The sequence below is a fragment of the Gorilla gorilla genome, chromosome 19 (genome assembly GCF_029281585.2).
Source record: "Gorilla gorilla gorilla isolate KB3781 chromosome 19, NHGRI_mGorGor1-v2.1_pri, whole genome shotgun sequence".
Classification (NCBI taxonomy): Eukaryota; Metazoa; Chordata; class Mammalia; order Primates; family Hominidae; genus Gorilla; species Gorilla gorilla.
In genome coordinates, this window is record NC_073243.2 from 39,705,313 (window position 1) to 39,849,491 (window position 144,179).

General features: G+C 40.9%; 2 long non-coding RNA genes and 1 pseudogene across 2 annotated transcripts; 1 reads left to right on the forward strand and 2 right to left on the reverse strand.

The window, feature by feature from the left end:
- Window positions 1-20,030: 20,030 nt before the first annotated feature.
- Window positions 20,031-62,196, reverse strand: LOC109023822 (uncharacterized). Its single transcript, XR_002003274.3, has 3 exons — window positions 62,099-62,196; window positions 31,822-31,936; window positions 20,031-20,119 (listed from the first exon to the last, which is right to left on the reverse strand). It is a non-coding gene; the product is annotated as an uncharacterized lncRNA (long non-coding RNA).
- Window positions 62,197-76,685: 14,489 nt separating this feature from the next.
- On the forward strand, window positions 76,686-80,312 carry LOC115931300 (uncharacterized). The gene is made up of 3 exons (XR_004067814.3): window positions 76,686-77,047; window positions 77,660-77,743; window positions 79,963-80,312. It is a non-coding gene; the product is annotated as an uncharacterized lncRNA (long non-coding RNA).
- Window positions 80,313-109,939: 29,627 nt separating this feature from the next.
- On the reverse strand, window positions 109,940-113,050 carry LOC134757542 (uncharacterized; annotated as a pseudogene).
- Between the last annotated feature and the right edge of the window lie 31,129 nt (window positions 113,051-144,179).

The following is a 144,179-nucleotide window of genomic DNA, read 5'->3' on the forward strand; positions in this document are numbered from 1 at the left end:
TTTTCTTGCTCATCAGCCTGCATACGAGAGGATAAACACGGCAGGGCAGAGCTGGGAGTCACATTTCCTTTCTATCTGCTGTCTTCCTTGTCAGGCTCCCTACTCTAAAATTGCTATCCCTAATCTACCATGGACTTGGAAATAATGAAACCAAGCTTGTCAGAATCATGCCTCAAGTAAGAGAGTGAGTAGTTTTCAGGTGAGAGCTGCATCGTCCTCTTCTGACTGTAGCTCACGAGCGTGATCATTTAGACTAATGTATTTGACAGCTCGGAGGCTTTTCCTGGTGAACTGCCCTGTGCCAAAGGTCGATATAAGGGACTCCAGGCCAGTGAGGTGAATGATATGCCTAATCTAAATTTATACTGAGTGTGTGAAGTTTTGCAAAATTATTTTAAAAGCTTAATAATCAACTCCTGACTCACCTACTGCCTGGACTATGAATTCTGAATATCAAAAGACAATTTTTGGTATCACAGCACATCCCTTGAGCACTGCCTTCTCCCTTCTGGGAGGGTTCTAATATTCTTACAGTGGAATATTATAGAGCAGTTATAAGATCCACATGTATCAACATAGTTATATTTCAAAACCATAATTTGAGCAAAATAGCAAGTTGTAGATTAATAAAAGCAAGTTGTAGTATAATGTCATTTATTTGAAACTTAAAGTTATGCAAGCAATATCATATTTTGTTTATAGACATATACATTTGTAGTAAAAGATAAAGAAATGCATGGGAACAGTAAACACAAAAATCACCAAATTTAGGACATTTGTTAGCTCTGGTGAATAAGAAGAAAAATTGTATGTCAAATGTTGTTTTTTTTTTTCTTGAACTGGGTGTAATGTATGAATGGTAAGCAAAAAATATTTCATTATTTTATAAGTGAAGAAAATAGGAAAAATAGATCAAAATATTTATAGCAGTCAGTTATGGGGGATAGGATTATAGGTGAGATTCCTCTACTTTAAAAAATTTCCTCCAGTTTGTCTATTATGATATTTGTCTTATGACAGAAAAAGGACATTGATATATAAGAAGAAAGTCTGAAAAATTATTTAATCAGGCACAAAACCTTTTTTTCCTATAATGAGGTGCTAAGCTTAATAGTATACACACAGACACTCATGTACATACACATACTATATATGGAGTATGTAATATATACACACTACATACTGTATATGTATATGTACAAACATACGATATATAATATATACAGAGAGTCACACTGGCTATACACTTCTTACTAAGATGTAAATGACTGATAGATATCTTAGGAGTAACTGCAACAGAGAAGGGAAGAAACAGAGCAAGAAAACATTGAGTGCCTGAAAAGGTTATGAGTATGTTTGGGGTCGGGGAAGGGATGGAGGGTAGGAGGTGAAGTGAAAAGGAAAATCACAAACAACGATCACAGTTAGGGGAAAACTGGAGACCCCAGGGTAAAGTGACTGCTGCTACATGTGACTGGCAAGCCCAGTGAGTCCCACTCATGAGGGCAGGGGCTTGTGATCTGTACAGCCATGGAGGGTTTCTGCCATGTTCCCCTGGATAGCACCCCTTTGCAGTGAAGAAACAGAGGCCTGGGTTGGCTGGGTTGCTGCCCCTTCCCTCTCAGGACAAGGACAAGGTTAAGGACGGGCTGGTTCATGTCTGAACTCTGCTTGCTGCCCAGCCTGCCTGAGGCCTGTGGCATCTGACCAGGATCTGCTGCCCTGGAATCCTTCGGAAGAAACGTCTGTTCTACCCTGATCACTGTCAACAACAGAGATTTTTAATTAATGGAAGCGGATGCATTTCTTTAATGCATACAGAAGTAAAAGGTTGATTTATGTCTTTTGCACACACATAGGGATAGCTTAATTTAATGAAGCTGAAACGGGGTGGGGAGAGGGTCTTAGTGAGACCCATCTGGCCCAGCTCCTGTTTACATGGATCCCTTCCCACTCACGACAGAGATGCTAATGTGAGAGCTACTTTCAAACACTGTAGGATGTGGTGTAATTACACTGTTCATAAAAGAATTCCAAACTGGACTCTGTTTCGAATTTGATGGAATGTAATGAGAATTCTCTGTGGCAGATGACATTCTTCTTTCAATTAATGGCTTACCTGCTCAGAATCATCCCCAAAACCATTAGGCACTAATTAGAGAGATTTATGGCCTCTGAAAGGACCCAAACCAAACATTCTTCAACTAGAAAGTGCAGTAAAGCTATCTCCTTTGAGGACTTCCCAGAGGTCATGTATTTAAATGAAATGTGAGTAGACAAAAAAATTTTCTAGAACACTTTCCATCCAGATCTGAAAGTCAAATCGCCCAAATGCAAATCTTATTAGACCAGTTCACAATGTTTCATTCGTTCCGTCCATCTTTCAGCCATTCATTCATAAAAATCACCCAACAGACATTTATGGAACATTATTAGGAGCAAGATGTAGGGCTTGGCTGTGTTAAACTGCACGGATGAATCGAAAGAGAAATCTCTCATAAGAGACTCTGCATGTTGGAAAGAGAACAGAAGTTAGAAATCGTTAATTTAAGCTTAAGCTTTCCCACTTGTTAGCTATGTGACTGTGGGCAAATCACTTAACCTCTCTGAGACTCAAAGTCCTCAAAACGAGGATAAATAATGCCTGTCTTTCAAACTTCATAGAATTGCACCGAGTAAAATAATGTATACCAAATCTGGCCATAAAGTGTGGCATAAATGTAAGAGGCTATTGATATTAAAATACTTACTGCCCAGGAGGGGAGATTTAAAGCACCCAGAAATACCCGTCATCCAGGGTGCCAACCATTAATAATGAGATTCTAAAAATATTATTAGGTATAGAATTTATTTGAGTACAAAACTTGATGATAGTCACCTGGGAAACACTGACTCCAAAGGGATGGAGTCAGTGCTCCAAAGTGGGGAAGCTAAGGTTTCACTTACATAGGCAGAAACAGTTTCAGCAGAGTTGAAACATTTTACATATAAGGCCAATGCATACATTATAGCTATTTGGTTAGTACACTGTGCTACATTCCAAGGAAGACTGCTGTAAAGAGGAGTAATGTTTGGAGGGAGTCATCTCTGTTCCTAATCATTTATAGGAAAAGAACAGAGAGAAGTTGCAACTGTATGCCATGTGACTCAGGCTACATAGCCACATTCCTCTTAAGGCTCAGAATAAAGTTCCAACAGCTTTTAGGTTTGAATTAATTTCACAAAGACGAAAAAAAAAAACCCAATGCTATTTTGATAGAGACACAAATTTACTTATTGGTTCCAAATATCTATTGAGCCCTAATATCGCCAGATAATGTGCTTAAATAAAGTGTAAAGGGGTTTAGAAGAGGAAGAACTATCTATGAGTTCTTTAAATCCTCCCCACCCCCACTACAATTATTCCCCAGATCTTACAGAACCCTTATGATGATCAGTATGGCTCTCATTTTTTCAACTACTAAATAAAACTCACTGTGCATAGATTGATTTCCTTTTATTATAAGAATGTTATTATTTGTTCTTAAAATAATTTCATCCCAGCCTTTCCCTGCCCCACCTCCCTCTTTCTCTCACTTGAAAATGAGAAGTTGAGATAATGGACAAATTTGGAGGCCCACAGACCTGCCTGGCCTCTTCCTGGTCCAAGCAGGGAGAACCAGGAAAGCTGTATAACATCTCTGTCTTGGTGATCCCTGTGGAGTGGGGGAAACTACACCAATCCTACAGTGTCTTATATAGGGCTGAGAGCAGCTTATGTAAAGCTTCTGGCATATTGAACATGCTGAGCAATTGCAGCCATTATCCTTGTAACAAAAGGACATTTTAATCCATCTGCTTCCTCCCTTTATGTAATGACTCAGGTTTTGATAGAGGATTTGATTTAACTGAGTCATGTGGTTTTTTTTTTCATTTATTGATTTGGGAGAAGAACAATAAGTATGGTTTAAATTTTTTTCAGTAGACTTTAAGCCAGTTATTCAACAGCTATAGACATGAAAAAACGACATAAATAGGCAAAACACTTGCTTCTTCTCTTATGATCCCTAGAACCGCAGAACCGCAGAACCACAGAGTCCCCTTTCTTTTGAATCCATTTTTAGCCCTAGTATTTTTCTCAACCATTTCCCCTGTGGCATGGTTTATGCATCTTCTGCCAAAGGCAGGGGATGTTACCTTTTTGGTTTGGCTACTGTCACTTCAATAATTCAGTTAACAATTACATCTTACTTTTAAGCACATAATGAGAAGGGAATGGCAAATCATCTAGTTGTAAAACATGAAATACTTTGATTTAATACAACCCCTTTCCTTCCCTGGTAGTTCAAATACTTGTTTCAGTTATCATAGTAATAGAAATCGGTACTTTGTTTTGTTTTCTGCCTATAATGTAAAAAATGCTTTCTAAAGACAAACTTAAATCTGCTGAATTGATGCTGCAAGAGCAGTGAGCCTTGGGTGGAGGAGGATGCAGGTATAGGAGGTAGAAAGGGCAACGGCCCTGTGATCAGTGAAAGGATGCCCTGTGAATTCAGTCCTTGAAAATGACCTTTGATTCCCCTCACAAAAGCACTCAAGGATGTCCTGAGGTTGTTACCAGTTGCTCATACCACCTGGGGGCACATAGCCAGAGCCTCAGAGCTGTGGAGGGGAGCCAAGAAGGCAAACCACCCCTACTCCCAAAATAGTGGAAAGAATATTTTAAAAGTCTCGGTAGTATTATCAGTACCTGGGTGCCTTCATGGGGACTTGGAGGCCAGGGAGGTTTGCTTCTTGGAGGGAGGAGGATACTTTGTATAGTTGTCTTTTGAGTTTGTATGTCATTTACTTTCAGCAAAGGAATTTGTATGCTTACCTGTGTTTGTTGGTCTCTTTTCATCAACTATCACTTCCTTTATGGCATCACCCAACATGTGGAAATATATCTGTGTGATATATTCCTGGAAGTCCAACTGCTAGGTCAAGACTAGAACTCTGTTTTTAATAAGAAATGGTAAAAAGTGCAACCAAAAAGAAAACTCCTATTCAGTAACTTGGGATTGGGAAACAAACTCCCATGATAAAACATATCAACCTCAGGTCTAGACTGTATACCATTCCTGGCAGACAGGGATAGTAAGAAAAATGATAGGACCAGCAAATTCAAAAGGCATCTGCTTGTTGAATCATTATCCAGGCAATGGGATACATGCATTAAGCAGCCAACCTCTCTGCTCCAGTTTTTACCTTTGGGAGGAAAGATCTGTCCAATGTCCTGCAGGGCTACCCCAAAAGGAGGCTCTTGGGAAGGATCCCCTTGTAAGGCTATGTCACCTTAACAAAACACTTCTGAGTTTTGTCAGTATCCTTTGTACTTGGGCCCAGAAACTTCCTAAGCAGCCCAAGATCAACTCAAATTTGCTCAATGGGCTTAGGTTTTTGGGCTTTAGCTTCCACAAAAATCCTAGCTAATTATTTATTTCATTTTGAGAGAGTTCAGTTGCTAAACCAGTAAGATCTCTCCATATCTGGTTACTTCCTGAAGGTACATCAGCTTGGCCACCTGTTATGATGACCATATCCTCTTTGCTTACGACAATAAAAGCTGATGTGTGGAACCTGTTCCTCTACGTTCTTCATCCAACAAGGGAGCCTAGTAGAAAGTGGTTTGAAGGTATATGAGATCAGGGTGCTCCAACATCTTGGATAGCACTGTTATAATTTTGAAGTTATCAAACTTTCCAACTCAGGGCACCTATCTTGTTCACAGGAAAGGTGCAAAGCTGATAATTTGATCTATGTGGTTTAGTAAGACACATGATTAATGTCTTATTCTGGACCTTGGAAATCTGATTTTCTGACCTGGCTTTTTCTCTATCTGCTTTTAGTGAAGTATCCTTGGACTAAAATTGGTCTTTCCTCCTCTACCTTAACCAAGATCACAAGAAATAATCAACATACTTTGACAGCTTTACAATTGACTATGAAATCCCATGAATCTTAGCAATTGATTAGCCTCACTCTCAGTGGGCATGTGCTCAGAATTCCAGAAGGCAAGAGCTATATGCAAACAGCATTGTTACTGCAACACATGGGCCCAACATCATCTTCCTTCTCAGCCCAATTTTGTCCATTTTAAACATTGTCCTTTCATGGCTCTTTGATTTTATAGATACATTCTAGAATCAAAATTTTTGTTAAAGTTGCATCAAATTCATAGAATAATTTGGAGATAATTATTTATTTATATTATTGAGTCTTCCTATCTATGTACACGGTATATCTCCCATTTGTTTAGAAATTAAACACATAAATCTAGGTCCCTTTTAATAGTTAAACATATTTGTTAATATCTTTTGATTAAGTCTTATGTTTTTCCAAAAAGGTCTTGCTCCTTTTCAATGCATTATTTTTTCTTTGTTCATTTCATGTAGTTCAGATCACTGAGCATATACATAGCAGTTATTTTTCTTGTTATGCCTTGTTATTTCCATGTGAATTCCCTAAATTCACATCTAGGCTGAATCAACTCCTACTTCAAGTACGAAAATGATTGTAATAAGAAATGCTATAGGTCACATTTGAATATGGAATGTGTGGGAGCTCTAGTGACTAGGATCATCCTATTTAAGACGTTTATTCTTTATTCGTTCACCTGTTCAACCTCCCTTTTTCTCATAATTAAATTTTAAATAACACATATTTTCAGCCTTTTTAAAACTCTGCTTCACCTCACAGCTCATCAGATTAATTAATTAATTAATTAATTCTATGAATATCTGTTAAGTTTTTCCTCATTTACAGAATGAAACTGGAAACTAGAAGTTTATGGTACATTTTGTGGTGGAATTCAGTGATACCTAACATGAGCACTTTCCCCCTCTGCTCCTACCCCAGAGTGCACATCTTCTGAAATGATTCCTGCTGACTTGTTCAGAAGGAATAGCGGGTTCCCATGATAAGGTACAAGCTTACCCACAAGAGTGCTTCTACCACATGGGGAATCACCGGCAAGTTTATTTTATTGAGCACGGTCAAGAGGAGTGGATGGAAGAAGCATTTCACAGATTTTCCATGTATGGGCAACAGCCACTGATTTTTATGGAAAAAGCACTATGAGTTACTATTGTCATCTTTGAGGAGTAACAGGTTACTGAATGAGCCCATGCCACATAAAATGTCAGGCCAAGGACTTAGAGTAAAGGAAACAGTGGCTGAAGGAAGCTATGGTTGCTTAGGTTGCATGCAACTAAGCTTGGCTAGAGTCAGGGGCAGGAGTGAGAATTAGGGAAGGCTCCCTCTTCCATTCAGCAATGCTGATGCTGATGCCAGCTAGACTGGACCCAAGGTGGAAGCAGAGGCAGAGCAGAAGTTAGGGTGAGGACTTGCACCAACCCATATTCTTCCCCCTGCCATCATCCATGCCACCCTTCATGGCCCAGGACCCACAGTGCATGGACTTTTATTTCTCTGAGTATAAGCCCTCCCATGTGTCAACTTCTGCTACCACTCTCACCTCCCACTAAATAAGATGGTCTTGTGTCTCACTGCTTACAGTCTCACATCTATCTTTCCTATGTTGTTTTCTAGATACTCCAATATATTCATCCTTGCTTGTGTCTTATGGCTCTGCTCCCTCATTCATTCATTCATTCAGTCAACAGACAATTACTGATTTCCCCCTATGTGTAGCTCTGTACTAGGCTCTGTACATAACAGAGATAAAAGACAAAGCCTCTACCTTCAAGGAACTCAAACCAGTGGGGAAGACTGACAAATAAGCAACTAAATTACAATAAACTCAGTTCCATGCAACACACATTCACTAAATGCCTACCACTCAGGAGACATTTTAATAGGATTGCCTTAACCCAACTGATAACTTTAATTGGGAATTCAGGCAAGATGGAAACTGTGTGAAAAGTGTATATAAAATGCATTGTAAACTACAAATATTCGCTATTACTATGATGCACACAAGTTGACCAAGTCAAAGTTATTGCTATTGCTTCAGCCTCTCAGCTCTCTAGGCATAGGTAGAGACAGTGAGGAAAATGCAATTTTTACCTAAGCTCCAGACAACTCCTATCAACAGATGAATGAATGTTTCTCTCCAAAGACTGCTATACTCTTTTGGCTCTACTGAAGCCCTGGCTGGTGGTGACAGATGGAAGAAAGGTCATCTCCAGAAGTCAGCAAGGGGTTAAATACTCCTGCTTTTTGTATCCATTTCCCTTGTCCTTGACGGGGGAGAAAGAACACTCCTCCTAGCAGAGACCCCTCCTTCACCTGGTAGGTGTCCAGCTGGAAGCAAAAAGATGGATAAGGAAGGGGTCTTCAGTCCATCAAGGCTAGCTATAAAGTACATGTTAATGCTTTTTCATGATTTTCTCTGGAAGTCAAGGGGACTGTTGCCCTTGGTGATCCCAGAGAAACTTGAAAGAGATCTGATTTGGACCAATCCTCATCCAATCAAAATTCAGGACCACAAGTTCAATTACTGTCCTCTGCCACTCTACAGGAAAACTTCTAAATCATGGCAGAAAACAAGAATTTGATCTGACGAGTACAAGAGATTTCACACAAGTTAATAGAACTTGGAATTATGAAGCCACTTGAAAATAGCTTTGGACTAAAGATTTTCTCCATGACAGTTATTCTTATTTCCTTGCATTTGTGAAAATGCCCAGACAGAGCCCAGTTACTTCTCCATATTGAAGTGAAGAATTTTATGTCTAATTTTTGCGTGTGCAACAGGTGGGGGTGGGGGCAGCTAAGAGGAATTTTATTTGCCGTTTTCTGAGACTTCCTATGCCACTTTGGGTCATCCAGGAAGCAGATGCCCATCAGAATAAAATAAGCAGAAGGGAAATGTTTGTGAAGCGTCCTGGGACAGAGCAGGAATAGACAGGGAGACCTTTTAGGACCCCATGCAGAGCTGAGACCTGTGCAAGGAAAGAGGGAAAAAAAGGAGAACTGGGTGGGAGGAGATTCAGGGTGCAGTGAAACTGATAAACTCTGAGCCAGGCCAAGAGGAAGCCCCAGAGCAAAGATGTGTTGTTAGAGGACTCCAAGTTGGGCAGGTATGGCTGGTTCTAGCAGCTTTATCATGCTTGGCCACTGGATAGAAACAACCAATGGAGAGCAAGGCCTCAATAGGAATGCTGCATTAGATCCACAGGTGCACAGCTGAAAACTGCCCATGAATTGCTGTCCTTGAAGGTTCTCTTGAAAAGAGATTTCAGTGGAGCACCTCCATGGCTACCACATCCACTCCTTGTGCCACACACATCCATTTCTCCACGTGTGTTCAGTGAACAGCTTCCCTTCCATTCCTGCGGGCTTCTCTTCCTGAGGAGAAACTCAGGTTAGTTGGGCAAACTCAGTCCCATCTCTGCAGCTGGTCATTGTCTCCCTTCTCCACTGTCCATGCTAAATTCCCCTCATCCTCAGTGTCACCTCACCAGGCCTTGAGAGCTTGCCCAGTGGTATGACCCCAAACTCTCATTCCTAAGTAATCTGAGCCCTCAGTACAACCGGATAAATAATCCTAAAAGGTGCCCAGTTGGCTCCACTGAGTTTCACATATATTCCTCCCTGTTCCCATTGTGTAAAAGTAACCTCACCTGCCCTGCTGGCCACGGACAATTTTCCCTACCAAAATGATGACTTTACCTCTCACCTTCTGGTCTTTGGACACCAGCAGTCCTAAGTACCCAGGAGGCAACCATAACTTGTAGTTCAACAGGACATGTGCTATATCTCCACAAGAATGTACCCCCTCTAGAGACTAGAACCTCTAATCCTACAAAGCCCAGTATTGCGGGGGTGTAAAGCACAAAGTCCCCGGATGGGTCACTGGACATGATGGCAAGTGGGCCTACTCTTGCTTGCAATCCTTGATTCCTGGATAGCTCAGACCTATTCAGACTGTGTTATGACAGTGAGTGGGACAGTTAGCATAGCTGTGGGGCAAAACTAAATGTCATCGTATGTTCCATGTAAATGCAGACCGTCTCTGCTCCTTCTTTCTGATTGGAATAAAAAGGAATGCCAAATCAACAGCCACATACCATGTATATGAGAATTTATGAAATTACTGTAGCAAAGATACTATGTTCAACACAGAACTATAATCCAGGCTATTCCTTAATTAAGTTTATGGTAGTCTATAGCCATTCTTCATGATCCATCATGTGTCTGCAGGGGCTAGACTGATGAATTAAATGGAGATATGATTAGAACTACTATTCAGCCCTGCATGCTTTAGGTTTTAAATGGTGGCACCAATCTCCATCATTCATACCTCCCCCACTCTGACCTACCAAAAAAAAAATTTAAATGCAATATTGTCTTTATTTACTATTTTCTCCAGGAAGCCAAAAACAGAAGGCTTTGGAGGCTTCTACTTGGCCTTCCCCGCTGTGCTAGCTCCTACCCGCAGGCCAGGGGTTCAATGTGAGAGTTATTCCAAATACAAAATATGGGTCCCTGTGAATCCATAGTAAGCCAGACTTGCCAGATCTCCATTCATTAGGGATCTATAGAAACATTCTGGGTCTCTGGGTTTCAATGTCAACTCAGACTCTGTGTCCAATACTTCTTTGAAATGTCTAGCCATTCCACTTTCCCAGTATACAGTCACACTAGTAAATGGCCACTGGTCCCTTTGAGGAAGGACTGAGGGAATCATTACAGTGTCTACATGCTATGGTATAGCAGGGTCCTTCCTCCTAGGGACCCAACCATCTCTTTAGTCAATGGGTTTCAGATCAGAAAATTGGCTGAAGGCTAGTAACTGAGCAAGTGATCATGACCTTGTATTGAGGCAACCTACCTCAGCCTCCTTCTCCTCTATTCTTACCTTCTTCTAATGGCATTAAGCAGCACTCTTGTCTTCCCACCTATTTGGTCATATTACATTGACCATCTCCACAATCTCCTGTGTTCAAACACCTTTGGCTGCCCCTGACATTGCTGGTCATTGTAGTAATGGCAGCCCCTGGCATCCAGTGGTTAATGCTGCCACCTGGCCTCTATGACTTCAGGGCTCCATTGCTCCCATTCCTATCCATGAGCCCAGCTCTCCCCTGCCACCATGGGCTTCACCAGCATGTTCCTGATGGCCCTAGTGAATGCTGTGTCTTCTGGGCTTTCCTATGCAATACAGTCTTCAAGTGGGTTTCTGACCTCACATAAAATATTGATTCCAACATTCTTTCCTCCTCAAGTCTTTTTATTCCTTCCTCCACCAGCCTCTGCTGGGGCAACTCAGGAAAGTCCACTTTGCTCGATGTTAGCCGTTGCTTTCTTTAGGTTGCTAAGAGCCACCTTAGCCAGGCATTGGCCCCATACTGGGGGGTTCTTGCCTGTGTCCTAAGAAAGTGCACCAAGTCCATGAATTCCTGTTAATGCAGTTTTACGTTCTGCTCCCCCTGGATCAAGCACCCTGAAAATCCGATTCCAAGGGTATTCCCTTTCCTGTGCTGGTACATACTACCTAATTTTTCAGCTCTTTCTGAGTATAATCTCTTCCCTGATTTATCAAGCCCATCACGTCTCAGTCACACTATGCTGGGATTTAACTCTAGTTATCAGCCTGTTAGCCAGGAGAGGGGTGTGGGCAGCTATTGAGGGGCACTTGTTGCCTCAGAGGGAAGGGCTTCTTCAGCATCTTCCCACTAGGGGAAGTACCAGCTCTTAATAGAAATGGGTGGATTGCCTTAGCAAGTTCCGAAGGTGCAGGGGAGTCTACATGACTAAAATTCTTGAGGGCATCCACCATGAGGTCCGTATCCTAGGTTCCAGGGTCCCAGCTTTTCCCAACCAGGCCTCTGACTTTAGCATAATAGTCCTGTCTTAACTGAGCAGTTAAACATCTCTGGAGCTCTGGAAAACTGAATCCTGTATCCTCTCTTCAACTTTGATCATCCTCCTACTGCAGTAGATAAGAGGCCTCTGGCTCTCACACTTAGTTCTGAATTGTTCATTAACTGCCCTCTGTTTCTCATTATCCCTCCACGGGGTGTCAATACGATATAGTAATAACTGTCCTTGTAGCTATTGCTCTCCCTAGATATCTAAAATGCCTGAATCACTGTACTGGCAAAGGCATTCTCCTCTATTGGGACATATTTTTCTGGTCACTACCAATGACATCCTCAGCAATTGAGCCACACCACTTTATTCCAGGGACTATCTGCACCCCATATTTCTCTCAGGATGACATTCTTTTGCCAGCTGTGTGGTGAGTGAGCTGGACCCCCAAACCCCATTCTGTGTACCAGCTATTATCATTTTGAGTCCTTTAAGAGCAACATCAGGTGGAACTAGAAGTGCTGGAAATTCACTGGGGGAAACATTTGTGAAGGGAAGAAAGGGCAGGAGTAGGTGGGAATGGCCTTAGAACATGATACAAGCCAAAGGAAGCAGCTAAGAAAGGAGGATGGGTAGGTAAGCCCCAGACGGCAGGGCAGATCTGAGAAGGGCTCAGCAAGGCAAATGAGCCCAGAGCAAAGCTGGCCATCACAGGAGCCCTATGTCAAACAGGAATGGCATGGGGCTGGTATCTGGGCTGTGCCCAGTCTTGGCTGGGCCACACACACATTGTGTCATGGCCAGGGCCACACACACAATGCCTCAATGTGGACTCCTCTGGAGATCCAAATCTGCAGCTGCTGGAAATTATCTGCCAGTGGCCCTCCTCCCAACAAGCTCTCTTAAAGGGTTATCTTAATTGGGAACCGGATGTTTGATGTATCTGCCCACAGAAGTGAGAAGCCAGACATCTGGATGTCAGACCAGTGGCCAAACTCCAATGGGACAGAAACTTGGAGAGCTGAATTAGTTCCCCATTGGCTCTGAGGAAGAGTTCAAGCCATGGGTGAGGCCTTCCTTGGGCCATTTTTTTGGGAGTAAGTTCTATACCAGCGGTATCTCCTGATCTCCTTTGGCCCTGTCAGAATTCTTACCCCCATAGGTTGAGCTGTATGCAGAACAAGATTTTCCTGTCTGCCCTAAGCAGCTGTGGCTCAGCACCAAACCTGGTGGTTTTGGAAACTCAAGGAAGTATTTTTCTCTGGGCTCAAAGGGAAGTAAATTCAAGCCAATAATAGGGCTGGCTTATTGCGGTCAAATCTGACCATTCTAAACACTTGATCTTGGACTTCACTTTAATTTTTCTACTAATTGCATTAAATATCCTCTCTGATAGGCTTGTCTTCAAACACTAGAGGTCTAATTTGTTCGATTGAGGAAGGAAACAAATGAAGGCTTAGAAGTTGAAAGCAAGTAAATCAACTAAATTCTCCCTAAGAAGAGGCTGATAAGAGGGACTGCCTGGGCAATGAGCTCTTAACATCTCTGTGTGGGACAATGGATTTTTCAAGAAGCCCATTTCAAGGAAGTTATAAATACAACCTTCCAGAGGCTAGAACAAAAGAAAAGCCAGAGTCTGTCATGAGGCAGCAAACAGGGAATGTAAAGCGGCCTAACCAGGCCGTGCATCAACAGGGTGTGCATGGGCTTCAGAGAGCAGGCACCCCTCTACTTAGAGGCAGCTGGAAGACTTTGGGCAAGGCAGTTGATGCCTGTGAGCCCCCATTTCCTTATTGATAAAACAAAATAAGAAAATACCTTTGTTTCTGGTGTATTTAGAGGAATTAAGAAGCAAAACAGCATGGCATAGTTGGTAAGAGTGAATTCTGAAGTTAGAAGCCCCATCTCTCCCTGAGCAATTCAACTTTGATGCAGCCACTGAATCTCTCTAAGTGTCAGTTGCCGCTCTTTAAAATGGAGGTGTTGATCCCAGGGTTACAGAGTTGTTGTGATTATTAAGTCCAAAATGCACAGAGTATTGAGCACAGGGATGTAGAGTGGTGCCACTTCCTGTCTTACACTTCAGTGAGCACCAGCTGTGGGCACGAGCATTTCTTCTCTAAGGGTTTTTTCTTGCCACCAGACCAGCTTTGCTGCCTGAGAGGTGGGCCAAACACTCCAAGGAATGAATGTCCCCCAAGGAACGGCCCTTAGCCAATGTCTGATGGTAACTGGTGTGGAAATATCCCTGTAACCTTCCCTCTGGAATAGGACAACTCAGGTGAGAGTCTCATGTTTCCCTAATGGCAACAAACCTCATAATGCACTTTTAATTGGCTGCCTTTTCCTCTCTGTCTCTCTTCCCTACTCCCCCACCATTTTTTCCTCCATCTCCCAAGTAAAATACTTGCGTTTGAATTCTTATCTCAGGGTCTGCTTCTGGGGGCATCTAAGATAGGCAGCCACACAAACACACACACACACAAACAACAAATCTAGCTGTGATTATTGTACGAAATATGTTTTATAAAATACAAACCACTATATGTATAAATATTAGTACTAATAAAAATATTTGTCAAATTCTCAGTAGAAAAAGAAGGCATCCCACAACATCAACTCTAAGAGGTCCAGAAAGAACTTGAAAGTCCTCTTGTTTATTCATACCAGCAGTCTCCACTCTTGCCCATCTCAGTGCCCTGCAGCCCAGCACATTCATACTGTCTGCACCTTGGAACCTGCCTATAGTATATGAGTGAGTAGCTTTCTGAGGCAGACTGGGGCAGAGAAAGAGATGTCTCCACAACAACCTCTTCCCCTCTCAGATCTAATATCAAGTTTGGACCTAGCTATTCTAGAGAAAACAAGGGGGCCTGGCCACTCCACAAAAGGCTGACAGCTCCCAGGATGCCTGGAGCTGCCCAGGAGGCTGTTTGGATTTAAACTTCTGTCTCAGCAAGATATCTATTTCTTCCTCTACCCTCTTGAAATCTGCCAAATATGCTTTGTAAAGCCCACCCTTAATAGGTCAGTGTGAAAACCAGCCTCTGCAGATTGACAAAATCCCAGGTTCTGAGGATGCCTTGCCGCTGCCTCCCCTGAAGCACCTGCCCAAACCAAGCCAGTCCCACTGAATCCCATTCCTGTCATGTCATGGAATGAATCCTGTTTTACATAGAAATGAAATATGGCCCAGAGGAGTTTTCTTTCAGGGTTCATTTTCAGTTCAGTTAGCATGTCTTGGCCTATGGGGAATCCCAAATGCCAAAACACCACTTCCAAACATGGTGGGCTGGCCTGTCTTCACATCCTGAGAGCACCTTCCACCAGGATGGCAAGATGGCTAATGGGGAGTGGGAAGGAGGTAGGACATCCTGAGCCACTTTTGACCATCAGGGGAACCTGTGATGGTAGAGATTCAATTTAGCATATTGGAATTTAATTTCTACATCTGATTTATAATCTAGAATTAACCTTCCCAAGGGCAGGGATATTTTTGTTTGTGTAAGGCTACATTCCCAGCGCCTGGAACAATGCCTGACATACAGCAAGCCCTCAATATTTTCTTGTTTTCTTTAAAAATATTAAGCTATATCTTACATGTAATGAAATGGACAAAACTTCAGCGGGTGATGAGTTTTGGCAAATGTATATACCCATCTAATCCAAACCCAAATCAAGATATAGAATATTTCCATCACCTCAAAATATTTTCTAGTATCCCTTCCCAAGCAATCTTCTCGCTCCTTCCCAGAGGCAACTGCCGTGTGGACTTTTATCACCTTAGGTTATCCTGGACTTCATATAGATGAAATCTTACAGTATGTACCTTTCACATATGACTTCTTTTGTTCAACTTAATATAGTTCAGATTCATCCATTTTGTTGCAGGTTTCAGTGATTCATTTCTTTATAATGCTAAGCAGATTAAATTTATGAATAAATGTATCCCAACTTGTTTATCTAGTCTCATGTTAATAGACAGTTGTTTCCAGATTTTGCTGATCATGATTAAAGCAGTTATGAATATTCTTGTACAAGTACAAGTGCTTTTGCATACGGATTCGTATGTGTTTGTTTCTCTGGGTATCTAGGAATAGAATTGCTGGGTTGTAGGATAGGTGCCTATTTAACAAGATGAAAAAGAGCCAAACAATTTTCTAAAGGGATCGTACCAGCAATATATATTCTAACTAATATTTGGTGCTGTTAACCTTTTTAATTTCATTCTAGTGGATGTGAAGCAGAATCTCACTGTGGTTTTAATTGATATTTCTCTGATAACCAGTAATATCAAACATATCGTTATGGCATGCAGATAATTTGGATATCTTCTTCTGTGAAGTGTCTGTTCAACTCTGGCCAATTTTTGTGTTGGGTTGTTTGGTTGTTTATTATTTATATTAGAGACTTCTTTAAATATTCTCGTTGCAAATACTTCAACAGAAAATAAATAAGTAAGCCTCAGAATTGGAAGAAAGTCAGAGCACAAGTTTTTGATGTTGATGAAGTCCAGTTTATAAATTCTTTTTTTAAATGGTTAGTGCTTGTTGTGTCCTGTTTAAAAAATCTTCGCTTATCCCAAGCTCACAAAGATATTCTCCTATGTCTTTCTGAAGAGGCTATATAAGATTAGCCTTTACATTTAAATCTACAATCCAACTCAAAATTAATTTTTGTGCATGGTCTGAGGTAGCAGTTGAGGTACATTTTTGCTCTACAGTTACGCAATTGTTCCAGCATCATTTGTAGAAAAGGCTTCTCTTTCGTTACGGAATCACCATGATGTCTTTAGAGAAGATCAACTGACCACATATGTATAGATGTATGTCTGGACTTTATTCTGTTCCATTGAACTATCTGCCTGCCCTTGTGTCAATACCGTCTTAATTACTATAGGTTTGTATTTAAATACTACAGCTTTGTATTTACTCATGAAAGTAGTGTGTGTAAATGCTCCAAGTTTGTAATTTTTAATGATTGTTTTTACTATTCTATTTACTTTTTATTATGACCTAAATTTTAGTGTCAACTTGATAATTTCTACAAAAAAAAAAACTACTGGGATTTTAATACTACATCAAATCTCTAGATTAAACTGGGGAGAAATGATAGTTGAACAATATTAAGTATTCTCATCCATGAATATGATGCATCTCTCCAATTCTTTATGTCTTCTTCATATGTTTCAGTGATGTTTTATAGCAGATAGTTTTCAGTATAGAAGTCTTGCACATCTTCTAATAAATTTATTCCTCAGCATTTTATGCTTTATAATGCTGTTATAAATATAAACTTTTATATTTAATGTTCTAGTTTTTATTCCTAATATATAGAAATACAATCTATTTTTATATATTGGCTTTGTATCCTGTGACCTTGCTAAATTCACTTCTTAGTTTGAATAGTTTTGGTAGATTCCTTTGAAATCAAATTATTTATGTCTGCAACCTCTGACAGTTCTACTTCTTCTTCCCAATTCTTTTGTCTCTTAGTTTTTTAATGGTTGCTTTTTTCCCTGGCTAAGATCTCCAATACAATGTTGAATGTAAGTGGTATATTTGAACAGATAATCTTGACTTGTTACTAATCTTAGAGGGGAAACATTCAATATTTTAGTTTTAATATATCATGTTAGCTGTTGTTATTTTGTAGGTTGCCTTTATCAGATTGAGGAAGTTTCCTTTTATACCTAATTTGTTAAGAGCTTTTATTTTCATCATGAATTAATGTTGGACTGTGGTCAAATGCTTTTTCTGCATCTATTGAGCCAATCGTATGTTTTCTCCTTGATTCTGTTAATACACAAACTTACTTTTATTGATTTTACTAATATTAAACCAACTTTGACTTCCTGGAACAATGCCCCACTTGGTCTTTATATGTTATCCTCAATTGCTTGATTCTAATTGCAATATTGGTAAGAATTTTTGCATCTAGGTTTATGAGGAATATTAGTCTGTAATTTTCTTTTTTTTTTTTTTTTTTTTTTTGAGACGGAGTCTCGCTCTGTCGCCCAGGCTGGAGTGCAGTGTTGCGATCTCGGCTCACTGCAAGCTCCGCCTCCCAGGTTCAAGTGATTCTCCTGCCTCAGCCTCCCGAGTAGCTGTGACTACAGGCGCCCGCCACCACACCCGGCTAATTTTTAGTATTTTTAGTAGAGACGGGGTTTCACCGTGTTAGCCAGGATGGTCTCGATCTCCTGACCTCGTGATCCACCCGCCTCGGCCTCCCAAAGTGCTGGGATTACAGGCGTGAGCCACCGCGCCCGGCCTGTAATTTTCTTTTCTTTAGTGTCATTGTCAGCTTTTAGTATCATACTTATGCTGACCTTATACAATTAGTTGGGAAACATCTCCTTCTCCTCTCCATTCTGACAATATATATAAGATTGATACTATTTCTTGCATAAATGTTGAATAGAGCTCACTAGTGAAGCCATGCAGTCTGGTTTGTGTGTGTGTGTGTGTTTGTGTGTGTGTGTATTTTTTAAATTATGAATTTAAATTCTGTTACAGATATGTATAGCTATTCAGATTTTATATTTTTTCTTGTGTTAGTTTTATCTTTCAATAAATTTGTCTATTTCATTTAAATTACCAAATTTGTTGGCATTAAAATTTGTTCATAAAATTTTCTTATTATTTTTTCAATGCCTATAGGAGCTGTGGTAATGTCCTCTCTCATTCTTAATATTGTTGAATTATTCTCTTTTTTTTCTTGATCTATCTTGCTCTAAGCTCATCAATTTTGTTAATCTTTTTCAATGAAACAACTCTTGGTTTTGTGGATTTTGCCAATTGTTTGTATGCTTATTGTTTTATTGACTTGAACTGTTATATTTATATTTTTATATTCTATGTATTTTGGTATCATTTGCTCTTCTTTTCCTAGCTTTTTTGGTGAAAGTTTGGATCATTGATTTTATATCTCACTTGTTTTCTATTGTAAGTATTTAATGCTACAACTTTTTCCCTGAGGATTTCTATAGTTGCATCCCACTAATTTTGACATGTTGTTCTCTCATTTCCATGCAGTTCAAAATGTTCTAAAATTTTTCTTATGATTTCCTCTTTGACCCTTAGGTTATTTACAAAGTGTGTTACTAAATTTTCAAATAGTTGAGGATTTTCATAGATATATATTTTGTTACCGATTTCTAATTTAATTATTGTGATGAGAGAACATATATACAATCACTTGAAATGCATTGAGATTTGTTTTATGTTGCTAAACACATTGTTCCATGGACGCGTGAAAAGAATGCAAACTCTGTAATTGTAGGGGAAGTGATTTATAAATATGAATTAGATTACATTTGTTGGCTGAGTTATTGAAATCTATTATATGAGAAGTCAGCAAACTTTCTGTAAAGAGCTAGACAGTCAATATTTTCAGCTTTGCAGGCCACACACTCTCAATAGCAACTATTCATTTCTGTTCCTATAATACAAAACCAGCTATAAACAATACCTAAATAAATAAGGTAACCAGAGTTGGCTATAGTTTTTAGATGGGTTTAGTTTTAAGACCCCAGTTCTATATTGTTGCTGATTTTCAATCTACATATTCTTTCAATTAATGAGAGAGGACTGTTAAAATCTATGCTCATAATTCTGGATTTGTTTAGTTTTTAATTTAGTTGTATTGATTTTTAGTGTTATTCCTGTATTGCTTTTGGACTTGATGTTTATTTGGTCTGATATTAACAAAGTCAAATCAAAGTTCTTATAATTAGTGTTTGTATGGTATAGTTTTTCCATTCTTCTTTTTCAACTCTTTGTGGCTTTGTATTTAAAGTATATGTCTCATAAACAACATACAAGTGAATCTTTCTTTTTATTCAATCAAACAATCTCTGACTTTTAATTGAACCGTTTAATTCATTTATATTTTATTGATATGGTTAGGCTTAATTTGACCAATTTGTTGTTTCTTTCTACTTATCACTACTTTCTTGACTCCTTTGTTTTCTAAAAAAATTTTAAAAAAAAATTTTAAAACGTATTTTAGTTTTAAAACACCATTTTATTTTACCTCACCTACAGGCTTTTAAGCTATATATCCTTATTTTATATTGTTATGGTTGCTGTGAGAAACACAATGTGTATCCTTAACCTAGTGTATCTTGACTTAATATCATATCACTTCATATGTAATGGAAGACCATGTAACAGTGCTAGTTTGGGTTCTCTGAAAAGCAGACACCCAAGATGAGATTAGATATGCAAATATTTATTGCGGGAAAAATCTATGAAGGATACAAGGCGAAGGAGCAGGAGGAAGTGAAGACATCCTTCAGGCTGCAATGTAGGTTTGACACCTGTAAAAGGAGGGAGGAAAGAAATAATTATGTAAGTTGAGTCTCAAATTGCTACAGAGTTCTAAGAAAGCCTAGATCAAGCTGAAGAGGTAGGTATTCCTGAACAAATGTTGCCTACTGGATGTGTCTGGCATTGGGCCAAAATGGAGACTGCCTGTAGTACTCTCCATGATATTCAGTCATTGGCTGGCAGCAGCCAGGGAAAGCATGGCATAGGCATGAAAACTATGGTAGATACAAAGGGGCAATAGCTAGAAATTGTCAGTCAGCTGTGCTTCCCACACCTGGCTCTCTTGAAGGAGTCTGAACAGCCTGCCTCCATGGCTGTCACATACTACCCTTTGTGCCACATAGATCTCCTTTCTGCGTATGTTCAAGGAGCAACTCCTTCAGGGTTCCTATGGGTTTCTTTCTTTCAGAAAAATCTTAGAAGAGAGATATTAGCAGGATAATGACAGCCCCTGCTGCTGCAGTTGGTCATGAAGCTGCAACTGATATATATCTTCTCCCTTCTTCACTATCCATTCTAAATTTTCATTATCTTCAGCTGTTTTGCAAATCTTGGTACTTTATCGGTTGGTGTGACCCAAAACTTCATCATCGAGGGGTTTGAGATGTCTCAAGCCAGGTTCACTGCATATATCCATTCACAGTGAAAACTGGACAAGAGAATACCAGGAACTGCCTAAGTACATCGGCTGACTGTCACATGCATTTTTCTCAGCCCCCATTGTGTAAGAACAGCCCAAACTTTTACTGCTGATCAGGGTCAGCTGTCCCTTCCAAGATGGCAATTCCTCTTTTTTTCCTGCTGGACCTTGGACACCAAGTGATCAATGGACCCTAACAACAGGCATAGCTTGTAGTCAATGGGATATTTGCTCTGCGTCCTGGCAAAAGTACACCCCCTGGGCCTCTGACTTTGCAGTGTTCAGAGTTGTGGGAATGAAAAATATGAAGTTCATCAATGGATCATCGAGTGTAATGTCAAGTAGAGCCACTCCTGCTTCCACCCCTTGATTCCCAGACACATGTATTCTTCCTGTTGGGAACAAGCACTACATAGAGGTCTCTGATTTAGTATATATACTGCATCTTAAGGAATGGCACCTTTCGTTACAGAGCGTTGGCTCTAAACTGATGCTTCAGTTCTGCTTTCAGTAGATCTTTCCCGTGTTCTATGAGACTGATTGTCAGTGTATAGTGCAATATGTGATACAACGACACAACTTGTGGATTACATGATCAAGAACCCATTCCCACAAATCCTTTGCTATGAAGGGGGTCGCTTGGATAGCTGCATTGTATGGATTTTCATACCTGCATGTCAGGCATTCTGTAAGCCCTGAATCATGGGACTGGCTGAAGTTATGCAGACAGGTAAGGCAAATCCAAACCAGAATAGGTATCCCTGTGAGGAAAGCTACTAGCCCTTCTAAGATGGAGGGATCCTAAAGTGTTTAATTTGCCACCAGTGGCCAGTTGGTCTGCTCTGCGAACGGCGCGATGTTGAAGGCTAAACATTGGTGGCTGCTGTCTGTTTGTACTTTCAGAAGGAGCAAGAGTTAGATTGGCCTTTGCAAGTGAGAGCTCATGCTGTGTTTTCAGCTGTGCTGTCTGTAGGCCATTCCTGTGTTCTATGAGGCTGCCTGCACTGAATACTGTACGCTGTGTGGTGTAGTATATGATACAACCAGTGGATTCTATGGTCAAGGGTCCATTCCCACAAATTTGTTGTGGTGAAATGGGTTCCCTGAACAGATGCCTCCATCTCTGCCACCACAACAACTATATTTACAAGCCCATGATTCCAGTTCTGGGGTGGCTATGATGAGGGCTGGCTAATGTCAACTAACTGACTCATTTTGTTTACTTTATTATTCAATGATTCTTCTGTTGAATGCTTTCTGGTGGGTGTTAAAGTGTGATGGAAAAATCACACATTGTTCCCACTCCCATGTGTCCATCCACAGGCCTCTACCCCACACAGCCTTGTTTCTGATCTTCCAGTTTTTTCCTTCTGGATCTCTGACCGTCTAACCAGGTCATCAGACATTACCCAGGAATCTATAAATGTATTTTACACTGGGCTACTTCTCCTTACACTCAAAGTGAATGACCACAGGTTGCAGCTCCACGCCTGGGAATATATTCCTTTTCACTGAGTTTCAAGTCAGCCCTGAATATGGATGTAATGCAGCACCATCTGTTTCCAGCTTACTTCCTCTTACCAAGTCAACCTAGCTATACACCAGGTTCAGGCTTTTTCCTCCTGCCTCAGCTGATCATGTGACAGCCCCCTGCAGCCATAGGTGTGAGCTGGGAAATGGGTACTGGTGCGACCTTAGCGAGCAACATGGAAGTGTGGATAACCTGCTCATGCAGTTAGTTTGTGCCCTCTGGTCCTACATAGGCTTAATCCTGTAACATTTCCATGTTACAACAGACCACTCCCGGTCTGGTCCAACTTGGTGATTTGACAGTTTTGATAGACCCCAGATCAGAGTGGATAGTTCCAGGTGCAGGGCCATTGTGTTCCAAATAACCAAGCATTCTATCTCCGCCAGGGCCCAGTATCATGCCAAGAGCCATTTTTCCAGAGACATAATTCTCTGCTACACATGGCATGACCTTGCTCCAGAACTCCAAAGGCCTGTGCTGTGATCCACCCACACAGCCTTGCCAGAAATTTCACACTGCATCTCTTCCCACCACTGATACCGCCAACACCATAGCCTCTAACAGGTGTTATATGGCCTGAGCGGTACGTGTTATGGGTTGAATATTTGTGTCTCCTTACCTAGAATTCATATGTTGAAATCCTAAACCTCAATGTGATAATATTAGGAGATGGGGTCTTTGGAAGGTAATTAGGTCATGAGAGTAGTAGAGTCCTGATAAATGGGATGAGTGCCCTTATAAAAAAGAGAAACTGGAGCTTTCTCTCACTCTCTTCTCTCTGTTATGTAAGGATACAACGAGAAGAACAGTCATCTGCAAACTAAGTAGAGGCTCTTATCAGACACCAGATCTACTGGTGCTAAAGCTTAGATTTGCCAGCCTCTAGAACTTCCAGAATTAAATATGTGCTGCTTAAACCACCCAGTCTATGGGAATTTGTTATAGCAGCATGAACTGCCTAAGATAGCAGGGTTGCTTGCACCACAGCCTGGATCTGCTGCAGAGCTGTTTCCTACACTGGGTGGCATACAGAGGTGGCAGCCTCCTGTGTCACCAGGCACATAGGCCAGGACAATATTCCTGCGTGCAGAATGTGTTGTCTCTAGAACCTAAAAAAGTGGTCTGCCAGGCACTGTGCTTCCTTCTTAGTGGTAAGGGATGAAAGATGCAATCATTTTTCTTTTACTTTGGTGGAGATGTCTTAGCACATCTCAGACCACCACACCCCTAAAAACTTTACTAAAGTAGCGGGTTCTTGAATCATCATAAGAGTTTTTCTCCCAATGTCTGGAGCCCATGAGTCTTAAATGGACTTCAATATAGTACCCCCTGTTGCTCATTTGTCTCAATCAGCATGATGTAATGGGATAATGTGATGTTTTACAAGATGTTCAGACAGTCTAGATCTCTTTGGAATGTATTAGACAGAGGGCAGGAAAATTAACAGCCCTAGGGCAAAACTATAAATGAATATTCATTGTCTATTCCAAATGAACTATTTCTAAACTTCTTTTCTGATCAGAAAAGAAAAGAACACATTCACAAAAGCATTAGCCTTATACCACGTGTCTGAGGCCTTATTTATCAATCTGCTCTAGCAAGGGCACTCAAGTATAGTACAGCAACTACAATTAAGGTGCCTATTTATTTGAGCTTGCAGTAGTCTGCTTTCATTTTCCAAGATTAATCTGGTTTCTGCAGGGCCCAGACTAATTAATGGATATATAATAAAGACTGCCACCTCTGCATATTTTAAAGCTTCAATGGTAGCATTATTCTTTGCCACCTCCTTGTGAAATGTGATAGATATTTTTAAATTTACTATTTTGGCCAGGAGAGGCAATTTCAGAAATTTCCATTTGGACCCGCAATGACAGCTCTTATCTCATAGGCTGAGGATCCAATGCCAGGTATATTGATATCAATTATGCACACAGGAATTGGGGAAGATGACGACTGAGTGGGTCCACAAACTCAGTTGACCCATTGTAAGCAATATTTTAGTCAGGATTTCATATATTACCTGGCTCCTGCTAGCCCCTACTCTACTAGGTGGGCCATGATGAAATGGTGTCTTTAGGTATCAACAGCTACTCCAACCCTGTATCTAATTGTATTTGAAATGCCTGGGTAGTCCTCTTTCCCCAGTGCACATTCACCTAAGTAAGTGGCTGCAGGTCCCTTTGACCAAGGAATAGAGAAATTATTAATTTTGTGCTTACTGGAGATTTCCTTCTGGGGACCTTGTTCTTGACTTTTATTGGGTTAACTGCACTCAAGCTTCTGCTCCTCCATTCCTGCCTTCTTGTTTTTGGTTTTTTTTTTTTTAGATGGAGTCTTGCTTTGTCACCAGGCTGGAGTGCGGTGGCGCGATCTCGGCTCACTGTAACCTCTGCCTCGCAGGTTCAAGCTATTCCCCTGCCTCAGCCTCCTGAGTAGCTGGGACTACAGGCATGTGCCACCATGCCTGGCTAATTTTTTTGTATTTTAGTAGAGACAGGGTTTCACCATGTTGGCCAGGATGGTCTCAATCTCCTGACCTCGTGATCCACGTGGGTGGGCATGGTGGCTCACCCCTATAATCCCAGCACTTTGGGAGGCCTGCTTTGCCTTCTTCTTGTTGTTAATGTTAAGTACCACCCTATGGTAGCTTGCCCTAAGATACCCCATATTCTATTTACCGTGTCCATAACTCCCTACACATCAAGACCTCTTGACTGTCTTTCCAACCTTGCCAGTTAATATAATAACTGTGGCCCCCTGGCTTCTGGGAGTTAAGTGTCACAATTGGCCTCTCTAACTTTGGGGTTCTGTTGATTATGGTGGATGTTAAGGAGCCAATTCAGTGACTACGTTTCCTACCATCATCCTGGCCTACACAGGAGAGACCACTGAATGTCTCAGCAGTGCATGTCTCACTAGTGTCTTCATAATGGCCTTGGTAAATGGGCCTATGCTGTAAATGGGACAAATTTACAGACGATATAGAAATTGAACAAATAAATACAAGATACTATAAATAATTTTTAACTAATACACTAGAAAACATAAATGAAACTTTAAAATCATAGAAAAATACAACATATCCAAAATGCACACAATAAAATATGACACCTGAAATGTCCTCTAACTATAAATAAATATAATATTAAATCATAGACAGAAATATTTGCACAAAGAAAACCACAAGCCTGGATGACTTTAAAACTCAGGCCTGGCCGGGCACGGTAGCTCATGCCTGTAATCCCAGCACTTTGGGAGGCTGAGGCAGGCAGATCACGAGGTCAGGAGATCGAGACCATCCTGGCTAACACAGTGAAACCCCGTCTCTTCTAAAAATACAAAAAATTAGCCGGACGCGGCAATGGGCACCTGTAGTCCCAGCTACTTGGGAGGCTGAGGCAGGAGAAAGGCGAGAACCCGGGAGGCAGAGCTTGCGCGAGATAGAGATAGCACCACTGCAGTCCGGCCTGGGCGAAAGAGCGAGACTCTGTCTCAAAAAAAAAAAAAAAAAAAATTAGGCCTACAAAAATTCAAAGAATATATGATTCTAAACTTACACAAACACTTTTTGACAATTATAAAAGAGAAAGAAAAGACAAGGACCACTAAGAGGAAAAGAGTTGTGCTTCCCAGGCCATCTGAAGAATGTAGGATCCAAGGCTCCAGAGCAGGACCAATTCTTGGAGGACCAAGTAGATACTCTGGTCTTGAGCTCTTCATAAACTTGTGCTTGGACCATCCCTCAAAGGTACTTCTAATTGGCTGCCTTCTCATTCTTTTCTGACACAAACTTCTCTTGGTGCTTCTTATTTGCCATGTCTTGGAATTCTTGCCAAAATTTACTCGGAGGTGCAGGATAACTAGAAGAAGCTGTGGCTTAAGCCGCAAGAACCTGCCAGAGTACTGGGAGGAGTCACAGTCTAAGTCCCCAGGACTCACAAACTATGTTTTGTGAATGTCCAGCAGATGTATACTTATGTATGAAGCATGAAGAAAACCTCCAAGAGCTTGTGTCCAGCAATTCCCAAGTAGAAAAAAATGTTTCCTGTTTATAGACCCACAGAAAATTATGGGAATAGCACATGAAGGCAATATCAGGAAAAGCATATCTAAGACTTCAGTTCTAAGAATGGCAGAACAAAAAGATTGTTCCATAGAACAGTGAATTTGAGCCTTCTCGTGTGGGGTTTCCCTATCCCCTACAGCTCTGCAGGGAAACCCTGCAGCTTTATTTGCAAGAAGTGGCAGGTTTCGTTCAGGATTAGTGGAAAACTGCTAGAAATTTAAGGGGGACATTTTGGAGGCAAAAGAGTCGTGGAAGAGCTGAAATAATAAACTCTGTACACACCCTCGTTCTGACTGCTAAACTACACCATTACTAGTGTGCAGAGGAGGAAAGTGAAAGTCCGAATTTTCTTGAGGTCAGAAGGTGGAAGTCTTACTGACTTGATGTGTCTGAACACACCCTCGGCACTAATTGCTGGCTGACCGCTAAACTATGCAAGCACAGGAGAGAGCCCCAAGGGGCCAGGTGTTTTTTAAAAGCCAATCTGAGCAGCGACATCAGCAATTTCACACCATAAAGGAGACAGATTTTGAAGCTTTAGTCCAGGAAATTAAATTGCCCATTAAAACAAACAAACAAGAAAACAATTACCCCCCCAAGACCCCAAATCCAGAATTGCTGTTGTGTATTACCTACAATACCCAGGTTTTAACCAAAATTACTAGACAGGCAAAGAATAGTAAAGTGTTACTCATACTCAGGAAAAAAGGAAGTCAATAGAAACTGATTCTAAGCAGGCACAGATGTTGAATTTAGCATACAAAGATATGAAAGTAGCTACTATAAATATATTCGACAAATTAAAATAAATTATATCTTTAAAATAAAGGAAAATATACTAATAATGAGTGAACACATAGGGACCCTAACAGATACATGAAAACTATAAAAATGAATCAAATGGAAATTCTAAAACTGAAAGATACACTAACTAAAATTAAAAAAAAATACTAAATGGCCTCAATAGCAGATTTGAGATAGCAGAGGAAAGAATCAGTGACCTTGAACATAGAACACAGAGAAAAAAGATGGAAGAAAAACGAAGAGACTGAGAGATCTATTGGGAAATATGAACCATTTTATCATATGTCTAAATGGAGTTCCAGAAGAACAGAGAGAAAGAAGCAGGAAAGTATATGAAGAAATAATAACACAAAATTTCCCAAGCTTGGTGAAAACATTAACTTCCAGGTCCAAGATGCTCAATGTATCCCAGTAGTATAGACACAAAGAAAACCATATCTAGATGCATCATATTCAAATTACTGAAAGCTAATGAGAAAAATCTTCAAAGCAACAAGAAAAATGACCATTACATATAGGGTAACAATGATGCAATTAATGGCTGGCTTCTTGCCATAAAAAATGGACGTCAAAATATGTTGCACAAACATTTTCAAAGTGCATAAAGAAAGAATACTGTAAACTAAGAATTTTATAGTCAATAAAGTTATTCCTCAAAATGAAAGCAAAATAAGAAAATTTCAAGATAAACAAAATGTGAGGAAATCAATCCTGGCAGACATGCGCTATGAGAAATGTTGAAGGAAGTCCTTCAGGCTGAAGGGAAAACATATATGACAATAATATTACAAAGAAGAGGAATGTAATGAAGCTATATTGGGGCAAACGTATTATCTCTTATTGAAAATAAGTCTACTTAAAGTAGACTATAATAAAATAAAGACGCATATATTAATCCCCAGAATAATCACCAAAAATAATTCAAAGAAATATAGCTAAAAGTTAATAGAGGAGTTAAAATAGTACAATAAAAGATATTTATGTAGTGCGAAGTAAGAAATAAAGCAGTTATGGAAGAAAAATGAGAGATTAGACAAATATAAAATAGCAAAAAGTCATAAACAAATCCAAACATATCAATTATTACACTAAATGTGACTGCACTAAATACTTTAATCAAAAGACATAGATTGATACACTGGATTTTTAAAAAAAGATCCAACTGTAATTGTCCACAATTTTTCAGAGTGATAATAGTATCGTAAAACTCATGGTGATAGCTGCATAAGGCATACATTTTTCCAAAACACATCAAACTGTACACTTAAAAAAAAGTAGAAGTTTTCTTCATTGTCTTCTGGCAAAAAAAGGTGGATGTTAGCTTTATATAGATTATACCTCTATAAAGCTGTAAAAAAAAAACAATAAAAAGAGGACATATTCCAATTCATTCTATGAATCCAGAATATCCATCATAACATATTCAGATAAGAATAAAAAGGCAGATAGCAGGTCATTCTCAATGAAGAAGTAGATGCAAGAATCCTAAACAAAATATTAACAAAATGAATTCAGCGATGTGTAAAGAAAGATAAAACGTCAAGATCAAATTGGGTATATCCTAAGAATGTAAGGCTGGTTGAACCTTTAAAAGTTAGTAAGTACAATCTATCATAGCCATAAATTATAAGAGTAAACACATGATCGACAGAGGAGACGCAGAAAGAGCATTTGATAAAATATATCATTCTTTCGGATTTAACAAACATATAACTCTTATGAAACTTGGAATAAAAAGAAATTTCCTTAACGTGATAAGTGAAAGAAAAGTAATAGTAAACAACATACTTAATGGTAAAAATGCTTGAGATCAGGAAATATCCCAAAATATCTGCTTTTACTACTCCTTTTCAACATCTTAAATATGATGAACAACAGTTTCAGTCAGACAAGAGGAATAAGCTTTAGTGATCTATTAAACAGAATCGTGACTATGATAAATAATAATGCATTGTATATTTCAAAATTGCTAAAAGAGATTTTAAATGTTTTCACCACAAAAAGTGATAAGTATGTAGTGATGGATTTGTTAATTGTCCTGATTTAATCGATCCACATTGTAAGCATATCAAAACATCACATTGTACCTCATAAGTACATATAATTGTTATTTGTCAATTAAAAATAAAAAATTAAAAATATAAATGTACAAAGTATAATCCATAAAGGAGAAGATTGATAAAACAATATATGAAAATTGACAATTTTTGTTTTCTAAAAAACACTATAAAGACAATGAAGACAAGCCACAAATTGTGACAAGATATTTGCAACTAATATAAACAAAGATTTAGTATTTAGAATGTATAAAAAATTACTACAAATTAATAATACAGAGATTGCCAATCAATAAAATGGGAAAAATTATGAAAAATTTCACAAAAAAAACTAAGGCTGATAAACAATGAAAAAATTATCAAACTTTTGTATTCACAGAAGTGAAAATTAAAACTGCAATGAGATACCATTTCACAACTTCCAGTTTGACAAAACTTTAAAGATCAGACAATGTTAAGTATTGTTGTTATGAAACAAAAACTTTCATGCTATTAGTAGGAGTATGAGTTATCACAAACACTTTGGGAAACAATTGGCAGTACCTTACAGAACTGAACATATGCATACCCTATGATTCAGCAATTTCTCTATAATATATGCGTTCGTAGAGTCATCTGTTGATATATGCAGGGGATTGGTTCCAGGATGCCAGAATATCCCAAAATGCACACATATTCAAGTCCTGTAGTTGGCCCTGCAGAACCCACATATAGGAAAATTTGGCTTTTCATAAACATGGGTTTTGCATCCAGCAAATACTGTATTTTTGATCCATATTTGGTTGAAAAAACTTGAATATATGTACACAATAATAAACAAGTCTTTCACACTCAAAAGTTCTCTCAGTGGACCCACACAGTTCAAACCCATGTTGTTCAAGGGTCAACTGTATATACATATGTACATATATTGTATATACATATATTATATATAATATATATAACATATGTTCAAACATTCTTGAATATATACACATTTACTTGTGCAAATGTACACAGTCCAAATGCTCATCAACAGTACAACAGATGTAAAAATTGAGGTTTGTTCATACAAAATAATAAATGGCTATTAAATTCAGTGAGCAATATCTATGCATATTCATGTGGTTGTATCTCAAAAATATACTGAGTGAAGGAGATAAGTCATGTGGATTTCATTTCAAAAAATGAAAAACTGGAAAAATTGAACAAGTTAATGTGTAGGGGCTATATATTAATAGGTAGTAAAGTGATAAAGAAAATCAAGGGAACAACTAACACAAAATTCAGGACACTGGTTATCTCTGGTGGGAAGGGAAGGGCATGATAGAGAGAGGGAGTCTAGGAGCCCCTAAGTTCCAGGAAGTGTTCTCTTTCTCATGTTTGAGTGGTGGGTACATCCCAAATTAATTTTTAAATTAAACTGTACATATTTGTTTTATACATTCTTTTGATGTGGGGTAATGAGACCTTTCATACACCCTTAGTGGAAATGTAAAATCATATGTCTCTTTGGGAAAACAGTTTGATAGTTTGTTAAAATGTTAAGCATCACATTAAACCTACCATATGATGCAGCCGTTTACTCTTAGATATATGCCACAGAGAAATGAAGGCATGAATCCATACAAACACTTGGAAACAAACATTCAAAGCAGCTTTCTTTGGAATAAGCAGTAACAACTGGAAACAATCCAAATGCCCCCGCGCCTCCTCCACCAACAGGCAAATGGATAAACAAATTACATCCATACATTGAGATGCTACTCAGCAATAAAATGCAATGGAGCATTGATAACACATTATACTCAGCATATTTTGAACAAATCTTATATTTTGAATAAATCTCAAGACAATCATGCTGAGTAAAGGAAGCCAGATTAAAAAAAGAACATTTTGTATAATTCCATTTACATAAAATTCTAGAAAATGCAAACTAATCAACAGAGACAGAAAGCAGTTCTGTGATTGCCTATAGGGAATTAGTGCGACGGATTATCCAGGGGCAGGAGAGAACTTTTCGGGGTGAAGGACTTCTTTATTATCCTGATTGTGGTGGTGGTTTCATCACTGTGCACATATATTCAATTGTACCCTTCAAATATGTGCAATTTATGTATGCTAATTATATGTTAATAAAGTGATACACAGAATATATTATATATATATAAAAGTTCAGACAATGGGAAATTTTACAAAGAAAAATGTAATAGGACATATGATAGAGACTCTCAGAATATGCTGCCTTAGAGCCTTAGATAGGATGGTCAGGGAAGGCCTCTCTTTGAGCAGGTGGCTCAGTGTAATATCTGTGGCCAGATTGCCTTCCAAAAAAGCTGTAACAATTCATATTTCTACCAGTTACAAATGAGGGTACATTTTACTCCCATTTCTCTACCAGGGGCAAGGACATGTGTCTATTGTTTTGCTGATCTGGTGAGAGATGTCCTTTCTCAATACCTTCTGTTAACGTTGTTATTTACATCAGTCCAAGCTACGAATCTATTTATTATTAATCCAGAGAGACACTCTTCCAGATCTAAACACTCAATCTCTCAAAGGAGCCAAGCCATGGTATGCATACCCTACAGGGCATCCATTTCTCCACACACCTCTCTGTGCTGGCCCGTCAGTGTTCTCCGTGTCCTCTGTTATCAGGGCCAACAGCCTTTGTCTCTTTCCATTCAGCCGACCTTACAGCAAGGCAGTCAGGGCTTCCAGAAGGTTCTAAGTGGGTGAGTGAAAGACAGTTGGTTCCTTCTCTCCAATCCTTTGACAGGAGATTTACTTCATCTTTACACAGAAAGAAAAAATATTAAAGAGGGTAGGAAACCGGCTAGTTTAATTTAGGAAGCACCTCAAGTAATTAAGCATTGAAATGTTGCTTCCCTGGTGCAATATTCTCCAGCACATTTTCTTTGATTCAGAGCTAATAAAAATCGACAACAACGTGTTTGGGGGAAGGGCAGAGGATGATGAGTGATGAGGGAAAAGGGGATGTAAATGGGTCGGGAGAGAAGGATGCCAGTTATTTTAGCCTACAAAAGGGATGCATTGTAAGCGACCAATTTCCATGATGGATAAAGATGTGCATGTCATTGTATACAGCCCTGATACTAGGAGACAATTGTGGACCCTCCTCCAGCTGGCCCACTGGAAGGATTTGACTATTTTGGCTCACGTGATCCAATTCCAAGGGAGGGCTCTTATTTCACCTCTTCCCTGCTTCCTTATGCTGAGGAAAGCAGGATTACCGTGGCAATGGAAACAAAATGTTAGAAGGAAGTTGGCTCTGAAAAATATATAGAATAATTGGTTATTCTACCACTGCTTTCTACCAAACCACTATCTTCCCTTGAGAGTCCAGAGTTCTGAATTTAAGAAACAAAATAAATCTTTTTGTTGCTCAGACACCTCTAAATTCATTGGTATCTTTGAGATCCAACACTCTCAGTGAACATATATTGTGTCTGCTGTCTGGTAGACATTCAGAGCCAGCGCTAAGTCCTGTGGCCCTTTTATAGTGCTATCAATTTGTCATCTGTCCTTGTTTTAAAGACGAGCACATTTTTGCCATGGCCTCATCTCACGATAATGAAGTCTTTGGAAAATTAGCAATCTCAGGCATTTAAACTTGTATGTGCACTGTGAGGCAAGGTGTGGGACAATGACTCCAGCTGCTAAAAGGGGATGTGCAATGATTATACTTACTCAGTAGACTTTATTTTTCACACTGCCTAGGCTGCCCCTGGTGATAAGCTAGCCATTTAAGAAGGCATTTGAACTCTGTAATTCCCAGTGTGTTTCTTAGGTCTTTGTCTGTATTGTGTCCTCATCGGAAACATATTTCTCTTTGTTCAAGCACTCATCCATTAGCCAAAGATATATTTTTCCTTTGACATTTATAGTCTCCCCTTCACATACTGAGCATTTTAGGCATTTAGGTTACAAGATATAATACAAATAGTCCTTATGATGGAGAACCTGAGAGTTTAATGGAGAAGATTGAGAGATACACACACACAAACACACACACACACATGCAATGGCTAAGAATATAGGCTTTGGCATCACATGACTTGGGTTGTAATCCTATCTCTGGCACTTATGGACTTGACTAAGTCATTTAATCTTTCTAAGCTTCAAACTCTCATTTATAAGCTAGAGATTCATTCATCTAACAAATATTTGTTGAGGGCCCACTTTGTGCCCAGCACAGGCCTGGTACTAGGAATCTAACTTTGGACCAGCCAGACAAAAATCCCTCCCAAGTGCAGCTAGCATTCAGATATTAACAGACAGATTGAAAGTTAAACAACAGAGACATAATATGCCAGGTAGTGGTAAGTGCAATGAAGAAAAATAAAGCAAGGTGAGGGGATAGTAAACGGAGGAAGATGCTGTTTTTGGTAGGTCAGAGAACGCTCTCTGAAGAGGTAGCCCTGGACAGAGATTTGAGTACGTTGACAGAGGGTCACTGTGACAATCTGGGAGAAGAGCATTCTAAGGCAGGCCCTGAGATGAGAGAGCACACCTGTCATAGTCAACCAATACCAAAGTGGCCAGGGAGCTCATGGTCACCAAAAAAAAAAAAAAAAATTGGGCGTTTGGAAAGAGGTGAGAAATGTGAACAACAGAAATGGATCAAAGGTTAGGTTAAGCTAGTAGAGGAGACTTCCAGTGTGCAAATGTGCCAAAAATTGCCCTCACTCTCCCCTTAGCAGCCTGGTCTCCCTCTTACTCCCACAACTACAGGTCCTGATAGTACTGGAATGAAAATTTTTGTGATAAACCTTGGAGGCTTGCGAATCTTTTAGACTGATGTCCAGAAAGAAAAGAAGATATAAGTAACAGAGAGAAGCTGAACTCCGGAGCAAAAGACCAACCTGAACCTGAAACCTTTCCCACAATACTCCTTAAATTTTCCTACTCTGTGAAATAGCTACTTACACTGCCTGAAATTCTACTAAAGATACATATGTATCACTATATGCCCTCTCTCAAAAGAAGAAAAGAAAACTCTCAAAATGTGACTAGAAGTGTTACCTAGTCATTTGCACATGAGTATAAATTAGTGTGTTCATCTTTCTAACATCTAGCTGACATCATTTTCTCTAGAAGAAAGAGTATTTCAGTTAAGGGTAAAAGACAATAAGTAACTCTTTATGTTTTTTCATGTATTTTGTTCTACTTTATATTCCTGCTGCTTCTGAAAAAAATTTGAGGCAGCAAATATTTTTAAATTTTGAAGATTTGTGGAATAAGATGGACTGATTCCACTCTTTCTTCTACCACTTCTGCCTCCTCCACACAAAATAGTGATGCTATCTATAGCTGAAGGTGTAGTTGGAACGTGTTTGGAGGTTTGGAGACATTGAATTAAAGTGATCCCTGAGAACATAGAAAGTAAATTGTTTCCCACTAGTTATACTACAAAATCCGCACATGTTGGATCAGAGCAATACTACATCAACTTAAAACAAGCCAACAAACAAACAAATAAAAAAAAAAAAAAAAACCAGAATGGCTCCCAGGCTACCAATTTTGGCTCTGATCTGATTGAAGACATCATCACAATTAAAGCAACAATGTATCTGGCAAAAAATAATAATAATAAATAAGAAAAGCCAGAAAGCCCAGAAAAGAGAATGTGAAAGAAGCAACTCCCAAGCCTTGATTATGCAGAATGCCAGAAGAGAGACTAGTAGGGTCTAAAGTTGTCCTGTCTAGTCCTGTGACAGTTGATCCCTGATCTAAGTGAGGCTCAACACAGTTTTCTGACTGCACTCCAGCTTCCCTTGCAGATTTGCTTCCAGGGAGGAAATGTACTGGTAGCAACATGCTTGATAGCCAGCATTTTTTTTAACTGCCATTCTGGTTGGCACATCTAGCTGGTATGAGTCTGTTTAACCTGAGTCAGACCCTGAACTCCAATCACTTCTGACTCTAAGGCCACAAGAGGCTGTGTGCACATGACCTGATTATTATGAACTGTGGCCCAGGACTAGAACTGTATTAATAAAGAGAGGGAGAAAAATCTTCCTCCTCCAATTTCTCCTCCTGTCCTCCCCTACTGTCCCCCACTAGTCCCCTCTTCTGCACCCACACATATTCTGTTCCTAGATCCCTCATTTGTGTTACAATTCAGCTTCATTATAGATAAAGTGGCTTCTGGGGATATCGTGAGACCTTCTCTCCACTGTTATTTCTCTGAGAAAAAAAAAACATTGTTAATTCCAATGTCTGATTTTCAAATAAATTTTGGACGATGACCCAGTTACAATGTGGGGACATTTTATTCCTGTAAATTGGTCTTTCTAGCCAGTGTCTGGGAGCTGGCTGGGAAATGTACTTAGTAAATCACTCCCAGTGGTTTGGGAAAGGACAGAGAAGGTTCTAGAAGAGATGAGTCAGGCAAGGGGGTGGGCAGCACAGAGGGGAAAGGAACAAAGAGCCAAGCAATATTCTGAAAACAGAATTTGTACCCAGCCAGAAATAACTGTCTGATCAGGCCTAGCTAAAGGCTTTCTGAAATGACAAAGCAAATATTAACAGAGAATTCTTTAAGAGCCTCTCTCAGTGAACATAACATTTTTTTGGTGATAAGCCAGGTGGGTTTATGAATAATACACTTTGCCAAGCAATCTTGATAAGACCTCATTCTCCCCTCCAGGGCTGGAGAGTTGAGAACTGAAGCTTTTGTATCTCAACAAGAATATAGCACCTGACACAGGGACCCATCTCCCTGTACTCACCAAACAGCTTGAGATGAACATGATGCCTGTCACAAGGATGCTAAAAAGCCCAAAGGACATTCTTTAAAAAACCGAAGGAAAATGATCAGCTTCCTTTCAACCCCCTACATGGAAATGGTGGACTTGGGCAAGAATAGCTCAATACTTAGCCAGCTACTTCTTACCTAACTGGTGTGTGAGTGAATGTGAGTTTCTGTTTGGCAGGTGCAGGGATCTCGGATGAACCAGAAACTGTCAAAAGAGAAAAACTCGTACAATGTTGTTGCTGCAATCCTTCTATCTTAAAATTAAGCATGTGGTTCCTTTACAAAGGGATTATAACAGCAGCTTTGTCAGAGTGCCATGATTATACATATTGAGAACTACATTCATTCATCCATTCATTTAACAAACATTTACTGGCCGTACTGTGTTCCAGGATGCAACAGGCCTAGGAGAGGCAACAGGAGGTACACAGTTGCAACCTTGTAGGAAAGAAGGAGAGTACCCAGGAGACTTTGAAAGTACAGAGGATGGACATAGAAGGGGAGTGAAAACAGAGATTGTCCCAGCCAAGTTCAGTCCCAACTGGTCAATCATTTACAGAGTAGAAAAGAGCGGTACCTCCAAAAAGGGGTGGGGCAGAAAGGCTGGATCTGATACTGTCTGGGAAAAGCAAACGAACACTCAAAAAACTGAACCCAAACAAGCCACAGCAAGTAAATACACACACAGGATGACCATCTTGCAATATGCACATTGTGGAGGAGAGGAGAGCAATGTGGGACTCTGACACGAAGGCAGGCCGGAATGTGACCCAGAGTGACGGGAGCCAGAGCTTTCACAGGGAGAACAGAGATTAGCCTGACAGGGTCAGAATCCCCGGCTATTTTGACAGTGCTTGTCAATATTTATTTGTTCAAAGTGTCCCCTCCACTTGAGAGAGTTGATACAGTTTCCCAAATCTGACAACTAAGAAGCTGGCAGGGTAGTCCCAGAACAGCAGTGACTGTTTTCAGCATGGGGTTAGGGGAAGCACTCCAGCTCTGAGGTCAGAGTTGAGTTTCTAGCAAAGCTCTGCCACTCCTTGGTCCTCAGTGTCCTCATCTGTAAAATGGGGAGAATAATAGAATTGCTTCAAAGCAAGGATTAAATAAGATAGATTCTGTACCAAGCTTATCACGTCGTGAATAGCCAGCATGTGTTAGCCATTATCATTGCCAGCAGTAAAGGAGAGCTATTACTATTTGTTGTCTGGGGAGACAGCAGTGCCCTGGTGTCACAGCCACATGGTTTTTAGGCAAAACAGAAATCAGCCAGGAAAGGTGAATTCTGCATCCCCTCCTCTGTGGCTCCTTATCTGCAGAAGCCCCTTCCCCTGGGACCACACTAATTTAGCAAGAAATGTGACTGTTGAGCCCAGGATCCTACCTGCCCATTCCCCAGATCCATGCACCCACTTGCAGATGGACTTCAGGGCTGCTGTAATAGAGACTAAGGTAAGGAAGGAAGAAACAGAAAGCAACCCTCCAGTATGAGGGAAAGGAAAAATGCTGAGATTTGGTGAAAAGAAAAAAAACCCACCTCTACAGATCGAACACACCATCATAGAACAAGAGCCAGGATACAGAAAGGCTTCCTGAAGTCACTGAGGGGAGGGAAACTGAGGCTTATTAATGTAATGGGACTTCAGTTAAATGAAGGGCCACCAGCTTGTTGGGTGACAGGCACTGAGGACCTGTGTCCTGGCAAGGCCTCATCCACGGTTCCTGCAAAGAGCAAGAGCAACAGGCCAGGAACTGTCCAGAATGTAGAATTAGGAACGGCCAGAGATCTGGTGAAGAGAGATGCAGAGGATCTGGAAAGTGCTCTGGGGATGCCAGCCAAAGATGCAAAGAGGACAGGGAGAGTGGGTGGCAAAAGGCATGGCTCAGTTATCTCCCTGCGGGGGGCAAGGGCAGGAGGGGACACAGGCAGTGAGCACATCAGCTCTGACTCACAGGAACGGTAAAAACGATCCACACTAATTAGTTTGGGGATTTTCTTCTGAATTAATTTATTTGATAAGGATTTCTCTGAGAGTCTGGAAATTAATCTGCTATGGTCTGAATGTTTGTGTTCCCCCAAAATTTATGTGTTGGAATCTCAACCCCCAAGGTGATGGTATTAAGAGGTGGGGCCATTGGGAGGTGATTAGATCAGCAGGCCTTCATGAGTGGGATTAGTGCCCCTATAAAAGAGGCCCCAGAGAGCTGCCCTGCCCCTTCCCCCATGTGAGAATACAGCGAGAAGGCACCATCTATGAACCAGAAAGCAGGCCTTCACCAGATGCTGAATCTGCTGGCCCCTTGATCTTCGACTTCCCAGACTCTAGAACTGTGAGAAATAAATTTCTGTTGTTATAAGCTAACAAGTTGATGGCATTTTGTTATAGCTGCCCAAATGAACTCAGACACACATATTGTAATTGAGATGTAAGAACTAACTCAGACAAAGCATCTCAGTCCACTGTCACGTGTAACGGTTCCCAGTCCCCACCCCATTCTGGGGAATAGAGGACATCACCTTCAGCCCAATGCCAAGACCTGCCCGAGCAGAGCCACTCTCAGGTACTTCATGGCTGGAAAGAAGGAATGTGGTATTTGGATTCACAAGGCCTTATCAGGCATATCCAAGGGTTAGGAACAAGAACTTTTGGGCTCTCCTCTTGCATCTTCTAATAATCTGAAGACTCCATTAGGGTCAAGGTGACCAGCCAAAACATCTGGAAGAAGATGCCCAGAGATGATAGCAAAATTACAAAAAGAAAATAAATACATGCTACAAATGGTCCCTAATTGAAGTTTTTAATCATGTCCCTCAAATTCCTAGTTTCTTCCTTAACCAAAGGGTATGAATCAAGTTAAGCATCTTGACATAGAGATTCTTAGCATAGAAACCTCCTTATGAGTATACAATGGTCAAAGAGAAACCTGGCATAGCCCTCATCCCTGCATCCACCCCAAATTCTAGCTTTAGGCTATTTCTTTCTTTTCTTTTCTGTTTTTGACTCTTGATCTTTTCACAGTTTATTCTTCTTGTACTCTTTTATTGACATATAATAGTTGTACATATTTTGGGGGTACATGTGATATCTGGATCCCTGTGTACAATGTGTCATGGTCAAATCTGCATAACTGGATGCCCATCACCTCAAACATATATCTTTTCTTTGTGTTGAAAACATGATAATTGTTCTTTCCTAGTTATTTTGAAATACACAATAAATTATCTTTAACTATAATTTCCTTACTATACTGCTGTATACTAAGCTATTTTTAAAGCCAGGACTCTCTAGGCTTGGGAACATTTTCAAACAGAAAATAGTGGATGTGGCCGGGTGCGGTGGTTCATGCCTGTAACCTCAGCACTTTGGGAGGCCGAGGCGGGTGGATCATGAGGTCAGGAGTTCGAGACCAGCCTGGCCAATATGGTGAAACCCAGTCTTTACTAAAAATACCAAAATTAGCCAGGCATGGTGGTGGGCACCTTTAGTCCCAGCTACTCGGGAGGCTAAGGCAGGAGAATCACTTGAACCCGGGAGGCGGAAGTTGCAGTGAGCCGAGATCACACTGTTGCACTCCAGCCTGGGCGACAGAGCAAGACTCTGTCTCAAAAAAAAAAGGAAAGAAAGAAAGAAAATACTGGATGTACTGTACTGCATTCTCCTAGAACCTATCCCAGACACTTGACCTTTGCTGGGACCCCATAGTCATTCATCCTGGGGGAGGCATGGAAGTGCTAGGATGGGTATCAAACAGTGAATCTAGATGCTTCATAGATGCCAACTACAATGAATTCAGTATGGGACTTTTCTTTTTCTTTTCTTTTCTTTTCTTTCTTCTTCTTCTTCTCTTTTTTTTTTTTTTTTTTTTCAAGATGGAGTTTTGCTCTTGTTATCTAGGCTGGAGTGCAATGGCATGGTCGCAGCTCACTGCAACCTCCACCTCTTGGATTCAAGCGATTCTCATGCCTCAGCCTCCCGAGTAGCTGGGATTACAGGCATGCGCCACCAAGCCTGGCTAATTTTTGTATTTTTAGTAGAGACAGGGTTTCACTATGTTGGTCAAGCTGGTCTCGAACTCCTGACCTCAGGTGATCCACCCGCCTCAGCCTCCCAAAGGGCTGGGATTACAGGTGTGAGCCACCACGCCCAGCCTGGCATAGGATTTTTCTTCTCCTAACTCTCTGCTTATAAGTAAAGATGAAAAAGAGCCCCAGATTAGTCAGTGAGCCCTCATCTCTTGTCAAATTCTCTTCATAGTTGTTCACAGATACTCTCCCCATTTTCATATTTGTACAGCTTGTTACCATGGGAACATCTTGGTCCCCTCCCATCCGCATGCATCCTGCCCAGAGGATGTGTAGGCGTGATACAATGGTTGCTGAACTTAATGAACACAATCTGGTACATAGGCATACTTGGGCCCTTTGGAATTCCAAGGCACCAGTGGATGACACAAGTAGAGGAAGCAGTAAGGTGCATCTGGAAGGTAAGACCTTCCTAATCTTGCTTTTACATCTACATTAAGGCTTTCAGAAATGGTAGAGCATTGATTGTACATTCAGAACTGACATGTTCCTTGGAAAGATCTTTTCCCTCTCATAATTCATAAAGTAGAAACTATATTCTGAAACCTGAAAGAAGCTATTTCTAAAAGCAGAATCTTTGCGATAGGGAATTTAAGAACTTCTGATGATTTTAAATGAGTAAGATGCTGCAATATTATCTTAGAAGAATGCATTATCAGAAAATATTCTGAGCCAAGAACACTTTGCAGAATTCCCCAATAGATGAGACATGTCAGACACCCATAGACTGAGAGCAATAAAGTGTAAATAATTTAGACCTCCTTGATATTATCCTGCCTGCTCATAACGTAACTTTAATAATTAATTCAGCTCAACCTTCAAAAAAAATTATCCCTATGTAACTTAAATCACATCCTCTGTTTTGCCTGTTAACAATAGGAGATCATTTCCCATTCGGGACTTGTCCTTCCCAAGTGAGGTGCATTTATTTACGCATGAGACATCTTCCTGCTGTCGTTGGTTTTCACGAATGTATTCTGCACATGCTCAGTGAACATCATGATTCTGATCAGATTCTCTTCCAGGTACTCACCATTGTCTGGAACTGTTTTAGTGTTTTACATCTACTGACATAATTTCCACAGTAACCCTATGACTTTTCTATTTTACAAATGAAGAAAATGGTTCAATAATTTAAATAAAATGCTCCCATCACACCTGTCTACCCCCAGCACTGACAGATCATTGCCTGGCACAGTCATCATGGGAACAAGGCTGTATATAATTCATATCACAGTGTATAAAGGGTTCATATTGTGTAGAAAATGTGTCTTATTTTAAAAGAAGCTGGTACCTTTAAATATCTGATTATTGAGTCCTACTAAATCATTCACACATAGAAAGCCTTGGGGGGTGGGGAAAGGGAAGTGACAAGGTATTTGAAAATAGATAAGGTATAGTGACATCAAATAATTCAACATAAAAGGCAGAGGAACACCAGTGGCAGGAGATTTAGAGGTGGAGAGAAGGGAAGTGGAGCATGCTTATGTTTTGTCAAATGCAGTTATCTGTAGAAATGGAAATTATTCCAGGAACGTCAGAGAGAAGAAGCTGCTATAGATGGAAGGGACAGAGCTGAGCAGAAATCCTTCAACCCAAAAAAGAATCAGATTGGGTAAATTCATGACACTGTGACTCCAAGTAACTTATCCACAGCCGGGTGGCATCTGCATGGTATTTATGTCCTGAAACTTTGCCTCTTAAAGATGGCTGAGAAGGCCAAAACAGAGGCATCACAAATTAAGGAACCACATAGTATACCCTTTTATTGTATATTTTATTTTCTGTTTCAGTTGCAGATGCTATTAATTTGTGGGTCTTTTCTTTTCTTTTGAGACAGGGTCTCACTCTGTTGCCCAGGCTGGAGTGCAGTGGTGCAGTCATGGCTCACGCTGCAGCCTCAACCTCCTGGACTCAATTGATCCTCTCACCTCAGCCTCCCAGGGTAGCTGGGACTACAGGCATGTGCCACAATGCCTGGCTAATTTTTTATTTTTTGTAGAGACAGGGTCTCACTATGTTACCCACGCTGGTGTCAAACTCCTGGGCTCAAGTGATCCTCCCACCTCAGCCACCGAAACTGCTGGGATTACAGAGTGAGCCACTGTGCTTGGGCTGTGCTTTTTTTCTAAATTGAAGTATAAAATCAAAAAAATAGTGCAATGTGTAAAGTACAGGAATCTTGTGTGTCTAGCTTAAACTTTTACATACACATGCACACACACACACACACGTTAATGTAACCAACATCTAGATCATGATACAAAACATTTCTACCATCCCAGAAAGCTCCCAGGCAATACCCACCAGCCTCCTCCAAAAGTAAAGACTATTCTTACTTCTAATAGCCTAAGTTAGTTTTGCCTGTCCTTGGTAAATAATATAAATAAAATTGGACTGTATGTGCTTTTGGTTCTGGCTTTTTTTACTCAACATAATATCTGTAAGATTTACCTACACTATCATGTATTTCAGTAGTTTGCTCTTTTAAATGGAAGTTTTATATTCCATTGTATAACCAGATGCATAATTTATTTATTTATTCTCCTGTTGATGGACATTTGCTTTGTTTCCAGCTTAGGACTATTATGAATAAAGTTGCTATGAAAATTAAGATGTAGGTTTTAAATGAATGAATGCACTCATTTCTTTTTCATATATACCTAAGGGTGACATATCTGAGTGACAGGGTAGGTATATGTTTAATGTTAGTTAATGCAGCTGGTAGGCACTGCAACATGGCCCTCAGATTCTCCTGCAGGACATTCCCTCCAGCTGCAGGACTGCTGCCAACTCCCAACCCTCTTTGGGAATTGCTTCAGCTGAAGAACTTGCTTCTCCTTCAGCTCATTTCTATAACCACATGGGGTCCCTTATGACCAGATGACAAGAGAAGGAAAAAGTCTAAACTCAGTTCATAGATGAGTTGATTTGGATTTGAGTATAAGCCAAAAATGGCTGATGGTTCACACTGACAGGTGAACTTGAAGACAGTGGTGAGGGGGAATCCTCTTAATGAACAGATCTTTGGGCAGTGAATCTGGCCATCTACTTTATGTGACAAGAGAAGTAGCCAGAGGATCAAATACACAAAGATTTCATGAGCAGTGACAAATGGCTTAGTCAGCTGATCAAAGGTTTAGAAAGGAGAAAGATAGAAAGATCAGAAAAAAGAAGTCTTGGGTGGAGAAATGAACATATGGGAGGGAGCATGAAGAGTGAAAATCTTAGTATTGCATGTTAACACCTACCAGAGAACACTCACCATGGAAAAACAATAAAAAATCAAGAGAGACAAAAATGACTCAACCAGTTGACATCAGCCACCCCTATCATTGGCCATGCCAGAGCCAGCACAATGGGCACAAGAATGGGGTAATCATAGTGGTGGGGATGGAGACTATATATGGTACCAACAGGATGCCTCCCACTTACAAAGGCTGATCTTGCTAATGCTGCTGTCAAATGTCCAGCCTGCCAACAACAGAGGCCAATGATAAGTCCCTTAATTAGGTCAACCAGTCACTTGGTAGCAGGTCAATTACATTGTACCCCTGCAAGTTAATGAATGAAATTAAGGGAGTGTTTCATTTTGACAGTAATAGATACATATTTGGATATGGATTTGTCTTTCTGCCCACAGAGTCTAAACCAACTCCATTACTCAACGGTTTACAGAGTGAGCCACCACTTTAAAGCAAAGAGTCTGTGTGAATGTCCACATCACTATGGGATCCACTAATTATATCAAATACCACATAACCCAGAAGCAGTCAGCCTGATAGGGATGGATTGACCTATTGGAGACACAGCAGAAGTGCCAATTTGGATGTGGTATCCTGCAAGGATGGAGCGTACACTCTAATCAATGACCTTTATATGGTGCTATGTTCCTAATAGATTGAATATATTGGTCCAGGAGCCAGGGGATGGAAGGGGGAAAGACCTCACCTAACATGACTCCCAGTGACATACTGAGAGATTTTGTGTTTCTTATCCCTGCAACTCTGGGCTCTGTAGGTTTAGAAGTTCTACAGAACTTCTAAATAGAAATTTTGGTCTCTACAGGACCTTTGGTTCTGGCTTTTTTCGTTCAATGTAATGTCTGTAAGATTTATCTACATTATCATGTATATCATTATATACTAGGGAACACAGTAAGAGTACCACTAAACAAGCCTGGAAATTTTAGGCTCATTCTGCCAAGAGACCAGCTGTCAAGAAAAGGAACCACTATACTGACAAGAATAATTGGCACAGATCATCAAGAGGAGGGCAGGAAGGAATCTCATTTACACCAATGTAATCCATTTGGGGATCTCTTAACACTCCTATGCCCAGTTCTGGTGGCAAAAGGACATGTGCAGCAACCCTGGCCTGAGAAGGGAATGGTAACCAGGGACTTGGCTGTCTTGGAAATGAGGTTCTGGGTCGTACCATCAAATAAGCCATTGATACCCCAGAGGAGCTAACTGGGGATGAAAGAAATCTAGATTGGGTAGCAGCAGATGGGGAGGATGAGCCTCATTCCCAGCTGAAATATCAAAGACTACAGTTTGTTCAAGAAGAAGTCCATCAGGATTTTGGAAGAGCTACACTCCAAGCCTCATGATGAAGTGAATCCAATTAGTACAGGGGTGGACCACGGTGGCACTGTGAGGTGTTACCCAGGTCTCCCTTCATAACTGAAGACTATTTCACCAGCTGTTGGGAGACAGCCCTCCATGGTCAGTCCTCTTCAAGAATCTCCTTGGCTGAGAAGAGGTGCCTCAGCGAAGGTCACACCTTCCTCCTTCTTCCCAGGCCAGCCCACATCCAATGACTGATCAGCACGGAAGTATAAAACAGGTCCCCTTGATCCAGATCAGAACAACTCTGAATGGTCATTGCAGGGTTAGAGTTCCTTGTAAGGTCACCTGAAGACTTTCCTGAGACTGCCTGTATATCAACTCTTCTCTCTACCCAATCCTCCTTTCCTCTTTTCTTTTTCCTTTCCTTTCCCAAGTGTTGGTCCCAAAAGTACTTCCCGATAAACTTCCTACATTGCAATCTTCATCACGGAACTTGCTTCCTGGAGAGTTCAACCTCCAGAGTTTTCCAAAGTGGCTGACCTAATTTACACTTCCATATACAATAGACAGAAACTCTAACTGTACTATATCCTCATCGAACTCTATATTGTATGTATTTTACAATTAAAATTAAAATTAAAATTAAAATTAAATTTTGCCATTCTGATGGGCATGCAGTGAAATCTCATTGTGGTTTTAATTTGCATTTTCCTGATGACTGATGATGTTGACACCTATTCAAATGCTCAGTGGACATCTGAATATCCTCTTTTGCCCATTTGTACTGATTTGTTTGTCTTTTTCTTATTGATTTGTAGGAATTCTTTAAACATTTGGATGTAAGCTGTTTGTCAGATAAATGTATTGCAAAAGATTTTCCCAGCCTGTGGCTTGCCTTTTCAGTCTTTTAATCACAGTATGCTGTAGTGTTTTTTTTTAAAAAAACTTTTATTTTGGAATAATTATAGATTCACAGGACACTGCAAAAATAGTAAAGAGAGGTCACCCAGTTTCCCCCAATGGTTACATCTTACATAACTACAGTACAATATCAAACCCAGGAAACTGGCATTGGTACAATGTGTGTATAGTTTTATGCCATTTTATCCCATGTGTATCCCTGCAATTCAGACACAGAACTATCCCATCACTGCAAGGATCTCCTTCATGCTATTCCTTTATAGTCACATCCATCCCCTTCTCCAGCCCCCCATCATCTGTAATCCCTGGTAATCACTACTTTCGTCTCTATCTGTACAATTTAGTCATTTCAAGAATGTTACATAAATGGAATCATAAAGTGCACGATTTTTTGAAACTGGCTTTTTTTCCACTCAGTATAATGCCCTTGAGTTCCATCCAAGCCATTTTTACATGTAGAAAACTTATGTTACTTATACTACTTTGCATTACTTGATTATTTTTGTTCGATAAGGGAATAAACCAGTTTGTTTTGTTACTATAAATAGATTTTTGTCTTTCATGTAAACATACCAAGATAATTCCCGGGGATTTAAATATTCAGCCCTAGGTGCCAGACACACTGTCCGCAGAGGAGGCCCGCACACTACCCACATTTGGTGGGCCAGGGAAAGGGACACCATGAACTTACGTCCCACAAGTCACAATTATGGCTTCCATTATTGCCGGTGGTCCACAGGGGCCTCTGCATTCGTCTTACCAGTGTGGAAGAAGGAAATACAATAGAACCAAAACTGCTCTTTTTATGGTTCAAGGATAATGAGAAAAACAGATGACTCATTTTGCTTTTAAGAATGATGAAACACACAGGTTTCAAAATGGGACATATTAAGAACCTCATTTGTTACGATCACTTTCAGGAGAAATTGGAATATCCTTTCTGAATGCAAAAGTGTCCAGTCCATGCTGCTCACTTTATTGCGGGAGACAACATTCTCTGAAGTCTAATTTCCCTTTCTGACTTCCATTCCTCTGCAGCTTCCTCTCCCAGGGCACCATGTCCTCACGCCTTCTCTAAGGTGTCTGCCATAAACGCTAAATCTCAAGCAGTTCTGTGGCTGCGCATGCTAATCAACAGCCTGCAAAACATCTCTGCCTTTCACTTTGAAAGGGACACACTTGGTGGTGTTTTATTTCAATTGATTCTCTTTGTATTCAACTGCATATTATAATATCACAGAAGATATTGACAGAATATGACAGAAGGTCAACGATGCAAGAAGTGGCTGCTGCCTTTCCTTTCAGTTGGAGCAATGGTGGTGAGGGGGAGGAGGAACAAAGGGGCTTTCTAGGGTGCCTGGTAAGTGTGCAAGGAAGAGAATGTCTAGGATAGCTTGGGTAAGTGTGGGGCTACACTGGGAGATTGCACTTTGAGCAATAATAACAAAAAGTGCCTGGTGGCCAAGCTTCATGGACAGTGGAGCTGGAGGGCCATTTATCAGTAATCATTTAGGTGTTACCTTGAAATTACATCCAGATTCTAATCCTTTTTTTTTTTTACTCCCTCTACCACTTCCATCTTTCTCTCAGCCATCATCATCTCTTGCTGGTGGGGTTACTGAAATGGCTTCCTGTTTCTACCATTGTGTGTCACCCTCCTACCCTCTCCCAAGAAGCCAGATCTTTTAGAAAATTATGTCACTCTTTTGATGAATATCCTTCAGTGGCTTCCTATCTCACTTAGAATAAAACCCCAAATACTTCCTCTGACCAAAAGCACCTATGTATTTCTCGGAGCCTCTTCTCACATTCTCCCTCTTGTTCCAGACATGCCAGCCTCCTTGCTGCTTCTTGGACATATCAAGACACTCCCACCCCATGGCCTTTGCCTTTCCCATCAAGCATTGTCCCTCTTTCAAAATGTTATGGATGTAAACTCATCAGAAAAGAGACGTGTTAGCAATGTGTGTCTCCAAAGGTACGATTTTTGAAAGTCACTATTCCTTTGTGCTTTTAAAAATGTTTCTAATTATTTTCAATGAATACCATGCATTCATTTTTGTAACCGGAAAATAAATATAAAATTAAAAATCAAGATCTTAAAAAGACAGTGTTGCCTATTTCAACATTGTTGATTAAACCCTTAAAAAAGGGCTATCACATAGGTGAAGTCTCCGCATGCAGCCCAGATAGTCGATCCGCATTTGGGGCCCACAAAAAGCCCACAGGTCTTCTCCAGGTCCCATCCTCCCATCCCCTTTGCCTCATCCTCATTTCCCTCAGGAAACAATAACCACACCAGGATGGGGATAACTAATCTCTGGGTGAAGATTCTGACTCACCAAATTGAATTGCAATGAAATGCTTTTTAATATATAATCTAGGATGATGAGTAAATAGTTATTTTCCTCTTGTGAGGAACATTACCTGCCATTCTAAAAATTAATCTTATTTAAGAGATGCTTAAAATATGGAGCAATAGCACGGCGTTTCAGACCAAGCAGTTAATGAGTAATTAAATCCGTGTGAATTATGAATCTCGATTCTTTCAATGCTATTTTCCTTTAGAGCTATTAGTTACTCTCTTCTTTTTTTCCTCAGTTGCTACAGAGATTTACATTCTGGCTTTTCAGAATTCTCTTTGTAAAATGGAGAAAATGCTATTGGCCAACTTGAATGTAATATATACAACCAAAAAATTCTTTGGGTACAGTAGATAAAGCTCAGGATGGCATGGTTGAGAGGTTTCCGTAAGGTTTGGTAGGCTAGCGTGAAAAGCATGCAAAAAAAAATTATTTCTACTGTTTTTGGAAGAGAAAAAAATGACAGTGTATCAGGCACCATAGCATTGCTAACAGCACTAGTTCCCACTTCATTTTTCAACTTCACATGTTCCCTAGAAGATAATTGGACAAAGCACTGTGGCACGAGGTAAGAGGTGGAGTATGGAGATCCATTCATCGTGGATTTTATTATGGATTTTATTCAAACCTTTTGTGTATGTCTTTGAGGCTCTTCAGAAATATTAAACTGAAATCTTGCTTTTAAATGTCAATGGTCTTTAAAAAAATGTCAATGGTCTTTATATCACTCTGCAGTTTCATCCGTTCCTTGGCGAGATCTGTAGAGTGGAACAGACTGTACGGCCTTTGTTTGGCTCCAGGCCCTATCCTGTGTTTGCACCTGTAAACTCCGTGTTGCCCCGCCCAAGCCTCAGGAGCTTATGACATAAAGAAGGTGAAGCTTTTGTTGGAGTCAGCCTAATTGAGCTGTGCCATGCTTTGAAACAGGCTGGGCATTATCATGGGACAAGCTCTGGCATTTAAACAACTCCTTCAGACTGCTGCAAAATGTATTGATTTTGCTTAAGACGAACACCAAATATGGATGGTTTATCTCTTTTTCTTTAGGGAGTTGGACTTTTCAGCCACCTTGGGTAGCCCCAAACCTCTACCTTCCCCCTTCAGAAATGGTCTGTGCCCCCATTCTTCCTACCATAACACCTACCAACTCTACCATGGTGGCCTGTCGACAGCCCAGGGGCCACGTTCATCTTGTTCATTGTTGTAATCCAGAATCTGGTACAGAGTTTGGTGCACAAAGATGCTCAATACATATTTGTTGTATAAACAGAGGGGTGAATTAACAATCAAATGATGTCACGTCTCCTATGCAACTCCCAACAAACAAAGCCAACACTATGCTTTCTCCAACTCTCCCTCCATGTTGCTAGCAGCTCTATACTATGCTCATATATGATCCACTTGGAGGAGGAGGCTGGAACCTGCCAGACTGCCCACATCAGCTCCTCATCACTTCGGGTTTGGTCTCTGCATTTTCAAAAGTACAGATTCTGTCACTTTTGCCCTGGCCTTTGACCTTTGCATAGTAACTCATGATGACATAAAAACTAAAGCAAGGGCTCGGTAATGTGTAAGCAATATGCTAACCAACTAGTGACTCAGCATTTACTAGACATGTACCTCATGCACTGGTACTGGACATGTACCTCAGCACTGCTATATAAGCTGTCATGGTTGTTCCTTTTCGTTACCAGTGGTGGCTGCATGAGGATGGTGGTGTGCCCTTGGCTGGCATGAAGTAGGGTGCCCAAGAAGCTTCATATTCTACTCTTTGATACTTGACTCTATTTACCGCTGGGCTCTAATACTACCATGTACTCCTGAATTTTTATTGCACCTGGATATCACTGCCTATCCTCCAGCATTCGTTTTACAGCCAGGATTTCACTTTGAACATGATTTAAATGTGATGGACGCCCCCACTGCCATCATGGCAGCATAGTGGTATACACGAACTGCTAATGTCAACAACATCCTTTCTTTTTATGAGTGGCCCCTCAGACACTTGGTCATGACTTGGGGTAGTTCACAGATTATTTTGTCAGCCAAACAGTTTTCGGTTGGATACTTTGTGTTTAAAATTAATAATTAGTAATGGTTTTTATTTAGCACTGAGAAATATTTTCACTGGTTATATACAAAACAAGCACATAATAATATCAACGATAATAACCACTATTATATAGCACTGACTTTGTGCCAGACATTGCTCCAAGTGTTTTACAACTTAACTCATTTCCTTCTCATTAGAGTCCTATGTGGTAGATATTATTGTAATAATTGCCATTTACAAAGGAGCAAACTGAGACACAAGGAGGTAAATAACTTACCAAACACATCTAGTAAGAGGCAGTCAGAATGCAAACCCAGACAATCTTAGTCTGAGTCCAAGCTGTAAAACCCTATACTTCAACACTTACCTAAGACAGTAAGCAATTATTACACTGCCCCATTCTTAAATCTTAATGTCTCTAACCTATATATTCTCCCATTACTCATCTATATCTCTCCACCTTTTCAAACTTATTGATTAACATTAGTGATCACTAATATTTATGGAGCCCTCACTGTTTGTCAGGCAACGTGGCAAATATTTTACATACAATATCTCATTTAATTCTCATAACGATTTCTTAAGATATACTAGTTGTATTGTCACTCATTTTGCAGAAGAGGAAACTGAGGGCTGGCAAGGTGAAGTCACTGGTAAAGTAGCTGAGCTAGGATTCCAGCTCAAGTCTGTGCAGCCCAACCATTACTCTACACTGCCCCTCTTACCTGTGCAGAACCTCATGAACCACACCTCAGCTCTGACTGCAGGCCACAGCTCCACAACCACCTGCCCTTGATCAACTCACTACTAGTTATCAACTTTTTTTTTTTTGTAGCCTATTGAGGTCTTTTTCCATTTGGATCTCCAGCTCCCATTCCCATTTATCACATCTAGTCCGGGACCTATTGTGAGGCAGGCCCATTTTTTATTTTTATTTCTTTTGCAATTCCTCCCTGGGCAGTACAGGTAAAGTATACCTATCATGTGCTTTTGACTGACAGAGTCACCAGACCTGGTCACTTGGCACAGTCAAAGAAGCCGGCTCTTCAGGAATGCACCTTCACTAGAGCACCGTGGTTCTTTTCGTTTCTTTGTTAGCTTTTCCTCCTTTGGCTCATGGTCAGGCTTTACTGTCCGTCCTTTGCTACCTGCATCGCTCCACCCCATTCGGTCAGTGGGCTGGAGTTAAGAGCACTGGCCATCACCCCAGACCCAAAGACTTTACCAGAAGCACCTAGTGTTCTTCTCTCCACACTCCAGTCAAGCAAAGCAGCCGGAATTGCTCTTCTCCCAGGAGGAAATTCACGGAGGAAATTAGCTCTAGGCTCCAGGTATGCAGAACAGAAGAAAGCCAAGTCCCCGCTAGTAACTACAAAGCCCACCAATATACTCCTCAACCAAATGGTAGTGGGGAGAGCATCCAAACAAGACTTCTCCAGCAGCAGCAGCAGCAGCAGCAGCAGCAGGATTTCCAGACATCTATTATAAAACCAAGTTTCCCTTCAGGAAACTTCATACAGCAGATGCCCCAGACTAGACACATGGCTGAATTTTAAGTACTTCCATGTGAATGAGGTTGATTTCATTCCACTGATGGCACCACAACCATGCATGAAATGAAGCCGTACACACACACACACACACACACACACACACACACACACACACACACACACACACACACAGAGTCAGCTCTCTGTATCCATGGATTCAACCAACAGCAGATTGAAAATATTTGGGAGGAAAAAGTTACAGCTGTATTGAATATGTACAGACATTTTTCTTTGTCGTTATTCCTGAATAATACAGCATAACAACTCTGTACACAGCATTTACCTTGTATTAGGTATTACAAGTAATCTAGAGATGATTTAAAGTATACAGGAGGATATGCATAGGTTATATGCAAATACTACACCTTTTTTTCTTTCTTTTTTTTTTTATTATACTTTAAGTTCTAGGGTACATGTGCACAACGTGCAGGTTTGTTACATATGTATACATGAGCCATGTGGGTGTGCCCATAGCGAGTTAATGCCCATTAACTCGTCATTTACATTAGGTATATCTCCTAATGCTATCCTTCCCCTCTCCTCTCACCCCATGACAGGCCCCGGTGTGTGAAGTTTCCCTTCCTGTGTCCAAGTGTTCTCATTGTTCAATTCCCACCTGTGAGTGTGAACATGCGGTGTTTGGTTGCAAATACTACACCATTTTGTTTCAGGAACTTAAGCATCCGTGTATTTTGGCATCCATGGGAGGTCCTGGAACTAAACCCCAGTGGATACCAAGGGATGGCTGTATATGTCAAACTGCTTTTATACTGAACTTTTATTTAACAGTCAGTAAGCCAAACTGATAACTTGCCAAGTCTCATACCCTTGTGCTTTTGTTTTGAGACACATCATCTCCCTGTAAATCAGCCTTTCAATTGATGGATGGTTTAGATTCTCCTACACTGTTTATTTAGGGATATGCTTTTGCTATATTTTTATAACACTTTCAATCAGAATATTTTAATTTTTACTGACAAGCCATAAAAATATAATCACACTTCATGTCCTCATGATGTCTATCTGATAAAGATGTTGCTGTAGATTACGTGAGTCGCATTGGCTGATGCTCAGAGCCCTGTGCCTGTCATCAGACTGAGGGCCTGGTCTGTCTGAAGCATTTAGAAAAGGAATCATTACCCCAGAGTTGACCACTTATCTCAGCTTATAAAAATAAATATTTGCCCAATAATATGGCAGGTTTATGAGCTGCATTTAATACTGCAATGAAAAAGTCTATCACTGTGTGGGTGATTTAGAGAGAGAGAGAGAGAGAGAGTGTGTGTGTGTGTGTGTGTGTGTGTGTGTGTGTGTGTGTTAAGGTTGCCATGGGAGACCTTAGTGCTTCTGAACCTTTATAATTATGAACAATAATTAGATGTAATGCTTTATGGTGGTGAAGCACCTCGTGGGCTCCTGATAATTGTAAAGTGTTTGGCAATTAATTCACACTCCCTGAGATTCAGGTTGGTATAATTAACCCCATGAGGAGAAGCAGCCTCAGAGAAGGGGAGCCACATGGTTGGGAACCATCCTGCTTTGCGTTGGCACAGACAAAGGGAGGCCCTCCCAGTCTTCCGGGCCCTGCACCACCTCCACCCCAAGCCTCTGCATACTCCCCTCCTAGGCCCCAGGCACTTAGCTCAACTGGCTGAGAGTGCGTGCCCTGCCGGGAGGGGCACAGGGGGCTGAGCCCAGGCGTCAGGCTTTCAGCTTTGCATTTCTCTGTGCGAAAACCTGCAGCCCTGCAGAGCTGTGCCTCTTGGTGGGGAGAGGAATTCAGAAAGCCACGTGGGGAAATGGAGGTTGGAAATACACTGCTTGGCTGTCATCAGCTAAACTTTCATGAAATTGATACTTTTGTCCTCTTTTCCCAAAGCAGCTGCAATCTGGGGTTAGTCTTCAGTCTGCCAGATTTTCTAATTATTGTTCCATAACGGGAACAACAAACACGCTCTTAGACACCTGTAAGAAAGCTGGGAAGGGGGTGGGTATACTTAATGAAAAGTGTTATTGAAATGATCTATATCTATAGATAGTAATATATAGAGTAATATATGTTATTGTATTATAATTTATATCTATTTATATAATACATAATGTTATATGTACACACATATTTTATATATATATATGTATGTATAAAATTGCAAGTCAACCCCTGAAATGAGTGGGTTGTATGCTTGGGCTCTGTCATGTCAATCAAAAACTAGATCTTCATTTTCTCCAAAGAAAAACAAAATTCTTAAAGAAAATTTTATCCAACACCACTTTTTGTTTCAACTTAAATTCTCATGGACTAATTCAAACATTTCATTTTCTTGGTTGCAGGCTATTACGGTCTGAACGCTGACGTATCCCATGAGCGAATGTGTTGGATCACTGCCATTGACAAACTTCAGGCCATTTCTCATGTCCCTGCCCAGATTACCCGCCCCCAGCTCTGAGAGGGCGTGGTGATGAATCACAGCATGGAGTCCAGACCTGAGGGTGATAGATAGGTACAGATGGTCCTGGGACCATCTTCCTCAGTGCTATGCTGAGCAGAAAGATGGCACGGGTGTTTTCCTATGACACAGCTGTCTGATAAATACCCACCCCCAGCAAAGTTAATACCTGGATACACTGCACCGACAGCCAAGACACAGAGGGAGGGGCAGGCTACGTAAGCCATGCCTTTCGCTTTACTCCAAGAAAGAATCTGGATAGCACAAGGCCTCCAGCATATTTTGACTGACTGTTTTGTACCAGAAAAGCTAATTTGCTATGATTAGTTGCACTACATTTGTTAGATAGTTACTCTATGTTTATTTGGAAGGCAGATCAGAGTATCTTTTGGTGATTTTTCTTTATGAGCTGAAGAAACTCTCTAAATTTTCTTAAAAAAAAAAAAAAAGCAACCATGAATAAAACTTCATGGGTCCTGGGAAATAGAAATGTTTATGCACCATGAAAAGACAAAAGGGGCCTGCACCATTTACAAGCAGCCCCAGCAGAAACGCAGAGGGAGAGGAGGGAGCTGGAGGGCCCAGGGAAGCCAGGTATAGGACTGAGGCCTGGGGGAGACTGAGCCAATGGTGAGAGGGGAGATGCAAGCTGGAGGAGCCTGAGCTAAATGCCCAGATCAGACAGGAAGAAATAGAGAGATCTTTCAGAAAGTTCTCAGAATGGCAGACAGGAATAAAGGGAGAACTGGAGGCTTCATGGAGTAGCACTGTAGAGAGAGGGAAACCCTGGGGCTGAACACAGAGAAGTAGGACTTGAGAAAAGCACGATCCTGATGGGAAGAGACCCTAATCTCTTGCTCTCATCTTTCTTTCTTTCTTTCCTTCCTTCCTTCCTTCCTTTCTCCTTCCTTCTCTACTTTTCTCCCTCCCTCCCTTTCAATCGCACTCATACACACACACATACACACACACAAATGTCTAATACGTATCTTTCTTTCTTTCACGAAATTCTATGCTATGCAATATAGACCCTCTCTGGCCAACTATAAATCATCAGTAAAGTCTACATTTTTCACGAATGCCTGTAGTGTGAATTTTCTTTTTAAGGGATGCAAGAAAATCCTAAATCCTGCTTTGGGAGTGGCATGAGAGAAATCTAGGCATGTACATCCTCTTTTGATTCCTGTAGTCACAAAACAAGGTCAGTGTAATTGATAGGAGTGCAAAAGGAAGATAGAAGTTTGAAACCCTGATCCCACATTCCTTTACACCTGCTTAGCAGCTCTGACCTCTGTCCTTCCCATTCTGCAATGCAATGCCCCCTCCACCCAACTCCCCACCTCCCCACCTCCCCTCTCCCAAGGGAAGTGAACCCAGGTGGTCATTGTCAGGGCAGTTCCCAGGACTCAGGAAAACCACAGCCTCATCACGTGAGCCTAGGCTGCCTCAGACCCAGGTGAAGTCTGTTTCACCTGGTCCCCACTTATCAGCAAGCTCTCCCATGCGTCTGAGAGGACCTGCTAGGCCTGACCTTTCTAATTCTGCACAAACTTGTTAGGGCTGGGCTCAGGTAGGAGCAGAAAGTAGAGCTGTTCCAGGTGCAAGGCCATCTGGGAACCAAGAACAGAGGACAAGATGCCCTGAAACTCCATCTCAGGGTGTGCAGAGGCAGTTGTCAAAGGAGGCAGCACCTTCTTCATATTCTTAACACATCTTTGCAAGACTCGAGACTTTGCAATTTACTCATGGTGCTGATCAAAAGAGGGTTTTTTTAAAAGAGATTAAAAAAGAAAAGCAAAGAAAAGCCAAGTGTTCACGCATGCAGTCTTCCTAATTAACACGGCAGGCTCTGAGCGAGAGAGAAAGCACATCAGAATTTTTGGAAGCAGCTGTTCTCCCAGCAGTAGTCTCTTCCCAGGGAAGCTACAGGTTGATGCTCTCAGAGCCTGTGAATTCAGAGGCTTCTCACCACTTCAAATGAAGGGCAGGCTGAGGGTTGGGGAAAGTACTCGTTCTTAAAGCCAACCAAATAGGCAGCTGGAGCCACAGAACCTGGAATCCACGTGAGTCAAGAGTCACCCAAAGCCTGCAGTGATCGAGGGTTGACTATGTGCCTGACTTTGCTAAATTCATGACCTGCATTTTCTCATTTCATCCTAGCAACAACACCATGTGGTATTATTGGCCCCACCTGACCAATGAGCAAACATCACTGCCCACAACCACCCCGTGCAGAAGCAATGCAGAATGGGATTGAAGACAGGTTGCCTGAATTAAAGCCCATGCATCATGCTCCCCACCTGTGTGCCAGACTGCCTTCTCCTAGCTTACACTTATTTTGCTGTTGGGCTATTTCCAGTGTCTAGCATTGTTGAGATTAAATTAAAGCATAATAATTATGAAAATGAATTTTTGTTTTATGGATTCTCCTTCAGGAAGCCGTCACTAACCCCAGATCCCTCCTCTGTGCTCATGGCTCACATATTCTTGACCCCTATGGTGGCTCACATCACATTGCTTGTAATTATTTATTCTTACTGGCCTTTCCTGCAACACTGTGAACTCCTTTGGGGAGAGCAGTATGTGAGTGGGGGGCAACTTTGTATTTATTCCCAGTACAGTGTCTGATTTGTAATAGATATTTGTTGAGTGACCTAAAACATTTCATAAATAAAATAGACAACAAAATAACAATGGAGTGGCTTCATGCAATGGAGAGCACACTACATGTGGAATCAGAAATCCTGCCCTCCACTCCAGCTGCCTTACTTATTATCCCTGTGCTTTGGAACAAATCATCTAGCCTATCTGGGCTTCCATTGCCTTGTCTACAATTGAGAGAGTTGGACTTCAGCTCCTCAAGGTCATACCCAATGCTGGCATTCTATGAGTCCAGGCTGAGCCAGAATCCATTCAACTCCTTCTTGAAGCCACCTGCTTCAAGGTACACTGCTCCATGCTCAGCAGTAATGCCCCTCCACAGACCCAGAGTTTAAGGATTTATTTCCTGGGCTGGCCAGCCCCACAGCTGTGCCCACAGAAAGGCCTTTTGGCCCATTCTCTGCCCCTGTACCAACATGTCTGCCACATCCTTTCGGCTTCATCCTCACTCCAGCCTCTTTCTAATTCAGCTTGCTCCTTAATGACCCACTCATCTCTTCTATCTCTCCCATTTTTCCCGCCCTTGTGGGTAGGATCCACTGAGGAGCTGAGACACCTCTAATTAGAATGTTAGTCTCCAGCAAAAAAAGAAAATTTCAGGCCAATATCCCTGACGAACATCGATGCAAAAATCCTCAATAAAATACTGGCAAACTGAATCCAGCAGCACATAAAAAAGTTTATCCACCACAATCAAGTCGGCTTCATCCCTGGGATGCAAGGCTGGTTCAACATACACAAATCAATAAACGTCATCCATCACATAAACAGAACCAATGACAAAAACCACATGATTATCTCAATAGATGCAGAAAAGGCCTTTGACAAAATTCAACACCCCTTCATGCTAAAAACTCTCAATAAACTAGGTATCAATGGAATGTATCTCAAAATAGTAAGAGCTATTTATGACAAACCCATAACCAATATCATACTGAATGGGCAAAAACTGGAAGCCCTGGCACAAGACAAGGACACCCTCTCTCACCACTCCTATTCAACATAGTATTGGAAGTTCTGGCCAGGGCAATCAGGCAAGAGAAAGAAATAAAGTGTATTCAAATAGGGAAAGAGGAAGTCAAATGGTCTCCGTTTGCAGATGACAGGATCGTATATTTAGAAAACCCCATCGTCTCAGCCCCAAATCTCCTTAAGCTGATAAGCAACTTCAGCAAAGTCTCAGGATACAAAATCAATGTGCGAAAATCACAAGCATTTCTATACACCAATAACAGACAAACAGAGAGCCAAATCATGAGTGAACTCCCATTCACAATTGCTACAAAAATAATAAAATACCTAGGAATCCAACTTACAAAGAATGTGAAGGACCTCTTCAAGGAGAACTACAAACCACTGCTCAAGGAAATAAGAGAAGACACAAACAAATGGAAACACATTCCATGCTCATGGATAGGAAGAATCAATGTTGTGAAAATGATCACACTGCCCAAAGTAATTTATAGATTCAATGCTATCCCCATCGAGCTACAACTGACTTTCTTCACAGAATTGGAAAAAACTTCTTTAAACTTCATACAGAACCAAAAAAGAGCCTGCATAGCCAAGACAATCCTAAGCAAAAAGAACAACACTGGAGGCATGATGCTACCTGACTTCAAACTATACTACAAGGGTACAGTAACCAAAACAGCATGGTACTGGTACCAAAACAGAGATATAGACAAATGGAACAGAACAGAGGCCTCAGAAATAACACCACACATCTACAACCATCTGATCTTTGACAAACCTGACACAAACCAGCAATGGGGAATAGATTCCCTATTTAATAAGTGGTGTTGGGAAAACTGGCTAGCCATATGCAGAAAATTGAAACTGGACCCCTTCCTTACACCTTATACAAAAATCAACTCAAGATGGATTAAAGACTTAAATGTAAGATCTAAAACGATAAAAATCCTAGAAGAAAACCTAGGCAATACCATTCAGGACATAAGCATGCACAAAGACTTCATGTCTAAAACACCAAATTGCAACAAAAGCCAAAATTGACAAATGGGATCTAATTAAAGAGCTTCTGCACAGCAAAAGAAACTATCATCAGAGTGAACAGGCAACCTACAGAATGGGAGAAAATTTTTGCAATCTATCCATCTGACAAAGGGCTAATATCCAGAATCTACAAAAAACTTAAACAAATTTACAAAAAAAAAAAAAACAACCCCATCAAAAAGTGGGCAAAGGATATGAACAGACACTTCTCGAAAGAAGACATTTATGCAGCCAACAAACATATGAGAAAATGCTCATCATCACTGGTCATTAGAGAAATGCAAATCAAAACCACAATGAGATACCATCTCACACCCAGTTAGAATGGCAATCATTAAGAAGTCCAGAAACAGCAGATGCTGGAGAGGATGTGGAGAAACAGGAATGCTTTTACACTGTTGGTGGGAGTGTAAATTAATTCAACCATTGTGGAAGACTGTGTGATGATTCCTCAAGGATCTAGAACTATACCACTTGACCCAGCAATCCCATTACTGGATATATAACCCAAGGATTATAAATCATTCTACTATAAAGACACATGCACACGTATGTTTATTGTGGCACTGTTCACAATAGCAAAGACTTGGAACCAACCCAAATGTCCATCAGTGATAGACTGGATAAAGAAAATTTGGCATATATATACCATGGAATACTATGCAGCCACAAAAAAAGAATGAGTTCATGTCCTTTGCACGGACATGGATGAAGCTGGAAACCATCATTCTCAGCAAACTAACACAGGAACAGAAAACCAAGCACCACATGTTCTCACTCATAAGTGGGAGTTGAACAATGAGAATATATGGGCGTAGGGAGAAGAACATCACAAACCAGGGCCTGCTGGGGGGTGGGGGGCTAGGGGAAAGATAGCATTAGGAGAAATACCTAATGTAGGTGACGGGTTGATGGGTCAGCAAACCGCCATGACATGTGTATGCCTATGTAACAAAATTTCACATTCAGCACATGTACCCCAGAACTTAAAGTACAATAAAAAAAAATTAAAAAAAGAATGTTAGTCTCTGTCCTAAAATGATTCCCTACACCCATAGCATATGGAGAGACACCCATGAAGGGTTAATTTTTAATTTGCTATTGTGAGATGTTGTTAATATATTTGAACAAATAGATTGGAGGACATGCTGCAATATAAGTATTACTAATTAACACCATTCCACCATGCACACTATTAATTGGGCACTGCCGATGATCCCTGAGTCCACTCCCTCCATCTAGTGGCCTTAATAAGAGAGTTCCAGAGCATTGTGTGAATTAGATTTCAGGGCCCCTCCATCACTGCCTGGTGCAGCCAGGCAGGCAGCTGTAAGGGCAGATACAGAGTGTGCTTCAGACAGAGAAGTGCCCTCACTGCTTCGTGTTGTGTGTGAATCCCTCTACGACAGAAATGTTTTGCAGTGAGGTGATGGCAGAGACACGGCAATTGAGTCAGCAATAATTCTAGAATTCTGGTTTCTAAACCTGGCTTACTTGGGAGAAAATGATTTAAATTTGTCTTTGAAATGAAAAAAAGAAAGCAACTCTGAGGCTTCTTTGCAAAGGACTTTGTACACTATTGCAGGAACAAGAGAAAACTATAGGAACTGGAAATATGCAACCTGGAGAAGAAGAGGCCTAGGCAGAGGATGCCAGGACCTCACATCTGTGAGGGTTGACATGAGGAGAAGGCAGTTGTCTGCGCCCACCCCCTAGTCCCCGAGGGCAGAGCAGAAGGAGAGGCAGGGAGTTTGGAAGAGTTCAGCTCTATGTGAGAAAGCACCTTCTAATGATTAGAGCTCTGGAGTAGTGCGCTTTCTGTTCCTGTAAATGTGTGAGTCTGGATGGCCACATAGCAGTGCTGTCCCAAATGGGCTCCAATAATACATATGGGGCCTGATCAGGTGAACATTAAGGTTCCCCACAGCCCTGACGTCTGACCAGAGTGCTCAACTTCATGACTGTGAAAGGTCAATACTGAGCTGACAAGAGGGTGGGGTATCAGAGTCTATCTTGGGCCTGGAAGTCTTTCCACTTGTTTGTTTAATTATTTTCACATCTTTACTGTTGGTGACAGATATTTTCATTGGTGGATTCCACAGTAATTCCCAACCTCCTTCTCCCTTGCTGTCTGCCATTATAGAGTTCGGAAGAGTTGAATTCTTGCTTTTCCAGCCTCCCTTGCAGTTACATGCGACCATGTGATCAGATGTGGTCCATGAACATAAATGGAAGTCTCCAGAAGAGAGAGGAAGCTTGTGAGGCCCATAGCACTCAGGTCCCAACAGAAACAGAGGGCACACTCAAACTAGGCTAATTCAAGGGAATAGTTTCTTGAATTAGCAGAAGTAAGGAGACTGAAACTGCCATTGCAAAATTGTAACTGAGACAGTGAAAAAGATCTGACCTAACCAACTCCATCTTGCTTCTAACCTCCAAGCTGTTCTTGTTAATTCCTGGGTGTAGGCTGAACTAACTTTGGGAGAAACTTAATTTACAGTTTAAAACAAAGACAATAATAGCCCTCTTCCCTCCCAAAAAAAACCTCCTTCTTGCCTGGGGACTAGACAGCCTTTGTAGGACTAACAAATTAGCCACAAGATTAGAAATTATGGTTTAGGAGTCATGTAGCTGGAGGCTACAAGATTCTGACCCTCCCAAAACTGATCCTAAGATCAGTGCTTAAGACATTTTGCAGACCCGCACTTGATGGATCAGCTGGCACCACCCAGATTGATAAATTGGCTCATCTGATCTTGTGATCCCCAGCCAGGAACTGACCCAGTGCTAGAGGACAGCTTCAGTTTCCTATGATTTCATCTCCTACCTAACCAATCAGCCCTCATGACTCACTGGCTTCCCCCCACCCAAGTTGTCCTTAAAATCTCTGATCCCCGAATGCTTGGGGAGACTGATTTGAGTAATAATAAAATTCTGGTCTTCCACACAGCTGACTCTGCATGAATTACTCTTTCTCTATTGCAATTCCCCTGTTTTGAGATATCAGCTCTGTCTAGGCAGCAGGCAAGGTGAACCCAACAAGCAGTTACAAGACCACAAAGATAGTGTGGTACCCAAGGCTAGTAACAGCAGAGCTGCTCCCATCCCTAGACCCAAAGGGCCCAGGGAAAGGAGCACACCCAGGAGAGAGCTGTGTCAGGAGGGCTACCTGGAGAGGAGCTGTGGCCTTTGCTTGAAAAGTACAGCCAACCCCAGGCAATTCCAGAGGGAGGGAACAAGGGAATACCTCACTCTCCTCCCTCCCTCATCTGCTGGGACTCCCCATTGACCTATCCCAACCAAAACCTGGAAACAACCTTCATGTAGTTCAGCCTCCTGGGCAGAAGATAGGGGGTATTAGTCAGGGTTCTCCAGAGGGACAGAACTAATAGGATATATGTATATATGAAAAGGAGTTTATTAAGGAGAATTGACTCACAGAATCACAAGATGAAGTTCCAAGATAGGCTCTCCGCAAGCTGAAGAGCAAGGAAGCCAGTAGTGGCTCAGTCCGAGTCCCAAAGCCTCAAAAGTAAAGCTGACAGTGCAGCCTTCAGTCTGGGGCCAAAGGCCGGAGAGCCCCTGGCAAAACCACTGGTGTACGTCCAAGAGTCCAAAGGCTGAAGAACCTGAAGTCTGATATTCAAGGGCAGGAAGCATCCAGCATGGGAAAAAGAAGAAAGCCAGAAGACTCAGCAAGCTGTCTTATTCTACCTTCTTCTGCCTGCTTTTTCTAGCTGCATTGACAGGTGATTGGATTTGTGCCCACCCACATTGAGGACAGGTCTGCCTCTCCTAGTCCAGTGATTCAAATGTTAATCTCCACTGGCAACACCTTCACAGACACCTCCAGAAACAATACTTTGCATCCTTCAATCCAATCAAATTGACACTTAATATTAATCATCACATAGGGTAAAGAAGAATGGGGAGAATACCTAGAGGGTAAATGAAAGATATCAAGCAAAGGGTCTAATTCTTCCTCAGATGCAATGCCTGGAAGTGTGGCAGCCATCTTGTGATCATGAGGTGACTCTCCTTAAGGGACCTATTAAGGAAGAATTTGCCGGAAATCTGCCCCTAAGAAATGTACTTTCCCTTTGCCCAGTCTTGCTATAGCATTAAGGCACTGATGTTGTTACCAGTTACTTGCCCCTGGTGCACAGGAAAACATGAAGCCAGGTGTTGTAAAATTTGGGAAATAAAAATAAAATTCTAAGCCCCGCAACTGACTGAATGGACCCTCTCTTGGTTAAGGGGATCCCAGAGAAATCTTAAAACTGAGTTCTCAGTCATAGCAGGATGGGAGATTGGACACGCCTCATTATGCCCCTCCCTCACTAACCACCACTAGGGCTTTCTTCCCTAAGGACTTAACGGGCACCAGTGCTTGTGAAAGACTTGCTCCACCACTGGTATCAACCAACTGCCTGACACAGCAATTTCAGTTTTAACACAACAAAACTTTCTTTTTGCAGTTTTGACACAACAGCTGACCAGCATTCTTTTTTAAGAGGCTACCAACAATGGAGTGGTTCTGGCCAGTCTATGGAGAATGCTCAGTGAGGGTTTTGTGTCCTCTTCTTCACCTTTTGATGTCAGTGGGCTGAAGACTCCACCCTGGGATTATGCTAATGCCACCATTTTTGTACATGGGACCCATGAAGAGGCATGAAGCTCAATTGCTCATGCTCATGTTGCTCCTCTCATAAATATTCATGGATCCTTCTGTAGCTTATTGAATATGTATATTTGGCCACCTCCTTCAGCATAAATCTCTGTCTTATTCTTACCACCCTCAAAGTGCAGGTTTCTGGCTTCTGGCCGGAGGCTACACTTCCCAGCCATGCAGAATGGTCACCCTGCAGGCTGCAATCCTTTATGAGAAATAAAGCTCTCCTTTCTACCTGTGTGAATCTTGTCATTCTTCAGCTGAACAACTTTAAAACTTCATATTTTCCTGTTGCCTCAACATCCCCACAAACGGACTGTGAGCACCTGCTCAGGTAACCAGGTGCACCAGTGCGAGGCCACAAGTTTCCCCTCCTACCCTTCCCTGGCTGTGTTCTAGTAACACTTAAAGGCACCCACAAAAGCCCCTGGTGCCTCTTCCTCCCCAGCAAAGGCCCATGGTTCCTTCTCTTTCTCCACTCCCCACGGTTCCGTTGGTGCTCCCAACCCTGTGACCTCACTCACTGTGCAGTGGCTCTGTCTCTTTAGGACCTGAGAGTATAATAAACTTTTCCCCCTCACCTCTCCTGTGTCCCCTCTCCTTGTGGCCACACCTGACTGACCATCACCTAAAAGAACACAAACCAAGCCAAATCTCCAGACAGTCCAGAGAGGTCTGGAGGATATAACCATTCTCTCAGGCAGGGCCGATGTCCATTCGGATGTCTGTTCTGACTGACCAGTGTCCATGCTCTATGGCTACTGATGAGGTTTCCTATGATTCTGCTGGTAAGGAAGTCTCAGAGGACCTCAGGGATCCTCTCCCTGGTTGGGTGGAGTTGTTGACCATGGGACAGTTCTGTGGGGATTGGAAGGCCAGAGGCCTGGCCCTTCTGGTGAGAGAATCCCTCTGGGTCTCCAGCCATGCATAGCCATCTGCCTATACTTAAGTTGATCATTTCTGTCCTTGGCTCACAGGAATACAATTGTCCTTGATCCCTTTCTGCCCTTCACTGTACAACTACACGATGTGTGAGAAACAGTCCTCCCCTTAATTGGCTTAAAATCTGGGGGAATAAATAAGCATGGATTCAGGGAAGAATTAGAGGATACCCGAACGTTAAACTTTGTGGAAATAGCCATAAGTGCCATAACCACTGAAGGTAGGCATTGGTCAGTAGGGGCGGGCAGACCAGAGTTAAAAGTCCAGCCCAGCTGCAGGGCAGGTCTGCTCTGCCCCTCACAGGGGCCTGCTGCATATCAGCTGTAACCATGCACAGTTACTTAATCTCTCTGTGCCTCACTTTCCTTCTCTGTAAAATATAAATAAGAATACTTGCCTTTCTGGGCTGTTCTTAAGACTACAAATAAATTACATATAGTGATACATTCTGATAGTGTTTATTATACGCCAGGTACTATTATAATACATAGATTAACTCTACAAGGTAGGCACCATTCTCCTCCCCAATATATAATGCAGGAAACTGAGTCATTGAAATGTTAAGTAACTTGCCCAAGGTCAATAGCTAGTTTGTGACAGAAAGAGAATTTGAACCCAGGCAACCTGTCTAGAAGCAGTCATCTTAACTACTGCATCACACTGGCTGATACAATAGGTGCTTAATAATCTGTCACTGTTCCTACTATAGCCACCATTGCCACCATCAGTAGTGTGAACTAGACTATCTGGTGAAGTTTTCATCAAGAAGTGTGTCTGGGTTTACAGGCCAGAGTGTTTTGTTAGTTACATGAAAAGAAAGAGAGGATATTCGAAATGAGAGTACAACAAAAGCAAAAGCAGGAGCAACCCTGGCCCCTGCAAGGGGTGGAGCAGACCTGTCTTGTTGAAAGGAAGCATGGGGTCAGGAGTAATAAAAACGGACCCAGATAGGTAGGGCTGGGGGCAGACCTTGGAAGCACCTGAGAACTCTGCAGAAGAGTCTGAAGTCAGTTACTGCCATGGGATGTCAGGCCAGTGGTTGGGTTGGGCAATGTGTTATCAGGATAGGAGCAGTGCTTTAGGAAATGCACTCAGCCGCAGAGAGCTCAGCTTTGGCAAGGAGGCTGCCAAGGATGCAGCTGATAACGATGAGTTCTCAAGGGAAGAGTCCATGAAATTAGAGAAGAAGGGCAAATGTGAGTGTCATTGTGAGGGCCAAAACTTGGTGAAAGAGATAGAGGGGTGCAGGAAAGGGAATAAGGAAGGAATAGATGAACCCAGCCTCAGGTTTACCAAAAACCCTTCCAAGGAGCAACTGTATCATTCCTCAACTTTCCCTTTGTCAGGTGATTTCACTTTGTCCTGGCACAGGGCAGCAGACATTTGCAGAGCATTTACAATACGCCAGTCCTGCACGTGATGGGCATCGCAGAAGACTGTGCTCCCTGGGCCTGAGGCCCCTTGACACCACAGTGGAGGGTTCTTTCCTTTCCTTCTCTTGAAGAGCGGATGGAAACAATACACTACGACTCTGACTCTCTGAGGCCCTTCCAAGAGATGGGCTGAGGATCTGCAGCGTCAGAGGAAGCTGTATTGTCTGAAAAGCTTTTGTAAACAATCCTTTTGTTTAGAAATCACCATAGCTTGCTCCTTTGATATGAGGTGCATGCCCATGCATAATTTTAAAGGAAAGATGAGAGGAAAGCTTATCCACTGACGTCCGAATAAGGTGAAAGATGACTGAGAGTAGATATCACCACAGCTCTTAATTTCTGCTCTTGGTGAAACAAGAAATGGGTTGGAACATTCCCTATCCTAGAATTCGAATGCAGAGTCAATTCTTAAAAACTTAGAGCTCCTTTGCACACCAGTTGTTGCAAACCCCTCTGAAGATTGTCACTATTACCCAGTGACACACCAGCCCTGGAATTTTGAGACTACTCGAAGGGTTGAAAGATCCTACCTTTAGGCAGAGGGCGGAAGCAAGGTCGGAAATGCTTGGCATTAAAAAAAGGGAATAAAGCTCAAGTGAAACCCTTTGTCAGGGTTCAGCCTCTTGGTATCCTCTAACTTTCATGTCCCTGTGCCATATCTGCCACGGGTGGTACTTCCCTCCTGGGATGGGAGGGACTAGTGAAGCTCCTTATAACCTGGCAGCAGGTTCCAGAGTCACCTGGGCCAAAGGTGGCAAGGGAACCTGCACCGATGGAGACACACTGCTCAATCCAGCAGAACCCCCATGCAGTCAGCTGCACCCCTCTGAACAGCCAAGTTCCCAGGCAAGGAGAGAATAGATGAGTCTGACAAGATTTGTTTTGTCAGAAAACAAGTTTTATTTTTACCCTCAAGCCTGTGATCTTCTAGGTGTCGGCAAATTGGGGGATTATTTTTACCCAGATGTAGAAATAGTTATTCCACTTTGGTTTCCTCCCTGCATTTTCCATGTGGTGTTAGCTTTGCTGTTCAAAGCCACCTGACCTTTGTAGAGACTGAACTGAGATGGAATTGTGCTCATGCCACTGTCAAGCTACATTAACCTGGTCATGTTTTGTTTTGTTTTCTTTTTGTGAACCTCAATCTTCTTATCTGTAAAATGCATAGGGTTGGACTAGATGGTCTCTAGGGCGTGAAAGAATAAAAAAGCAAAGGTTCCCTAAAATTCATCTATGTTAATGCAATCTATTTCGTCTTTTCTCCTCCCAATTTATTAAAAAGGCAACATCTTATTTCTGTATATCAGAGAACATTTTGCACACATTTTGGAATTTTATCATCTTTACCAAACAGAAGGAATGAATAATGGAGGGAAAAAAAAAAAACTAGAAGAGCACAAGAAACCAAAATGTCCAGTTTTCAGAGACTGAAATGTCTAGCAATTAGTTTCAAAGACCCAGCTTTGCAAACATCCTGGCTCGATTATGTCCCTGACACCTGGTTGCTGGAGCTCTTCCCTGCTGCTAGAAGCACCACTGGAAGCACTAACTCTAAAGATCTGCCTCCCCAGTGATTTGACAACTTCAGAGTTAAGAGCAAATAAGTTGAGCAGTAGAGGACATGACAAGGCCTTGTTGGGCCTTCCAAAGGACACAAAATGTTACAGTACAAGATTTCTGCCTTGTTGACCAAGACATATAGAACTGCAGCAGGATAAAAGAACTTGCAGTAAGTACTGACTTTGTGAAACAATCACCAGCCCTCTAGGAGTTCAGAGGAGGATGGCCAGGAAGGCTGGAATAGGTGCAGCACAGGGAATACTGACAAAGCTACACCAACCATCCCCAAACCCCAGACGTCAAGAAAGAAAGAATACGTTACCTCTGAGCAACCAATCTGGTTGCCCCATAGTTTACTCACACCTTGCTTCCATTAAGATTCGCTGAGATGAGACTGTAAGTACAGATTTTGTTTCTAGGCTCTCAATTCTGTTCTGTTGATCTATCTGCTGACCCTGATGTGAGTACCACACTGTTTTGATCATTGTAGCTTTTTAGTAAGTTTTGAAATTGAGAAGAGAAGGTCTTCCAATTCTGTTATTCTTTTTTCAAATTTGTTTTAGTTATTCTGGGTCTTCTGCTTTTCCATATAAGTTCAGCCTCATTGCTGTGAAAAGTGGGGCCAGGAGCCGGAATTATTATTTTTTTTGAAACAGGGTCTTGCTCTGTCATGCAGGCTGGAGTGCAGTGGCACAATCTAGCCTCACTGCAACTTTTGCCTCCCAGGTTCAATCAATTTTCGTGCCTCAGCTTCCCCAGTAGCTGGGATTACAGGTGTCCACCACCATGCCCAGCTAATTTTTGCATTTTTAATAGAGATGGGGTTTCACCGTGTTGGCCAGGCTGGTCTCGAACTCCTGACCTCAATTGATGCGTCTACCTCAGCCTCCCAAAGTGCTGGGATTACAGGCTTGAGCCACTACTCCTGGCCTGGGGCTGGAATTTTTACAGGAATTAAAGATGAATCTGGGAAGACTTGGCACCTTAACAATATTGAGCCTCCTAATTCATAAAGATGGGACATGTCCTTCTTATTTAGATCTTCTCTAATTGCCCTTAGCAATGTTTCATAATTTTTAGTGTACAAGTCTTATACTTCTTTTGTTAAATTTATTCCTAATCATTTTGCTATTTTTAATGCTACTGAGAATGGAATTTTTAAGTTTATTTTTGGATTGTTCATTGGTCATGTATAGAAATACAATTGATTTTTGTATCCTGTAACATTGCTTAATTTGCTTATTAATTCTAATTGTGTGTGTGTATGTTCCTTAGGATTTTTATCTAATCATTCTTACTTTAAGCATAATCATAAGTCTATAAATCCAGTTTGCTAGCTCACAATAGACTAGAAGCTATACATTAAGGAAACGAGCAGCCCAAGAAACAGGTGCACTGGTATTCCCAACAGTTTCCATATAGTCTAGAGTAAATGAAACGGGAAAACATAGAAAAAAACCCCACAAGAACCTCAGAGAGTCAGTCTGAGATCGTTTAAGTAGGGGTAGGAAATGCCACACCTCTTCAAAACCACTGAGGACACCATGGCATTAGCAGTCCGTGATAATTAGCTGCCCAAAAAGAAAAAAAATTAAATTAGTTTCAATGGTTCCTATTTGAGAAAATTAAACATATATGTCTGTCCACCTAAAATAGAAATATTTTTGAAGTTTTAACATTTGATAGAATACATTTTTTTTCCTATCACAGATTGTTTCAGTTCTTTATTTTTCCTTGTGGATATGCTATGTTAACGGTCATATGAGTGTGGTATGCTTGATCACAGATGGATTTTGTTATAAGCATCAATGTGACACTTACAGGACACTACAACGTGGGACTTTGTTTCTTCCATATTTGGAAGATAAATTTATGTGTAGACATTTTTGTAAGATACGGTTAATAACTAAAATTTATTGAAATGCTCTTCTAATGACTTGTATTCAGATGCTTAAAAAGAGCATTGCTGTTACAACTATTTCTATTTTTAGAAAGGGTTTTTATGGACCAATGCCCCAGTTGTCAGCCAGAACTGTTTGTGTGTTCATTGCTTAAAATGTCACCTGTAAAATGGGCATTATTTATGTTTTCTTTTTTTTTTTGCATTCCTGGTAATTATATGTGTTGTATAAAGAAAATCTGTACATTGAGTTATAACACTAGTATATTTAAACTTACAGGCTTATTTGTCATATAAATCACCATTTTAATGTACTGTAATTAACATGGTTATAATATGTACTATCCTTCCCTCCTCCCATCTCACAACTTTTTGTGTGTGTAATAAATCAATTTCGGTTGGCAATAAAACCTTGAAAAGTATTTACCAAAAAAAAAGAATACATTTTTCTTTTCAAGAAGGTTCATTTAAATGCTCTTTGAGGTATTACCATCTTCTCTTTTCCCTGAATCCAGGGTCACCCAGGCTGCCACCAGGGCAATCAGGCATTTTCCCAACGGTTTCTGGTAAACTCTGTCTTGGAACTCTCACAAGTTAAGTTGCCTTAGAAAATCATCTGCTGGCATTGAAGAATTTGCTAAGTCTGGGTGGAGTTCTGACACTGCTTGTCTGTATTCTCAGGATAACAGCCTGAAAGCCTGGCCCAGGGAGAACGTTATGCATAGGAAATTAATACTGCGGAATCATCTCTCCAGTCAGAGGAGAGGAAGTGCAGGCTGGAGCCATTTAAAGTGAGTTAAGTGCTCACATAGCGCACTGCCCCTGGGGCAACACAACTATCCCAAAGGCTGTCTCTGCCTTCTAGTCTCCCATCAGCTCAGATAGAACAGATGGGTAGGGCCTGGGGGATGAGGAGGACTGGAGAGTGCAAGAAGCAAATGCAAGCCAGTCCTTTGCAGAGCTCCTCAGAGATTGCCTGGGGTGGGGACAGCAGGAGGGCCAGCTGTCCCACAGCTCCCAGGGACACTTCAGCTGTGTGCCAGAGGCAGGTGGTAGTCGAAGGAATCCCTCTGTTTCCATTAGTGACATGCAGGGCACGAATAGGGTGCTGCTCTCTGTCACTCTGTATTGCAGTCCTCTGAGTGGGAGGGAAATGAGAGGCAGAGAGAGAGAGAGTGAAGATGAGCAATAGAGATGCCGTGTCACTGCTGATCTGGGCATGCCTCTCAGCTCCTGCTGATCTGGAGGTCCTGGGAAGATGTTCATGACTCCTCCCCTCTCCTCACTGAGTCTGACCTCTATCTCCCAGGCCCGTTCTTACTCTGAATTCCCCTTCTGCCTCCCCAGAAAATTCACTTTCCTTCAATCATATTCCACCCCTGAGATCTTTGTTACGAGTATATGGGGTGTGGGGAGAGACACCCTGGCTACTCACAGACATCCCTACAGCAAATAGCCACAGCAAATACCAGGCGGTGGCTCACAGCAACCCATGTGATTCTGTGATTCTTGCAAGGAGCCACTCCGCCTGCCCGGTGGCTCCCCGGCGGCTGCTGAGTCAGGTTCAAGAAGATCAAACATTAGCTGACTCTGAACCTGCAGGCTCTGGCGCTCAACCCAGGGGCTTTGGAACTGCATGCTGCTTTGCCTCTTAGCCAGGCAGGAAGTAAGTCCAGCAGGAGGGGAACGCCTCTATCTGGGCTGGCCGCCCTTCTCACAGCTCTCAACATGGGCCCTGGCAGCCCCAGCCACACCCTTCCCCTGCAAGCCAAGCCCACATGCACACTCATCCTGGGGCACTGGCTGAGCACCTGCTTTTGGACAGCCTGCCTGATGATAGCAAACAAGATGAGGAGAGAGCAGGTGGGGATGCCGGTGGCAAGAGAGGAAGCAGGGACATCACAACTAGAAACAGGGATGGAGTAGATTCCCACCTAGAAGGCCCTAGAGAAAACTGGAAGCTAAAAACAGTTAGGCTTGCAAATAAGAAACCAACCTGACAGGTAGAGAGGCTTCCTGAGCTATGAAATTATAATCACAGTCCTTGGCTTTCAGGAGCACAAAACGAGTGGCCTGATGAAAGTACAAAATATTTATTCCGTACATTTGAGAGTGGCTGGTCAATCAGGGACCTAAGGCAGTGCGGCCAGGCTGGCTGGGGGCAGGGTAGATGAAGCTCTAGCCTTGGGCATCTGTGGGAGAGCTAAATATGGGGACTTCAAACAGAAGCACAGCTTGTCCCCGGCCAAGCAGCCAATCAAAGTTCCCCAAACAGCAGCTGTTTCGGTAACAATGCAGGAACTCTTCATGCTTCCAGCATTGTGAAGGACTGAGTTGTTCTACATGAGCGAGATCACCCTTTAAATGGCAAAACTTTTTTATTTTAATAACTTTAAATATCTCCCTCAAATGAACACCTGTGGCTCTTACCACCAGAAAATAAAAGGAAAGAAAGTAAAAGACGATCATGAGGCCTGTGATTCCCCAAAACTCATTTATGCAATCTGTGAACTCGCACTGAGTTCTCCATATGTGCTAGGCACCAGCATGGGCATAACAATGCCTCAGGCATGAACTCTGCTCTCCAAGAGCTTGCGGGGTGGTAGAGAATGTAAGCTGTGGCCACAAAAAAACCACAAAACAAGATAGATGGTGGCATCTTGCAGGATGTCTCTTATAGGCAAGATCTGAGCCAAATGCTATGGCCACACATCGATTAGCATACATATATGTATCTCCTAGCTCTGCCCGCTGAGAGGGCCTGGACAGAGTGACAGCCTCATAGCCACAAGCATGCCCGGTGGACCATTCTTGGTTTCTAAATATCATAAGCCCAATGGCCATTTTTGGTTTCTAAATATCTTTCTCTGATGAAAGGACCCAAGGATGTTTGGAGCAATGGCCGGTTCTAGGGTGGAGGAAAAAAGGATGGAGGCATGGCAGAAGAATAAAGGAGCCAGACTGAAGAAGCTCTCACTAGCCAAAGACACAACAATTTGTGCTTCATAACTAAATAGTGATAATATTAGATTATAACCCTAAAGAATAAATATCTGGGAGTCTATTCTGATATAAACGATTACATAAATAAATAAATGGGAGACAAGGGACAAATCTTTCTACAGAAGAATTCCAACAAGTAAACGTAGAAGCAATGAATGAAATAGAAAATCATCATTAAAACACCTCAGTAATAACTGCTGCTGGCAGGAACCCTAGATAAGTGATCAAATAAGTGGGTGAAATTTTAAGAGGGAAACAGCTTCAAAATATTTCTTTCAAAATTTACTAATTACTCTAGTGGCTGTAATATATAACAAGTTCTTTGATACCCTGCTCTCTAGGAGGTGGTGCTTCACTCTCCTGCTCTTGGGTGTGATCTAGACAAAGAGACTCACTTTTAACAAGTTATTTGTGGAAGGAGACGTATAGTAACTTTACCATGGAGAAATCTGGCAAATATTACCTTAACAAAGTGATCAAGGTTAACGTCGCCTTGTTAAGTCACGTTGATATCCACTATCCACTGATATGATAAGATGAGAAAGGCACTTCACCCTGTGGTATTCTTCCCCCAAATCCATAACCTTAGTCTATGAATGAGAACATGTCAGATCAACCCAAACTGAGGGACATTCTACAAAATATCTAACTCCTACTATTCAAAGGTATCAAAGTCATGAAAGTCAAAGAAAGACTGAGGAACTGTCATCGTTTGGGGGAGACTAAGAAGACACAATGACTAGATATAATGTGGTACCCTAGACCAGGACCTGGGACAGAAAAAGGACATTAATGGGAAAACTAAGGAAATCTAAATTAAGTCTATAGTTTAGTTAATGGTTTTGTATCAACGTTAATTTCTTGATTTTGATTAATGTACCATGGTTATATAAGATGTTAGCATAAATGGAAGCTAGGTAATGGTACACATGAACTCTCTGTATTATCTTTGCAACTATTTTGTGAATCTAAAGTTATATCAAAATAAAAAGTTTTTTTTTAAAAGAATGCTCTTACTAGAGGCTCTCAGTTCTAGGCAAGATGGAATATGCTTTCTGCAGTTTTATCTCTCCTGCTGGTTACAATAAAACCTTGAACAAAATAGAAAATACAGCCACTTGAAGATTCTAAAAAATAAAAGTAAATCATAATAGTTGAAATAGGAAGGCAAATCAAAACTTGAAGGACTACCAGGACAGCCATGGTGAGTTTCCTGGTTTCTTTTTCCTTCCTTTGTCTACTAGGTTTGACCCAAAGACAAGCCAAATCAAGAAAATGTGCCATGCCATGAAAAGCCCAACCCTGAGGAAAGCCTGTCTTTCTGGCCAGAGGATTGGGAAAAGCAGCCCCTGTAAGCTGGAGACTGTAAGGAGAATCCAGGGTTTGTTTTGTTTTGTTTTCTCTTTTTTCTCTCAAAGCCCTTCCTGGAAGCCAGTCCCTGCCCCCATAGTAGCACAATTGCCAAATGTGGCGGTGTGGTGGGCATCTGAAGTTCTGAGAGAAGAGTCACCCCTCCAGACATAGGAGCTGAGGAGAGGCGCCCCAGTCGTGCAAAGTGTAGGGGGACTTCCTATTATTTCTCTCTCACTTATTTTCTGCTTCAATGAATATAATTCAGAGGCAAACTCCATCTTTCTAGTGAGAGGACTCCAAAAAGGAGACTCCAGATGCTGGAAAGTGTGAGAAAAATCATTCAGAGGAGAGAGCAGAAATAGGAGATCCCCCATTTTTTGTAAGCTGTCACAAATCCTGAGCTCACAGACAATTGTGCATATGTAGAACATACCCTAAGAAGTATAGCAAAGGCTCTGAGAAGTAAGCCTCAATGGCTTCCCCCAAAAGCACAACTTTTAAAACTGTATGGACATTGGTACCACCCACCAACAGAAGGTGAGACAGAACTCACAGTCTAAACCTGACTGGTGTAATTTCCTGCCAAAACACAACCTCTACATTATCCAGAGGAGAATCTCAGGGCCCAGAGATTCACAACAAAGTGTAACAGGGCCCAGAGTCTCACAACACAATATAAACTGTCTTGGATATCATCGAAAATAGTCAACCTGTCAAGAACCAGAAAAATATAATTCTCGAGTCAATCAACCAATGACAACTTCGAGATGACCCAGATATTGGAATTATCGATAAAGACCTTGAAACAACTATTATGACCATTCTCCATGAGGAGAAAGGGAGCACTCTTGAATTGAATGAAAAGTTCTCAGAAGAGAAACAGAAATCATAACAAGAGAACCAAATGGAATTTTAGAATAAGAAATACAATATCTGAAATAAAAAATTCACCAGATAGACTCAAAGTTGGAGTCCGTCTTCAAAAAAGTCAACATGACCAAAAAAAGAGTCTATTAACTGAAACTAATTAGAAACAATACAACCTGAAGGACAGGGAGAAAGTAGGTTGAAGAAATGACCAGAGACTCAGGACCTGTGGGGTGGGACAATATGAAAAGTTTAACGTGCATGTGACTGGAGTCCCTAAAAAAGAGGAGACACAAATTGGTGCAGAAAAAAATATATATTTGAAGAAATAATTACAGAAATTTCCCAAATTCAGTGAAAGACATAAATTTGCCGATAATAAGAAGCTCAGGGAACCACAAACAAGACAAATGCAAATAAAACCATCAGAAGAAAACTGTGAAAACCAAAGGCTGAAGAAATATCAAAACCAGCCAGAGAAAATGACACATTGCATATAGATTAACAATTTAATTGACCGTGTATTTTTTTTCAAGCTAGAAAGAAAAGAACTGTCAACTCATAATTCTATATCCCATGAAATCAAGACATTCTCAGATGGAAGAAAACTAACAAATTTCATTGCCAATAAACCTACTTTAGGCCAGGTGCAGTGGCTCATGCCTGTAATCCCGACACTTTCAGAGGCCGAGGCGGGTGGATCACTTGAAGCCAGGAGTTCGAGACCAGCCTGGCCAACATGGCGAAACCCTGTCTCTATTAAAAATACAAAAATTAGCTGGTCGTGGAGGTGCACACCTGTATAGTCCCAGCTACTTGGGAGGCTGAGGTGGGAAAATCACCTGAACTGGGAGGCAGAGGCTGCAGTGAGCTGAGATCACACCACTGCACCCAGCCTGGGCAACAGAGCAAGATTCTGTCTAAAAAAAAAAAAAAATACTTAAAAAGAAAGTTACGGGAAGTTCTTCAGATTGAAGGGAAATTACCCCAGAGGGAGAATCAGAACTTCAGGAATGAAGGAAGAGCAACAGAAATTGTAAACATCTGTGTAAATATAATAAACCATTTTGTCCTCTAGAAATATATATGAATATTGGAAGCCAAAATTAAAACATTGTTGGAAGGGAGAGTTTTCAATGTATATAGGTGTAATATATATGGCAATTATAACATAAAGGGAGGAGGAGGGTGTGGAACATACATGGTTTAAGATTTCTACATTCTACTCGAAGTGGTAAAATGCGAAATTTAAATAGAATGTGAGAAGTTAGGTAGGTATATCTAATGGATACATAACACCTAGAGCAACTACAAAAATAAATACAAGATGATACCAATATGAGCCTGGCTGCCTGCCCCTTCCCAGGTCTGGACTAAACACCCCCCATCTGAGACTATTCACCCATTGCTCACCCAAACCTTCCCTCTGGGGCTCAGCTGGAACCCCCTCCTATTGTCACGTTTTCTAATTCCCCCCATAGCTGCGGAGACAGAGGTGACTCAGCTCAGTCACATCCAGGATGCTATAAGGCAAGGAGAAGTTGAGGAAATCCAGACCCTTTCAGTCCATCGTCCAAGGGGAAAATTGCTGCTTGCCCAAGAGCCCACAGCAAGCCACTGTTAGAACAGTGGCCTGGAAGCAGATATTCCAGCACCACACGCCATCATGAAACTGGAGATTGGGGCTCCTTCCCCAGCTTCTCTGCCCCACCTGGGAGCAAGTGCTTGTGTCCAACTATCCTCCAGGACTACTAGTAATGAATGCATACGTAGACGTTCTATGTGCCAGGCACTATTTTAATTGATTCTATTTCTGTCTATCTATTTACTCATCCATCCATCCGTCCATCCTTCCATCCACACCAAGCCTCAGATTGCCCCAATTGAGATAGGTACTATTTTTCTCTATCGTTTATGGATGGAGAAAATCAAGCATTGGGAGGTTAAGAAACTTGCCCCAGATGACAGAGCTAATAAGTGTTGGCCCTGGAATTTGCATGCAGGTCTGGCTCTGGCGTCTGAGTTCCTAACTACAGTTAGCAACACAAAGCACAGCTCTCTAAGACATTCCGTGGTCTGGAGGCTCCCCCTGACCCACACCCCCAGGATCATTTCTGTTCAGGTGGAATTTGGTGAAAAGGCATATAGAGGGCGGCTTTGAAGGAAGGAACTGGAGGGTAGGAGCTGGTAAGAGGCCTCACGCTGCTGACAGGCTGGTGGAGGGAGGCGCTTGGGTACCGTTGCTAGGCAACTGCCTCAGACCTGTGGTCCTCTCAGCACTGGAGCCTTCCTCTTGGGCTCTTCCGTTCTTCCCTAACAATGGCTGAGGACACCAGCACTTCCTCCCTTCTAGCTTGCTCCCTCTGAGTCACTGCCATTCCCAGTCACATGGTGTAAGCAGCTTGGCTTTGCCCCATGACCCCGGTGGGGGCAGATAAGGAGACTCCCGTCATGCTTGAGTCCAGCCTCACTCTCTGGAAAAGTCTGGCCTCCTGCGGCAGCCAAGCATGGCAGGCCTCTGCCAACAGAGGTTAAGCCAAGCATCCTCAGACCATGTCCCAGCTCCAGTTCAGTCTGACCTGCGTGCAGAGATTAGCAGCCAGCTAGTGGAGTGAAAAGGGATCTCCTCAACTTGCTTCCCTTTTGCCTTCCTCAAAGGTATTTGCTTTGTCATTTCTGTCCAAAGATCAACAAACAAAGTGTTGCTGCTGGTGACACATCACAAATTTGCCCCTTGGACTTACCAGGAAGTCCAAAAGGAGGCCAATTAATCTCATTACTCTCCTATACTCCCTGTCTGCTTTAAATGTGATTCATTGAAGGTGAAAGGCTATTTTCACAGCCAACTATAAAAAGCCAAAAAAATGAAATCACTGTGACCCAGCAAAGAGGGTCGGACACTGGAAAGCATCCAACATTCAGAGGACAGGGGCATCTCCCTTCTCTGCCAACAAGCCCACCAGCATTGGCATGAGTCACAGTTCAGTCCCCTCCATGGCAGCCTCCCTTGGCACATTCTTCCTCCCCTAGTGACATAACAGAGGCCCCTCCTTCCCACCACACTGCCCCATTCAGCGCACAGATCATTTAGCCACCTTCTAAAACACTGAATTGTACCACTTTCAGTAAACAGCCTTGCTGGATACCTTTCATGGGCCAGATTCTTGACTTTCATAATTTATGTAAGTGATAGCCAGTGTCATGCTTGAAATCATTCTTTAATAACTTAACATCATTAGGAAACATGCCAATTTTTTTTTTTTTGTACAGGAAGAACTAAGAAGAGGAGGCCAGGAAACAGCTCCTACCTTAAGTGCATCTGATGACAAATGACTCAAATACCACTTTGCAGAGGTAAAGGTGCTAGGCTGAGTCTTTATAACAACTGGACCCAGAAAGGCACTGAGAAACACACAGCTGCTTTCTGTTGAAGACTAAAAGCATCCTTCAGCTACTCTAACATTTTCTCCCAGGCATTTCCAAAAGTGGGGTTCCAATGCTAAGGTCACTGGTGAATACTAAGTATCAAGTCCACTTCCTACTTGTTTCTCTTGAGCACACTCTAGAGTAGAACCCAGAGCTCTCCTTTAGTTCTTCCTGTGGTTCTTTCCCCCAAAGGAAGGGGGAAGATACACAGGTTGAGGAGGCAGAGGACAGGGCACACGAAGCTTTCAGAACTGTAAAAGTCTCCTATGTGACCCTGGAGAAAGCTGTGCATCTAACATGCTGTCCTTTTTCCAGAAACCAGCAAGTATCTGTCTGCCCCTCCCCTAGCCTGGGTTCCCAGATTTGGACACCTGCCCCAAGAGAGATAGGGTCATCTTCAGCATCCAGCCTATGAAGTTCCCAGAGGGAGGGAGCCAGTAGCTCATTACCATTTCATCCTTCTGGTAAAACACCTAGAAGGGCTAGTTTGTCTTGTGAATAAAACATAGAATTCTTTCTTACTTATCTCAGGACCCCAATTCACTTTGCCAAAAGAAAAAAACATTAAGCTGAGTCATGCAAGAAACTGCCTTTCCTTTTGTTCCTAAGCAGAGAGCTACAGTTAAAGGTTAAATATCTCCACAGGTGATAACTCTATGTTCACCTTACCTTATATAAGGTGCCAATTTACTGAGCATGATGAGCATGAGATGAATACATAGTTGACTGTTCCCCTACCTGCTCCTTTGTCTTACAACATGTGGATTAGCATACCCTCCCTCTTTCCCCTCCAGTCTAGTTTTCTGCTTTTAGTATTGAAGCCCCCAAATTCATCTTTGGAGACAGGCACAGACCACAGACTGTTTCTGTGATTTCTGTGTTCTCTTCTTCTGGGCATGTCCTTACTCTTGGCAAAATACACTTCTAAATTGATTGAGACCTGTGTTAGACAATTTTTGGTTTACAAGCCCTGCTTACTCACCCCTCAAGAAGATATCTTGTTGGGCTGGGCTCGGTGGCTCACGCCTGTAATCCCAGCACTTTGGGAGGCCGAGGCAGGTGGATCACGAGGTCAGGAGTTCAAGACTAGCCTGGCCAAGATGATGAAACTCCGTCTCTACTAAAAATACAAAAATTAGCCAGGCATGGTGGTGGGCACCTATAATCCCAGCTACTCAGGAGGCTGAGGCAGAGAACTGCTTGAACCTGAGAGGTGGAGGTTGCAGTGAGCCAAGATTGCACCACTGCACTGTAGCCTGGGCAACAGAGCAAGACTCTGTCTCAAAAAAAAAAAAAAAAAAAAAGAAGAAGAAGAAGATATATTGTTGGGTTTAGTCATCTGTGGCTCTGAGTGGTCACACTGGGTACCTTTCCAATGGGGCTACATAAAAGGGATCTGAACAACTACTGTTCTCAGGAAGAAGAGTGGGAAGTTCTTTAACTTCTAATCCCAGTAGCACTCCCTCTCCCACTCCTTCTATCACATACATGGACAGACACACAGACATACCATGTATGCACAATTATGGATATAACAACTCCATTTGCTTTCCTAAGAAGGGCAAAAATCTTCTTCAATTCATCATCAGACTCTGTTCTCTATCCTCAACTTACATTCTTCAAAGCCATAAATGAGGTATGAAGGAGTGAATAAACTAAAGAGGAAAAAAGGTCTTTTATGTGATGGGATTCAGTATATGCCACCCCAAAATATGACCAGAATATGCCACCCTCAAATATGCTTCTTTGGCATAAGGATTATTTGAAGTGGTTCTTTTGACAAACTGCAGATACAGCAGTAGCTCTGAAAAGTTGTCTTTTTGTAAGAGAAATTTACATTTACAAAAGAAATTCCCATTTTTAAGGGTGCCTCCCTCTCTGCACCAGGAGGAGAAAGACTACTAAATTATCAGAGACTCTTCATCAGTGGAGAAGGCATCCACTTAAATCTGCATAGAAAATCTTACCCTTGGTTTATGGTGCTTTTCCTGGCCATTGCATCTTAATAGGGCCTTTTCCTATACACTCCTTTTTTTGTTTCAGAGAAACAAAATATTTAAGCCTAAAGTCTAATTTGAGATCTACAGGAGGTGTGTGTGTTATTAAACATTTGTTTGCTTTTCTCTTGTTAATCTGTCTTTTATTAGAGGGAGTCCCAGCTAAAAACTCACGTAGAATGGAGGAGAACGTTGTTTTTCCTTCCCACACATGTCTCACACTCACGGCAGAAAGCAAGGAAGAAGGGAAGGGAAAAATAACACTGGAGTAAGTGCTGTTGGAGAACCTTGTTCACAAGTTTCAAGAAGCCTGTCAGGCCCTGGAATTAACCTGTTCCCAAAAGAGATTGGTTGAACTATGTCCCCAGATAAACCCTCAGATTCCCGAATCTCCATATATCACATCCTCAACCGGTAGTGGTGTTTGATCATCTTCTCCAGATATACAGAAGAATCACAGGAGATCTGGCAAGAAGCTGCAACATTTCCTACTATGTCTGGTTTTCTTCTTGGTGTTGATGATGAGGCTTAAGAGCTGATATAAGGAGAAGGAGAATTTCTTTTTGGAGATTAATAAAAATAATATTGAACCATTGCTGCATAACAAGCTGTCTTAACATTTAGTGGGTTTGTTACTGGAAAGGGGTTCCAATCCAGACCCCATGAGAAGGTCTTTGGATCTCATGCAAGAAAGAATTTGGGGCGAGTCCACAGAGTAAAGTGAAAACAAGTTCATTAAGAAAGTAAGGGAATAAAAGAATGGCTACTGAAAGAACAGAGCCACCCCAAGGGCTGCTGGTTGGCTATTTTTATGCTTATTTCTTGATCATATGCTAAACAAGAGGTGGATTATTCAAGAGTTTTCCAGGAAAGGGGCAGGCAATTCCCAGAACTGAGGGTTCCTTCCCTTTTTAGACCACATAAGGTAACTTCCAGACATTGCGATGGCATTTGTAAACTGTCATGGCCCTGGTGGGAGTGTCTTTTCACATGCTAATGCAATATAATTAGTGTATAATGAGCACTGAGGATGACCAGAGGTCGCTTTTGTGGTCATCTTGGTTTTGGCAGGTTTTGGCCAGCTTCTTTTTTTTTCTTTAAAATTAAACTTTATTTATCAAAGCACCGTTAGAACAGTGAAAAGTCACAGCATGGGAGAAGATATTGGCAATATATATTTTTATTTCAATAGTTTGGGGGAAACAGATGGTTTTTGGCTACATAAATAAGTTCTTTAGTGGTGATTTCTGATCGAGATTGTGGTGCACCCATCACCTAAACAGTGTACACTGTACACTCATCCCCCTACCATCCTTCCCCGCAAGTCCTCAAAGTCCATTATATCATTCTTATGCCTTTGTGTCCTCATAGCTTAGCTCCCACTTAAAAGTGAGAACATATGATGTCTGGTTTTCCATTCATGGGTTACTTCACTTAGAATAATGGTCTCCCACTCCATCCAGGTAGCTGCAAATGCCATTATTTTGTTCCTTTTTATGGATAAGTAGTATTCCATAATATATGTATGTGTATGTGTATGATATATATGTCACATTTTCTTTAGCTACTTGTTGGTTGATGGGCATTTAGACTGGTTCCATATTTTTGCAGTTGCGAATTGTGCTGCTATAAACATGTGTGTGCAAGTGTCTTTTTCATATAAAAACTTCCTTTCTTCTGGGTAGATACCCAGTAGTGGGATTGCTGGATCAAATGGTAGTTCTACTTTTAGTTCTTTAAGGAATTTCACATTGTTTTCCATAGTGGTTGTACTCATTTACATTCCTACAAGCAGTGTAAAAGTGTTCCCTTTTCACTACATCCATGCCAACATCTATTATTTTTGATTTTTTAATTATGGTCATTCTTGCATGAGTAAGGTGGTATTTCACTGTGGTTTTGATTTGCATTTTTCTGATAATTAGTGATGATGAGCATTTTTTCATATGTTTGTTGGCTATTTGTACATCTTCTTTTGAGAATTGTCTATTCATGTCCTGAGGCTAATTTTTTATGGTATTATTTGTTTTTTTCTTGCTAATTTGTTTGAGTTCCTTGTAGATTCTGGATATTAGTCCTTTGTTGGATGCATAGTTTGTGAAGATATTCCTTCCACTCTGTAGGTTTTCTGTTTACTCTGCTGATTATTTCTTTTACAGTGCAGAAGATTTTTAGCTTAATTAGGTCCCATCATTTATCTTTGCTTCTGTTGCATTTGCTTTTGGGTTCTTGGTCATGAACTCTTTTGTCCTGCTTCTTTACTGCATCCTGTTTTATTAGCAGGGTCTTTGTGACCTGTATCTTGTGTTGACCTCCTATCTCATCCTGTGACTAGGAATGCCTAACCTCCTGGGAACCAGCAGGTCTCAGCCTCATTTTACCGAGCCCCTGTTCAAGATGGAGTTGCTCTGGTTTGAATACCTCTGACAGTTTAAAATGATATTGATCATTTGTTTTGCTCATTAATGTGCAATTTGAACAGGGTTCAGTGCAGACAGCTCACTTCTCTCCAGCCGGCATCAGCTGGGGTAGCTTGCCTGGAACTGGAGGTTCCACTTATAGATGGCTCATTCATACGGCTGGCAAGTTAGTGTTGTCTGTCAGTTTCTCTTCAAATGGGCCTCTCCACAGTGTGGCTTGGGCTTCGTCACAGCATGGAGGCAGGGTTTCAAGTGTGAGCATCCCAAGATATGCAGGAAAAAGGTGTATCATTTTTCATGACCTAGCCCCAGAAGTCACAAAATATCACTTGCCCCATAGCCACTTGTCTATCTACATCCAAATAAAGAGAACATAGACTGCCCACCTCTATTGGAGGGGAGGAGAGTTACAGTCACATTGTAAAAAGAGTATATTGATTGGGGAGATGCTGTGGTAGCCATTTGGGGGGAAATACAACCTGCCACAAACATTAGCTATAACTAATATATGCTGAGTCCTTACTCTCTTCTAGACTCTAGCCTGAAGTGCTTAATATGGGTTCTGATTCTAACTCCCACCAGAAGCCTATAAGGTAGATCATAGCATTATCCCATTTTACACATAAGGAAACTGAGGCTGAGAGGGAGGTTGATTATTTATCAGCTTGAAAATGGTAGAGCTGGACTTCGAATCCTGATCCACTTGGACCAAGTGGCAGAGCTCACAATTACCATACTACATGCCTCTCAGCAGTGATGGGTGGTCCTGATTTGGGATGTATTAACGTGAAACAATGGAACTGGAACAGAACTGAGGATAGGAGCCAAATTTTGGCTCCAGCTCTACTACTCATAATTAGAGATGTCATTTATTATATGCATCCTCTCACATATTCCTTGACATTATGCTTTGCAGGACTTATTATAGGATGCCCATTGAACAGGTCAGATAATTCAGGCTCCAAGAGGTGAAGTAACTCGTCCAAAATCAAAAATATGTCCAAGTCACACAGATGTTAAGTAACTGAACTGAGATTTAAAACCAGGTCTGTCTTACTCCAAGACTCTTAATCACCTCAATCCATGGCCTGGGTCCCTGGACAAGCCACTTCACTCCCTGAGCCTCAAACACTTCACCTGTAAAAAGGGAAGGAACCATGATTTCTAAGGTCCTCTTTGTTCCAATGACTCTACCGGATGGCGCTGGGCACTGGACACTGAGGCCTCTGGTGTTAAATCCCTTAAAACATGGTTTCTCAACATCAGCACTATCAATATTTTGGGCTAGATTTTGGGATAAGATTTTGTTGTGGGTGCTGTCCTGTGCATTGTAGGAATTACAGCAGCATCCTCAGCCTCTACCCACTGGGTGCCAGTGGTATTCCTTCCCCTCAGTTGTGACCACCAAAGTGTCTCCAGGCATTTCTTAATTTCCCTTGTGGGGAAATCTTGTTCCACCCCTTTGTCTCTTGCCTATTGAAAACCTCTGCCTTAAGTAGTTCAATTAGAAGTCTTTACAGAGGTCCTGGTGGTCAGTGCCACCTTCCTCAGAAGTCCCTGTCTCTTTACTGGTAATATCAACAGCTGGGAGGATCAGGGAGGGATCTGGATGGTATGACAAACCCATATTTTTCCTCTTGTTGAGCTATTCCTTTGCTTTGGACTCTGATCAACAACTCAGAAATTGATGGGACACAGATGTCAACAAATAGCCAAATGCTAGACCAAATATAGGGAAGCAGGCTCTTCTCTCCTCTCCTCTCCCTGCCTCTCTCCCTCCCTCCTACCCTGACTCTCTCTGTTCTCTCTCTTTCACTCCTAACTCTGTTTTCTCTCTGTGTGTGTGTGTGTGTGTGTGTGTGTGTGTGTGTGTTTGCCTCTCTCTCTCTCTCTCTTCTTCCCTCTCTGTCTCTCCACCTCTCTCTCTCACCAGACATTGGCAGGGCAAAGGAGATCACTGTTGCCAGGAGATTGTTTGCATTCCCAGGTCTTTCTGGCAAGGCCTTCCTCTGAGTGGAGTCGAGGTAAGCCAGCCACCCATCTCCCAGTACCAGGCAGCCTGGCACCAAGGGTCTAAGCTAAAAATGGATCCTTCTAAGCTTTGCCTCCAATAGGTACTTGAGCCTGTGGAGGGGCTGACTCCTTTACAGACACTCCTTTTTCCAAATGAATTGTCATCTCTTCTAGGATTCTACAGGGTATTCAGAGCAGTGGTTTTTTAAAAACAAACTTAAAGAAAAATCAAGAGATTTGCTTGCCTCTGGTCATTTGGCACCTCTTTCTCCATAGCCCTTAAAGATAACCAACAACCCTTGTAACTCCAATGCCAATTTGGGGTGCTCTGTAATGTAATTCTTCTGGTCTTGAAAGCTGCACTCACTGTGCAAATAGATCTTTCCCAAGCCCCACCTTCATCTTTGGATTACATTTTCCTTAAGAAATGTTTATTCTATAAATTTGCAGCTTGGAGATCCTTCTCCCTGATGGAGTAGGGAAGTAAAACAGGAAATGAGCAGTGCTGCTTGTCTTGCTGTCTGTCAACATTACATCATCTGCTCCTGGCCTTTATTTCTTCGTTGCTCTTAATCCCTGTGTAGCTTCCTAAGAGCCCTTGGTTTTTGCCCTTACCACTTTTCACGAGCCTCAGCTTGTTCTGGGATTTTACCTTTTTGGCTTGATTCCTTCAGGTTTGTGTCCCTCTTTTGTGTTTGTCTTGACTATACGGCCATATTTTTTCCAGAAGAATAATATTACACCACTAACATTTTATTTAGTAGCCTCTTCTATGCCTCCTAACTGAAGCATTTTCCCTCTTAGAGCCTCTAGCTATTAGATGTTACCTCTGTTTTTCTGGTTTTAGTCCTGAGCCTTTATACACCCAGACAATACACTAGCAGGGCAGTTCTAGAAGTGCAGAGAACAAAAGAGCATGGCTTATAAAAGAAATCCCAATCCCAACAGGGTGTGAGATTAAAACAAAAACATAAAAGGAAAATGAGAGTAATAAGGAAAATTAAGGCACTTACAAACTCAGATTTCCCTGATCACCTGAGATGTTTGTAAAAAATGCAGATTCTTGGCCTCACCCCAAACCTCTTGGCTTTCTAGGATAGAAGCCAAAACATTCATTTTTAAAGCTGTTTTTTATGTATACTAAAGCTCAACAACAACTTCACTAGAGGCCAAAGAAAGGAGAGCAGAGTGAGATTTGGTGGCTGAAATGGATTGAAAAATCAAAGCCTACCCATTTCTCTGTACTACTGAATCACTATGAATTGAAACTCTGCTAATTACAAAGGAATACTTCAGCCTGGGTCAGAAGGCAGTTGAACATTAGAAGAAACAAGACTCCTGTTGAAGTATTTAGAGAGAAAGTTCTAGGGATCAGTTGTAGAACTAGAACTTCTTGCTGACCTTATAATAGTCATTATTGCATTCTCTTCTTAAACCATCTGCATTTAGTAGGAAGATAACTCATGCTCTGTGATAGATATCAGGGCATCTGACAGTGAAAAGACGAGTTTTGAAGCCCAGCAGGTCACATTTGAGTACTATGTCTTCCACTTAATAGTCAACTGATCGTGTTCAACTTGCTTAACTATATATGCGAAATGAAAATAATAACACTAAATTTGATATTTGAGAACATCAAGTGAATAAATAGTACCTATAAAGCACCTACTGCATATTGATTGGTTGTGCAACCTACATTCCTTTCTCTCCTTCCCTAAGGAAGATGTACTCCCAAGTATTAACCATTCTTCCCATTCCTTGGAAATTCTTAAGGAAAACTTCACATCTAGTTTAGCTCAGTACAAAACTGCTGAAAACAGCCAAAGATCCAGGACAAGAAGGACTGATTCTGTCTTAAGGGAAATTCTAATTTATTGACTTCAATTAATTATGCATTACCTGTTCAAATCAATTGTTGCTTTGTCATAACTTCAGAATGAATAATGATCTGAAAATTAGAAACTTCTCTGTTTTGAAATGTATCCTGGAATTCTTTTCAAAAAAACCTGGTTTTGGAATATGAAGGCTATGGGATTTTGGAATTTTCTTCATACAATTTTGTTTCTTTTGAATAATATTTTTTAACCTTTGCAAGTACAGTGTGGATTATAGTGGAGTACCCTGGGAATCTGTATCCTTAACTACAGAACTACCCTTAATTCTAGTTCTGTTTTTCAACTAACATTGCTTACTGATTGGCAATCAAGGGCGCTAGCTATCTACCTACACATCTACCATGAGCTACATAACATCTAATTTGAATTGGTAGGTCACTATCTCCAAGCTCCAGCAACCCCTTCATACTCCTTCCAACACTTGTTTTGGCAGAACTATTCTCAGAACTCTCATGGAAAGCTTTAGTGGACTCAATAAGGAGTTTTGGTTTGTGTTCACATCTTGTATGTACGTAATATATTTACTGTTTTGGTCAGTTAAGGCTGCTATAACAAATTATCGTAGACTGGTACAACAAACATTTATTTTATCAACAAACATTTATTTCTTACAGTTGTGGAGGCTGGCAAGTCCAAGATAAAGGAGCCAGCAGATCCAGTGTCTGGCGAGAGGTTACTTCCTGGTTTGTAGATATCTGACTTTTCATTGTATCTCACATAGAAGAGCAAAAAATAGCTAGCTCTCTGGCCTCTTCTTATAATGGTCTGAATCCCATTCATGAGGATTCCATCCTAATGACCTAATGACCTCCCAAAGGCCTCTTCTCCAAATACCATCACATTAGGATGAGCGTTTTATCATATGAATTTGGGAGGAAAAAGGGGAGACAAAAACATCCAGTCCATTGCAGACTCCTTGGAGGGTAAGCCCTAGGAATAGAATCTGAGGGTGGAGCATGCTGCCAAGCCCTACTGTGTGAGAAACAAGGCCTGGAGTGTAATTTTTTTCAGCCTCTGTTGTTGGAGGGATAGTAATGGTGTGACTCACACAGGAAATATCAAGGTGCTATACAAGGGTGAAAAAGCTTAGCAACTTCCTAGTCATCACTATTGCAGAAAAAGGGCAGCTAGAGGGCTCTGGTAAGCTAGTTATTTTCATTAACAGCCAGCCATTTTTGTATTAATACATAATATTTTACATATTTATGGAGGTACATGTGATATTTTGTTACATGCATAGAAAGTGTAATGATCAAGTCAGGGTATTTGGGGTATCTGTTACCTTGAGTAATTATCATTTCTGTATGTTGGGAATATTTCAAGTTCTCTCTTCTAGCTACTTTGAAATATAGAATACATTGTTGCTAACTACAGTCACCCCACTCTGCTGTCAAACATATAAACATATACCTTCTATCTAACTGTATGTTTGTATCCATTAAACAACCTCTCATCATCCTTCCCTCCCACCCACACCCCATTCCAGCCTCTGGTATTTATCATTCTACTTTCTGTCTCCATGAGATCAAATTTTTTAGCTTTCACATATGAGAGAGAACATAAAAATTTATTTTTCTGTGTCTAGCTTATTTCACTTAACATAATGAACTCCAGTTCCATCCATGTTGCTCAAAATGACATAGTTCCATTCCTTTTCAATGGCTTAATAATATTCCACCTTGTACAGATAACACATTGTCTTTATTCATTTGTCCATTGATTGACACTTAGGTTAATTCCATATATTTGTTATTATGAATAGTGCTGCAATAAACATGTGAGTATGGTTATCTCTTTGATATACTGATTTATTTTCCTACAGATAAATACCCAGTAGTGGGATTACTGGGTCATATGGTAACTCTGTTTTTACTTATTGAGAATCTTCATACTGTTTTCCATAGTGGCTGTACTAATTTACATTCCCATCAACCATGTATAAAACTTTTCTCTTCTCTGCATCATCTTACTAGCACTTGTTTTTTTTTGTCTTTAATAATAGCCATTCTAACTGGGATGAGAAGATATCTCATTGTGGTAGATATCACATTTGATTTGCATTCCCTGATGATATATATATGCCTAACATCACTTAGTTGTTTGAGTTTCTGACATAACCTGGGTATTAGTTCCTTTTCTGATGAAGAGGTTGAAAATATTTTCTCCATTTCAGTAGACTGTCTCTTCATTCTGTTGATTGTTTCCTTGCTGTGCAGACACTTTTTAATTTAATATAATCCCATTTTTTCTATTTTTGTTTTTGCTCCCTGTGCTTTTGAGGTCTTAGCGATAAAATCTTTGCCTAGACCAATGCCATAAAGTGTTTTCCCTATGTTTTCTTCTATTAATTTTATAGTTTCAGTCTTATGTTTAAGTCTTTAATCCATCTTGAGTTGATTTTTATATATGGTGAGAGATAGGAGTCTAGTTTCATTCTTCTGTATATTGATATCCAGCTTCCCATGTCCTCTCCTCAATGTATGTTCTTGGCACCATTGTTGAAAATCAGTTGTCTAGAAACACGTGGATTTATTTCTGGATTTTCTATTCTCTTCCATTGGTCTATATGCCTGTTCTTATATCAATACCATGCTGTTTTGGTTACTATAGTCTTGCAATATATTTTGAAGTCAGGTAGTGTGATGCCTCCAGCTTTGTTCTTTTTGTTCAGGATTGCTTTGACTATTCAGGTTCTTTTTCAGTTCCACAAAAATTTATTTTTTTTTTCTATTTCTATGAAAAAAATGACATTGGCATTTTGATAGGGCTTGGATTGAATCTATAGATATCTTTGGGCAGTATGGTCTTCCTAATGATATTAATTCTTTTGATCCATGAGCATGGGATGTTTGTGCCCTCTTCAATTTTTTATCAGTGTTTTGTAGTTTTCCTTTTAGAGATCTTTCACCTCTGTTCCATGGTGGGCAGGCCTATGCAAACCTGCCCCCAAAGTCCATGGAAGCTGACAGACAAAAGAAGGAGACTGATAAATCCAGTTTCTTAGAAAGAAACATTTAATCATGACTTATGAACAGAAGTTATGTCTGTGTCTTAGGTGGCAGCAAGACAAGGTGGTGGATCCCTGCCCTTATCCAGATTCAGGGGTTATATACCATAGGAAACTGGTACATGTGATTTGGAAGGGATATGTAGGGCAATTGAGGTACAATGACATCAAGGTTGCTTTGACCTAAGGGCAGGATTTATGTTAAGTGTCTGCTCTTACACAAGGAATAATAGATGAACTGGAAATCTTAGAGGCCTTCTTGGAACTGGGGTTAATGAGAAGTCAACATGGCTGATTAGCAACCAAGATGGAGTTGCTTTCACCTCTACAACCTCCTTAGTTAAATTTATTCCTAGGTATTTTTTTTGTAGCCATTGTAAACGGGATTGACTTCTTGATTTCTTTCTCAGCTAGTTTATTATTGGTATATAGAAATGTTACTGATTTTTGTATGTTGATTTTGTATACTGAAACTTTACTGAATTTATTTATCAGATCTAAAAGTGTTTTTGGTGAAAACTTTAGGTTTTTCTAGATGTAAAATCATGTCATCAGCAAAGACGGACAATTTGACTTTCTCTTTTCTAATTTGGATCCCTTTTATTGTTTTCTCTTGCCTGATTGCTCTGGCTAGAACTTCCAGTACTATGTTGAATAGGAGTAGTGAAAGCGGGCATCCTTGTCCTGTTCCACTTCTTGTGGGAAAGATTTTTTAGTTTCTCCCCATTCAATTTGACATTAGCTGTGGGTTTGTCATATATGACCTTTGTTATGTTGAAGTAAATTCCTTCTAAGCCCAGTTTATTGAGAGTTTTTGTCATGAAGGAATGTTGAATTTTATCAAATGCTTTTTCTGTGTCTATCAAGAGGATTATATGGTTTTTGTCTTTCATTCTGTTGATATATCATGTTTATTGATTCATGTATGTTAAACAATTCTTGCATTCCTGAGATAAATCCCACTTGACCATAGTGTATAATTTTTTTGATGTGATGTTGGGTTTGGCTTGCTAGTATTTTCTTGAGAATTGTTGCATCTATATTCATCTGGGATATTAGCCTGTGGTTTTCTTTTTTTGTTGTATCCTTGTCTAGCTTTGGTATCAGGGTAATGCTAGCCTTGAAGAGAATATTTCCCTTCCTTAATTTTTTGAGGCCTTGAAGAGAATATTTCCCTTTCCTTACTTTTTTGAGAATTGGTGTTAGTTTTGCTTTGAAAGTTTAGTAGAATTTGGCCATGAAGCTATCTGGTCTTGGATTTTTCTTTTTTGGGAGACTTTTCATCGCTAATTCAATCATGCTTTTTCTTATTGCCTTGTTCAAGGTTTCTTTTACTTCCTAATTCAATCTTGGTAGGTTGTATGTTTCCAGGAATTCATCCATTTCCTCTAGAGTTTCTAGTTTGTCAGTGTATAGGTGTTTATATTAGTCTCTGATGATCTTTTGTATTTCTGTGATACCAGTAGTAATGTCTACTTTTTCATTTCTTGTTTTATTTACGTGGGTCTTCTCTAATTTTTTTCTTGGTTAGCCTAGCATGTGGTTTGTTGGTTTTCATCTCCAAAAGACTCAGCTTTTAATTTCATTGATTCTTTGTATTGGTTTTTAGTGTCTATTTTGTTTAGTTCTGCTCTGGTCATCATTAATTCTTTCCTTCTACAAATGTTGGGTTTGGTTTGTTCTTGTTTTTCTAGTTCCATGAGATGCATCATCAAATAGTTAGTTTGAAATCTTTTTAGTTTTTTGATGTAGGTATTTATTGCTAAAAAGTTTCCTTTTAGCACTGCTTTGCTGTATCCCATAGGTTTCGTTACATAATGTGTTCATTTTTATTTATTTCAAGAATTTTTTTAATTTCCCCCTTAATTTCTTCCTTGACCCACTTGTCATTCAGAAGCATGTAGTTTAATTTTCATATATTTGTACAGTTTCCAAAGTTTCTCTTGTTGATTTCTAGCTTATATTCTACTGTGATCTGAGAAGATGCTTGATATGATTTTGATTTTTTTTTTAATTTGTTGAGACTTGATTTTGTCCTAACATACGACGTATCCTGGAGAACGTTTTGTGTGCCAATGAGAAGAATGTGTATTCTGCAGTTGTTGGATAAAATGTTTTGTAAATATTTGTTAGGTCCATTTGGTTTAATGTGAAGTTTAAATTCAATGTTCTTTTAATTTTCAGTGTAAATGATCTGTATGATGCTGAGAATAGGGTACTGAAGTCCCTAAGTGTTATTATATTTGGGTCTGTCTCTCCTCTTATGCCTAACAATATTTTCTTTGCATATTTGGATATTTTGGTATTGGATGCACATATGTTTAGAATTGTTATATATTCTTGCTAAATTCATCCCTTTATCATTATATAATGATCTTCTTTGTATTTTTTTACTGTTTTTGTCTTAAAGTCTGTTTTCTCTGATATTAATATAGCTCCTCCTGCTCACTTTTGCTTTGTTTGCCTGCAATACCTTTTTCCATCACTTTGTTGTCATTTTATGTGTCTTTAGAGGTGAGATGAGTTTCTCATAGGCAGTATATCATTGAATCATTTTTTTAATCCATTCAGGCAGTGTATATCTTTTAGGTAGCAAGTTTAATTCATTTACACTAAAGTTTATTATTGATATATAAGGGCTTATTCCTTTCATTTTATTACTTAATATCTTGTTTGGCATATCATTTGTTTCTTTCTTTCTCTATTACTGTTTTCATTGTGATTTGGTGGTATTCTGTAGCAGTAACATTTAAGTTTTTCTCTTCCTTGTTTGTGTGTTTGCTCTAGCAGTGGTTTTTATATTTTCATGTGTTTCCATGATGGTACTTATTGTTCTTTTTCTTCCAGCTATAGAAATCCTTTAAACAGTTCTCATAGGGCCAGTCTAGTAAGGATAAATTTCCTCAGCTTTTGCTTCTCTGGGAAAGACTTTATTTCTTCTTCCTTCATGAATGATACTTTTACTGGACATAGTATCCTTGGCTGGCATTTTTTTTCCTTCAGCACTTTAAATATCATCCTATTCTCTCCAGTCCTGAAGATTTTTGCTGAGAAATCCATTGTTAGTCTGACGGGGATATCTTTATTGTGACTAAATGTTTTTCTCTTGATTCTCTAGAATTTTCTCTTTGTCTTTGATTTTTGACAGTTTGACTATAATGTGCTATGAAAAAGACCTTTTTGAATTGTATCTGTTTAGGGATCTTTGAGCCTCTTATATCTGGATGTCTAAATCTCTTGCTAGACTTGGGAAGTTTTTATCTATTATTTTGTTAAATAGGCTTTCTAACTCTTTTGTTTCCTCTTCACCTTCTGGAACACCAAAAATTCAAATATTGCATTATTTTATGAAAGGGTCCCACAGGTTGCAAAGGCTTTGCTTATTCTTTATTATTTGTTTTAATCTGACAGGATTACTTCAAATGACCTGCCTTAAAGTTCTGATATTCTTTCTTCTGCTTGACCTAGTCTATTATTGAGGCTTTTGAATGTATTTTGTATTTAATTCAATGTAGTTTTCAGTTTGAGAATTTCAGTTTTATTCTTTTTCAAATCTGTCCCTTTGATATGAGGATATCTTATTCATACCCTGAATAGTTTTTCTCATTTTTTAATATTGTTTTTCAGAATTGTCTTGTATCCCACTGAACTCCTTCAGTATCAATATTTTGAATTCTGTTTCTGGAATTCTGTAAATTTTTTTTGGTTGGAATTTGTTAGTGGAAAATGATTATATTCCTTTGAAGGTGTTACAGTTCCTTGCTTTTTAAAGTTTCCTATGTTTTTACATTGATAACTGCATATCTGGTGTAACAGTCACTTCTTCCCATTTTTTAAATTTGATTTCATAGGGGAGGAATTTTTCCTGAAGTTATATCTATTGTGTTTTTTGGGTAGGGCACTTTGGTTTTGATTCTGGGTGCATGCAGTACTGTAGTTTCTGTATGGTTACATCAGTGATGTCTGTGATTTCCTTGGTGACTTAGGGTGCATTTGTTAATGGGGGCTGTGGTAAAGTTTGGCTGAGGACTGGGACATCAGTTGGGCAAGTCTTGAAGCCTCAGTGGTAGCAGCGGTGGGCTGAGCATGCCTGTCCTTGAACCCCAGGGTGGCATACACTGGTCCTGGTGTTAGCAGCTCCAAGCCAGTCAATTCTTGAGCCTCCAGTTGGATTGCTTGGGTGCTGGGAATGACAGCAGTGAGTTGGGTGGGTGAGTAGGTTCTCAAGCTATTGGGAAGCAAATGTGTGGCATGGTTAATGGCAATAGTAGCAGTGGAACAACCCTTTGGGACCCAAGTGGTCCCCATTGGTATTGGCAGTCATTGCAACAGGTTGGGTGGTCCAGTCCCCAGACCTACATGTGAGTGTCAGCTTTGATGGTAGCACCAAGTTGAATGGAGCCAACCTCAGATCCCAGGAAGAGTGCTCAGGTGCCACTTATGGTGGACTGGGCTGGGTGATCCCCAGGCCCCTAGATGGTGTGCTCAGGTACAGGGGAGTTGGGAAGCAGCACCAAGTTGGGCAGACCTGCCCTCAGGCCCGCCTGGTGGTACAAGCAGGTGCTAATGGGCAACCATTTTTATTAACAGGTAAAGGAAGCAGCCAACATTTTGCCAGGCACATTAGGAAAAAGCAGAGTTGTCTGGAGACAATTAGTAAGACTTAGTACATAAAGCAAGTACTTAAAGAAAGAAAGATTCTGGTGCAAAGTGGCCTGGGGACAATAGCAACAGGGAACCCACAAAAGAGGATACAGAGACTTGGAGTAGAGACTCTTTCCTCAATTTTATTTGTTAAGGGTGACTATTCTGTAAGTAGGCAGGAACTAGAGACTGATGTGAAAACCTGCTGTATATTCTTTATACTTTTTGCAATTAACTGTGTGTTTTAAATGGAATCTAATTTCCATTAGTGATTCTAGTCATTCTCAACTAAGCCTTTGTTCATTTTCATGAACCCTTTTAAGTATGTTCAAATGGAGACACGTGGCTAAGTGAACTCTACTTGTTACACTTAAGTCTCTGATGTCAAGAACAGTAAAATCCAAATAGTCTGAACCTTCCCACATTCACCCTCAAAATTCTGTCTTAGTAAGGCTTAATTCCCAAGATCCCTGGGTCTTAGGAAATAAAGAGCAGAAGCACTCCGTAAAATCAATAGACACTCCTAGATGTTGATTTTGGTTAATTGGCCTCCCAGGAAACTCTACTTTAACTTTTACTGAAGTCAAGAATTTTAAATGGAAAGCTAAAAAGAAGTATAAATTAAGGAAGGAGGTGATCAAGAAGGCACTAGGCATTTGGATCTAGTTATTATAACAAATAACAATTAATAACATAATGTTTCAGACACAGTAGAAGTTTATCTTAGTCCAAGGTAGAGGTTCCTTCTCAGTGGAGGTTGTCTTGCTTCCATCCCCCAACTGTCATTCAAGGACTCAGGCTGACAGGGGCTCTGTCATCTTCATCTAGAATTTCTAAGATCACCACAATCATCTCCATCCCAGGGGAAAGAGCAGGGAGGAGGACTTAATGGGGAATATCCATGGGCCAAGACTACAAATGGCACATACCACTTCTGTTCACATTTTTGGCTAGAACATAGTTACATGGCATCACCTTACTACAAGGGAGTCTGGGAAAGGTGGCCTTAGTTGTGTGCCCAGCAATATGAGGAAACAGATGTTAGTCAGTAGCAGCTCTGACTAGAAGTTACATGAATGTATTGACCACCCCCCACCTTCTGCCCACACACACAGATACACACACTAACACTCACACACAACCTGGAATACTATTGGCTTCATTTCCAAGATGATTATAGAAAATTAAGAGAAAGTTTTGTTTGAAATAATAAGTGTGAGGTAGGAGCTGCCATTTACTGAATACTCACTGTGTTCTAGTGCCTGTGTTAAACACACACATAATGTGTGTATTTAATCCTCATATCAACTCTGACTTTGCAGAAAAAGAAACTGAGGCTGAGAGAGGTTAAGGCCTGATAGGCAGTCAGTAAACAAGCTGGGATTTGAACCCAGGTTGTCTGATTCCAATGTCCATACCCTTCACTACCTCATTATACAATCATAATCGCATCACAGAAAGACCAAAATATAAATTGCAATCTGCTCCAAAGTTAAGCCAGAGTTCTTCTATTTTCAATTCCAGGAAAAGGAAGGAATGATCTTCAGATTTTGAAAATTCTCAAGTGAATGAACTTGAAATAGAAAAGCAGGAAAGCCTTTGGCCAAGTTTAGAAATCCTTCGAACTCCTTGGAGTCTGCCATTGAAACCCAGCCTGAGCCTTTCTGGTTTATTTTTAGTTCTTACCAGGCACCATTTCCTGGATCAGTGAAGTAGGTTTAAACATCCTTATGAAGTCTTTGAACCTAGTGAGAATTTTTTGACTGAGTGAGGAAGAAATGCAGCTAAACCTTGGGGCAAAAATATCTAAAATAAGAGCCCAACATTTAAGCAGTAAGAGGCCATACCTGTCAAAGCCAGTTGGGCTTTCCTGTGACCCCACAAGGCTGAAATCCCCTTAGAAACCCTGCTTGTTCCTTGAGTCTGTGTCCGAGTCTAGGAAGTGAAGGCTCTGTGATTTACTTAGCACCCTTTCCCAACCCCGTCTGGAACCCTAATAATGTCAATGTAGATCCTTAAACTCTGCAAATATTCCTATAATCTTTGTGGTTTGATCTTGATCAACCACCCATATAGAATTCAAAACCCTCAATGGTCACTCAGGCTAAAATCAGGAGACAGAAGTAGAGATACACACCAGAAATTCCAAGTGAGGTGGGTTAGTAAATTCTGCTCACCACTGTCCACAGTTAGCAGCTTGTGATGCTTGTGAGCTCTGGGGCCAGGTCTACCCTTGGGTTTACTTTCAACATGTCATCATGGACAGTGGTCCTAATCCAAGACCATTTGCCCACCTGCTGACACACCTTGCTCACCTATGAAGAGCATTTGAAAGACACATCACCATTTGCCTCTTCTCTGAATCCTCTAGATACTGCCTCTTTAGTTACCCATGTTAACATGCATCATGCTATGTCTTGGAGTTGTGAATGGAATTTTTGTTTCCCTTTATAATCATGAGAAAAAAGAGGTAAAGACAAACTTGTCCTGTTACCCATCCTCCTTTTCTTCCATGCAATTGTTTCCTCATGAAGAGAAATAGAGGAAAGTGAAAACACTACTAGAATATGGCAAACTTTTCATGAAGCTGGGTGGTGGGTACAAGGGTGATCATTGTATTATTCCATGTAAACATTTTGTGATTTTTATTATTTCATAATAAATCAAATATTAAAGGAAAATAAGTTAGACTGATTTTTTTTTGTTTTTATTTCCAACTTTCTATTACTCACCAGTGGATCCTGGGCTGTGTGGATACCCAAATAAAAGACAATATTGGAGTTCTCTGTTGGGTACAAAGAGCTGACTGCCCCAGCTACTGGATATGTGCCCAAAGTTATTTTCCTTTACACTGTTTTATACCTTCCTCATATTGTCTTAGGTGAACTTTGTGTTTCCCAAGACAACGTTGCCGTCTGCCACAATGTAGTTCCAGCAATGGTGTAATCTTTTTCCTGTTAATAATTTCATAGGTATTTTAACAGGGAAACACCTTGGTTACTGAGCTGGGCAGGCATTTCTCTTCCCCTGTCTTCAATTTTCTTCACAGCATTCATTAGATTTATTCACAGGTAATCTTCTTTGGTAGAATTATAAATAATATCTTCATTAAAGTGTAAATTCTGACAAATAGAAATGGAATTGACTTTTGTATATAGATTTTATCATTTGTGAACTTGCTAAACTGTCTCATTAATTATAATAGTTTTTCTTGGACCACTTTTGGTTTATTTTCTATGTGGAAAATTATACTATCCACCAATAATGACAATACGGAGCCTTTTATTTCCTCTTTCTGTCTTATTGTACAAACCAGGACCTCTAGTACAATATTGGTGAGAAGCAAAGATATCATAATTGAGTTTTCATCTCTTCACGATTTTTTAAAAGTCACATGTATGGAGATATAATTATCATAAAGTAAAATTTATCCTTTGTAGATGTACAGATCTTTGTGTAACTACACCCACAATGAAGATGTACAATATTTCCATCAGCCCAGAAACTTTTCTAATGTCCCTTTGTAGTCAATCCACTTCCCTCCCTACCCCCAGCTCTTGGCAATCTTTGATCTGCTTTTTGTCTCTGTAATTTTGCCTAGATCAATACTTTATTGCTCTTTGCAACTGAATCGTATTCCATTTTAAGGCTGTAACACAAATTTTTTTAATCCAGTCACTAGTTTACAGACATTTGGGTTGCTTCTTGTTTGGGACAATTATGAATAAAGCTGCTATAAGTATTCATGTACAAGATTTTTGTGGACGTATGTCTAAATTTATTTTGGATAAATACCTAGGAGTAGGATTGCTGAATTGTACAATAAGTGTGTATTTAACTTTATAAGAAACTACCAAACTGTTTTCCCAAGTTGCTGAACCAGCAAAATGGCTCTTCCACCAGCAATGTATGGAAGTTCCAGTTGTTTCACATCCTTGTCAACACTTAGTACTTTCAAATTGTAAAAAATGTCATTATTCTTGTATTTATGGTATATATGGTGGTATTCACTTGAAATTTTAATTTTATTTCCCCAATTACTAATGATGTTGAGCATCTCTTTATGTACTTACTAGTAGTTGCCATCATATTTCTTCTTTGGTAAAGATCTATCCGAATCTTTAGCCTATTTTTAAAAACTGAGTTTCTTGTTTTCTTTTCTTTTCTTTCTTTCTTTTTTTTTTTTTTTTTTGAAACGGAGTTTCACTCTTGTTGCCCAGGCTGGAGTGCAATGGCACGATCTCGGCTCACCACAACCTCTGCCTCTCAGGTTCAAGCAATTCTCCTGCCTCAGCCTCCCGAGTTGGTGGGGTTACTGGCATGCACCACCACACCCAGCTAATTTTGTATTTTTAGTAGAGGAGAGATTTCACCATATTGGCCAGGCTGGTCTCAAACTCCTGACCTCAGGTGGTCCACCGGCCTCGGTCTCCCAAAATGCTGGGATTACAGGTGTGAACCACCGCACCCGGCCTTGTTTTCTTATTATGGTTTTCAGAGTTTTCTATCAATTCTAGATACCGTTTCTCCTCAGATTCTGTCTTAAATATTTTCCCCCAATCTCTGGATTTTTTTTTTTTTTATTTTCTTAATAGTGTCTTTCAAAAAGCTGAAGTTTTCGTTGTGATGACATTTAACTTTGTCTTCTCTGGCTTGTGCTTTTTGTCTCCATTAGGAAATCTTTGCCTCAATCAAGTTCACAAAGAGTTTTTCCTATGTTTTCAACAAGGATTTTTAAAGTATTGTTGGGTTTTACCTTTCAGTGTATAGTCTTTCAGGTTACATTGTGCAGGTTATGGACCGAGATTCTTTTCATTTGTTTGTTTAGTTGTTTGTTTTTCCAATTAGTATTATCCGTTCAAACCTTTGGAACACTTCTGAAGCCAAGCATGTGGGGTTCTTACGGTTCTTACACCTACAACAATTTTCCAACTCTCCAGGATACCAACTGGATGTTCAATGATTCAATTCAATCCTGACACTAACTGCTCAAAGTTAACACCACACCCCATATATTAAGGGGCCAGTTCTACAAAACTGCCCCCCATTATACACACCATTCACAAGTCCCAGGCCTCCTGTACCTCTGACCAGCCAGCAATACATCAGAGATTCCCATGACTCCATTCTTGGGTTGAATAATTTGCTAGAATGACTCATAGAACTCAAGAAAACAGTTTACTTACTATTACCACTTTATTATAAATAATTCAACTCAGGAACAACCAGATGGGAGAAATGCATAGGGCACACCACCCTCCCAGAACCTCTAATGTGTTCAGCAACCTGGGAGGTCTCTGATCCTGTACTTTAAGGTTTTGATGGAGTTTCCATTACATAGGCATGACTGATGAATTATTGGCCTTTGAATTATTGGTGATTTAATTCAATTTCCAAGCCCTCTCTCCTCCCATGAGGTCAGGAGGTAGGGCTCAAATTTCCAAATCTCTAATCACACCTTGGTCTTTCTGGTGACCAGCCCTCATCCTGAAGCTACCTAAGAGCCTCCAGTCCCAGTCATCTCACTAGTATAAAAAAAGACACTCATCACTCCAGAGATTCCTGAAGCTCTTGCGTCAGGAACCAGGGCTAAGACCAAATATTATAATAAAAGATGTTTCTATCACCCCTGTCACTCTGAAAGTTTTAGGATCTTTGAGCCAAGAACCAGAGAAAAAGACCAAATATATATTTCGCAATATCACAACAATGAGTATCTAATTTTTCCAGCATCATTTGTTAAAAAAAATACTTTTTTTCTTCATTGTATTGCCTTTACACTCTTGTTAAAAATCAATTTTATAGATATATAGTTTGTGAGGGTGTATATGCGCAAACACACATAACACACACACAATCTCTATTTGGTATTGTTGATATACATGTGTGTCCTTTCACCATTACCCCACTGTCTCAATTACTGTAGCTTTATAATAATACAGAAATTAGGTGGTGTGAGTCCTCCAAATTTGGTCTTTTAAAAAATTGCTTTGGCTATTCTGTTGTCTTTGCTTTTCTACATAAATTTTAGAATTAGATGAAAAATTTTCATAAAAATGCCAGGCCAGATTTTGATTAAGTATTGAATCTATAGACTAGCTTGGAGAGAACTGATATCTTAACAATGTTGAGTTTTCTAATCCATGAAAAGGGTATAATTCTTCATTTATTTAGCTCTTTTTTTTATCTCTCACCAATGTTTTGTAGTTTTCAGCATACAAATTTAGCCAGTATTTGTAATATTTATCTCTAGTATTTTATGTCTTATATATAAATGGTTTTATTTTTTAGATTTCTATTTTCAAATGTCTGTTGCTAGTAAATATAAATACACTTAATTTTTAAAATATTGACTTTGTTCATATGATCTTGCTGAATTCACTTATAAGACCTAAAAACATCTTTACAGGTTTTGGGCGTATTTTCTGTGTGTGCAATTATGTTGTTTGTTAATTAAGATAATTTTATTTCTTCCTTTCCAATCTGTACCTTCTTATTTCTTTCTCTTGCCTTGTTATGCTAGCTGGGATATCTAGTATGATACTGTATAGGAATAGTAGGAGGAGACATCCTTGCTTTATTTCCAATCTCAGTGAAACTATTTTAATCTTTCACCATTAAGCATGATATTAGCTACAGGTTTCTGGTAAATATTCTTTATCAATTTAAGGAAGTTACCATTTTTACTAGTTTACTGAGAGATTTAACACAATGAGATATTAAGTTTTTTCAAATAATTTCTCTGCATCAATTGAGATAATATGATATTTTGTTTCTAGTCTGTTAATAAGGTGAAATTGATTTATTCTAAAATTTTGAAATCTTACATTCCCAGAATAAACCCCATTTGGATAAGATATATTATCCTTTTTATATATTGCTAGACTCAATTTGCAAATATTTTGTTAAGGATTTTTGTGTCTACATTTATGTGAGTTATTGGTCTTTAATTTTCATTTATACAATGTCTATATATAGTTTTGGTATCAAGGTTATGCTAGCCTTATAAAATGAATTGGGAAGTATTTTCTCCTCTTCTATTTTCTGGAACAGTTTGGTTAAAATTGTTATTATTTCTGCCCTAAATGTTTGGTAGAATTTACCAGAGAAGCTGTCTCTATTAATTGCTACATAAAAAACAACCCCCCAAAATTAGCATCTTAAAACAACGAACGTGTTTTATTTCCCAGCTTCTATGGGTCAGGAATTTTGTACTGGCTTAGCTGGGTGGCTCTAGCTTAAGGTTTCTCATGAGATTGTAGTCCTATGATAAGTCAGGACAGCAGTCGTCTCAAGATTTGACCAGAGCTATAGGATCTGCTTCCAAGCTCACACACATGGCTGTTGGCAGTGTTCAGTTCTTTGTGGGTTTTTAGACTGAGGTCCTTTTTTTTTTTGAGATGGAGTCTCGCTCTGTCGCCCAGGTTGGAGTGCAGTGAGGGCCTCATTTTCTCACCATACCATGTGGGCCTCATTCTTAGAGCTGCTCACAACATGACAGCTTGCTTTGCCTAGGGAAAATAATGAGAGAAAAAAGAGAGACAGACAACCCAAGATAAAGGCTGTTTTTTTTGTTTTTGTTTTTGTTTTTGTTTTTAAGTAACCTAACCCCGGAAGTGTTATCCCATTCCATCACTTCTGCTCTATTCTATTTGAAAGTCAATCAACAAATCTATTTGATACTCAAGGAGAGGAAAATGCATAACATTGCAAATACCAGGAGATGGGAATAATTGGAGAACAACCTAGAGACTGCATACCACACCATCTGCACCAGCAATTTTCCTTTCAATTTCTTTCATGTATATAAACTCTTCAGGTTCATTTATTCCTTCTTCAGTGAGGTTTTATTCATTTACATCTTTTACCAAACTTGTCCATTTTGTCTAGGTTATCGAATTTGTTGGCATAAAGTTGTTCATAATATTTTCTTATCATTCTGATGTGATCCGTAGTGATGCTTCCCTTTTCCTCCAGATGTAAGTCATTTGCATCTTCATTCTTTCTTTTTCTTGGTCATTTTGAATAGAGGTTTGTCAATTTTACTGATCTTTTGAAATAACCAGTTTTGCATTTCATTGATTTTTCTTAATTTCTGCATTCAATTTTATTGACTTCTGCATTCAATTTTATTGATTTCTGATATTATCTTTATTATTTCCTTTTCTCTCATTGATTTAGATTTATTTTACCTTTTCTGATTCCTTAAGGTGGGAGCTTAATTATTGATTTGACACTTTTTCTCTTTTTCAATACAAGCACTTAATACTGTAAATTTCCCTCTTGCCTCATCTTTAGCTGCATCTGACAAGTGTTGATAAGTATGTTTTCATTATTAGATTTAAATCTACCATCTTTCTAGTTGTTTTCTATTCATTCCCTCTGTTTTTCTATAGATTTCATTTCATCTGTTTTTCTGTAGCTTCTTCTTATGCCTTCTTTTGAATCAATGAAATATTCGCTATAATTTCATTTTATTTCCATCCTAGGCATCCTAGTTATACCTCCTTTAAAATTTTTTTATTGATTTCCCTAGGGTTTATAGTATAACTTTTGTTTTTTTTTGAGACAGAGTCTCTCTGTGTCGCGCAGGCTGGAGTGCAGTGGCATGACCTCGGCTCACTGCAAGCTCTGCTTCCTGGGTTCATGCCATTCTCCTGTCTCAGCTTCCCAATTAGCTGGGACGATAGGTGCCCGCCACCAGGCCCAGCTAATTGTTTTGTTTTGTTTTTTTAGTAGAAACGGGATTTCACCGTGGTTAGCCAGGATGGTCTCAATCTCCTGACCTCGTGATTCACCCGCCTTGGCCTCCCAAAGTGCTGGGATTACAGGCGTGAGCCACCGCACCCGGCCTAAATATTTTTTTAATCAAACTTCACATTCAAATCGTATTATACTACTTCACTATAGCATAAAAACTGTATAATAGTATACTACCAATTCTTCCCTCCCACATTTTGTGCTGTGATTTTATTTTCATGTAGTATAAACCTCATAATACAAGTCACAAATTTTTCTTTAGGGAGCAAGAAATATTTTATAACAATGAAAAATAAGAAAAAATGTCTTTTATAGTTATCTTCATTTTTACCATTTCTGGAGTTCTTAATTTCTTTGTGTGACTCTAAGTTCCTGAATGGTCTAATATTTCTATGCCTACAGAACTTTTTTGTAATACAATTCTGGCAATGAATTATTTTCTTTTTTCTGAAAAAGTTTTTACTTCATCTTCACCTATTAAAAGTATTTTCTCTGGGTATAAAATCCTGGGCTAACAGCTTTTTAAAAAAATTCCTTAAGATGTCACACCTTTGTCTTCTGGTTCACATCATTTCTACTCTGCTATATTTCTTATCATTGCTCCTCATCTGTAAAGTGTATTTTTTCTCTGGCTGTCCTCAATATTTTATCTTTACCTTTGATTTTCAGCAGTTTGGATATGAGAAGTCGTGTGTGTGTGTGTGTCTGTACGCTTGGAGTCCTCTGAGCTACCATTTGATGTTGCCCCACAGATCTTGGATGTTGTGTTCTTTTTATTCTTCACTCCTTTCTTATTTGTATTTCAGTATGGATAGTTCTTATTGCTCTATCTTCAAGTTCATGGAGTCACCATAACTATGGTGATTCTACAAATAAGCCTGTCTACTAATAAGTTTCTCTCTATTAGCACCAACATTGGGATCATCTCTGAAACTTGTTCTGTTAATTGCTTCACCTATTGACAATCGTTTGATTTTTTCCTTGTCTTTTTGTGTAACTTAGAATTTTTTACTGACTGCCAGACATTGTGTATAGAATAGTAGAGACTGTGTTACATAGTATTTGTGTTGGACAGATTCTAAAATAGCCCACAATTATCCCCAATTCCTGGTATTCACACCTCTGTGTTATCCCCCCGCCTAAGGGAGGGCAGAACCTATGACTTGCTTCTAACCAGCAGAATATAGGAAAGAAGATGGGATGTCACTTTGGCAGTTAGACTCTGTAATAACTTCCATCCTGCTAAAGCAGACTCTCTTTTTTACCTTCTCAGCTTGCTTGTTTTCATGAACAAGTGACCACTCGGAGGCCCACATAGACAGGAACTGATGGCAGCCTCCAGCCAACAAGTCAGTAAAAAAAAAGTGAGGCCCACAGTCCAACAGGCACAGGAAACTGAATCCTGCCAACAACCATGTGAGCTTAGAGGTGGATCCTTACCATTCAGCTTTCAGATGAGACCTCAGCTCTGGTTGACACGTTGATTGCAGCCTCATGAAAGACCTTGAAGCACCACCCCCAGTTAAGTCCTGCCTGGATCCATGACCCATAGAAACTGTGAGATAATAAATGTGTGTTGTTTAAACAACTGAGTTTGTGATAACACTGTTATGCAGTGATAGACATTAACTAACATAGTTTTTACATCTAAATATGGGTGAGACTTCTCCTCTGTTAGGTCATCAGTGTAGGAGACTTGAGGAGTTAAAGAATATTTTTGCCAGGATTCTATCACCAGAGATTCTGATTTGATTAGTTGGAGCTGTGGCCTAGATATTATAAGTTTTCAAAATGACAGATGATCCTAATGTGCAGCAAAGTTTAAGAAACACCATAAAGACAGTTTTTCATGTTTCCCTTCTGTTTCAACTGTCGCTTTTTTATATCCTCAGGTTGTCTTCTATAAATAACTTTGCCTCAATACTGACTCTTTGGCCTGTCTGGGCATGCCCAGCCATTCCTTCCCTTATGCACACACACACTTTAGTACTTGGTTCTAGTCATATAGCATTGACAAGCCCAGATATTTGTAGCGTGTCTATGGACAGTGACACTCAGAAAAGGGATAATAAGTCTCTGTGTCTCCTGTCCCTCCACCCAGTGGTACTCGGCTGGGGAGGTGTAGGATGGCAGCATCTGTCAGGAGAGAAAGAGGAGCTGGAAATCTGGGATGAGGTAGAGCACTTTTGGCCCATGAGTGACACATCCTAGCACAGTTTAAGAAGTTTCAAGAAACCATCAAATATTCTAGAGTATAACAAGTAACAGAAAAAGAGCCACCATCAGAAGGACATGCAGTAAATGCTGGGTCTGAAAAATCCTGGAAGAACAATGACATTGCTCCTTCCCGTGATAATTCACTGCATCATTATTGTTACTTCCTTAGTGCCAAGAATACTAATGCTAATGCCTTAGTATTTAGGGCATATGTTTGTGCATATCTGGGTGCAGTATATAGAAATACCAAATTGTTTAGTTATTTTTACTAGTTAGGCTGGCTGGTAGCTGGCTTGTCCTGACTGATAAGTGTGTTTCTTATTTGTGTTCACAATAAATCATGGAGGATGCTGGACAGAAATCTGCTGAGAGTGATATGATTATGATGTTAATGGTTTGGGACCTTGAAGCCCCCAAACCACAAGGGCATAATAACCTGACTTGGAGGAGAAAATCCTGCCCTGGCTGGAAGCCAAGGGGACAGCTGACAAGGAACACAGCCTGGTCTTGCACGTTTGCCACTGGCTTCCTGCTCTGCTCCATGGCATCCTGCTCTGCTGACCACCCACTCTAGAAGACCAGCCTCACTGCCCAGCTCCAGGCACTGCTGCTGACTGTGAGGGATCATTGTCTCCTCTCCCCAACCCTGACTGTGAGTGATCATTGTCTCCTCTCCCCAACCCTGACTGCTAAGCTGTGCCAGAGGTTAGGCATTGATTTATGGCTTGTTTGCTGTTAAAACTAGCCCACATAAAAAGGAAAGCAATTGAAATAGTACCTTGCTGTGAAAGTTTTTATCCTTTCTTAACATTTCTCTTGGACAAAAGAACTGTGAGATTAAGGCAGCACTATACCTCACTCCCCACAGGGCTAAATTGCTCTGTGCCCTACCCAAAAGGCCATCTGTCAGAGGGCATAAAGCGTAGTGGTTGGGAACATGCACTTTGACATTAATAGAATAAGGTTTCCCAGCTCTGCCAATTATTAGCTTTATGACTCTCAGGCAAGCTACTTAACCCCCCTAGGCCTCTGCATTCTCATCTGCTCAGCACAGTATCTGGCACAAGTTAGTTGCTCAATAAATGGAAGCTGTTATCATTGTTATTTAGACTTTTTCATCCAGAGGTGTAATCTGTCCAGACACCCTATCACAAACTGGGGTATAGTTTACCCAGATTAGAAAATTATTACCTCTATCCCCATGCCTTCCTTCAACATAGAGATCAATCCCTGGGTAGTGACTTCACTCATACTTAGTTACCCATTCACATATTTCTGTATATGGAAGTCAAAATGCCCTTTTGTTCCTAACAAGTGCCTCTTACACATGCAAAGCATAATGCCAGGTGCTGGAGGAAACAAAAAACACATACGACTTATGAGCTTGGAAGTGGATCCTTCCCCATTCAAGCTTTCAGATGAGACCTTAGTCCTGATTGACATATTAATTGTAGCCTCATGAGAGACCTTGATGTGTAGCCCCCATTTAGATCATGCCTGGGTTCCTGACCCACAGAAACAGTAAGATAGTAAATGTGCATTGTTTAAGCCACTGAGTTTGTGGTGATATTGTTACTAGAAGCAACTGCTTCCAATAGCTTACAATCTCTTTAGGGAAACATGACATGCCTACTACATGTTAGCCAACAGTAGGAAGTACCATTTAATAAATGGTACAAAAATGTTTAATTCCCAAAGTGATCTATGGTTAATCTATATGTGGAATTATTACTACTTGACGATAACTAATAAACTCTAAAATACAGTATTGAGGCCTTAATTGCATGTGTTTGAATTCAGATGTTAATTGTTTAAAATTTTTAACTTTATAGCAGGCAGGTGTTGTGCTATCTTTAGTCATCTATTAAACACACAAAAGAAATAGATGTATAGATGTATAAGGTAAGATTGAAAAAAATCTATATCTGTGCAAATTTTACTGTTGCCATAGTGTTAGCTTTTGCTACCCACAATCTAGGGCAGGTTACAGTTTTGATTCATTTTGACTCATTAACCTTTCTTTTGACTACCTGTAGCCTAAGTGAAGTCTGAGTCATGGTCATTGAGAAATGATGAGGAAAGAAGACCTCTGATTCTTAGCAGCTTAGCCTCGATTTGGGCAAAGCAAAATATCACCATAAAGGTTGTTCTGGCTTCCCATAATCCTCTGCTAACTGTATAATGGAAATGACGGTAATTACTTCAAAGTCCCTGGTGACTCTTGTGTCTTTGGTGCTGTTCATTGTCAATTCACCTCAGTCAACCAGCTGTCTCAGAGACTTGCCTTTTGTACCAAACCTTTAATGAAACTGGCATTTGTGTCAATAAACTTTAAGCCCATCTTGCTGAGATAATTATCTGGGTCACTCAAATTCCAGCTACTTCAAATAATTACAGCTTTTAGCCTTGAATATAAGGTGATGATTAAAGGAGAAGGAATCAAGGGTCCCTGTGCCCAAGTCAATTAGATGAAAATGCTGGCAGGTCTCGACTCAGGCCTCTGATTTGAATGCATAAGCCTCTGGGCTACATCAGGGCCTCACAGAGAATAAGTCACTCATAAAATACACATTTGTTTGGCTGAACCATGATCTAATTGTAGACACAACAATTTCACCATATTAGCTGTTAAGGGGAAAAGCCATCTCATGAACATTAGGACTGCTTTGTGGTACAATGGCACTGAGGACCAACAACCAGAGTCCTATTCCATTTTCCACAAGAAGAACCAAGAGTATAGCAAAAATCTCTGTATAGATTTTAAAGCTATCCACATTCAGAGGCTAAAGATGAATGTTATAGTCTCACTAGATTTCTTTTCCATGGCTTAGTAAAACTTCAAGAGACTGCCTTTGTCATTTCATGGTCCCAATATATACAATGCAACAAAATTCCCTGATTTCAAAAAACATATTCTCATTTTGCTCAAAAGCTTGAAATGTTGAGGAAAAAAAAATCCTTGGAGACCAGGAAATTGTGACACCTAAATCCCTTTCCTTCCATGGACTAGAAAGACAAAGCCCTTTATTAATCACCCCCACCCCCACCTCCATCTCCACCTGTCAACGTTTAAAACTGGAGACTAATGGCAGACAGGCTTCTCCTACAGATCGTAATTGCCTTTCCAACAGAGAAGCTATCTCCAAAGCAACCAAGATATGAGCTATGAATTCAAGCTGAGACTCTATGTAAATTGCTTGCAGTGAAATTGAAATTTCCAAAAGAAAGCTGCACTGATTCAGTCTATTAAGTGCATTCCTATCTCAAATCCAAGGATGTGCTCTAGCAGCTAGGAAACTGTCCATACTTCGTACATTGTACGTGGAGATAAGACCCAAGTGCTTTATAACCTGGTCTTAAATTTAAAAAGAAGTGCTGCCATTATTGATAATACAATTCAATAATCATTGTTCATTATCTAAAGCAGTCTGACTGTCCACAGCTGCCCACATTAGTCCCAAAGTGAAAAAAATGGTGTTTTACACACCCTCACTTCACACTGGCTTTCTTTTTTTCCACATTAGCTTTCTCATGCTTTTGTACAAAGTCGTTTTGGTCTTTGGCATGTTTTGACTACTTAGTATCAAATATTCCTATATGTTTTCCCATTTTGTTTTGTTTTCTTAATATTTCTTCCATAAATCCCTCTATCCCCAAAACAGGATCTATGGTCAGATAATATTCTATTGCACTAAGCAACACTATTGTCCAATTATAATAATAAACAATTTGCGTAGGAAACCCTGCATAGGGCATGAGATATGTGAATCCTTGGGGGCACAAACTTTGGTGAGCCCTTGTCATAAACCATTGAACTACAAACACTTCAGGCTGCCTCCATCAGCCATTAACAGCCCTGCCCTCTCCTAAGTCCACCTTACTTCCCCTACCTCCACATCCCCTTCACACACAATAACTTTAGGTTCCCTCAATCTTTGCTTATGAAAATCATAGAATGGGGGAATAAACATGAGGGACTCTCTCTGTAGCATTCCCTGGCCTTCATTCTCCCCTTTTCCCCTTACAACAGAACCCTGATTTTTAGGAGGTCCCATGGCTGCTTGGAATAGACTGTATGTCCCAGCCTTCATTATAGTTATGATGACCTATGACTAGTTCAGGCCAATGGCATATAGACAGAAGTTTATTTTAGCCATGTTTGGGAAAATCCATGACAACTTAGCTGGCCTGGGTTCTTAACCTCCTTTCTTATTTGTCCCTTCCTCCATCCTGCTGTCTGGTAGGTATGAATGCTAGAGTTCCAGCCACCCTCTTGGTGCAAGAAATTGAGAGCCATATCCTAGGAATGGTGGAGAACTCTAGGAAACAGCCACAACACTGGCCCTTGATTGTCCTCTTCCAGATTTTAATGTGAGAGGGACATTGTATTAGTCAGGTTTGTCTAGACGGACAGAACTAATAGGATATATATATCAGCTGATTAGATTGTGCCCACCAGATTAAAGGTGAGTCTGCCTTCCCCAGCCCACTGACTCAAATGTTAATCTCTTTCAGCAACACCTTCACAGACACACCTAGGATCAATACTTTTTATCCTTCAATCCAATCAAGTTGACACTCAGTATTAACTATCACAAGTCCACCCCTTGTCAATTTGAACCCATACACATCTCCTGAGATCATACATAATCTTCAAATAAAGATGATGATAAGGTCATAATTACACCTTACATAATACAACTATTCTTTGTACAACCGGAAACGCACCAATCCCCAACCCAAATATCATTACATAAAGTTAACAATACTTAAATGCTGATATGAAGTCAATAAATTTTGTGTCACATGATAAAGGAGAAGGAAATAAAATGAAGATCTTTTCTTAGTACAAGCGTATACATGCACAAACATGTTTTTAACAAAAGAAGGAGGAAATACTCGTGACAGTTACAGTCCTTGTTTCTGCAGCTGGTCACGTGGTTGTAGCTCATATTGATGACTATCTTCTTCTACTCCCCATTCTGTATACCCTTTGCCTTCAGCAAGCACCTCAGCAGATCATGGTTTTTTTCTTGGTGGAGTGACCCAAACCTTCATTCCTGAGGGGTCTGGATCATTTGTAGTCCTGCCTGGATTGGGCTGTCATAGTTTCCCATTGACCTTAATCACAGGGCATGGTAACACTAAGAGACACCCTAATGGACCTCCTGTATTCCATGCATACTATTCCTTACCTCCATTGTGGAGTAGTAGACTGATTTCATCTTGATAGTCCAGGTCAGCCACCCGAGCCAACATTGTAACTCCCTTCTTAGCCTGCTGACTTAAAGGTAGGAGGAGCCCAAAGTGTCCAGGTGGCAATCTTAACTTCCAGTTTAATGGAATTGTTGTTGTGTCTCCTGGTGACAGCGTACCTCCCTCTGGAACTAAGACCTCTAGACCAGCAGAACATAATGCAGCAGGAACAGAAAGCAAAAATTTTGCTAGTGGATCAGTAGGGGTGATGATGAGTGATGCCACTTCCACTTCCACCCCTTGATTCTTGGACCTGTGAATCCTGGCTATGGGAGAAACAGTACCATATGTTGGATGCTGATTCAGAGCATACACGGCCTTCTGGACAACTCTGCCCCAGCCCTGCAAAGTACTGTCACCTAGTTAGCGTTGTAATTGACTCCAAGAGGCCATTCCACCGTTCTACCAATCCAGCTGCTTCAGTGATGGGGGACATGGTAAGACCAGTGAATTTCATAAGCACGAGCCCACTGCCACACTTTTTTAGCCATAAAGTGAGTGTCTTGATCTGAGATAATGCTGTGTGGAATACCTTGACAGTGGATAAGGCATTCCGTGAGTCCACAGATGTTAGTCTTGGCAGAAGCATTGCGTGCAAGATAGGCAAACCCATATCCAGAGTAAGTGTCTATTCCAGTGAGGACAAACCTCTGCCCTTTCCATGATGGAAGAGGTCCAATATAATCAACCTGCCACCAGGTAGCTAGCTGATCACCCCAAGGAATGGTGTCATATCAAGGGCTCAGTGTTGGTCTCTGTGCTGGCAAATTGGGCACTCAGCAGTGGCTGTAGCCAGGTCAGCCTTGGTGAGTGGAATTCCATGTTGCTGAGCCCATGCATAACCTCCATCCCTGCCACCATGGCCACTTTGTTCATGGGCCCGTTGGGCAAGGACAGAGGTGGCTGGGGAAGGAGGCTGAGTGGTGTCCATAGAATGAGTCATCCTATCCACTTGATTATTAAAATCCTCCTCTGCTGAGGTCACCCTTTGTTGACCACTCACATGGGATACAAATATCAGCATGGTTTTTGATCACTCAGAGGTCAATCAACATACCTTTTCCCCAATTTTCCAATCATGCTTCTTCCAAGTCCCTGACCATCCAGCCAAACCACTGGCTACAGCCCATGAATCAGTATATAATCACACATCTTGCCATTTCTCTTTCCATGCAAAGTGCACAACCACGTGCACTGCTCAAAGTTCTGCCCACTGGGAAGATTTCCCTTCGCTGCTGTCCTTCAGGGATGTCCTAGAAAGAAACTGCAGTGCTGCAGCTGTCCACTTTTGGGTGGTGCCTGCATATTGTGCAGAACCATCTGTGAACCAGGCCCTAGTCTTCTCCTCCTCTGTCAACTGATCATAGGGAACTCCCCATGAGGCCATCGGTGCAGGCTGGGGAAAAGAAGGCAGGGTGGCAGGAGTGGAGACCATGGGTGTTTGAGCCACTTCCTCATGTAACTTACTTGTGCCTTCAGGACCTGCTCAAGCCTGATCACGTACATATAACTTTCATTTGATGATGGAATGCTTCTGTGCATGACCCACTTTACGGCTAGATGGGTCAGAAAGCATCCAGTTTATGATAGGCAATTCAGATCATATGGTGACATGATGACCCATAGTCAAACATTCAGTTTCCACCCAAGCCCAGTAACAGGCCAACAGCTGTCTCTCAAAAAAACAGTAGTTATCTGCAGAAGATGGCAGGGCCTTGCTCCAAAATCCTAGAGGCCTCCACTGTGATTCACCTATGAGGGCCTGCCAAAGGCTTTAAACAGCATTCTTATCTACCATTGACACCTCAAGCACCATTGGATCTGCTGGGCCATGTGGCCCAAGTGTCAGAGCAGCTTGCACAGCAGCCTGAACCTGTTGAGGAGCCTTCTCCTGTTCTGGATCACACTCAAAGCTGGCAGGCTTTCGGGTCACTTGACAAGTGGGCCAGAGTAACACACCCAAATGAGGAATATGTTGCCTCCAAAATCCAAATAGGCCCACTAGGCGTTGTGCCTCTTTCTTGGTTGTAGGAGGGGCCAAATGCAGCAATTTATCCTTCATCTTAGAAGGAATATCTTGACAGGTCCCACACCACCGGGCCCCTAGAAATTTTACTGAAGTAGAAGTTCCCTGAATTTTAATCGGATTTATTTCCCATCCTCTGGCATGCAAAGGTCTCACCAATAAGCCCAGTGTGTTTGCTACTTCTTGCTCACTGGATCCAATCAGCATAATGTCATCAATATAATGGACCAAAGTGATACCAAAGTGAAAGCCAAAAGAGGTCAAGTTCTCTCCAAATAAGATTATGACACAAAGCTGGAGAGTCCATATACCCCTGAAGTAGGACAGTAAAGGTAGATTGCTGGCCTTGCCAGCTGAAGGCAAATTGCTTCTCGTGGGCCTTATGGACAGGAATGGAGAAAAATGCATTTGCCAAGTCAATGGCTGCATACCAGGTACCAGGAGATGTGTTAATTTGCTCAAGCAATGAAACCACATCTGGTACAGCAGCTGCAGTTGGAGTCACCACTCAGTTAAGCTTATGATAATCCACTGTCATTCTCCAAGATCCCTCTGTCTTCTGCACAGACCAAATGAGAGAGTTGAACAGGAATGTGGTGGGAATCACCACCCCTGCATCTTTCAAGTCCTTGATGGTGGCACTAATCTCCACGATCCCTCCAGGGATGTGATATTGTTTTTGATTTACTATTTTTCTATGTAAAGGCAGCTCTAATGGCTTCCATTTGGCCTTTCCCACCATAATAATCCTCATCCTACCGGTCAGGGAGCCAGTGTGGGGATTCTGCCAGCTGCTAAGTATGTCTATGGCAATCATGCATTCTGACACTGGGGAAATGACCATAGGATGAGTCTGGGGACCCACTGGACACTCTGTAAGTCAGAGCTGAGCTAAAATTCCATTAATTACCTAACCTCTGTAAGCTCCTACTTTAACTGGAGGACCACAATGACATTTTTGGTCCCCTCCAATTAGCATCAGCTCAGAGCCAGTGTCCAGTAGTCCCCAAAATGTCTGATCATTTCCCTTTCTCCAGTGCACAGTTACCCTGGTGAAAGGCCAGCAGTCCCCTTGGGGAAGGACAGGAGAAAGATTCACTGCATAAACTGTCAGTAATATAGTGGGGTCCTTCCTCAAGGAGGCCCAGCCTTCCCTTTATTCAAGGGGTTCTGGGTCTGTAAACTGGCTCAAGTCTGGAAATTGATTGAGGGGGCTGTGACTCTGTTTTTATAATTCAAATTAGTCTTTGTCCATTCAATCTAGAAGTTTTCTGCTTGTATAAATTAAGTAGGAATGTGGTAGGCTTTGTATCAATTTCTAGGAACACGGTGATTAATTAGCCAATGCCAGAGGTCTGCACAAGTCAGACTATTCTGACACTTTTCCTCTGCTGTCCATTATGTTAGCTGCTACGCCCACTTTGCCTTTGAAGATTGAGGGCCGCCACTTAGCCCCTGCCACCTCGGGTCTAATTATTCCCATTGTATTTAAATTTTGTAGCTGAGTGACTGTAGTTCCCACCATTATATCTGACATATAGAGAAAAGCAATTACAAGCCTCTTCAAAGATGCAGGTGCTGCCCTCACAAATCTATTTCTCAAGGTGTTGGTCAAGGGTGTATCTTCTGGACCCTCCCAGCTGGGATGAGTAGGTCTAAAGTGACTAATCCACTCCACCATTCCAATCTCCCTAAGCCTTTGGATCCCTTCCTCTACTTTAAACCAAGGGAGCTCAGGCATTTCTAGCTCTCTCACAGTGGGCCATCTTTTAATACATATTTTAGCTAACCAAGCAAATAAAGTATTAGAACCTTTTTAACTCCCCGAGCTGCAACATTAAAAGCAAAGTCCCTACTTAGTGGGCCCAAATCAATACATTCAGCTTGATCCAACTCAATGTTCCTTACACTTTTATCCCATACCCTTAATATCCATTCCCATGCCTGTTCTCCAGATTTCTGTTTATGCAAATTGGAGAATTCAAACAGTTCTTTTCCAGTGTAACGCACCTCCTCATGGGTCACACTCTCAACCTCACCTCTAGGGGACCACTGGGACTTTGGTTATAGGTCTAGAAGCAAACAGGGGTGTTGGGGGTGAGTCCTGAGGAGAATCAACCGTATTTTGCCTGGCAACTGCCTCAGTGGAGGCCATCACTGTTGCCTCAGGCAGCGCAGGGTTTATCTCCTCAGACAAAGGTGGAAAGGCTGATGGCAGCATGGGTTGGGGAGGGGATGTTGCCACTACTGGGGATGGGGAAGCTGCTCCTCCTGGCAAAAAAGGTTCATCAGAGCTTACAAACTCTGTCCCCAGCTTCATCAGGGTCCTCCCACATGTCCCCATTCGAAGTTGCAGGGTCCCATTCTTTTCCAATCAATGCCCTCACTTTAACTGGTAGACACCTGGATAGGCTGTGCATGCATCTTCATTGCACGTAAGCCACTTGCATGATAAGAGCTTGTGTTTCTTTTTCCATAATTTCAGCTCTTTCTCTACAGAAGAAAAGACTGCCACTCAGGGCAATCTTAGCAGATTTGAGTATCTGTTTCTGAGGCTGGAAGACAGAATCCTTGAGTTCATCATTTTCTTTCATCACTTTGTCCACTGAATTTCGGAGCAACCAACCAGCTTCATTATGTTCCTTGGTTCTCCACATATGGTCAAAGGTATTATGTAGAGAGTCATTAAACTCCCTGCCTCTCACAAGTGGTGAATCAGGAGTGTCAAATGCATTTATTTTGCCTAACTCTAAACAGTTCACGCCAAGGACTATCAGTGTTCCCCATGCTGTTAGAAGTAGAGTCCTTAGCATTTTGGGGTCAATCATATTAAGCAGTCAACTCCAGTAACCCTAAAACAAACAAAAGAACTCCATCCTTAATATTCTGTTCCTCTAGAACCACTCCTGGTACCAAAACCTGTATTAGGGTTCTAGAAGGACAGAACTAACGGGATATATATATATATATATATATATATATATATATATATATATATATATATGGGAGTTTGTTAATTATTAACTTACACGATCACAAGGTCCCACAATAGGCTGTCTGCAAGCTGAGGAGCAAGAAGAGCCAGTCTGAGTCCCAAAACTGAAGGACCTGGAGTCTGATGTTTGAGGGCAGGAAGCATCCAACATGGGAGAAAGATGTAAGCTGGGAGGCTAAGCCAGTCCCTCCTTTCATGTTTTTCTGCCTGCTTTATATTTGCTGGTGCTAATTAGATTGTGCCCACTAGATTAAGGGTGGGTCTGCCTTCCCCAGCCCACTGACTCAAATGTTTATCTCCTTTGGCAACACCCTCACAGACACACCCAGGATTAATACTTTGCATCCTTCAATCCAATCAAGTTGACACTCAGTATTAACCATCACAGACATGTAGTGCCATTTTGTTTAAGCCACAATTACTTGGGAGGGTTTATACTTACAATGGAATTTAATCTTAATTATAGGCACTCTCTGATTTTCATTAGCACCAAAGGCCAATTTTTATTGTATCTACATTCAAATCATGAATTTTTAATGCAACTGGAAAGATCATGTGCTTAACAAATGTTTGACAAACTAATTAAAAGACTAATTCTATAATTAAAGGCTCAGTTTTACTCATTTATTTAATGCCAAAAATATCAGAATTTTCACAAGTGAAAACTGAAAAGCACGACTTATTTTTTTATAAGCAGCTTGTTATCAGACTCTAGAATCTAGGCTCACCAACCATGTGACTTCATTTTCTGGAACTCACTTTGCTCATCTGCAACATGGGCACCTTATCTTAGAGGGCTAGAAGATGGAAAAGAACAAGGCAAAAGGAAAGCCAAGTGGGAGAGCCTCTGGCCCTGGACCCCCTGCTGCCTCCCAAGAGCTCCACCTTTAGAATTTCACTTAAGATTGTGTTTTATAAGACAGTTTCACTAAGGAAATGAGGATCTTGAAATCCACTGGACCAGATAATCTGTAAGAGCCCTTCCAGTTCTGCCATGTTATGATTAGAAACACTCCCACATGGCCAGAATAAGGCAGGTAGTAGCACTGCTGTGAGCTGAGCCAATTTGGGAGTGGCATTGTCCTAGATGTGTTGTTAAAGGCAAAGGCCAAGTTGTAAAGGCAGAATCGAGATGGGAAGACAGCAGATCCAGGAAGAAGGTGATAATGTAGGGCTGTTTCTTCCATTTGGTTTCATTATGCATGAAACACAAGGACAAGTACATGTTAAAGAATAGACATTTGTTTGATAGATGCATATTAAAGGTTATATATTGATAAACAGTTATAATATTACAATTAAACAGAAGAGATGTCACCCGGATATATCTCATCTCATTCATCCATGAAACATTTAACTAAAGAAAGGAGTGGCAAGGCTGAGTGCCATCCCTACATGCAATGCTGATAGGGATGGGCCTGGCTGGAGATGTTCATGCCCCTAGAGCATGACCTGGAAAAAGCCCTGCCAGCTCCACCCTGGACATGAAACAAACACAGGTCCAGGAGCCAGGAGACCCTGTTTGAGTCTCAGCTTTTCCCCTTCATCAAGTCATTCTCCCTCTCTGAGTCTATTTCCTCTTCTGTAAATGAGTGGGTTGGTCTAGATGATCTTTAAAGTACCTTCAGTTCTAAAACTCCAGGGTTTCATGTGCAAGATGGTGGCAGGGTGGGGGGTAGAGGTTGCAATGCTTCTTCCCCACTCGTGCTGTGTGTCTGGATAGAGGAAACCTCCTCAGTAGGGGAGATTCTAGATTCTCTTCACCTTGTACTTCCACTGCATGTGTGGAGATGGAAACTTCTCTGCTTGGTAAATGTGGGGAGAAGGGGTGGTCATGTTCAACTCCATCTTCTTGCTTGACACTGGGGCAAGCAGTCCGTCTCCATTTCTGCTCCAAGAGCAGCCCCCTCCCTAGAGCAGGACTGCCTCCAACAACACTGGTTTTCCTCATCTGGGGCTCAGAACTAGCAAGGCCTCTTGGCTAGCGTGCTAAGGGTACATCCTTTCACCTGGCCTAGGTGTGACTTCATTTACTGAATGCATGATACAGCTGACCTGGCAGAGCTGACTTGAGGGGGGCATGAGCCTTCACCCCATGTGCCAGCATCAAAGGGGCTTCCTCTGTCCTGGCTACTCTTTCATAAAAACAACTTTATGGTTGTTTTCATCAAACACTACCACTATTATCCTCATTTTATAGGTGAAGAAACTGAGGCTCAGAGTTTAATCAACCAGCCCGAGGTCTCACTGCTAGCTGATAGAGTCTTTGTAGGAATTGTATGCACTGTCTCTGAATGTGTTTTTTGACGTTGCATCTCCCAGGCCTGGCTGTGTGACATGAAGGGTCACCATGGATGCAGCCTGTCTCGGGAGCAGCCCCCACTGGCAGCCTGATGGGTGAAGGGAGAAACCAGTCTTCAAAGTCACACCTCCAAGAATCCTGGATCTACTCCTCACCCAGCCCCTACTCAGTAGCAGCTGGCTGCACAGAGGCGACAGGTGGAGCCATCAGCTCCAGAGGAAACCACTTCTCTGGAAGTGGGGCAGTGAATGCGGAGGGTGGGGTGGGCAGCCTTGCCGTATGGCTGAGTTTCTCTCAGGAGGTGCAGCTCACCTGGGGGTCCCTCCTGACTGTGGTCTCCAGTCCTCCATGTCAGAAAAGAGAAACATCTACCTGGCAAAGCTGTCAGCTGCAGTTAGAATGAACCATCTTCAAACTCCAGCAGCCCCTAGCTTAAATGTTACCTCCTCAGGGAGGTGTCTTCATCATCTGGATCAGCAGGTCTGAATTGTCGTGGCCCATTCCAATCCCAGAGGGCTTTAAAAAACAACAATGTCTGGGCTCCTTCCCTTCCCTGGTAAATCAGAATCTCTGGGATTGGCCAGGGTTAGAAACCACTGTTCCAGACAAAGCTCATTCCCTTACCCACCATCCATTCCCACTCCTGGGTTCACATCCCACTTGTCATTTTTACCTGGATGGCTGCGTTAGCTGCTGACCTGTAACCTCCATGAGAGCGGGGGTTGCAGCCTGCCCTCCTCTCCAGCGCTTGACATGGTTCTTCACACTCAGCGGCAATTCAAAGAACATTTGGCAAATACGATCAAACAGTGATGACTTGGCATTCAGGACTTTTTCTCAAAAAAATTCAAAATACTTTTACATGGAAAATTGTTTGCATGTATATTTCATAATCGAAAAATACATTCATAAGCAGCTTATGCAACTCTTACACAAACCTTGTGAGATAAATACTATCACCTAGCTTTGAGACCTTACTCAAGCTAATTAAACTCAACCTCAGTTTCCTCATCTTTAAAATAGGAATAATAGTACTTCCCTCTTAAGGTTATTAAGAAGAATAAATGAAATAACCCTAACACTTAGCACATTGCCTGGCCCACAGTGAGGGTTCAAGAATATTAGCTATTATTGTTGATAATTCCCCTCATGTTACAGAAGGTAAACTGAGACTCAAATAGGCAAAGTGCCTTACCCAAGATCCCACAGGGTTAGGACTCAAACCAATGTCTTCTGACTCCCAGTTGTGTATTCTTTCACATTACAGTTGAGAATGTTTTTGTAAACTAGGATTTACAATATCAGCCTAGTTTTCCAGATGGGAAAATTCACTACCGAGAGAGGTGAATCAGCACAGTGCATTGGATTAGGCATGAATGGATGTTCCTCTGCTCTGGCATGGGCTAAGAGTGGGCCTTCATCCAGCCCCATTTTCTCCCTATGCCTCATTTTCTGCCTCTGTAGACCTGAGAGGCTGATCAGGTGATCATGAGTTCTTCTCCAACCCTGACTATGTGAGATGTGTCCAGCGATCCTCTGCATGGTGTGTGGATGCTCTGCTCCTGCCCCTGTGCAGAGCAGCCTCCTTCCTCCCACAGCATCCACGCTGAGCCCAAAGAGAGGAGATCATAAATCATCCCTCCCTGCCCAGAATGCCTTGCTTTTGAAGGAGCCAAGGAAAGATGAGGCTGCCCCTGGGACCACAGGCCCAGCATGCGACGCCCTCCCCCAGCCCAGGCTGCTACATTCATTATGCACATCCTGAGTGAGGAAGCTCTGGGGAGCCCCATTCCAGGAGATGACAGTCTCAGGTTCTTCTTCGGGAGCATTCTACAAGGTAGTAAATAGACAGTAATGAGCCTCTGGCTTCTTAATGTGCCAAAGTGTCTCTCTCACTGGTTTTGCCAGTCACGGAGCATCGTTCTTCCAGGAAAAGCAGCTCTGGCCTTCCTCAAGTCCAAAAAGAAAAGAAACTAGGCAGAGAGTATATTAAAAACCAGGTAGAAAAAAAGAAAAACATGACCCTGAAACCACACCAATTTGGTGATTTTGTTTCTTTTTGCTGTCCTAGGACTTTTTTAAATATTGAGCAGGTATGACTTTTCCAGGGAGAAAACATACACAACAATTTTTTTGTTTTCATTCAGGCAGGAATTAACAAAGAGGTAAATTGCCTCCACTTTTTGCTGTTATCTGTTCTGCTGCCTTGAGCATCTAAATTGTGAACAGGGAAGACTAGCCAGAAAAGGCCAGCACCTGTGGACAGGCAGGAACCTTTTAGCTGACCCAGGCCACTGAGAGTCACAGGCCTGAGAGCTAGAAGCTGCTCACCTAGATGAGATGACTGGAACAGCCTGTCCCTCTCACTTGAGGTCACATGTAAGTCAGCACATGCCTAACATTCCTTCCCCTCAGCCTCCCTGTACTGCACAGGACTGTCGATGGCCTGCCTCTGGCCAGGCACAAGCTGCTTCCCTTATCCATTCACGCCCATCATGAGCCAAGTATTCAGAACGGGATATCCACCCTACGTCTCATTGCCAACCAGAGGCTTTAGCATTTTGCCTGGTAATTCATTATCTCATCCTCACACATCCAGTGACAGATCCTCACAGGTCCCAGAGCAGTGAGGAAGAATGGCTACCCTTTACAGAGCACCTCCTCTATGCCAGGATCTTCACATATCTTCTGTCATCCATTCATTCTGCAAATATCCACTAAATCCCTGCTATGGGCCAGGCATTATGCTATGCTTGGTACTGGGGATACGATACTGAGTAATTTAGACAAATCCCTTACCCTTACGGAGTTAATAGACCTTATCTCAGATCTTCTCAAGAAATCTATATGGGGGATATTATTATTCCCATTTTACAGATGTGAAAACTGAGGCTTAGAGAGATTAAATAATTTGCCCAAGATCACATAGCCAAAAAGAAAGTCAAGATTTGAACCTAGATCTATTTTTACCCAAAATCTGTGTCATTTTTACTATACCACATTTTTTTTAGCAAATATAGGAAAGTGGGTCTCTTGATCCTGCATTTTTGGGGCTTTACTCACTGAATTTTACACATTGGAAGGCATGTCTTAAGTTTCTTTCTACCTAGCACAACATGCTGCATAACAGGCACCTAATTAGGTGGATGAATTAATTTAATACATTAACTCACTGTGAGCCCCAGACCAGTCACCTGCCCTTCTCATCTTCCTCTCTAGCCACCTCTCCCTCTTCACAGCCATGGGTGTAGGCTCGCCTGCACCCTCCACACCAGCTTCCTCACATGCCATTCACTCCTCACCCCACCAGAGATGCTTTCTACAAGACAGCCAGAAACTTCTTTGTCATTAAATCCAATGGGTGCCTTTCCACACTCATCCTCCTCATCCTTTCACAACATGTGACTCCTGGGAATTCTGCTGCCCAGGCTGCCAGGACTCCTACATCTCTGGCTGTTCCTCCTCGGTTCCTTTTTAATTACTCTTCCATTGCTTCTCAATAAACACAGTTTCCCTGGGGTTTTGGTGCAGGCTTTCTCCTCTCCTCAACTCTTGGGTTTTTTTTTTCCTTTTGAGATGGAGTTTCACTCTTGTTGCCCAAGCTGGAGTGCAATGGTGTGATCTCGGCTCACTGCAACCTCCGCCTCCCAGGTTCAAGAGATTCTCCTGCCTCAGCTTCCCAAGTAGCTGGGATTACAGGCACGCGCTACCACTCCCGGCTAATTTTTTGTATTTTTAGTAGAGACGGGATTTCACCACATTGGTCAGGCTGGTCTTGAACTCCTGACCTCAGGTGATCCACCCACCTTGGCCTCCCAAAGTGCTGGGATCACAGGCATGAGCCACCGCGCCCGGCTCTCCTCAACTCTCTACTTTCTCCCTGGGCAACCACAGTCCCACCGAGCTCTCTCAAATCTCTATCTCACCCAACATTTAGATGGTGAGCCTGAACTCAAGGCACCCTCCCACAAGGCTGTCCTCTTTCCTACGTTACATGCAAGAATTAGTGACATCCTTGTCACTCAGACACTGAAGCCTCCTCCTTCTCCCTCACTTCCACATTCCATCTAGCAACAAGCCCTGTCCATTCCACTCCTCAGGTATATCTTGAACTGTCTCCTTCTCTCTTTCACGACCACTACCTAATGCTGGGGCTTCACCATTATGTCCTACCGTCACTGCGACAGCCACCGACTGATCCCATTTCCCTCAGTGAGTCTGACCTCCTTCAGTCCAGCCTCCACCCTGAAGCTGGAAGAAGCTTTCAAAAACTACAAATCTGTTCATCACTCTCCTGCTCTAAATTATCTTAGAGGATTTCCCCTTGGTTCAAACTCATTACCATGGCTCCTAGGACTTTTGACGATCCTACCCCTGCCCACCTTTCTGGCATCATTTTTTTTCACCCTCCACCTCCATCCTGCATGCTATGCTCTGACTGTACTAAAACAGGTTGCAGTTCCCATACCATGCCAAACTCTCCACCCCAATATATCTCTGTACTTGCTGTTTCTTCTACTTGTAAAGCCTTCTCTGACCGCCTTTATCCTTCAGGATTCAGTTCAGTCTCATCTCCTGCAGGAAGACTTCCCTGGACCTTCAATCCTAGAAGAGGGGCTGTCCTCTGGGCTCTCATCCTTCTCGTGCATTCCTTTCTCATAGCATCTAACACTCTGCTCTATAAGACCACATTATTGGACTTCAAGGTCCTCATGGGCATAAACTCTCTTTTTCATCTCTGTGCTTGCAAACCCTCATACTGCTGTGAAACTTGGTATATAGAAGATGCTCAGTGGAAGAATGAATGGGAAAGCATGATGGATGGGTGGATATGAATGAGTATGTAGATAATTGAAACCAAGATGAAACTGGAGTTAAATAAGTCTTCTGTCCAAACTCCTTCCTCAACTCCCCATCTTCCCAGAGTGAAAGTGGAACCATGCAAAGTGGTTCCAAAGCCCCTGTGCTAAGCAAAGTTCTACAAGCTATCTGTGGAAAGCACATGGCACAGATGGAGAAACAAAACAAATAGAGTTTAATAACCAGCCAATATTTTTAAAAGGGGTATGTCTGGGTTGGCACAAAAAGAAATTCAGAAAATGCTGACTTTTATTTAAAGTCATATCTACATGTACATTCTACAAGGATGCAGAGAGCAGAGTTTTCAACCAACCAATGACCTAAATGTTCCACTGGGCACAACTCACACCACTCCACACCAAGCCATGGGATCTTTGACAAAGGGGAATCTTCTAAAAATATCCAAGCACCTGCTTTGACAAGGCAAAACAAACCATCGTTAATTAGTATGATGGAAAAAGAAAAGCATTTCAAAATCATAATTGAGATCTGTACTGAAGGTCTGGAAATTGAGGAAACCAACTGACTGCAACCATCATAATAGAAATAACAGTACTGAGTCCCACTGGGTGTCAGGTGCTGTACCTCTCTGCCCCAGAACTCAGCACTTCACATGACAGCCACCCTCACACCTCCTCTTTCATCTGATCTCACGACAACCCTGGGAGAAGAGCAGGGTGGGCAGGGATTTGCATCCTGGGTAAACAGACAAGGAAAATGAGTGAAAGGAAAGGACAGGACTCTGAGCTCAGGGAAAACTGACGCCAGGTTCTTTTCTCAGCACTGGTTTGGGGAAATTTGTATGGAAAGTTGCCAGAGGCAAACATTAGGGAATACCTGAAGGAGGCAGATTCTGCCATTTTATCTGATAAAGATGTCCCTCCAGTGCTAAACGTGAGAGCTGCCTTCCTTTTCTCATCTTCTCCTTTTTTCCCCTCCTCTCATTTCCACTCTCTGCCTCACTTATGACACTCCAGCTACTTGGGAAAACTTGGTTTCTAGTACCTGCGAAGGTCAACCTTAGTTACAAGGTCTTTTCATCTGCTGTTCCCTATTGCTGGAAAGTTTTCTATAAGGAACTCTGTCTAACCCTTCAGGTCTCTGTTCAAGTATTAGTTCCCTAGAGACACCATCCTTGTACATACTTGCTAATAAGTCACCTGACAACCCCTACTCCAACTCTCTTTCATTCATATTTTGTCTCTACAGGATAGGTCCTGGGTCCAGAGGGGATGAGTTAGGCTTCCTGATAATTTAATGTGACCTCTATGCTTTCACAGATTTTCATCTTCAACTGGATTTTCCCTTGGAAAGGATTTTGTGTTCACCTTTTTATGTCTAGAAAATGATGCTGATATCTCTGCCATGAGTCCTGACAGTGCTGATTTTCTTCTCTATCCTTACATAAGTCAATCCTGTGTGATTTATCCAAGGATTGTCAGAGCCTGGTCTTTCCAGTAATGCAGTCCTACTATTGATATTGTGAATGTAGCAGTTGTGCAACTCACCATTGTGCTGATACTATTAGTTGTCCCTCAACATCTGTTCTCTTCTTCCTTCATTTAAAGAAAAACACTGTTTTTCTTTAAATTAAAAAAAAAACATTTTAAGAAAAAAACGTAAAACATTTTTTAAGCTGACTACAAGTCATTCAGTATGAAGACTACATTTCCCAGACTACCTTGCTTCTAGGATGGTCATATGACTAAGTACTGGTCAATGGGATGTGAATTAAACAATGTGTGCAACTTCTAGGTCATATCCTTAAAAGGAAGAGGAGAGGCCTTCACTTTCTCTTTCCCTTCCTGCTTGCCTGAGATCGTGATCCATCTCGAACCTTGTAGATGACCACAGATACAGTACTGGCAGGTCAGCAAGGCAGAAGGAACCTGGGTCTCTAACACTATAGGAGTGCTAATCCCACCCTAGACTGCTCACTCACAGATTGTTATTATACATGAGAAAGAAATGAAGTTCTCTCTTGCTTAAGCCATTGCTATTTGGGTCTCTGTGTTATAGCAGCCAACCTATAATCTAACTAGTAGAATCTGAAGTTATCATATTTACTTATTCATTGTATATTCTTCTCTATTGTCTTTACAAAACAAATTCTAAGAGGGTAGAAACCTTGATCCTTGGTCACCACTGTATCCCTAGAATTTGGAGCAGTGCCTATAGATAATGAGGACACATTAGGCAATGAATAACAGACAATAAGTGGATATTTGCTACATTAATGAATACATAAAAGTATACATTAGTCACTTGCTTTCACTGGCTGACTTTCTGGGCAGTCTTTTGCTTTTCTCCTCCCTTTCTGGCCCTCTCTCTGACCCTGTTATAACAGAACTCCCAGTACTGGGAATGCCACATCTCTCCCGCATACTCCTTTGATCTTAATGTGGAAAATGAAGTTTTCTGGCTCAGGGGTCTGAACTTTTCCTTAGTGCTTTGTACACCTGAATAAGTTTGGAAAGGCCTTTTGACATAAAATTACACTTCAGAGAAAGTCACTGGGATATTGGATAGCATCTGATCCTTCTGCCCCAGTATCACCAGGGTGCTCAGATTCTTCCCTTTCGTGATGAAATATCAAAACATAAAAAACAGGCGGTTATCAATTATACAACCTGTTATATTTTTTTCTCCCCTCCTAGTGACCCTGAGATGATATGAGGGCTATCTTGGGGTAACTTGAGGTTGTGAGTCTGAAAATATCAGCCTTAGTTTAGAGCATTTCTGTCCAGTAGAACTATAACCTGGGACACAAATGCAAGCCATACGTATAATTTCACGTTTTATAGTAACCATATCACATTTAAAAGTAAAAAGAACTGTCATGTACTCATAATAATAATTTACAATTTTAAAAAATTTAAGTAAAAACAAACAGATGAAATCAATTTTAACAATATGAACACGTTCAAAATATCATTTCGATGTGTAATCAGTGTAAAATTTAAGAAAATATTTGACATTATTTTTCTCATACTATCTTTGAAATCCTATGTGGATTTTATACTATTTATAGCGCATGTCAATTTAGTACATTTCCAGTGCTTACTAGCCACATGTAAATTCAAGTGCTTATGAGCTACATGTAAGTTCAAGTGCTTAAGTGTGCTATAAGTTCACATGCTTACCAGCCACATGTGCCTAGTTACTATCATTTTGGACAGTGTAGATTAGAGGAAAAGTATTAAATTAGGCTGTGCTCAAGTTCTGTTCAGTTTCTTCATCCAAAAAATGGAGCTAATTATACCTGCTTCATAATCTTTTGGGGAGGAATTATAGAACTAATATAAATGAAAATGTTAAGTGTAGGACAATGTGTTTTTTATAAAAAGCAGATATGATATGCTAGCAGAAACTGTGCTAACAGGTCCTAGCACACTTTCTGCTCCTCTTCTCCATTAATGTCAGAGTTATTCTGCAAAAGAAGGCAAAAAAAAATGGACTCGACTTCTTGGTTCATGGATGAATCCTAATTGACTAATCTAAGGAGTTTTCATTGTAGAGTGAAAGCATTTAGCTACCTCATATTACAAAACAATAGATGGTGAATCTGGCACATTTCCTCTGCCCTCCCAGTGGTATAGACTCTAAAATGAGCTAACCTTACACTAATCAGGAGGAGAGGGAAGGTACTGGTGAAGTAGGAGGTGGGACATGACTCCAGAGGCAGGGCTTGAACTCCAGACCAGATTGAAGACTAGCTGAAACAGGAAAGAAGAGGCAAAAGCACCTTTCCATAAGACATGCCCACCAGTGCCATGTCAGTTTACCACTGCCATGGCAATATGCAGAAGTTACCCCCCCTTTCCATGTCAATGACCTGGAAGTTACCACCACTTTTCTAGAAATTTCTGAATAACTCACCCCTTAATTTGCATGTAATTAAAAGTGGGTATAAATATGACTGAAGAACTGCCTCTGAGCTGCTACTCTGGGCACACTGCCTATGGAGTATCTCTGCTCCACAAGAACCAGTGCCTCTGCTGCTGCCATACACGGCCTCTTCAATAAAAGTTGCTATCTGGCACCACTGGCCCACTCTTGAATACTTTCCTGGGTGAAGCCAAGAACCCTCCCAGGCTGAGCCCCAATTTCTGGGCTCATGGGCCCTGCATCACTGGCACTGACTTGAGAAAAGGATCCGAAAAACATAGGATTCTTTTTGTTCTATAAAGAAACATAACAATGCAGTGCATACATAAACACTTTCTAATTTTGTCTGGATATCATATTTCATGGGTGTACGTCAGGTTATTGTTAATATTGTTTTATTAGTTATCTATTGTTGCATAATAAATTACTCTAAAACTTGGCAGTTTGAAACAATAAGCATGTGTTAGTACCTCATAGTTTCTGTAGGTGAAGAATACAGGATTGGCTTAGCTGGGTGCTTCTGCCTCAAGATTTTTCATAACATTGAGGTCAAAATGTCAGCCAGATCTGTGGTCATCTGAAGGTTTTACAGGTGCTGGAGGATCCACCTCCAAGATGATTCACTCACAAGGCTGTTGGCAGGAGGCCTCAGTTTCCCAGCATGTGGACTTCTTCAAAGAGCTGGTTGACTGTCCTCATGACTTCTCCCAAGTTCTCTCCTAGAATGAATGATCTAAGAGAGCAAGGCAGAAGCCACAGTGTCTTTTATGACCTAGGCTCAGAAGTCACACACCACCATTTCTTCAATATCCTCAGCCCTGTTCAGTGTGGGAGGGAACTCTACAGGTATATCAATACCAGGAGGCCAGGATTCTGCAGATCATTTTGGAGGCTGTCTGCCACAATTGTCAACTGATGCTAGTTGAAAATGGGGGCTCATTTATTTTTTCAGCATGATTAATTCTGGAAAAGATTTTCTTGTTTGTTTCTAACACATACACACGCACAAACACACACACACACCACAGTATTATTGGTTATTTGCATCATCACTTACATTGAATATAATCTTCTGTGATATGAAGAGGCCTAGGTCTGTCACCCCTTTTCAAGACTCCTTCGCTGGACCCTAAAATTTGGCTGCAATTGTCCCTTGGGTTCCTGTTCATTCCCAGCCCTTCATGTCCCGCATCAGCTCACGGACCTCAGGCACTGAAGAAGACCTTACCACAGAGCTTGCCCAAGCTACAATACACGAAAGATGATGTGATGTGGTTTGCATCATGTTAAGTTTCAGATTATGGAAAACCACCAAGGTGAAGTTGACCAGGAGATGTTTAGAGACATACAGAACTTCTCTCCTACTGAAAGATAAGAACTGAAATCAACAGCATAAACAAGATAGTCTCTGTTTTTCTAATTGTATTAATGAATGTGCTGTCTTAAGGAGAGGCGAACAAAGCTGAAAAAGCAGAGGAGTCAGAGAGCTCAGAAAGGGGTGGCCAGGTATTTCCAAATGTCATCTGCTTTCCAAAACTGATTCTCACAGTGCTAGACCCAAATACATATATATATATTTTCCTGAACTTGGAAGTTTCTTTTCTTTCCTTTCATTCCCATTTTCTTTAAAAAGTCACCAAATCCCATTATTCTTTTGAAGGCTCTCTAACATCTGTTCTCTCCTACTGCTTGCCACAGTCTAGCCTTGGTTAGACCCTGAGGGTCACAATCCCTCCCTCGCCCCACACAGACTATAACAGCAGACCAGCTGTGCTCCTTGAACTAGCCCCAGAATTACACTACTTGGCCAGTCTGTTCACTCTGCTATCTCTGGCAACTCTGGGACCAGCTTGAGGTTGTTCTCCAGGGCTTCTCCCGTGGGATCCTAACTGGCTTCCTTCCCAGCTGAAGATCACTGGCCTTGCTCCTCAGGCCACAAGGAACCCCTTCCCTCTTACTCTGCCTCTCTGAAAACTGATAAACTGATAATGCACCACTTTCCTGCCTGGACCCTGGCTCAGCCCCACCCGTAAATGACTCGGCTGCGCAGCGTATGCTGAGCACTGCCCAGACCCGGGTGTGAGGCTTAGACACCCAGGCCCACTACCAGCATCATGATTCCCACTAAATGAGTCTCAGTCACTGTCCTCTGCCTGCCCCGCCTCCACCCTTAAAATGCAAACACTCCTGAGGTTATTTATAGTGTGATTCAGCAAGCCTTGGTGTGGGGCCTGGGCATCAGTGTGCTTAACCAGCACCCATGGAGATTTATGGAGCACAATTTGAACAATACTGTCCTCAAGCCTCAGTATGACCTTGTTTCTCTAATGCTTTTCTTCTGTGGTGGCTGAGAACACAGACTGCTGGCAGGTCTGGCTTCTCTGACAGTCCTGCCCCAAGGTCCTGGGGCACTGAGCAAAAAGAGCTCTGCCCATGCATACTCGCCACAGGGTGCCTGGACATGTGCACACACACATACTTGCACCTGCACACATATATGTCCACATTCACACAGGCACACACATTCACACATGCACACACACACACTCACACAGGCACACACAATCACATGCACAGCTGCTGAATGCAGTGTCCCTGCAGGGTCCAGTCTGAGCCTCGATGCCAGCCTGCCCCTTGGGCCCCCAATCCTTCAAAAATACCAAGTAGATCACAGCTCTTCTCCTCCCACAGACAAAAACACGATTTAGAAGCAGTCATCAAATTCCTGCCTGAGGATACGTATCTCTGGGCTGATTAAATAAACACAGCTTAATTCAATTAAAGTGGATCAGAACCTGCATAAACTCTGCTGGCAGCCAGAGGAGTTGCTCACGAATCCTTCATTTTCATAAAAGAGTGATGGTTCGCCTGCTCAGGGGCTTGCCCAGAAAATGGAAGGGGCTTCTGCACAGACACAGCTCCCTCTGGCCAGGGGAAAGCATTGATGGTTTTTTATCTTTTTTTTTTTTTTTTGAGACAGAGTCTCACTCTGTCACCCAGGCTGGAGGGCAGTGGTGTGATCTCCACTCACTGCAAGCTCAGCCCCCCGGGGTTCATGCCATTCTCCTGCCTCAGCCTCCCGAGTAGCTGGGACTACAGGTGCCCGTCACCACGCCCGGCTAATTTTTTTGTTTTTTTAGTAGAGACGGGGTTTCACAGTGTTCGCCAGGTTGGTCTCAATCTCCTGACCTCGTGATCTGCCCGCCTCAGCCTCCCAAAGTGCTGGGATTACAGGCATGAGCCACCGCGCCCAGCCTGATGGGGTATTTTTATTGAGGGGACCAGGTGGATTTGGAAGCTTTTTGTGCTTTCTGGGGGAGTAGGCATCATGTCCAGTTGCTGAGCACAGGATGAGTATGACTCAGGCTGCTTTCCCAAAGGCAGAGGGTGGCGAGAGCCCTGGCACCACTGATCAGGTGTATGGGAGAGAGGGAGGGAGACAGAAACAGAGAAAGAGAGAGACAGAGACAGAGAGGGAGACAGGCAGAGACAGGGAGAGAGGTAGAGGAAGAAACAAAAGCAGAGACAGAGAAAGAGAGACAGTGACAGAAACGGAGAAATAGAGAGACAGAGGGTGACACAAATAGAGACACAGACAAGGACAGGGAGAGACACAAACTGAGACTCAGAAACAGAGAGACCAGGCACGGGTAAAGCTTAAAGTTCAGCCACAGTTAAGGGTATTACAAATACGCTTAGCACATTCTGAGAGATTTTGAATGGTGTTGGTTGCTGCAAGGAGTCAGCAAGGAGAAAAAGGCACCTGTTCTAGCTAATTTTCTCAAGGGAGGAGTGGAAGAGAAAAAGAAAAAAGCAACTGTGTAAACCTCATGGAGCAAATAGAATTCCTTTGCTCTGCAGGACAAAACCCACTTCTGCCTTCACAAGGAGTGCCTCAGAGGCCCACGGGAAAGACCTGCTCAGCACAGTTGTAGACCAGCAAGGTCTGGGGCCCTTCCCCAGAGCCTGGTGTACTTTTGCTGTGTGATTTCCCAGTACTGGAGGAGAGGCAATGGAGAAACAGCACAGACACCACCACTTTAAGGGAACCTCTCAAACAGTGAGCCTAATGTCTGCCCCCGACCTACGCCCCATCTAAAAACTAGATTGAGTGGCACCTTGTGAAATGGCTCAGTCTCCAGTGTGCTGGAGGTGATCACACAACTTGGGGGTCTCTCTCATCTCTTCCTTTCTCTCCAGGGTCTTGCCTCTTCAGCCTTATTCATCTCTGCTAGCAGGCTGGGGAGGGAAGGACAAAGAGGTAAAATGTACGTTTTGCAAGTTCCAGTGGAAAGTCTTTGGGGAAGAAAGTTGAAACTAATGGGCAAGCTGTGGCTTCCATTAGCCCAGAAATGTGAGAGGGGTGCTGTGCAATCTATCACTGTCCTTTGTATGTGCCGGTGACGCTGCTGACAATGTTATTTTCTGGCTTCAAACTTACCCCCATCAGCAGGACTTTTGCACAAATTTCTTCTGGAACTGATAGCTTACATCACCTTATAGACTCTTCAAGCCCCACCACTGGCCGCCCACATAGCTGATCTCTCATCTCCCCCTACTACCAACTCAGGCTCTGAGCAACAGCTTAGCAGACATTGCTGTTCCTATAGCCTCTCACCTGTTTTCTCCTCCAAGCCCTAACCTAAGCCTTATCCCAGCCTGGACCATCTCTCCATTAACTTTCTGACAAATAGTAGAGGGTCTTTTTGCCCTTGTGATTAAGTGTTTCCTACGCATTGAAGCCTTTCAGATGTCTTCTCCAGCTCCATTCATTCCAGACTCCCCTGTGACTCCAGGGTTGTGAGGACCAACTGGAAACATTACTATAAATCACAGGACATTACACTAGTCTAAGGAACATTGTCATGGGTCACACTGACTCTAAACTTTGAGCATATTAAAGAGCCATTTAAAACCCAGAGGCCCTAGGGCTTCTAGTTGAAAGCGACAGGCTCAGCCCTTGGGTTTATCTCCTGTCTCTGCAAATAATCCAAGACAGCCCCATCGGGAGACTTAAGATTTCAAAATCCTTCTGTAAGACACAAAGCAGATGGAGGAGTATTAACTAGGAGCTGAGCCGAAGAGGCTGCTGAGAAGGTAAAGGCAATGGAAGGCAGGCATGAGACATGAGAGTGGAGACGGGGTCAGTAGTTGAAACTGTGTATAGAACAATCCCCCTGATGTTTCCCTCTAACATCCCCGCTTACAAAAACGCTAGTAGCCAGGTAGTTAGATCCCAGCACAGGGCAGGAAAAAGCCTAAAAAAAAAAAATGAAATTCTGTCTCTGCAAGAAACATGAATGGACTTTCTGAGAAGAACTAGGGCCTGTAGCATGGGGTTACTGTTTGCCACAGTAAATCCTTCTCAATCTGACCTTTAAAGATCCTCCAGAAAAATGAGTGGCTGCCTTCCCACTCACAGTAACCAGCCCCTCCCCTGCTCGCAACCCCCAACGCAGGGCTCCTTGGCAACCTATCATCTCATTCTTAAATATCCAGGATCGCCAAACTGTTGAGTCCAAAACATGAAATGAAAACACCAAGAAAAAAATTAATTAAATGGCCTTGAAAGAAAAATAAAGAACAGAAAAGAATTAAAGTGAAAAAAACTCTAATTAGACTTCCAGAGAGTTATGAAAAGATGCTGTATCCACAAAACATAAGTGGAGAAAACAGACCATAAGAAAAAAAGAAAAAAATTTAGAAAGTAAGACTATGACTGCTAACATTTTGGGTGCTTCTTGTTGTTGTTGTTTTGGTTTTCGTTTTGTTTTGTTTTGTTTTGTTCTGTTTTGTTTTGTTTTGTTTTGTTTTTGAGATAGAATCTCACTCTGTCACTGCCAGGCTGCCAGGCTGGAGTGCAGTGGCACAATCTCAGATCACTGCAACCTCTAACTTCCTGGTTCAAGAAATTCTCATGCCTCAGCCTCCCAAAGAGCTGGAATTACAAGTATGCGCCACCACACCTGCCTAATTTTTTGTATTTTTAGTAGAGACGGGGTTTTGCCATGTTGCCCAAGCTGGTCTCGAACTCCTGACCTCAAGCAATCCACCTTTCTCGGCCTCCCAAAGCAATGGAATTACAGGCATGAGCCACCACACCCAGCTGTGACTGCTAACATTTTTTTGTTTTGTTTTGTTTTGTTTTTTGAGACAGAGTCTTGCTCTGTCGCCCAGGCTGGAGTGCAGTGGCATGATCTCAGCTCACTGCAAGCTCCGCCTCCTGGTTCAAGCCATTCTCCTGCCTCAGCCTCCCGAATAGCTGGGACTACAGGGGCCCGCCACCAAGCCTGGCTAATTTTTTTTGTATTTTTAGTAGAGACGGGGTTTCACCGTGTTAGCCAGGGTGGTCTCGATTTCCTGACCTCATGATCCACCCGTCTCAGCCTCCCAAAGTGCTGGGATTACAGGCATGAGCCACTGTGCCTGGCATATGTATAAACATATATAGCATATGTTTACATACCATAGTTTGATAAAGAGAGAGGAAGGGAATAAATATATTATATATATATTTATAGCAGATATAAAACCATATATATATGATTTTAAATGGCTCTTTAATATGTATAGTGCAGCAAGAAAAGAAATTTGGGTAAATCTTGTGGTCTTTATTTCTGCAACTGAACACAGGTCAAGTGAACTTTCCTGTTCCTCAGCTGGTAATTGTAGTAGGCATATTGTAGATAGGAAAATAAACTTAAACTTAAAATAAAAATCTATTTTAGTGAGGACAAATTACTGCCTTCCATATGATAGAAAGAATCCAGCAAAAATAGGCAAATGGGATTGTATCAAACAAAACATATTCTGCACAGCAAGGGAAACAATCAATAGAATGAAAAGTCAAACTACAGAATGGGAGAAAATATCTGCAAACCATTCATCCAAGAAGGAATTAATATTCTGAATATATAAAAAACTCAAACAACTCAACAGCTAACGAAGCAAATAACCCAACTTTTAAAACAGGCAAATGAACTGAATAGACATTTCTCTGAAGACATACAATATCCAACAAATATATATATATATAAATGTTCAACATCACTAATCATCAGGGAAATGTAAATCAATACTACAATGAGATACCATCTCACCCTAGTTAGAATGGCTATTAACAAAAAGACAAAAAGTTCCAAATGCTGGTGAGGACATGGAGAAAGGGAACTCTTACATGCTGTTTGTGGGAATGTAAACTAGTACAGCCATTAAGGAGAACAGTATGGAGGTTCTTCCAAAAAACACAAATGGAACTACCAAATGCTCCAGCAATCCCACTACTGGGTATATATCCAAAGGAAAGGAAATCAGTATATCAAAGGGATATGTATATCCCCATGTTTATTGCAGCACTATTCACAATTGTCAAGATATGGAATCAATGTAAGTGTGCATTAACAGATGAACAGATAAAGGAAATGTGGTGTATATACAAAATGAAGTACTCTTCAGTTATGAAAAAAAGAATGAAATCCTGTCATTCATGGCAACATAGATGGAGCTGGAGGACGTTATGTTAAGTGAAACGAGCCAGGAACAAAGTTAAACACCCCATGTTCTCATATGTGGAAGCTAAAAACAGTCAGTCTCATTGAAGTACAGAGTAGAATATGGGTTACTAGAGGCTGGGAAGGTGAGGAGGTTGGGAGGATAGATATTGGTTAAAGAATATAAAATGCACAGCTGGATAGAAAAAATAAGTTCTAGTGTCCTATAACACTGTAGGGCAGCTGTAGTTAACGGTAGTTTAGTATATATTTTCAAATAGCTAAAAGAAAAGATTTGAATGTTCCCAACACAAATAAATGATAAATGTTTGAGATGATAGATATGCTAATTACCCTAATCTGATCACTCGATATTGTTTGTATTGAAACATCACTATGTACCCCATCAGTATGTATGATTAAAACTAGAAAAACAAAAAAGTATCAGAAACAACCAACCTGCCACATGGTTCCTGTCTGACCCTCTCTGTGCCACATAGGAGATTCAGGGTTGTATTGCCACATTGGGAACTGAGAACCTTTGCAAATGAGAAGTGCTTCTGTTTATCTGATTGTTGAGATCCCCCTTTGTAACAAGGAGCCTTTGGTGAGCAGCCTTGTGGAACACAACTATTCTCACACTTTGTTCGTTCTAAGAAGCCAATGCATAGCTCTTCTCTAAACTTCCTGTTCTCCTGCCCTCCAGTTTTGCTCCTTTCATGCCACTATCCATGGGCCAAACTACTGTGTATTGCCCAGAAAGTAGCGTACACTCTTTCCTCAGGACACCCTTTTTCCATGCACATGGACAGTGAGACGTTCTGTTAAAATCTCTGCCCAGTATGAGGATTTATCTTCCCCAAGGTCCTTCAGGGCTACCACATGTGAAGCTTCTGTGCCTTCAGAACATCTGTCTGATGCCAGAGCATTGAGCCCTGTTTGACTTATGTTCAGTTTTCAGTACTTGCTAAACACGTTTCCCTTTTCCCGCAGCCACAGACACCCAAAAAATGATGTCTACCATTCTTCAGTTTCAAGTCCAGTCCCTGAGCACTGGGAACAAGCTACCATTTTATAGATAAAAATATATTTATAGAGGCTCAGAGACAGACTTTAGAGTTCAGCTAGTTCAGCCGTCCCCCAGCGATTCTTCCCTCAAGGCTACTCACAGCCCTTAGTTAAGGGTCATTCACACAGTGGGCACCCATTAAGTTGCTTACTCGCTGACCATGATATCCCAGTAATGTGGACCTTTGATATGCCAGATATTTAAGGTCCCAGAGGCCCTAGGTATTTATTATATTATTTAAAAATAAATACACTATAGCAAGTTGAGTTTTCCGGGAAACATATTCTGAGATGAATATTAGGGGGCAGAGGTTTATTAAAGAAAACTCTCGGACTCAGCACTTTTGGAAGGAAAGGGAATGATGCAGGATTGGGCCAAAGGAGAATATGGACTGGGGTGCAGAATCAGTGAAGGCTTCAGGGACCCCAGCAGGAAGCTTGACACTGACATGGCCTTTCAGAGATGTCTTCAGCTGGAGCAGAGGGTGTCCAGCCTGCAAACACTAAATTTTCACTGGAAATACTTGATCTATATTTAGATTTCATAAAACTTAAAGTTTAAAAAGTTGATTCACATACCTGCATTATTTCAAACATACTTAAAATTTTTCAGTAACCAAACTGCCTATCAGTTTTTAAATTTAAATTGAGTAAAATTAAATAAAATCAAAAGCTTAGTTCTTCAGTCATACTAGCCCCATTTCAAGTACTTAATAGCTACATGTGGCAAATGGCTGCCATATCAGACAGTGCAGGCCTACAGCACTATAAAAATCACATGCAGGCCGGGCACGGTGGCTCACGCCTGTAATCCCAGCACTTTGGGAGGCCGAGGTGGGTGGATCACTTGAGGTCATGAGTTCAAGACAAGTCTGGCCAACATGGTGAAACCCTGTCTCTACTGGAAAAAAAAAAATGCAAAAATTAGCTGGGTGTGGTGGGGCAGGCACCTGTAATCCCAGCCATTCAGGAGGCTGAGGCAGGAGAGTTGCTTAAATCTGGGAGGCAGAGGTTGCAGTGAGCTGAGATCACGCCACTGCACTCCAGCCTGGGTGAGAGAGCCAGACTGCATTGCAAAAAAAAAAAAAAAAAAAAAAAAAAATCACATGCATGTATTCCTTGGGCTAAAAAGGATACGGCTTTAGTTGCTAAATGCCTTGTCTTAGTCCATTTGGGCTGCTATAACAAAAATACCTTAGACTGGGTAATCTATAAACAATAGAAATTTATTGCTTACAGTTCTGGAGGCTGGGAAGTCCAAGATCAAGGTGCCAGGAGATTTGATGTCTGATAAGGGCCCTTTCCCCATAAATGGCACCTTGTAGCTGTGTCTTCACATGGCAGAAAGGGCAAACAAGCTCCTTCATGCCTCTTATATGAGGACATTAATTCCATTCATGAGGGCAGAGCCCTCCTCCCAAAGGCCCTACTTCTAAACAATGAGGATTAAGTTTTAACATATGAATATTGGGGGGACACATACTTTCAGACCATGGTATGCCTCAATTTCCTCATCTGTAAATTGGAGCCAATAATGTAGAGCACATATACAGGTCCCTGCTAACTCACCAACGGTCAACTTACGAAGACAAATGTATGCAGGTGCCCACTTCTGCCACAAATATTTTAGAGAGTCTATGGATCCCAAAATGAAAATAGAGAAGAAATTGAAGAGGGAGAACAAGTTACAGGAGGTGAACATAGCAGATTCTAAGCAGTGTCACAAGCCAGTCAGCTTGTTTATAGGGTTTTGCCTTGACCAAAAATCTTAACCACTAATCTCAAAAGGTCAGAATGTCCTACTTCACATTTTTTAGTGGTACTCATAGTTCTACCAATTAGAAAATCTCTGTTTTTCTTTTAAAAATTCAAACACTCAAAGATACAAGATTATTCATCATTCACATCTTAGAGATTGTTTGATCATATACCTTTGCTCTTTACACCTAATTCAGATCAACGGTGACTTCAAGACCTTTCACCAAAAAAAAAAGGAAGATGATAACATACGGGCATGAGACATCTTCAGAGGGTGAAAAAGTCTGAATGTGGCACCTCCATGGGGAGCTTAGAGTAGCCCGGGAGCTCTTGGGGTCTGGGAAGCTGTGACAGAGGCATCAGAAAGTGGAGGAGGCAGAAATAGGAGAGGCTGCCAGGGAAATGACACTGAGCACAGTCCTGAGTAGAAAAGAAAAAGAGGAACATTTTTTTCCTCCTTTACTTCCTTGTTATTTTTCTCTTTTTTCCTCTTCGACCTTCTCTTTTTTCCCTCTCCTCTGCCTCCTCTGTCTTCACCTTTATCTTTTCTCCTCTTTCTCATCTGCTCTTCTCCTTTCTCTTCTCTGCCCCTACTTACCCTCCTTACCTCCATTAAGGACTTTCTGCTCCCATATATAAGGAATCAGCCTAGGATTTGAAGCAGTACAGCTCTACATACCGAGTTAAATTTCCTATTTTGGACTATCCTAAAAATGTACCACTGTGTATAGCACTACTTTTGTAAGAAAATGAGTTCCTCATTCCAAGCCACTATTTGCTCGGCTGGCAATGCCCTGTAGACTCTGGTATGCAGCGCCCATAGTAAAGCTCGTTAAACATTAGTTTATTAGAAAGAAATAAATGCATTGAAGTTCTTCAATGTAAGTATATTCCTGCACAAAAAAACTAACCAAATTCATTCTAATATGTGTAATGGCCAAGTTTAGACCAGACTGTGATTAAAACATTCATTCGTCAACTCAGAAGCCACCTTTGATATAGCAACTACAAAAATCTTCTCAATAGCTGGAGGCCATATGTTAAAGAAACTTGATGAAATATTTTCAGCAGTGAATGCCAGCTTTTCATATCTAGGACTGTCAGAATGCTGAGTTCTGAAATTTGATCTAAATTCAGTTTCACATTAATAAATGAAAGGTTATTTTTCTGTTACTAACACTGAAAATACACAAATGGCACTTTCAAATTTGACCATGTTCCCTGGTTAAATTTTCAAATTAGTTAAGTAATGTCAGCCGGGCACGATGGCTCACGCCTGTAATCCCAGCACTTTGGGAGGCCGAGGCCGGCGGATCATGAGGTCAGGAGATCGAGACCATCCTGGCTAACACAGTGAAACCCCGTCTCTACTAAAAATACAAAAATTAGCCGGGCGTGGTGGCAGGTGCCTGTAGTCCCAGCTACTCGGGAGGCTGAGCCAGGAGAATGGCATGAACCCGGGAGGCGGAGCTTGCAGTGAGCCGAGATCATGCCACTGCACTCCAGCCTGGGCAACAGCAGAAGACTCCGTCTCAAAAAAAAAAAAAGAGAAATAAATGTCTAAATGTATAATAATTTGTATAAAATGCTGGTTTAGTAGGGTCTTTTTTCTATTGTCTGAGTATGCATGCAATGAAAATCATTCTTTTGTTTGTGTTTATTGTTATTACCGGTTACATACACCAAAACTTTGGAACAATGTTAAAAGAAAAATTTGCTCACAATTTCACCACCTCTACAAATCAACATGTTTTTATTTCTTTTACTTTATAACAGACACTTCCATCTGGATACAGGCAAAACACACACACGATGTCATGAACAATTGAATCATGCACGTAATTCCTACTCAAATACACACAGGTGTATGATCATTTTTACAGCTTTATAGTTGAGAAAATAAGTATTGTCGTTACTGTGCAGCCAGAGCACAATTCTGCACAAGTTCAGACTTGACCCTGCCTCCTACCCCCTCGAGCAAGCTGGGATCTCAGCAAGCTCTTCCTCTAGCTCTCTACCAACTGCCACGTCCAGATGGCAGTCAGATACCTGAATCAAGGAGAGTCACTCAAGCTTTGGAGCAGGGGCCTCCTGGCCACAATTATCTTTAGAAATTTAAGTATGGCAGAGAAAAGCTGTCATGAACTGGGAAGTACTAAAGTGGACTCTGCCAATCAAAGTAAAAGAACATCTGGCCTTAGCCCAACTGGGCCCTACTTCCACTCTCAGCGTAGACTTGCAGAGCCTTGCTGCACTCATTTACTGTGCTGTCACTTGGGCCAATTAGTAATAATGAGCTCCCACCAGCAAGGGTGATGTTAACAAGGGGGTGAAAAGAAGAGGGACCACAGTGCCCATGCAATCTTACATATACATGTTAGGTGCTTAACAAGTGTTTGCTGCTTGAGCTACTTGCAGAAAAGTACACAATTAGTAAGCTCAATAAATTAACTCAAGTAAAGACATCCCGGTAGCCACAGTTCAGATCAAGGAATAGAATGCTCTCAGCAACCCGGAAACCTCCCTAGAGTCCCTTTCTTCTCCCCAAAGGTAAACATTATTCTGATTTCTAGAACCATAGTTTATTCCATGGTACCTCACACAGGAGAGACAATACATGTTTATTTTGACATCATCATTTAGATTTGCCTGATTTTGAACTTTATTTAAATGGAATTGTACAGTATGTTTGTTTGTGAAATTATTTCTGTTGAAGCACATCATTGTAGTTGATTCATTTTCCACCCCTGTATTCAATTGCCTGCATATATCATGATACACACATATGCCTTTTCTTCTGTTGAAAGACATTTGGGTTGTTTCCAGCTTTGAGCTATTACAAACAATGCAGCAATGAGCATTCTCTTGCATGTCTTTTGGTGTACGTATATATGCATTTCTGTTAGATATATATCCAAGAGTGAGTTGCTAGATCCCAAGGCATATGTGTGTTCCAAAGTAATGGTGTCAATTTGCATTCCCACCAGGCACATAGGAGACAGTGGTTTCACATCCCCAACTGCACTTGGTATTGTCAGTCTTTTTAATGTTAGTCTTTCTGGCAGATGTGTAGGGATATTTCATTGTGGTTTTAATTAAACATCCCGGACCGCTAAAATGACTTGGTTAGCTCTTTGTGTGTTTAGTAGATATTGAATATTGTCATTTGTGAAGTTCTTTTTCAGGTCTTGTTTCCACTGTCTTTATTCAATTACCTGTCTTTTTCTTATTGATATGAGGCTGTCTTTCTATATTTTGGTAATGAGCTCTTTGCTGTATGTACTGCAAACATCTCCCACTCTGTGACTGCCTTTCCAACTTGTAAGTGTGTCTTTTGATGAACAGAAGATACTAATGCTAATGCAGTCCAATTTATCAATCTTTATTTTGTGGTTAGTGCATCTTGTGTTCTGTTTATCCTTGTTTACTGAAAGTCATAGACACACTCTCAAATGTAGTCTTCCAGAAGATTGGTTTAGTTTTCACATTCAATCTACAATCTACCTGGAATTTTTTTATATTATCAAGTAGGGGTCAAGATTTCTTTTTCCAAATGTATATCTAATTGGCCCAGCAACATTTATTCAAAACACCATCTTTTTCCTATTGCTCAAAAACCCTACCTTTGTCATAAATCATATTCATATACATGTAGGTCTGTTTCTAAAGTCTATTCTATTCCATTTGCTTTTTTTTTTTTTTTTTTTTTTTGGTGTTGGGGAGTTATCCTTGCACTAACACTCAGCTTTTTAAATTACTAAAACTAGAATAAGACTTGGTTTCTATTAAAGTAAGTCTCCAACCACTTTCTTCTTCATCTGCAAGATTGTATTGGTTATTCTTGCCCTTTGCAATTCCACATAAATTTTAGAGTGAGCTTGTGAATTCCCCACAGAACAGCTGCTTGGATTTTAAATGGGACTACATTGAACTTACAGGTTAATTTATAGAGAATGGATATCTTTATTAAATTGAACTGTTTAGTTCATAAACATAGCCTACCCCTCCATTTATTGAGGTTTTCATTGTGGTGGTCTTACACATCTTTTATTAGATTACTAGTTATTTGATATGTTTTGATGTTATTGTAAATGACATAATTTTAAAAATTAGTTTTCTAATTCTTTGATCCTGGAATAAAAGGACACAATTTATTTTTACATATTGACCTGATAGCCAGTTATATTGTTAAATTTATTTATTAATGCCAATAATTTATAGATTTATGTTTTCTGTATACACAATTGTATCATCAGTAATAATAATAGTTCCAATCCATTTATCCTTATAAAAATTTTTTATTGCTTTCTTGCACTGCCTAGAATCTTTAGGCATGTTGAGTAAAAATAATAATAGTAGGTAGGAGTACTTGTCTCATTTCTAGTTCCTGAAGGAAAACATTCAATGTTTCACCATTAACCGTGATATTTGCTATACATGACTTTTGTCTGATTAAAAATATTCTCTTCCATTTTAGTTTTCTAAGAAGGTTATGTTTATTATTATTAGTAGTAGTAGTAGTAGTAACAGGTGTTGAATTATATCAGATTATTTTTCTATGCCTATTGAGATGATTGTATGATTTTTCTCCTTTATTTTGCTAAGTCTCCTTTTTTTGTTATTATATGAATTAAAACAATTGATTTTTGAATGCAAAATCAATATTGCATTGAACATAGTTATGGTGTATTGTTCTTTTTACAGATCATTGGATTAATTTTTAATATTAGAATTTTTAATCGTAGGATTTTTGCATTTATATATATGAGAGAGATTAACCTGCAATTTTTCTTTTTTATAAAGAATTCATCAAGTTTTTATGTCATGAAATTGGTCGGAAAGTTTTGCTTCTTTCTATTCCCTAGATAGATTTATGTAAGACTGATGTTAATTTTTTTCCTTTAAAATAATTTGGAATTTGGCTGATGTAGCCATCTAGACCTGAAGTTTTCTTTATAGAAAGTTTTTATTTATAGATCCAATTTATTTTATATGTATAGGACTATTAAGATCTTTTATTTCTTCTGTGTCACTTCTGGTAAGTTTTTTTCTAGGAATTTATCAATTTCAACCAAGTTGTCAAATGTATTGGCATAAAGTAGTTCATCATATCCATTTATTATTTTTTGCATGTCTGTTATATTTGTCTTGTCCCCTGTTTCATTCCTGATATTGCTATTTGGTCCCTTCTTTGTGATTGGTCTTGCTGAGAGTTTATCAATTTTATCAGTCTTTTTAAGGAACTACCTTTTGGCTTTGTTGACCTTCTCTTATACATTATTTTCCTATCATTCATTTCTGCTCTCAACTTATTCTTCCTTCTGCATTCTTTGGGCTTAATTTGCTATTATTTTCCCACTTATTAAGACGAATTGAAGTGATTGATTTTCAGCCTTTCTTCTTTCCAAATATGCACATTTAAGGCTATAAATATCTTCCTATGCATGATTTTAGCTGCATTACATGTTTTAATGTGTCATATTTTAATTACCATTCAGGTAAAAATAACTTCTTATTTCCATTGCTAATTTCTTCCTTGACCCATGGGCTATTCAGAAGTATATTGCTTAAACTTCAAACAATTAGGAACTTTCTAGTTACCTTTTGTTATTGATTTTTACCTAAGTTTCATTGTGGTCAATGAACATACTCTATATTATTTCAGTCCTTTGAAGTTTATTGAGACTTGACTTATTGCCCAACACATAATCAATTTTGGTCAATGTTTTATGTGCACTCAAAAAGAATGTGCATTCTGGAGTTGTGACTGCTGGGTTCTATACATGTCAATTAGATCAAGTTTGCTAATCATGCTGCTTACTAACTTTTTGCGTGCTTGCTCTAATAGTTACTGAGGAATAGGTGTTAAAATTGCTCACTATGGTTGTGGATTTATCAAGTCCTCCTACTATTCTTGTCCATTTTTACTGGCACTCTGGCCAATAAAATGCATATGAGAGAAGAACTTTAAGGTATAAAAATGGAGAGGTAGAGATAAAACTAACCCTATTTGCAGATGATATTATTGTTTCCCTAGGAAACCCAAGGAAATCAACTTTTTAAAAAAAGACTACTAAAAACAATAAGAAAACTCAACGATGTTGTGGGGTAGAAAACATATAAAGAAGTCAATAATTAGAAGCAAAAAGATTATAATGGAGAGAAAGAGTCCATTTACATCAGCCAAAACTACAACAACCAAAAAAGATATTATTTCTTAGGAATAATTTTAACAATAAATATATAAGACATGGACCTAAAAAGCTGTTTCAAATATTCCAGGACACACAACAGAATATATAAACTAATGGGAAAACATACCACATATTTTGACAAGATGACTCAATGCTGCTTTCTTTCTTGTATCAAGAGTATGCTGAGCTTTCTAATTTGATTTTTAAATTTAGCATAATTTCAATAAACCTAATAAATAGTTCTCTTTTTTTAAGCTAGAAAAAAATCCTAAGGATCATATTGCAGATAAGCAAAGAAGATTTTCAAAGGAAGCTCTGATTTTTAAAAAAATCAATGAAAGGGGATTACCAGATATAAAAATATTCTACAAGGGCTCAGTAATTAAAACAAGGTAGTATTGGTTCATGAATAGATGAAGCAATGGAATAAGAAAGTACAGAAAAAGGAGTGGGACAAACTTAACTTTTGAATAGTGGTGGGGCAACAAGGTAGCTATCTGGGAAATATTAATGTTGGACTCATTTATCATTCTGTGTTCCATGATATATTCCAAATGAACCGAATCTTTAATATTAAAAAATCAATAAATGTAGTAAATGAATAGATGAGATAATTTTTCATAATCTCAGAATATGGAGGGCTTTTTACTATCCCCAAATCCAAAATTATAAAAAAGATAAGTTCAACTATATAAAAAATTTGTTTAAACCTTTGCATGACAAAAGTAAACTTCACCATAATAATAATAAAGACAAACTGGGAAACATAATTATAACTGATCATAGAATAATCTCCCTAATATATAGAAAGTTCTAAAAATGGATAAGAAATAAACCAATAACCCACTAGAAAAATCGACAAATGTTATAAACAGACAATTCAAGGAATATGCAAATTATTCTTAAACATATTTTTAATGGTCTGTTTTACCCATAACAAGAAGCATGAAAATTGAAACTACCTGAGATGCCATATTTCACCATAAAATTTGCAAAAATCCAAAATTTGATAGCATCTTCTGTTGCCAAGTCTGTGAGAAATAGTCACTCTCATACCTTGCTGGTGGGAGTATAAATTTATACAGCCCATACAGAGAGTTGCACTTAGCAAGAGCTATCAAAATTACAAATGTATGTGCTCTTGGATTCAGCAACTACACTTTGGGGGAATTTACCTTACAGATATATTTGCATATCTACAAAATGACATGTATACCATTTATTGATTGCAGCATTGCAGTCAACAGCGAAAGATTAGGAGGAACCTGGATACTTGTCAGTAAAGGACTGGTTAAATAAATTCAGTGGAGTACTTTGTAACAGTAAAAAGAAATAAGAAAGCACTTTACATATTGATATGGAAAGCTTCTAAGTTATGTTAAGTGAAAAAAGCAAGGTACAGAATGATGTGTAGAGCATGCTAACATTTACATTACAAAAGAGGGAAAATACACACTGTCACCCAGGCTGGAGTTCAGTGGTGCAATCACGGCTCACTGCAGCCTCGACCTCCCAGGCTCAAGTGATCCTCCCACCTCAGCCTTCCAAATGGCTGGGACTACAGGTGCACACCA